Source organism: Physella acuta, unplaced genomic scaffold, assembly GCF_028476545.2.
Source record: "Physella acuta isolate Inbredline_101_S28 unplaced genomic scaffold, ASM2847654v3 ptg000216l, whole genome shotgun sequence".
NCBI classification, from domain to species: Eukaryota; Metazoa; Mollusca; class Gastropoda; family Physidae; genus Physella; species Physella acuta.
In genome coordinates, this window is record NW_026731735.1 from 17,246 (window position 1) to 161,424 (window position 144,179).

Below are 144,179 nucleotides of genomic sequence, written 5' to 3' on the forward strand. Positions count from 1 at the left end.
TTCTTTTTGGATTTGCTTCCATAGCCTTTGTCCAACCAAGAACAAATTACAAGGCAGCAGTTGTTTGATTTTGGAGTTGTCTATCTTAAAAGAGTTGCTGTCCCCAGCTAACGAGCCTCATCTGCCCGAGGGTTCGACCTCGAGACTTTTCGGTTTAGCAACCACGACTCGACCACGCCAACCCCTAACGTTGTTTTTAACTGTGTGGCTTCTGTCGTTTAGTTTGCACATTTTGAGTTGCAGCTTGTTATGCAGGTAGTGAGGTGTTCGACAAGAAGTCTCGTCCCAACTTTTCTTGTTGTTTGAACCCCACCATGTGTTCGAAGACCCCGGGACGTGTAACGTTTCTATTACGCAACTGTGTATACCTTAACACATTTGGTGTGTAGCTTGATGATCACTATGTCACGAGGGTGTTACTGGTTGTATGGGGTTGGTGAGGTGGTAAGGGGTTGGTGTGGTAGTGAGGGGATGGAGTGGTTCTGATGGGTTGGTGTGGTAGTGAGGGGTTGGTGTGGTAGTGAGGGGTTGGTGTGGTAGTGAGGGGTTGGTGTGGTAGTGAGGGGTTGGTGTGGTAGTGAGGGGGTGGAGTGGTTCTGACGGGTTGGTGTGGTTCGTTGTAATGGGTTGTGGCTGTGGTTAGGGGTTTGTGTAGTTGTAAGTGTTTCGTCTGTTTGGTTGTAAGGGTTGATGTTGTTGTAAGGTTTTGGATTGGTTGCTTAAGTTGAAAGGCGATAATCTGGTTTGTTATACAGTCTTAAATTGGACCTTAAATTTCAGCACTATATTTTTTCTATTTTTTTTTTTTGCGGGTTCCATTTTGAAATGTTGACTTTCACCAAACCGGAAATGGTTGTAGAAAAAAATGCCAGATTTATCTGCCCAGTGGGATCTTGGCTGTGAGCGATGAAATTCTATCTGACTGAACACACGTGCTGGCTTCTGCTCAGAGATCTGCTGCAGGCCCGGCAAATCTCTTCAGACCATCACATTAACACCAAGTGGCTTGTTGTTCCTTAACTTGTTTTATAAACGGCTGAGGTTTTTTTTTTTCTTTAAAATCTTATGACCAGTTCTTGAGAGGGAAGTGAAAGTGGGGGGTGGGGTGGTAATGGTTGGGGGAGGGGTTTTAGGAGGAAAGCAATTTAACACGTGAAAAAAATGCAGACCAGAGTTTTTCAAAAATAAATCTCTGCTGCTCACTATATTCTACAGCGCATGCGCATCAGTGCAGATAGAGAACATCCGCTTCCGAAAACTAACGCGGTTAACTATGCCAATCAAGGATAAAATTAAGGGGAGGGAATCGTGCCGTCGGACTGGTGTATATTTCACCTGAGGGCGCTGTATGTCGGCCTTGTCCAAACCATTTCCAGCCTGCATTCTGGGTAAAAAAAAAATCCCAGCCGTTATCGGGTTAATCGCCGAATTAATGATGCTCCTACAGGCGACTTTCAGCCTTTGCGGTCCATCCGAGTGAGATAAGGTAAATGACTTACCAGCGGATGGCCAACATGTACTCTACGGGCAACTGAGGACTTCATTTTTCCACCACATGTTTTCTTCTCATCTTTGTTTGACTTGAAAAAAAAATGTTCCACCCAAGATTAACTTAGCGCTTCAGACTCAATTAACGTACCCGTTAATCGTTTTAAATTGGTGTATGTGTGTTCCATTGTTACACATTCACAGCACCGTACACCCAACGAGATGCTGGTAAAAAAATATGTATTGAATGCCCTTACTAAAATTGTATAAACAACCCACGATTTTCGTTATAGTTATTTAACTAGTGGTACATTGTTTTATATTTAAAGAAAGTCGTTTTATGTTTATTATTATTTTTTTAGTGCATACCTTAAAGATGTTAATGTTCTAAACGTTTCTTTTAATATGTTAAAAAACTTTTACTTTAATTGCGTAATGGGTGGGAAGGGGGGAATTTTCTATGCTAAATTTATTTAAACAGCGCTACCCTGCCTTAAAAAAATAAACAAGGTTAATTCGCAATTTTTTCTAATTCTTTAATCATTTTGTTTTTTTTACTAAACGTTTGTCAACATGAAGGGGCGAAAACTCTAAACTCCTGTTCAAAGCTCAAACATTTAAAGACAAAAAATGTTCCCCAACAGTAGACACGGGCAGACGTGGACATGACCCCCTCCCTCCCCCTCGGCATGACGTCTCGTCTGCTAAAGTCCCCATGTCTGGAATCTCCATACAGCTCCAGAACCTGGAACCAGAAACTGCTGCAGCTAATTGCTGCGAGAACCTGGGGAACATTTGATGCCATTTTTTTTCTAGCTACAGCTACATCTTTTAGAGCGAAACGCTGCTGTCTGCGTTTGGCATTATCTCAGTGGGACAGCAGGATAAGTGAGCAAGATACTCAACTATCTTGGATAGGTTGGCAAGATACTGAACTCACTATCTGGGATAATGGGCAAGATACGCGACTCACCATCTGGGATAATGGGCAAGATACTCAACCCACTATCTGGGATTATGGGCAAGATACTCAACTCATTATCTGTGATTATGGGCAAGATACTCAACTCAATATCTGGGATTATGGGCAAGATACTCAACTCAATATCTGGGATTATGGGCAAGATACTCAACTCATTATCTGTGATTATGGGCAAGATACTCAACTCATTATCTGTGATTATGGGCAAGATACTCAACTCAATATCTGGGATTATGGGCAAGATACTCAACTCATTATCTGTGATTATGGGCAAGATACTCAACTCAATATCTGGGATTATGTGCAAGATACTCAACTAACTATATGTGATGGGTGGGCAAGATACTCAACTAACTATCTGTGATAAGTGAGCAAGATACTCGATCCACTATCTGGAATAATGGGCAAGATACTCGATTCACTATCTGGGATAAGTGGGAATGTTACTTGACTTACAAGCTGGTATAAATGGGCTAGATACTGGACAAATATGCAATGACAAAAGACAGTTCCGTGCTTATTTTCTGTATTTAGAAAACTAAATATTAAGAAATTAATCTGTTGTTTAAATTAGGGATTATTTTTTTTTATCTTTTGTTAATCTTGTTTTATTTTCCGTGTCTTCGTCCTCCCGTGACCTTGCTGAGTCAAGGTCGCTTTGAACCACCCCTCTCCCACCTCCTCCCTTCATTAACCCTCTGACACCAGAGACTATAAAACGATAAGACAAGATAACAGGTCATCACATACTAGCCCCCCCACCCAAAAACCTGACCCGCCCCCCTACACGGGCTGTATGGCTGGTGTATCAGTGACCTCCGAACTAAAGTATCTTTTGATGTCCTACTGCTGTTTGTAGTTACACACCATTGTTAAAATATAACTTTACTTTTTTGTCCGTGTAGGAGCTAGATTTTTACCAGATTAGAACACAGTTCTGATTGTTTAAGCTCAATATGTACATGGTTTAGCTCTCTTTATAGACATGCGTTTAACATCTATGTGTACATGTTTCGACTTTGTGTACATGTTTTCGCAGTGGTTCTGTATTTTGGTCGCTGTGTGTACAAGACTTTGGTCTATATGTGTACGTGCGTACATGGTCCAGCAAGAAAATTTAGCCTTGTGTTTGGATACTACAAAAACAACACTGTATGGAAAGTCAACGGTTGTCTTGAGCTGATTAAATTCACATCAGCAAACTGGGGTTTACATTATTACTGGGCCAGAGATATATTTCTTTCGCTTTCTAACCCTCCTCTTACTTAAACTATTAAAACGTCCTCAATTTACTTTTTAAAACCTACATAGTATATTTATATATATATATATATATATATATATATATATATATATATATATATATATATATATATATATATATATATATATATATATATATATATATATATATATATATACATACATATATATATAACGTATTATTAGATTTATATTATACGTTTGAATTTCCGATGTATTTGCTGTAGACTCAGCCTCTATAAAAAGAGGCCAGCCCCTTCAACTTAGTGTATAGAAAGTGTGCCCCCATACCCCCACTGCCACCGCCACTGTTCTACATCAATGTCTTGTGTTTTAATATTTGACTATATTGTAAAAAAAAAAAACTTTTCTAATTCTTGTTTTTGACCCTGAACGAACTATTTACAACCCAGCGTGGAAACATTATACATTCCACCCTCTCCCCTCCCGCTAAGACCCCCTCCGCTTTCCCCCCTCCCCTCACCATTATATTCGTGCCTCTGGTTGTCTTATCTTTATTTCCTCATTCCCCTAACCCCCACCCCGTAGAGCTGAGCAGTGAGGGCGCCCCCCCCCCCCCCCCCTCGACATTTGCGCACTATCTCCCCGACCCCGTCATCTTTAATTTCCTTGTTTTCTCCAACTTTTTTTTTCTCCCTCCCCCTCCCTCCCCCCCCCCCCCCCCCAGACTAACACATCCACCTTCATTGGTCGGCTACCCGACACCGCCGCGTTATACGAAATTCATAAAACACGTCACTTCCGGTGTTCGCACCGTGCCGCACCGACCCGGTGAGCTAAAAAACACAAACACCTCCCAACTCTTGGTGCGCAGATGAACTTCAACATGTGCTGTATTCGATGTATTGAGTTCTGGCATTGTCTTTCAACATCTGCTGGTTCTTGAACAATAAACCAGACAGGACGGTATCGCATCAAAGCTTATCTTTTCTTTCGGTATCGATACTAAAACCAGAGGTATATTCAGGATTAGGGTCGACGCACAGGTTAGGGTTACGGTAGCGATACTAGGAAAACAATTGCATCCAGAATATTTTGGAATGGAGTAAACGATTGAGAAATGGAGATGGGGTGCAAAATGTCTTCTTGAAATGGCTTCTGTGCCCGCGTTTCAGAAATATTTTCTTTAACCCTTAAACGTAATCGTGTTAAGTCTCCTCGTGGTTAAGAATTAGACCAAAAAATTGAATTAGAAAAAAATGCAGGTATTCCAATAGTGTACCAAATGTCAAGGTAATACACCTTGTTCGTGTGGGCCTACCAGGTATCAGACCACACAAAAATAGGTTAAAATAACAGCAAATTCATCCAATTTTTGTTGTTGTTTTATTAATTCGGAAACATTAACAGTATGTCAACACTAGGCAACAAATACCCTAGCTACGCCACACAGCTATTCTTTGTATGTAGAACAATGGCATAGATGTATTCCCACGTTGCCCAACCGCTTCCGGCTGTTCCATGACTAATGCAGATTTAGAGTTATCCCCCCTGGTCGAATTCAAACAATGGCCAGAATTGTTGGGAGGTGGGGTGAGATAATTGGGCCCATACCACCCGCCCCGCTGGTGTAGGCCCCACACCTACACGCATTTATCACATGGCTACGGGAGTCACGTGACCTGATACCTGCGTGTAGCCTACATCTTCGCAGGTAGCCTGCAAGGGTAGCTTCAGTAGGTGACTTAACCTGTTGGTTAACAAAACATATAGAATGGGCTCATTTGTGCGTTTCAGTGTGGTGCGAAATGCGAGGTGTGCAAGGAGTTTCAAAGCATCTGGTGTCGTCTTCAAGCAGTGAGCGATGTTATACCTAGGCTTCGGATGGGCTTTTGAACTCATGGGTTTTCGAGCAGTTTTAGGAGGGGGTATTCACCTTTTGTGTGATTTTCTATAATGCTTTACAGAAATAAAGGTCCTCAAAAACAATAGTGGTAGTGTCTGTATGCTTTACAATAACAACGGTCGCTAAATAGTGGGTGACCGTGTCATATGGCCCGGTGTCCTCACATCTTGAATGGTAATGCTCCTTTAAACGCTTCTTAATGTATTTGTTTCTAAAACTTGTAACGAAGGTGTAAAGTTAAATTTGAATTATATGGCTGCGAAAATCTTCAAAGCCTTTTTTTATCTATTCACTAGCCCTGAACGTTCTAAAAAACAGATTAAACAATACGAATCTTGTATCTCTGTGAATATCAACACATACGACACAGCTGTGGTTATAAAAAATAAGCCGACATAATAGTGTACATAAAGTTAAGCTGACATAATGGTATACATAAAGTTAAGCCGATATAATGGTTTACATAAAGTTAAGAATTAGCATGACATATTTAGTTTAGTTTACTGTCATTTATCCGCCTTTATTGCCCTGAAATAGCTGAATTAATCCATTTGGATTAATATTTGTCGAATAAAAATGTGAAATAATACTATTAGATTAGCGAAGCTAAATGTTTGCAGAATTCAAGTAAATTAAGCTTTCCGTGACATGGATAGCTGCTTAATTAGCAGCCCAATTAGTTTATCCTCAATGTTAGTTAACGCTTGGTTTTGTTTATTTGAATTTTGCTAAATTTCCGTCGCGTGGCGTGAACTGGTGTTTAATTACTAAATCTTTCGTCAGCAGTCAGTAATTAGTCAGTTATAAAATTAAATTAGATTACAATCTTGGTATCACGTTCCTAGTCAATATAATTATTATCTAACAATATAACCAGACAGTGAAATATGTTAATACAGTGGTTTTGTTTTTTCATTTGTTTTGTAAAGAGCAAGGAACGGTATTAATGTAATTAGTCGTAATTAGTGTAATCCAATGTAAAACTGACGAATTCCTTTTTCTAGCCAAAGACCCAAAACACGTGTAGTATATTCCAAATTGAGGGTTTTATTTTTTTAATAAACATTATGAATAAACAGCGGAAAATATTCCGAATGGAAATAGGCAGCTGTGCATCCCCCACACTATTCACAATAGTTATGTAATTTTTAGAGGTCAATCATCACCCAAAGAGGAGGAGGGTGTTTCCAAAAACATTAAAAAAATAAATAGCGACATAAGTTATTTTAATACCGTCGTGTATTAGTAAGACCCTTTTTTTAAATTAAACAATATGTATTTTTTAATAACTGTATAATCGGCGATAATAACAAACATTTTACCTAAAATACATCGAGTTTGTAACTCAGTATCAACCATAAACCTAATTTATTATTAATGAAAGTGTGTTGGGGGGGGGGGGGGGGGGGGTAATCTCTCCAAAAGTATAATACATGTCTCTCGCGTATTTTTGGTACGCGACTCATAAAGAAAGCTTCTTTAAGTCAAATTTGAAATCATTTACGAACTGACAGACCGATTCAGATTTTTATATTCCTATTATGTTGTGGTTGCTAAAATCCATAATTTCTTTGTCAAAGTCTATGAATGCTGTCATTTAGAATTGCTACAATAGAAAAGACGCCATTTTCTGTGAGGTTGCCAGTGGCAACTAGGTAAATAATTTGTATTTTCTTCAACACGGCTTGGCTGTCTCAGCTATTGGTTACACCAATTACATCTAACGTCTGTCTATTACATCAATTACATCAATACTGTTTGGTTAACGCAACTACTAGCATTATCATTATGTATTCGTGTTATTTTTTATTGATGATTTTGTTACAATGGCCTAGGCTTATGCCAAATGCTGTATCGAGTCAGCTGTAGGTGATGTAAATTATGACAACCGTTGGTGTGCAAAACACACCAGCATCAGTGGGTTTGTTTCCTTATAAATTGTACATAGCGTAGTTCAAGACAAATACATTTGGAGACAATGGCTTCATATGGCCATCAGTTGGTGGGTTAGAGGGGGTGCAGGGGGGTGCAAATTATAAGAGGTTTATGTTACATGATCGAGCCTAGGATTCCATAGTAACATTTTCAGTCTTGTTCGTTTATTATTTAAAGGTACAAAAATTACTTGAGGTCTGTCTAAAATGTGTATTTAACATCGGTGGATAATGTATTTGAATATTATAATTATAAATGGAGTAAATCTACACAGGTAACTTATAGCTCATGTATAGTAACTTGTAGATTACACGAGAATCTGGTCAAGCTAATGTGATATTTTAAAACAGATATTTTTACACGGTAATAAGTTACTCTAGCTATAAAAGCTAGCTAATGGTATATTTTAACATAGTAATAAGTTACTCTAGCTATTGGACAAAGCCAATTGGGGTATTTTAACACAGATATTTTAACACAATCATAAGTTACTCTAGCAGCTACACAGACTTGTGTCTAAGTGGGATTCGATCCTGCCTCTCTACCATCTCGCCTTATCTCTCAACGTGGAGCTAACATGCTTTAATAGCTGTACGTGCTTAACGGTTCTTGAACATTTTAGCTAATACAGGGGTGGACTGGCAGTGTCCATGCCTCCCCGAAAAAGTTGCCCCCATCTTTACTTAAAATTTCATAGGGAATTTTTTTTCATCAAAGTTCCATGCAAGTAAACTCAGCCGTATAAAGTCCCCAGCATAAGTACATACAAGGTTTATTAAATACTCGAACATATCTGTACTAGAGAAAGTGCGTTTTTCAACACCAAGTTACCACTTTTTATCTGATGTGCCTTTCCCACCTCGGTTCTAAAGGTCGCCTCCTAACTTGGCTATGGGTGGCTTCCCCGCCGACACACAATACATCCCCGATGTCTTCTTTCATCTGATGCTCCCCCCTTTATGATGGCTATTCCATCCTAAGCTGCAGTTATGCAATAAAAATATGAATGGCTTCCAGATAATTGCCGTTTTACTGCTGCGGAGAATCTGGCACCCGCTGGAGTCTGCTCAGCCGTCGGTGACTCTTTTGTGCCGCCGGTCAGGGGTGCTGGGTGCCACCCAGACTGTCCCATCCCCGGGGTAGAGGCGCATCAAAAGGGGGACTGTCTTGCCGTGAAAGGTGGAGACTAAATGAGGCGTGACGGGCGAGGCTGGGTGGGCTGACGTGGCGAGAGGGGTTGGTGGTGGTGTGTTTGGGGGCTGGTACAGTGCGGGGTGAGGTGTGTAGACAAAGTGTGTAGTTAGTGTGTGAGCTTGCTTTATAGTACTTTACGAAAACGAATCGTTCCACAAAAGAAGTTTTTTTTTTATCAAACTGTTTTAAATTCTTTTTTTGTGTTAGTCTGTTGTTTTTTTAATCCAACACAATATTACTTTTTTTTTCTAGGGTGCCGAAGTAATACGTTTAAAGTTTGTTTTTGTTTTTTTTTACTTTTTTTTATTATTCTTTTTTTCATTTTTTACCTTATATTTTTTGCTGTTTTTTTTTTTAAATTATTTTTTACTTTCTTTATTATTTTTTTATTTTTCATTTTTTATCTTATTATTTTTTTTTTGCTGTTTTTTTTTCCAAAGAATAAAGTATGTCATTAGTAAAGACATGCCTCATACAGGACAAAACACTAAATTTAAACTTAAATCACTTGGATCTGTTTCATAAATTCATTTTCAAAATAATTTATCTTTTTAAATTATTGTTTCGTTCAAGCAAATTTAAGGTTTATCTTTTTGGTTGTTCCCACGACCTTTGATTAGCCTGTGAGCATATTTGTCAGACTGCTGACAGTTTTACATTGATCGGGTGATAGGGATGGATTTATGGGGAAAGCACAGGTGTGTGTGAGTGGAAGGGGGGGGGTGTAACTGAGGCGACAAGTGTGTAGGCCCATGTATAAGGTGTTTGTGTTGAGATGTGGAGCAATTTTTTTTTATTGCCACAGAAAATACCCGTGATATGGGTTGAATGTTCTAGAATTATACCCTTCCTGTGGCTCTACAGCCCATGGAGAGACTTGGCCTACTTCAACACCCTCTTCCAATTAGATGTATCTTAGGTCTTCTTGTATGTCTCGATTCCAAGCCGTGGTTCTGTCTCCACATAATCATATGGAGATATGGGCTTAGTTCTAAATTTTGGTCGTTTCCCTTTGTGGTTGTGGTTATACACCACTTTCATCCCCTCCTAGATTTGTAATTCTTTCGATATGACCCAACTAGCGCTGTATCCCTTTTTAAAACATATTTCGTCATTCTTGTATTTTATAAGTCTCCTGTTTATTTCGAATGCTCCATTCTCATCCTATAAAAGTCCATATATTTTAGAGGATTTTTCTCTCCCGTATTTTACTTTTCAGGATTATACTTTAAGCATTTAATTACATCATTTTGTGAATAAATATAAGTGATGTTTTTAATCCTCTTTTTGACCAGCACATAGCCACATCTGAACTTTTTTTTTAAGTAACACAAAGCTTGAGGGGCAAAAAATAACCTGTGCTTTTGCCATCGAAAAATATAAGGGTTGACAAAATAATCCAACACCGCCTAGGGGCAGAATAAATGTGTGTGGGTGTTATTTTTTCCTGTGCACCGTCTATTCAAAACTTTGATAGCCTCAGCGCATGAAACATACTGGGGCCCTCTTACGCTTGATTAACCGTCCCGAGGGAAGGTAGGGCGAGAAAGGGGGGCTTTAAGCAGACGTCGGCCCGGGGAGACCCTATTATTACAGGGCTGGGGCGCGCATTGTTAAGGTATCCCCCGCACACCGAGGTTCCTCAAAGGGCGGTCAAAATGGAAATAAAACGAAGGAAGTTTGCCACTTGGGGGAGATTAAGGCACAGAGTTACCGACCCTGGGTTCTTTTTTCGTTCTATAAAAATGTCCCCGTATCTTTCTTATCTGTCTATATCTTGAAAAGCAGACTTTATATTCATACTTCCATGCATTTTTTTTCCAATTTGTAAAGCAATTACAGAATTTGAAAATTCAAAAAATGTATATTTAAGTTTTTTAAAATATGACAAGCAACCTATTCTTGGATTAGCAAGTAGATTTTGGTTACTCACATAGATGATAGGCACACAATAGAAAAACTGATAACGATATATCAAGTGTAAAGGTTATGGTTAAGTCCATCTAGAGGTATTAAACAATATTAAGGTGTCTAGTAGGCGAGAATACTTAAATCATTATGTAGGACAATCACCCTTGTAGCGACCTAAGTCAACAAAAAATGGCGCGAATGTGTTAAGTTTTCAAATAAATACATCTGCTTTCACTAGCCTGCAAACAACACTCCGACGTTATGCAAGCGCTTTTTATTGGCGTCCATCTTGTGCACACGTCACTGTTCACACGTTTGACGTCACCAATGTGCTGCGCATGTCTCAACTCCTTCAATTTTTTTTTAAATTACTGAATAATGAATAATAATTTTGTTTTAACCGCCATCTTTTTTTTTCCTCTCGTATTTTATTCAACCAGCTTGTGAATTTAAAGAAAGCACTAATTTCATATCCCCCACCCCCTTCCCCGTCCCCCAGCCTGTCTCGCCATGAGCCGTACCTGTCGGTATTGTGTGTCAGTGTTGAAAATGTCAACACTCCACCGTGTCTATCAGGCGACACGACCATGCCCTCGTCAATGGATGTCACGCTCCGTTGATCGCTTCAATGTGTACCTTGTTTCTTGTGGCACAGCCTATACTTACCCTTTTAATAATGTTTGTATGTCAATAAAATACCATGTCGATGTGTCTGCCGATTCAATGGCTAGTCATTTCTTTGGTCAGCTTGTCCGTTTGTCTACCTATCGCTTTGGAGAAGGGGTGGAGGGGCTTTTAAAGATATCATTTGGAAGAAAATATGCTATGCACTTTTTATCCTTGAGAAAAATGTAACACAGTGACAAAGGTTCAACGTCTAAAAAGTAGTGCAATTTTTTTTACAAGAAGTGTTTATACATGATGTCACGCTATTTAAGCTGGTTATACGCAAACCTTCTACAGTCACGTTTCGTTACAAAATACAAAGACGTCGCAAACATTCTCAATGATCAATGTATCCATAAAAAAACATAATTCTTCAAAAAAAAATTAAAATGTACTTTTCATTGTATTTTTTGTAACCTTATTTATGGATGAACCCCCCCCCCCCACACACACACACACATCCCAAGCGCTTGTTATCCTAGCACCAAAGTATAGATTTTTGTATTAAAATATTATCCAATGTGTAATTGTTTATTCAATAAAGCCCTAACTACAAAGCTAATTATTTTATCAGCAACATAAAAGGCTAATTTAGTAATGCTGAAAAAGAAATGGACGTCATCTTCAACTAATTTAAATATTTAAAGTAACAAAAATTAATCTCTGGGGCGATTTTTTAAAGTTTGTTCTTATTCAAGTTTAAGTGGGAGGCTGTTCATCTTTTTTCTAAATTTCAAAAGGATTCTCTCCCTTCGTATTTAAATCTTCGTTGACGCTGTACAAACACATGGACTGACACACTTTTCGACCAAGATAAAAATAGAAAGCTTCCATTTCACTTTTCTAATGATGAAGATCCGAAACATTCTGATTTTTTTTTTACATAAAAATAGCATTATAATGGTTGGTCGTTTTGAATATTTTTTTTAACCCGCGAACCAGTGCGCAAGAATTTGCCCAACTCGTGTCAGAAAATATCGATAATTGGATGTCAGGTGCTCACATTTAGAGAAAGGCAGGTGACGTCATGACGCTTTATCTGGCGACACGATTGATACGTCCAGATTTTTGTGCTTTTTTTTTCGAAAAATGATTGTTCAATGTTTAATCCCTTTTCTTGTTACATTTTTACATTTCTACACAACAGTGCGAACTACTCATAGGACTACTATTTTTGAATGTTCTCTTTTTTTTAGAGTCTATCATGTATAAAAATAGTCCACTAACTGCACTTTAAAGACCCAAATATTATGGGCCAACCCTGCTTTTTATATTTCCCATAGCTTTAAGACTTGTGAGGTTTTGTTATTAAGACTTATTTTGCACTCTTTATACGGATCTATTTACGAATATCACTAACTTTCATTAGGCCGCTATCATCATTTACTTTCTTCTTTCATTCTCAGATCATCATTAAAAAATTTCAATGTGAAATGTATAAATAATTAGAATAGATTCTAATGCAAACTTGTATTAATTCTCTCCTTACATATTTTTCATTGTTCTTTTATTCTCTCTTAGGCAGATGCTCATTTAAATTTTATAAGCGTAAAATTTTAAATATAAATTCGACATTTAAAAAAATGTTTTTTCCTCTCTTAGATGCGCATTTAAATTTTATAAGTGTAAAATTTACAATAAATTCGACACACCAAAACATAATGTTTTTTCCTCTCTTAGATGCGCGTTTAAATTTTTTAAGTGTAAAATTTACAATAAATTCGACACACCAAAAAATAGTGTTTTTTTTTCGTCTCTTAGATGCGCGTTTACATTTTTTAAGTGTAAAATTTACAATAAATTCGACGCACCAAAACATAATCTTTTTTTTTTCCTCTCATAGATGCGCGTTTACATTTTTTAAGTGTAAAATTTACAATAAATTTGACACACCAAAACATAATCTTTTTTTTTCCTCTCTTTGACAGATCCGCACCAAAAGGGGCGTCTACGGGTCAACCAGGTGAGCCGACCCCCCAGCAGTCACATCACTCGCGTTGATGAGGAACCCAGTGTCTCTGATGGTCGCAAATCGGGGGCTCGCTCGGTGGAAACGGTTGATCGAGGGGTTGGGCCCACCCCCCTGCCCCCTCCACCCACATCGTCGGGATCCGAACCCAGGCTACCAGCGTACCTAAGCTTTCAGCCTTTCCCCGACCCGACCAGGAATGGACTGTTGGAGGCCTATGGTCAGTTCCTCTACTCGCCTAACCTGGCCAGCACAAGTAATTGCAGAATGAGAATGGGGAGGAGGGAGTGAATGGGGAGGAGGGAGGTCTGAAAGAAACACACATACGAACATATGAGCGTGTGTGTGTTTATAATTAGTGTTTAAATTATCTGTGTACGCTAAATATGAGATAAGTATCAGAAAAAAAACAAGGGTTAAGAGGGGGAGGGGGAGAGTGAAGATATATTGTCCACATAATCCTTTCAATGCCACAGAAACAGTTGAACTCTACTTCATCTGCCCTATTGACCATGAGGTTGAGAAAAATGGGCATTTTTTAATTATCATCCAAAATCTAAGTTTTTAGTTGCAAAAGATTTTAAGTTCATTGTTTACAAAATGTATCTAGATCTTGCTCTATATAAGTGCTATCATGTTGTAGTTGGTATGTTAAGTGACGGCGTGGTCGAGCGGTAAAGCACACGACTGTTAACCAAAAACCTCGAGTTACGATTTTTTGTCTAATAAGCCATGATGGAAAACGTACATGACTCAAATTAGGGAAAGTATAGGCAACTGGGCATAGAACGTACTAGATCTAGAAATATACACTACAATACACTATACGCTACCCATTCGTATGAAACATGGTCATGGTCTGTCTTTTTGGCCGACTATTTCTAAAGGATTGCTAATTTTTTAAAAATATGTCCTTCCTAATTGGTCCGCATCTAGATTTCTATACAAATAATTTTTTAAAAATAAATGCAGTTGTACGTAATTTTAACAGTCACGTAAACGGTTTAAAACTTGCTACGTAATCTGCGTGATTTTTTTGGGCATCAGTTCAGCAGTAAAGAAATAAACTGTGTTTAATTTGTTTTTCTCAATTGCTCAGGGCTGCCTTAGACGCGTGTACACACACTCACACACACACACACACATACACAAAATCGGACTGGAATGTAGCATCGCAAGTGACAAAAAATAAAAATAAAAGAAAGGACACGGGAATGTTGGGGCTGACTAGATATTGTAGCCAGCAGACCGTAACGGTCATTTATCTCCCCCCTCCCCCTCCCGAACAGCGAGTTGGTCCCAGTACAGACAGTACACATAGGGCAGAAGATCATGCCGTCTGCTTATTTTAACCCGCACCCCGATTCCGTACTGAAATTATAAAATGATGATCATCATATCACAGAGTTATAGGCTTAAAGTTGTAGTGATGATGTATGTTAAGTTTGTATTTTCAATAGCCGTAATCGGCTAGGTCTAAGTTGATGAATGTATTATACATTATAAAACTTGTTGCTAAAAATAGATTATTTCTTCCCCAGGTCTACCCTATGGTTATGCTCACTATCCGTACCCAATAAACACCCCACTCCCCCTCAACCCCTCCACACTGGAAGGCCGATACCATTGGCCCCCAACCTCCCCCTTCCATCATCTTCATGGGTAAGCTGTTATTTTCTTTTTAAACTGTATTTGTTCCACCACTATTTTCAGTGAACAATTTTTGAAAATTCTCACAAAGTTTTTGAGATACTAAAATTTAATTATAGTTTCGCCTAATTTTTTGTCATTATTTTACAAAATGGTTGATTTACAAAATGTTTATTTAGCAAATGTATAAGATGTATTTGTTGATGTCAATTTTTTTGCAGGAGATTACTCGTTTCTAAATACAAATTTCAGCTTAAAAAGCGTTACATACAATGTTTTGAAATTAGTTTCAGTTAATTATAACTGTAGGTCTAGAGTCTCAGTCTAGTGGTTTAGATAAATTTTCTGAAAAATGAAATGAACAATTTTAATTGATTTCTTTAGAATGCAAAACTAAGACCTCTTAGCATTGTCTTTGATCATAAAAAAAAATGTCTTTTATTACACATTACAACATAACATATATTTAAGTCACACAGCAACTGAACTGAATTAAAGCTAATTATGTGTTTTTAGGTCATATTTAGGTCAAAGACCTACTGAACTGAATTTAAGCTAATAATGTGCTTTCAGGTCATATTTAGGTCAAAGACCAACTGAACTTAATTAAAGCAAATAATAATGTGTTTTCAGGTCATATTTAGGTCAAAGACCTACTGAACTGAATTTAAGCTAATAATGTGTTTTCAGGTCATATTTAGGTCAAAGACCTACTGACCTTAATTAAAGCTAATAATGTGTTTTCAGGTTGTCCTCCAGCCCTACCCAATCTGAGTTCTCTCTGTTAAGTATGCGCAGTCCCCTGCTTCCAGGCGAGCCTGTGACACAACTGGCATCACGGATCCACTGGGAACAGTTACAGAGGAACTACTACAACCCCTTGTCTAGTCGCAGGTTTAGTCCCGCCAGCCTGCCAGGTAGTCTTTTATTCATGCTAGCTTGGCGTCACTAGTAGCATGTCTTGGGAGTCACTAGTAGCATGTTTTGGGAGTCACTAGTAGCATGACTTGGGAGTCACTAGTAGCATGTCTTGGGAGTCACTAGTAGCATGTCTTGGGAGACACTAGTAGCATGTCTTGGGAGACACTAGTAGGATGTCTTGGGAGTCACTAGTAGCATGTCTTGGGAGTCACTAGTAGCATGTCTTGGGAGTCACTAGTAGTATGTCTTAGGAGTCACTAGTAGCATGTCTTGGGAGTCACTAGTAGCATGTCTTGGGAGTCACTAGTAGCATGTCTTGGGAGTCACTCACTAGTAGCATGTCTTGGGAGTCACTAGTAGGATGTCTTGGGAGTCACTAGTAGCATGTCTTGGGAGTCACTAGTAGCATGTCTTGGGAGTCACTAGTAGCATGTCTTGGGAGACACTAGTAGGATGTCTTGGGAGTCACTAGTAGCATGTCTTGGGAGTCACTAGTAGCATGTCTTGGGAGTCACTAGTAGGATGTCTTGGGAGACACTAGTAGGATGTCTTGGGAGTCACTAGTAGCATGTCTTGGGAGTCACTAGTAGCATGTCTTGGGAGTAACTAGTAGCATGTCTTGGGAGTCAGTAGTAACATGTCTTGGGAGTCACTAGTAGCATGTCTTGGGAGTCACTAGTAGCATGTCTTGGGAGTCACTAGTAGCATGTCTTGGGAGTCACTAGTAGCATGTCTTGGGAGTCACTAGTAGCATGTCTTGGGAGTCAGTAGTAACATGTCTTGGGAGTCACTAGTAGCATGTCTTGGGAGTCACTAGTAGCATGTCTTGGGAGATTACAAAATCAATAGCCATGGACCAGACAAAGTGGAAGGGTATGGTTGAGGTGCTATGTCCTACAAGGAGCAAAGAGGACTAAGTCAAGTAAACATTCTGTCACTAGGCTGGGTGGATCTTTTATAGATAATTCACTCCAAAGACGTTAATCTCCGCCACCAAAAAAGATTATTATTATGAATCTAATACTTTTAGTTTTTATTGAAGAGGGCTACATTGGGACATGATTTGCATGAAAATGTCTGTTTTTCTTTACTTCTAACTGTAACACTCAAGGTTGCTTGCATGTATTAATTTGGAGCAGGCAAAAAGTGACAAGCTTAATCTTTTGCACATGCACTTTTTGCATTAGTGGCTGGGCTTATCTTTGTGACACCTGGAGCAGTAACCCAGGGTGTCACCCTTTTTGTCAATGGCAATAATATTCTAAAACTTTAAGTAATATGATGTCATCCCTATCTCAGATGGTGGCACCAAAGTGTACATTTAGCTGTTAAGCTAAATTAGAAACAGACTTTGTCATTACATTTAGTGTTATTTGAATGGTGTCACCCTGTGCTGTCCGCATCTTTAGACGTTACTGTAATGCAATCAAATTAATTCTTCTTTTTTTTAATGAGAAGCTGAGTGTGACCTAGGCTAAACTGTCATTACAAAGGTTATAAATGGTTATCATAACTTAAATCTTTGTCTTGCCATTGCCACAAATATTTAGCCCTTGTGTCATTCTTCTCTATTTTTTTCACCCAAAAACAATCTTTCATATAATTATATATAAACCCTTGACAATGACAACAAATATAAAGTAAGTCCAAACTCACAGGAGCCCTTTTAAAAGCAAAAAAAGATTTTCCAGAACACTACACACATCTTCAAATCATCACTTATAACCTGATACATACTATTCAAAATAAAAACTTTTTGTTTAAGTTTATCTCGCAATGTTTTACTGTTGTACAACTATGCAAAGCTGACATTAAATGACCAAATAATAATGACTCATTCTTTCTATTCCTTTTCCAGGTCTTCCTTTAGGTGCTAGTCCATTGATAGGGGAGTACCCTCCCCCCTCACTCAGTGGGAGGAGTTTGTATTCTGATGTACCCCCCACCCCTGGGTCTGGCAGTATCACCCTGCCTGGCTCCCTAGACAGTAAGGAACTTTTTCATAGCGTTTTAATTTTTCTTTAGCAGATTATGACTGATTTCTTGAATTATAAAATAGGCTACTTTCTATCTAATTATCATTATCATTCCTGTGGATCGCTTATGTAGCAAAAGGACACAACCATGCCTCTTCATCAATGTTCCCTCTAAGGGAAAAAAGATTGTATGTAATGTATATTTTGGGTGCGCAGTGTTCTAAAAGACTTATATAAGGATACATGCATTTTACAAAATGACTGCGTGGCAGTTAAAAACTACTGCACGACCGCGCAGCTTAGAGGGAACATAGCTCTTCATTGTACTTGGATTCGGTCAATTCTGACAAGCTAGGTCCACAACATTCCAGCTGCTTCTGTTGCACTGACAATGAACAGAAAAAGCAGTTTCATGCAATTTTGTAGCTTCTAATTAATATTTCATTATAAATGGATGAAAATTTTAATTAACAGGTTCTCGTTTGACAAGTCCAAGACCTAGCATTGTTGGAGGAGGGAAGACGAGAAAGAGGGCATTGTCGCACTCTCCTATCTCAGACTACCTGGACATCCAGAGCTTGACCCGCAGCTCCGAGGGCTCCTTACAGCTGGCGCCATTTCTACAGCACAACTCTCGCAGTTCTAGTGCTGCTAGTGGATCCTATGGACATCTTTCTGCAGGTTTGGTATCCGTCTTTTCAAAATATGTCTCTATACTAAGAAATTTAATAATTTATTTTATCACATATTAATAATTTATGTTTCAAAGTATGTATTATTTTATGTGCTTCGGTTTATTTTTATTGGCGTCAATGTGTGTATTTTATGCTGTTTCAATGTGTATCGGTTTATGATGTTTCAATTTGTGTATTCTTTTTATTGCTTCATTTTGTGTATTATTTTCTTTCCGGTTCAGTATGTGCTATTTTTATTTAGTTTCAGTGTATGTGATCTTTTTATTCAGTTTCAATGTGTATTATTTTTACTGTTTTAATTTTTGTGTAACCTTTACTGTTTTAATGTGTGTATTATTTTTACTGTTTTAATCTGTGTGTTACCATTACTGTTTTAATGTGAATGATTTGTTCTATTTCTGCAGCTTCTGTGGGCACTGTGAGCCCGGGCCACCCCATACTTCCATCTAATCCATACCTGCGGCCTGGAGGGATGGCGCCATCAAGTTTCTTTTACCCACCCCTCCATCCCCTCATGGGCCGGCAGAGTCAACCCAGTGGCCCCATGCTGCCCCCTAGTTCTCACCAGTCGCATCCTGTCCCAAAGTTTGAGTCACAGGTAGAACCTTATTATTTTTAAAAAAAAACTAATCTTTCACCTGTTAAGGGTTTTTATTATACACTTTGTCTGAAATGTATTTGCTTAAAACTTAAAACAAAAACACAATGTTAGAATATTTTATTTTATTAGCTAGATCTATATTTGAAACTGTTTTTAATTTTAAAAACAGAAAATAATTTGATGAAAATAATTGAGACCAAGTTAGGTTTACTTTTATAGACTTTGGTGGGGTTATCACATTATCAGTAATAAAGCCCCCAACCATCTGGCCAGGACAATATTTTGCTGTTTTAAAAAATGGTTAAATGAATGAAGATTGAGAAGTTATTTTACTGCTAATTTCTCTCCTTATCAGATTTCCACAACAACAAAAGAACATGGTTCGAGCAGTATTGTCAGCAGTACCATGGACAATGCTGGGGACATGAGGAAAATTAAAGTCAAAAAAGAGACAGAACATGTTCATATAGGTACAAATATTTTCACAATAAATGGTTGATTTAATAACAAAATAAAAAAGGAAAACATTTCTGTTAAATGAGTACATCAAATAATGTTTTGGCTTAGGTCCTTATTAAAATTTAAAAAGTGTTAATAAAATTCAAATCTTGTGTAACCATCTATTCAGAAAAGCTGGTAGTCAGTGCATTAAATTTTAAATCGTTAGGTTTTGTTAATGTTATAGATAAAAGAATATCTGTAATAGCAGTTATATATTTAATTATAACATTATAACCCATGTTGTTATTTTTAAATTAAATGATGAAGAGCATTTATTTTCATAAAGATATTATTTAATTGATATTTCAAATATTTTCTGATTTTGTATTAAGTTGAAACAAAACACTATTGCCACTAAAACTATGAATTTGTGCGATATTTTCACGTTTAGCATCCATGGAGCCTGATGATGATGATGATAATTTTGGAGACAGGGGTCACATTCCACAAGAAGGAGAACCAGACTTCATTGAGACCAACTGTCATTGGATCGACTGTAACAGAGAGTTTGAGACGCAAGATGAGCTCGTCAAGGTGAGGCTTTTTAATTGAGTTCACATTTTTATGTCATTTGTTAAAAATATTAGTGTCACAATAGTTTTATCATCTATTGCTTTTCTTATTTTTTTTCTCATTACTCAAATCTGATATAGATTACTATTTTTAAATTTTTAATCAAACTTGGTTTTAATACTTTTTAAATAAAACAAAATTAAAATTATTTTTTTTTATTTACAACATTTTTTATATTTTTTCAGCATCTGAATCAAGATCACATCCAATCCAATAAAAAGTCCTTTGTGTGTAGGTGGCAGGAGTGTAGCCGAGAAGAGAAACCATTCAAAGCCCAGTATATGTTAGTGGTGCACATGAGGCGCCACACGGGGGAGAAACCACATCGATGCACTGTACGTTGATTGCACACAAACATAAATTTTGCAGTTTATACTATAAAAGTCTTTTCCTAAAACATATCTTGCTGTGTTACAAACAAAAATTAATACCATAAAAAATAAAAACATGGAAAATTTTTATTTAGTTTTATTTTTTTAAATAAGATAAATAACTATTGCATTATCAGTATGATGAAGGTAGCTCATCATGTTATGAGTGTTGTTGTCAACTTGATGTACATTTTTCACAAATCGTTCACAAAGTTAAAAATTTTTACTTACCCGCAGTTTGAAGGATGCACCAAAGCCTACAGCAGGCTAGAGAACCTGAAGACCCATCTACGCTCCCACACAGGGGAGAAGCCATACATGTGTGAGTTCCCTGGATGTACTAAAGCCTTCAGCAATGCCTCAGACAGAGCCAAGCATCAAAACAGGACCCACTCCAATGCTGTGAGTCAAATTTTGTTAATTCATTCCTTCTACTCAGAAAAATCTTCTAGATGTTAGTCAACTATGTCATAAAAACATTCTATAGACAAAAGAAACCTCCAGTCGTTGATATACTTTGCTATAATTAGTGTTTTATGTCTTCCCACATGCATCGTAATATTTTGGCTTAGTCTTTGACTCCTCAATATTTACATCAAGATATTTATAATTATTAATTATTTAGCCACACACCTAAAAAATGAATATGAAATAATGTCTGGTGTGAAATAAAATTGTTCACTAATGCAACACATTTTTTTTCCTTTTTAACAGAAACCTTATGTTTGCAAAGCTATTGGATGCACAAAAAGATACACAGATCCAAGTTCTTTACGCAAACATGTTAAAACTGTACATGGGGCGGATTTTTACGCAAACAAAAAGCACAAAGGAGATGGCAGTTGTCATGTGAAGAAAGAAGATCCAGATGGGGTGAGGGATGGTTTGATGGTAGTAGATGGGGGAGGGATGGTCTGATACTAGTAGATGGGTGAAGGATGGTTTAATGCTAGATGTAACTAGCACACAAGTTAAACAATTAGTGTAGTGATGGTAGTTGTAACCACTACACAAGTTAAACTGTTAGTGTAGTGATGCGAGTACAGAAGTTAAACTGTTAGTGTTGTGATGCGAGTACAGAAGTTAAACTGTTAGTGTTGTGATGCGAGTACAGAAGTTAAACTGTTAGTGTTGTGATGCGAGTACAGAAGTTAAACTGTTAGTGTTGTCAACTAACTTGTCCTGTGTTTCAGTGAAATGTTTTTTTTTCCGTAGGATAATGACACTTGTGATGCCAGTAGAAGGGGTGAGGAAGGTCTTGCTGTCACAGGATCATTAGGTCACACTTCAGGTGAAAACAGACAATCTCAGGTGAGTTGTCTTGTACACTGTCTGCTTTTACTCAGTGTGCTTTAAGACTTACACCCTTTGTGCTTTCACTCAGTGCGCACTTTCATCCTAGGTTCTTACACTCTGGGTGCTTTTACCCAAGGTGCTTTTTTTACCCTAGGTGCTTTTACCCTAGATGCTTTCTTTTTTTGTTCTTTCATCCTGGGTGCTTTCAGACTATTTGTTATTGCTCTCCGTGTTAACATGCATGAAAGCACAAAAAGAAGTTCTCTGTATGTGAACATTTATTACAACAGCAAATGAAATCCTCTAGCTTATCTCTCAATACAATAGTTATACAAGTTTTCAGAAATTAACTGCACAATCAGTGTTTTTGAGATTTGTATTTTCCTCATAATTTTTAATTTCTTAATATAGTTAATTAGCTTATACACTGTGTGTAGGCTCTGACAGTAAATAATTTTCTCAAACCTGATTCCTATTTGCAGGATAATTAATATTGGCTAAGCTCCATTTTTAGAAATAAACTATACATTCAGTGTTTTTGAATTTCTATTTTCCTCATATTTTTTTTATTTCTTAAACAATGAATAAGCCTATTCTCTGTTTCTGGGCCCTGCAGTAAATAACTTGCTAGAACTGATTCTATTTGCAGGACAATATCGGCTCCGCTCCGTCCTCCCACTCACAGCCCTCACCAGACAGCAGTCCAGAGGTCAATGTGACATGTGGGCTAGGACCTGGCCACGACATAGAAGTCCACAACGGAGTGGGAAATTCTATAGGAATTAGCATCGAAGAAGAGGATGTTGACATTCCGGAATCCAATGAAGCTGAGGTAATTATTTGGATTGTTTGTGAAATTGCTCAGAATGTAATCCAATGAAGCTGAAGCAATAATTTCGAATGTTTGTGAAATTGCTCAGAATGTAATCCAATGAAGCTGAGGTAATTACTTGGATTGTTTGTGAAATTGCTCAGTATGTAAACCAATGAAGCTGAGGTAATAATTTGGATTGTTTGTGAAATAGTTCAGAATGTAATCCAATGAAGCTGAGGTAATTATTTGGAATGTTTGTGAAATTGCTCAGAATATAATCCAATGAAGCTAAGGTAAAAAAAAATTGGATTAATTGTGAAATTGTCCAGAATTTCTGTCTATCCTAAATGTCTTCATAAAGTAGATGTTAAATGATCAAAACCTAGTTTCCATTTACTAAAATTTCTTAAATTTAGTTTTTTAACTATCCAGTACCTGGTGTTTATGTTAAATGGTTGTTGACATTTTTTTCCGCTAAGATCCCTGGTTCCAGTGCCCTCTTAACCAGAAGAAACCAGATAAATGCTAACCATGTGATGCAGAACCGCCTGAAAGGTCGTATTAATTCCAAGACAGGATCCATTTCCCCTCTACCTCATATACCTGGTACGTGTATATCAACGGTTTATGTTTTGTATTACCTGAATCACGTGCTTAAAAAATGTTAGAATTTTGCTTATTTTTTCTTATAGTTCCTTTTTACCCAAACATTAGTTCATTTAATTTTATTTCTTTTGTTTAACTCTTATTTCCTTATGCATTTCATGCAACTCGAGAACATTATATGGTATTCTTGAATAATCAATAAGAAAAATGATGAATGCTGCTCTAAAAATGTTTTCACTATTTTTACTTATTCACTTACATCATTATAAAATGTAACATACTTTAATTCGTACTCACGCAAAATAATGCATATAAGATGATATAACATCACAAAATGAAATTTTTTCTAGTTGGACCTCAGCATAATGGTGGCGGTCTAACCCAGATATCAATAACAGAAATACCAAGAGGACCCCAGCCAAAGGGCAGCCCTCAGCATAAAAGGATCGCTGACATCGTAGGGGGAGATCATCAGGGAACATGTGAGTTCAAGCAGTTGGTTATCTCATCTTTGCTCAACACATGCTACACACACAATTTGATCTTACAACAACATGGGCTACACACAATTTGATCTTAGCACAACAACACAGGCTACACACACAATTTGATCTTACAACAACACATGCTACACACACAATTTGATCTTAGCACAACAACACAGGCTATACACACAATTTGATCTTGGCACAACAACACAGGCTACACACACAATTTGATCTTACAACAACACACGCTACACACACAATTTGAGCTTACAACATCAACACAGGCTACACCCACAATTTGATCTTAGCACAACAACACAGTCTACACACACAATTTGATCTTAGCACAACAACACAGGCTACACACAATTTGATCTTAGCACAGCAACACAGGCTACACACAATTTGATCTTACAACAACACACGCTACACACACAATTTGATCTTAGCACAACAACACAGGATACACACACAATTTGATCTTACAACAACATGGGCTACACACACAATTTGATCTTACAACAACAACACCGACTACACACACAATTTGATCTTGGCACAACAACACAGGATACACACACAATTTGATCTTAGCACAACAACACCGACTACACACACAATTTGATCTTGGCACAACAACACAGGATACACACACAATTTGATCTTAGCACAACAACACCGGCTACACACACAATTTGATCTTAGCACAACAACACCGGCTACACACACAATTTGATCTTAGCACAACAACACCGGCTACACACACAATTTGATCTTAGTACAACAACACACGCTACACACACAATTTGATCTTAGCACAACACACGCAACACACACAATTTCATCTTACAACAACACACGCTACACACACAATTTGATCTTACAACAACAACACAGGCAACACACACAATTTGATCTTAGCTCAACAACACAGGCTACACACTCAATTTGATCTTAGCACAGCCTAGGGCTACTGTGCTACCCATACATCAATTTGATCTAAGCTCAACAAAGCCTACATGAAATTATTGCTCATGCTGTTAAGACTGTAAAGTTATAGCTTATATGTCAATGTTGAAAAAAAAATATGATTATAACTCTCAATTTTTCAACTATATTAATCTAAAGTTGAAAAATGAAATGTGATTATAAATGTCAATTTTCCAAACTGTATTGATAAAAAAAAAAGTGGTTATAAATGTCAATTTTCCAACTGTGTTGATCAAGAGTTGAAAAATAAAATGTTATTGTAAATGTCAGTTTGCTAACTGTATTGCTGAAAAAAAAAAATGTGATTGTAATGTCAATTTTCTTATTTTATTCACCAATAGGGCGGGACAATGGGAACACCTTACTTCCAGCCAGCAGACGAGAAAGTAACAGCAGTACTCTGAGCTCATACATGAGCAGCATGAGATCCATGGGAAGCACTTTCTCATCTAGGAGGTACAAAAATCAGCCAAATAAAGAAAATAACCTAAAAAAGTTCTTTATTTATAAAAAAAAAACAATTTTTTAAATATGTTAACTAAAAGAAATAATGGTAAATTTGTCAAACATTTAAGTTAGTATATAATAATGTTACACAACATTTACATATTTCTTCAGGTCAAGTGGTGCGTCTCAGTTTTCTTCAAGAAGATCCAGCGGAGTATCAGCCAGACTCAGTATTGCAAACTCCCCGTACGAATACGACATCACGGGGAATCTGCCGAATTCGGTTTCTCGCAGATCCAGTGGGGAAAGCTCCACAAATATTGGAAGTGTGTCGGCTCTGATGCAAAAAACAAACCTTGGCAGCCAGTCCAACTTAGTTGTCCCCCCTATACCAGGGGCAATGACCAATACAAACAATGGGAATGTTAACGGAATGGGAAATCCAATCGGCTTCGGCAACATTGTAGGAAATAAATATTGTAATGAAAGACTTGCTAGGTATGTTTTTTATCAGTTTATAAATATATATATATATTTATACGTAAATTACTACTTAAACATTTGTTAAGAAAATTTTATGTTTTTTTTTGTTTTCATGAATTTATGCTGAAGAGTTTTTCAATAATTGAATTATTCCCTCCCTTGCCAGTCTTGTTCTACCTACAAAAAAGAATTGTGTAGTACAGTTTCCTGTTGTTAAGACAAACTTTATCAATTTCCTTCTTCAACTCAAAATTTTCCAAGTCAAAATTCAGGGGTGGTTACACTGCACCTAATAGTGGTTATGTGACAGGCTTAACTGAAAATTATTATTGAAAAATATATATAATCAGCCCATTTTTTTAAAAGCAGCTTTAATTTGGTGATCACTCTAGTTTTTAATAACAGCTGATTATCCAGGTGAAGACAGAGTGTGGGCCCTGCCAAAATTTCAGCTATGACATTACATTGATTTTTATAATTGTAATAAAATAATTATTTGTAAATTCTTTAGAATTCTTTCTCTAATGTAATAATTGTAGTTTTAAAAATTTATATTAATCTAACAAATATAAAACTGATGTTTAAAAAACATTTCTTGTATTTCAAACAGATATTTCACAGCAAGACGAGAAATGGACGGTGTGCGCACCAGCACACCGTGCCACACACCATTACCTCATGAAATCCCAGACAGAGAAATCCGTCGTGCCAGTGACCCGGTCAGAACGCAGGACCCAAGCTTCACCTCCCTCAAGAGCCTGCAGAGATTCCACAGCCTGAACGCCATGAAGCCCCTGCCCACACCCACCAGCATGCGCAGCCTGCAGACCAAGTCTGAGAACAACAACATGGGTGGCTCCAACAACACTTTCCATTCATCCCGCAGCAGTATTGCCACTGAACAAGGCGCTAACGATGAAGGGGTGAAGATCAAATTGACCGACGCAGAGCTGGAGGATAAAATGTTGGAAGACAGCGAGGATATGATTATACCCGATGACATGCGGCAGTTTTTGAATGAGCATTGTAGGGGAGATAATAACGGCCGTCTGCCAGGGGAAGGTAACCCAGATCACGCTGGAGCTCTTCAGGAAATTGATGAACTGGATTTGAACTTTGACCCGTGTGACCTTGAAGGGGATGGGAACTCTATGTTTACTGTTCCTTGTCCCCCGAATGCAGTGAATAATTCTGGTTTTCCCGGGGAGAATGGCCGAGGGGGGATGAATATGTTGGCAGGCAACCTGCAGCTGCAGACAGGGTTCGCTGACCTCACAGGTGGTGTGTCCCCTGGCGGGGCGTACGATCAGTTCAACGTAAGTCCATCTCAACCCAACTACCCTGGATCTCACCTGAGTCCTAACGGCCAATGGCCGATGCAGAACTCTGAGGTCTGCGCTGGCAACATGCCCAACAGACCAGGTGTGTCCAGGTGCACGTACCCAGTCCCACCAGCAGGCGGAAATGTGCAGCAGCATCCTAAACATCCACCACCACATCATCCACATTGTCATCCACAAGGCTCGAACTCTAATGATCCGTGTGCTCAAAGGCTGCGCCCGGAGATCAACGGCAATGTTTGTACTGCAGGGAATACGTGTACAGCTGAGATGGTGGGTAAAAACTGTGCAGGGCATGGGACAATGCCTGGCTGTGGAATGGGTGCTAATAATAATAATAATCATCCGTGCTCGGCAGTACCCAATCCAGAAATGGGAGGAGGTAGAACATGGGAGGTGAACGGCGGCGCGTACCTGTCTCAGCAGAACCTCATGCAGCACCAGCTCCAGCAGCAGTTCCAGCACCAGCGCCAACAACAGGCAGCAGCGTTTGACGCAGCGTCTCCCGCCATGATGCCGCACCCCCCGTCGCACATGCAGAACTTCCACCACTATCAGTATCAAAACCAAGGCATGATGCTGCCCCCTCACCCCGTGGGTGGGTTCAGTCCGCTCCCTCCCCCGGGTGAAAAACCAGCCAATCACAGGTCTAAAAGAGCTAGTCCACAAGTTCAGGTTCCTCATATCAGTCAGTCACAGATCCCTGCGAATGCCAAGGCAGCCAGCCGCAATCAACCTTTAGTAAAGCCCCCCATGGTGCCAAACCGCAGCCCCCTTGTCAGCCCCTTCCCCCAGCCCAACCACCCACAGATGCCAGAAGGCTACCCAGGTAAAATGTACGCCAACCAGAACATGGTCCCATACCCACCATCTCTTCCCCACCCCCAGCAATGTCCTTACCCCACATCCCCTTACCCCCCACACCCGCCTAACCACAACATGCCCGCCCCTCCCATCCACCCATCCCACATGCACAACCACTACCCCAATATCAACCCGCCATCCAACCACATTCACAGCCACATGTGTCCACCACAGAACGCCAACCACCTTCATCCAATGCAAAACCTACCTCAGCATCAGCAGCCAGTTATGGCCAACCACGTCCCATGCCCTGGTCAGGTCTTGCCCCCGTACGGACGTAACAACCCCTACAACCCTATGGAAATGTCCCCCGGTTGCAACCAAGTCACCAGCTCCACAGACCGTAAAGAAACAACCCACCCAATCGAGGACTTCATGGACAACCTCACCTCTATATCCACAGAAAATTTAATGGATAATATCCACTCAATATCCCAGGAAAATATAGCATACAGCCCAACTCCGGTATCCATGAGATCAGTATCCCAGAACTCCGGGCGCTACAACGCCCTAATGAACACATCCAACATGGTTGTTAATGACATGAGCTCCGTGCTGACCCAACTTGCTGAAGAAAACAAATATCTAAACATGAGGCCTTAGCGATGCTGTATTTACCCAAGCCCATTAATATAATATTCTTGCAGGGATTTCAATAATTTAAAATCCTTTGGATATTTTTTACTTGTTTCCAAACTACAAGATTTTAACATTGAGTGGACTGACATTTTCAAAGTAACGAGGATTATTTTGCAACTAATGGAATCTACATATGAGGATTATTTTGCAACGAATGGAATCTACATATGAGGATTATTTTGCAACTAATGGAATCTACATATGAGGATTTTTTTGCAACTAATGGAATCTACATATGAGGATTATTTTGCAACTAATGGAATCTACATATAGCTAATGTATATCCAACTATCTTGTATGTTCTAAAGATATGTTTTTTAAAATAATTTGTGTGTTCTAGAATCTCCTATGTTAAAGCACACAATAATGATACAACTTTGTTCTCTTGAATTTCCGATTTGAAGTTGATGTTTCTTAAAATCATTTGGCAAGAAAGATTTTCTTTTAGTTAGTGATACTTTGTTGTTAAACATTTTTGTGTTCACATTTTTGCCATGCTGACTTCAATATGTGTACATACATATACATATATACATAGTTGTTAAAATAATTTTGGCGTAGAATCTTGTTATATCAACATAAAATAATAGAAACTATCACTGGCTTAGTGCCCTTATTGTTGTTTTAATTAGTTATAGTGTGATTTTATATCAGCTTATGCAATCACAGTTTCAGCACTGCTGTGTGTGTCCAATTTTTTTGTTCTAGATTGTATATAGCTAAAAGGCAGCATTTGACAACAGGAATATAGGAGGATCCATGCTATACAAATACATGGTTACATATTTCTTTATATTTTGGTACATAATGAAACAATTTTCATCATCTTTTAGATCTGTCTGTGTGTTACTCTCACAACTTTTCACCCTATGCATTCTAGAAAAATAATTATTTTCATCCCTCCCCGTAAAATACAGCGCATTATGGTAAATTAATTACTTGCCTTATTTTTTATTCCACCTTCTGGCAATCTAGCAGTGTCTTATTACAGTGTATCATTTTCTTTCACTAACACAGTGCATAGTGATTTTAATTGTAAAATTAAATTAAAAATTGATCTTATTTATGATTAATTAATTGCTTTTGGCTTACTCATCTAAAAATATTTCTTTATATTGAATTAATTCTTATGCAAAAGCATAAACATTCTGTCAGTGAATATAAGACACATATTTGAATTAGCATAATTATGTACAAACATAAGATAAAACAAACAATATTGTTCTATTTTTAACTGTCAGATCACATGATATTATTATGTTTTGATAACATGTGCATTTGTTGGTACTCTTGTTAATGAGCCTTTCTTAACTTGTTTTTCTTTTTACAAAACATCTGTTTATTTTTCTATGGAATCTTTGAATGTGTGTTGTCATTTCTAAACTTTATTGTGATTTTAAAAGACTACTTGTAAAAGTACTGAGTGTCCAGCTAACTCCTGTTGCAAATGTTACAGGCTTATGCCCCTTTAGGTGCCATTTTTGTCTTGGTTGAAGTCAGAATCTTGTTACTTGAATTGGTGATATTAGGAGTGTGAAGAATTTCATCTTTCTGCTTCTTGTGATCAAACCTGTGTCACCTTTACTGCATGCTTTTAAAAAAAAATTATTTCTATATTTTAATCTGTAATAGATTTTTTTTTTACACTTAGCTCACATTTAAAAAATCTTATGGTTCATTTTTTTAATCAGCTTTATCAAATCTTTATAATTAAAGTTTTCTTCTTTGTGTATATCTATTCTATAACAAGCAAAAAGGATAATTCTGTTTCTAACTGTAATGTCTGTGTGTGAAATTTAACATTGAATTAGGTATGATTGGTAAACTTTAAAAAAACACATCTATGCACTGTATGTTGCAGCACAATGTTCTATTTTTTTTTAAAATATGTTTGGCTACATCTTCATGGTAGATACCATTTCATTTTTTATCTTTATCTCCCTTAATCATTATTATGCAACAACATATTTGTTTCTATACTTATTTAGAATATTCTTATAAATTGCCTCATCCAACATGTGTTAGTATTTAAAAATTTGTGAAAAAAGCTTTGTTGTACTATAAAGGACATTGTTTAAGGCAGTAAAATTTAACTTTTGTGTAGCATCCTAACTGATGAAATGCTGGTAGGTTTTTTTTGTTTTCTCTAAAGTGTAGCTGTTTAAAAACAGACAGTTTTATACACCACATGTCTTGATAATGTTGCAGATAGTTCACCTTGTAAGAAATATTTTACGAAGTACAGTATTTATTTCCACAGTTACTAACTCTCCTTTGGTATGAGCTGGATATTCCAAATTTAAAACTGCAATCCAATCACGAACTATTTTATGTGTCCTGGTAAAAAAAAACATGCAGTTAAAATCTTTAAAAATTTATGTCGTCCCACTCGAAATCTTCATCTTGCTTAAATATCTCATTTATCTAAAAGAAGATGCAATATTTTTAATTAGTCTTCATGGCATTACAATTTCAAATGCCAATTGTTTTTTTTTTTGGAAGAGAAAAATAGCCTAACAAGTCTATCATTAAATGGGACATGATTAAATCGAGAAAATTTGCATGTTTTCTATCAGATGAAATCTTTTTTAATTTTAATCTATTTGCTGTACAAATAAAAAAGAAAAATACAGTATGCATGGGCATTATGTTATTAATAGGGTATAAATTAGATTATGGAATCAATAGCAAAAGCATTTTTTGTTAGTTTTTTCAGACTACTCTATTGAGCTTTATTCTACAAAAGCATATATTACAAAGTTTACTGGGGGTTTTTTATTTCTCTGTTTTTCTTTTTTTTTTTTTTGCACAAAATAGAAAGGTTGGGGGGAGTAAAACAAGCGGTGGATGTGATGTGATTTACTGTTGATGAATCTACAGCATTAAACAAGTTTTTTGCTTAGTGAATATTTCAGTGTTTTGTTGATCTCATATCTAAGATAAATCCTAAACTCTGATCAGAATATTAAAGTATCCTGTGGGAGAAAAGCAAGATTTTAATCCCTCATTAAAACATCTCATACATACAACAGTTAACATAATATAATTTTAATTGTAATACCTTTTGGGAAGATGAGGAAAAGAAACAATTTTATTAAACTAAACTTTAATTTAAAATTAGATCATTAAAAGCCAATTCTTTATGCGTAGGCTTAGCAATTTTAAAAATTACAATAAATGTGCAACATTATACTCTAAATAAATTTAGTAACTTTTGTTCATCGTCATTTATCTTTCATAATACTTTTAATTGTTCTATTTAATGTTTTACTACTAGTTTTTATTCTTTATTTTAATGTTATTTTATTTATTTTAAAGTTCTTAAAAAAAGCAAAATCAAATTTTACATTTTGTTACAGTTAGTTACACGAGAAAGGCTAATAAGCTTACAAAAGTAAGTAAGTCACACAAAAGTAAGTCACATACTACAACGGGAAATCCAAATAATAAGTTATTTCCTGTCTCTACAGTGTGAGTTTTTATTTGTAAAGAAAACATATCCAAGAAAATAATTTGTTTCTTAATGGAAGTGACTTAAGAAATTCAGCTAAAGTTAACATTTTAAAATGTCAGCATAATCTTGTTCACCAATCAAAAATCTTTTTTGCTCAACTCATGCATAATATAGCTCTCATCTGAAACTAACCTTTGAGAAACAGTTATTCTTTTTCACCTATTATCTTTTTTTTTGTTGTAGAAGTTTTTTCAGCAGCTGTTGATATTTTTTTTCACTTGCATAATAATATGTAGCATAATTGATCTGTTTATTTACAATTAATTCTAATTTTAACTTTTCACTGTACATTATGTGTAATAGATCTGTTTCCCAAGTACGTTATTCAGCCATTTTGTGCATTAAAGAAAATATTGCAATCATTTACTTGGATCTCTTAACATTGCTTACTTTTGAGTAACACCTCTGTTCATGTTTTTATTTACCATATTTTTTTACACGTTGCTTCTAGTGCCTTTAATAAAAATAATTTTGGTTCATTATTTTATTTAATCACCTATCCAATCATAACTGAGTATATAAACATGTGACACGATTGCTGTTTGGCATAAATGAATAGTTATAATCATATCAGTAAGTCACGGGTATAAAATATTAGTTTTGTTTTTTTTAAACATGCATATCCATTTTGGAAAACTAATTTCTGCTTATTCTTTTTTTCAGTTTTTTTAATCTCTTTTTTAAAAAAATTAGAGTTCATGTTGCTAATTTCAACTAGCTTTGTAAATTCTGTTCATAGAATATTTTTGTGTTTATTTTTCAAAATGTGTTTTATTTTATTTCTGTGTACATATGTTTTGGAAAAATGGAATGGATAATTCTTTGTGGATAGTTTGCTACTCCCCCCCCCCCCCCCCAATTCGGCACAACTTTATATTGTTATCACTCATAAATTAATGGTTCACTGTTTTGATATTGAGACAATGGTTGTGTCTTTAGTAGGCCTATGTATTTTTTTCATCAATTTACAACTGTATTTGTCTGATTAAAAACTATGGTTGTTAATAGGCTTAATTGTACAATGCCAATCACTACTTTTTTTAAAAACTTTTTCAGTAAAGAGCCTAATTTATCTGTTGTTTTTACAGATTTGTATATGAAAGTGCCTTAAGCTAACAACACTATATTAGGTTAAATATCAATGTTTACATTGTATTAAACCCATGATAAAAAAAAACAATCCTTTGTACATTGCAGCATAGCTTAGTCAAATGTAGTTGGTATTCCATGAGATAGTGTTAGATAATGCTTGAATTTGACTGTAACTTGTCTGCATGAATGTTTTTATACACATTAAAAACCAGAAACTCATATGACAGGATACAATGACCTGATGATATTTCTGCAATATATTTTTTTAACCTATGTCAGCATGACCAAAAGTCATATTATTATTATTACCATTACTACTCATGAATTTGTTTCCCCTTGTTATGTTTTATTATCATACAGTAATATTTTTAAAAACTTTTTTCATTAATGATTTTACCTCGTTAATGACATATTTTATTGAATTTGGTTTGTATAAACCCCCCTCCCCATACGGCTTACTGTAAGACAATATATTTTACTTGTAAGTACTTAATTCATGCATAGAAAGACTTAATCTAATAAATATCTTTATGAATTCTCATTGGTTTTCTTTCATTGATTATAAGTAACATTTTGTTTGGTTCCTATAATATATTTAAATAAAAGCAATGCATTTCTTCCTGAATGTATATTGTGAAAAAAGTGTTGAAAAAAACCCAAAGAAAATATGCAGAATTTCAAACCAAGTAAGTCATGAGTCAGCACAATGTTTCTTAGTCAATCCACCCTAGATGAGTACTTGACTTAAATCAAGGAAAGACAGCTTCCCATAAAGCTTATTTATTTCATCTGCTAGTGCTAAAAACTGTATTTTTCTTATAATTATTGGATTGGATCTATTAAGAACCATTTACAAAATCAAGTGGGTATTAAAGAATAGTCTTCCTCTCTTCTTTATCTTCTTTAAGTAGAGTTCATCTGATTCATTGACCTCGGCATATGAAGGGAAAGTGTGGGCAGCACTATGCCCAGCCACCTTTGTTTTCCTAACCTAAGTTAGGTACCCATCAGAGCTGGGTGGACTCAGGGACGTTCCACTGATTTGAACCCGGATTCGAACTCGAGACTCTGGGGTTAGCAGTTTAGTCTAAATTAAAGAATAGTGACCAGAGTATATAATAATCCAGAGTAAGGTGACTCAAGCTCAGTTTGATGGTAAAATCAATACAAATAGCTAGAGATAAAATAACAAAATAGTTTAATAAAGCTAGTTCCCTTTAATTAATCAAACTTTCAAGTAGTATCACAAAGCAATAAAAAAAAACACAAGTGCAAGCATATTTAAATGAAACTATAAATCGGGTGTTGGACAAAATGCCGACATCCAAAATGCCGACACGGACATAAAGCCGACAGACATAGTGTTTATAATGTTGTCACTAAATTTACCTGAGGTATTTAGGTATATGTTCGTTGAGGACATCTGTACGTACTAATCATCTTGACTATTCTTGACTCATGCTAATGTTCTTTAAGTTGTGTAAGAATGTATTTATTTTTCTGTACATTTATTTAGCTTCCCTCCTCCTTCCCCCCCCCCCCCTATACTTGCTTAGAGTATTTAACACAATCCATCTAAAACTGTGTGCATCTGTCTGTACAATTACGATGCCTATGGAAAGTGTTCTAAATCAGCTGACAGGCAAGAGACCTGCCGCTTCCCTTCCTGCTAGTATTAACATTTCAAAGATAAGCAAAAAAGTACTCTACAGGCACATTTTAGGTAAACAGTTACCCTACGTTTCTAGACTGATCTTAAAACCCAAAGTTAATGGACCTCCCGTATAAAAGAGGGATGGCTGAATTGAGCCTTGCAGCTGAAGCAAAGACTACAATTGTGAATTATGATCGATCTGTGGGTGGTTGACGGTCTATATCCAGCAGGGATAAAGGTTATCCATAAATGACGTCTCGCTTTTTGACGATTTTTACCTCCCCGCTCCCCTCCGTCACACGTCGTCACAAAAAGCCAGACCCCCCCCCCCCTAAAATGTCACACCTTAGCCTACAACCCCCCCCCCCCTCAAAATTGCAGTTGAATTTTTCTTAAAACATCGATATTTTTTTACAAAATCTTGTCAGAACTCTGTCAACATAGAGTATTTTGATCAATTCCTATTACAATTTATTTAAACTGTTTTCTAAAACGCGAAATAACGGCTAAAACTCGTTTTCTAACATTGCTTTTTTATAATGCAAATAAGTGACGTCACACCATCTGACCCCCCCCTTCATCACATACTGTCACAAAATTACGGACCCCCCCCCCCCCTACGAGTGTGACGTCATTTATGGACGCCCCCTAACACAAACAACAGAAGTACAGGCAGTAAAGTGGACGGACATTGTGACAAAAAAGCGCCTCGCACATGCCTGGCGCTGGCTAGGCGCCGATTAGTAAACCAAGAAGTAGGCTATAGATCTACTGGCGAATACACTGGCGATGAGTTATTAAAAATGTGATATTTAGGGTACATAACATGACAGTTTAATTCATAGTTTCAGTAATGTGTTTGTTATTATTGTTGTTGTTTTATTTTGTGTTGTGGAGCTTGTTTCAAATTTTATTTAATTAACCTCAGAAAAAGGCGCCACTATCCGTATGCTACTGCAGCTGGGGCAACTTAAGATCAGAGTTTCTTACAGGCATCTACTCGAAGAAAGTCTACCCCCCCCCCCCCTTCGAACGAAATGAAAACATACTTTTACCAGTGTCCGCCCCCCCCCCCCCCCCCGGAAATTGTTGTCCGCCCCCCACCCGAAAATATCAAGTGCCCCTTGAGCGAATAACTCTTTTAGTAAAAGTTTTACACCTAGATATGGAAACTACATTCTATATCTGTATAATTACAATTATTATTTATTAATTATATGCATTTCAAAACATTCCAATAAAAATTATTTTAAAGGCGAAAAAGTAATTGTACGTTAAATGTTCACACATTCATTCAAGATGGCAACCCTCGTAAATAAAGCATTAAGGTCACAAGTTGTGCTATGGGTACATTATATTTCTAACATTACAAATATTATCTAATTTGTCGTGAAGTTGGAAATACAAATAATCAATAATTCTAAAGAAACTATACATTTCAATCAACATTTAATTTAAAGAGTCCCGCTTACTACCGCTGAGTCTTGCCTCAGTCACACCACCATTCATTTGGCTCATTTGCAGTTTCACTGTTGTTTGTTCTCACTGATGTTCAGTCCAGCAGTCGATGAACTTCAGTGAAAAGTGTGAATTTCAGTCTTTTCAAACACTGCTCTCAGTGTTAAAACAGGTTCAAACTCTGTTAGATAGATTTCCAACCTGGGGTTGGCGTGGTCGAGTCAGTAAACTGAGTGGTTGCTAAACCGAAAAGTCTCGAGTAACAAGTTCGAACCTCAGGTCTGCCTCAGGCAGATGAGGCTCGTTAGCTGGGGACAGCCACACTTCTAGGAGAGACAACTCCAAAATCAAACAACTGCTGCCTTGTAGTTAGTTCTTGGTTGGACAAAACACAAAGGCTATGGAAGCAAATCCAAAAAGAAAAGCAGGCTGAAATCGGAATCAATAGCGCATAACCAGTTGACACGTATCCTTAATTCAAGTTAATTGTGATGAAGACGTGATTGAGTCGACAAAAGGTTGATAAATTTGAAAAAAGTCTCGAGTTCAAACCCTCTGGCAGATAAGGCTCGATCCCTTCCGACAGTAAAAATGAAGAAGAAGATTTCCAACTAAATTTTACGTACCTAAAATGATAGATAATAGATTAGATATTAGTTTATTTCTTGGTAAAACTCCATTTTAGTGTATTTTATTCGCCGCTTCACGTTCACCTCCGGTTGAGCGTATTTTATTATAAACAACAATAGATCTACCTATCTTTCGCTTTCATTTTTTTCAGCTCTAGATCTAGTTTCTCTAGAAGTAAAATTTTGCCAAATATGTTTTTCCTAAAAGTCATTTACTTTAGAATACTTTAGATTTCTATGTAGTTCTTTCATTCATTGTTTTTATATAAAATATTGCTTTAAAAACATTTTCATATTTGCGCAGCACACAGTTTTTTGGGGTTATGGGAGGAAGCCAACACAAAAATATACTTTCTGTATTATTTGTATTCATTTCAACAACATATAGGCCTACAAGTTATATATATCATTCTAGCTAAACTCTGCAAATATGAACATAATACAACTGCAAGTAAAATAACTGTGCTAATTTATTCAGGTATATCCTTACTTGTCACAAATGGCCAATGCAAAAATAAGGGGATTCTACCACCACTTACAAAAAAATTCACTAAAAAATACTATTTGAGCTAGACAGAAAATCTTTTGTGTTTTGTTTTCATATAGTTGAGCTCTACAAGAATATGTAATTTTTATTTTTCTATGATGATTAGTGTTTTTTTTACCAAAATCCCTACTTAATATAATTACATTTACAACAATTGACAATTATCTTATATAATTTTATTTATTGGCTGATTTTTATACAGTGTCTGATAATAGAATCTAAAAAAAGGGGTTGTTAGGTTATGGTTAGTTAACTAAAATACACACATCCTGCTAATGTTAACCCTAAACTCAACTTTAAGCATAACCCTATTTAGCTGCCTAATTTCTAACCATAAAACTAGTCGACATTACAATACTACTAACAACCCAACACACATTTTTTTTGGAAGAGTCCATTATCCGACAACATCTAAAGATGCACATGCACAATTACCTGGTTTTTCTTCTAATCTAAATGTTTGTTGTTTAGGCCTGTGTTGTCTTGATGGGATTAACATAATAAATACTTAAATAGTAGATTTAAATAGGCTATTAAAATAGATATTTTAAATATTTTATACTTAAGAGCTGACCCGCGACGTACCATATGCCGCTATTTGTTTTATTTTCTACTTTTCAGTACTTCGTTAGTGAATTCAACCCTACCCTCCCTTCCATTCCACACCCCTCCCCCCACCCACCAACATGAAAGCAGCAGTCCGTGACAACAGTTTACGGACGACAATAAAAGATCAAGCAGAACTTCTTACCTCTCATTAGTTTCAAATAGTTTAATAGCTAAATTATCTGCCCCTAATAGCCGTTACTAATTTGACCCGGCTCTACCATTGTAAACATTCGGGTGAACCTTAGCTCACTAGAATGGTGGGGGTGGTAGCTATATGCCTAGAGAGCGGGGGAGTAACAGCGTGCGTTTACGTGGTGTCTCGCATGGTCCTCATGAAGAGAATTATTTATATAGATACTTATAAATTGGAACCCTCAACCCCTGACGACCTGCTCGAAGAGCAATTGCTTGTCAGAAGAATAAGGCTATAAGAGTAATTTGAGACCATTGCGCAGCTATCAATAGTATTATGGGTAATTTGAATCCATTGTGCAGCTATTAAGGTCTTTACGTTCAAAATAATAGATAGATAATAAGATAGGTCTACATATAGACCTAGATTAGATATTAGCATATTACTATTAGCCTAATAAATAATGTGGCTGAGCAATGATTGCAACAGCTATTCTGAGTCCTTAATATGAGGGTTCTAGCTCATTTGGAGCCAAATTAAACAGTTTTAATTTTTGATAACTCAATAGCTGTGCATTAATAAAAAAAATTAAAACCCTTCCACGTCAATTTCTACATATAATATAACTTCTAACCCTCATTTACTGAGCTTGGGACTGTGGAGACATTCCAGAAGCCTTATCTATTTCTAAGCGGAGTTTAAAATATTTAAGATTTCTATCTATTTAATCTGTTAAAAACTTTCATCACAAATTTACCATTCGTCTGAATTCATGCGCCTAGTGAGTTAGCCCTATTTTTAATAGATGCAGCCCCACCAACCTTGGCCATGCTTTTTATTTTAAAGTGACTTCTCAGAAGAAGCTTCTTCCCCCACTGCTAATCTGGCCGGCAGAAGATGTAAAATGTTATGACCTTAATAGATGCGCAATGGGCTCAAATTAAATATTACTAGCTGAGCAAAGGGCTCAAATTATCATTTTGAATCTGCGCAATGGGCTCAAAATAAATATTACTGGCTGAGAAATGGGCTCAAATTATCATTTTGAATCTGCGCAATGGGATCAATCAATTTTCCTTTTTAACCTTATTCTTCTGACAAAACTGTACCAACTGAGGATGAGGCTTATATACTTATATAAGTAAAAATTATATTTTTAAAAATCTATTTTAATAGCTTATCTAAATCTACTATTTAAGTAGTTTTCTCAAGTTAATCACTGTCCCATCAAGACAACACATATATAGGCCTAAACAACGAATATTTAGATGAAAGAAAACCAGGTAATTGTAGCACTATGCACATGCACATCTACTTCCGGCTAGAATCTGCCTATTTATTTAGTACATCTAGAACTTAACATCAAATTCATTTCATTGTCCATGAAAAATTGTTAAAAACAGGATTGTTACTATCAGAAGTGATAAGTTATAAATAACGAGTAAATCAACAAGTGATCACACCCCCATCACCATGCCTACTAGAAGCAAAGACACCAGAACCAAAAATATTTTCTGTCTCTTTTTAAACCAATTCATTGTCTTTTTTTTCTGTAGGGTACTATTCGCCCTGTGCTTGCCACTCAGATACCAGATATTGGTCAGCATGGAAGGCAGCCATCCAGAGGGCTCCCAACATCTAAACATTGGGGAATGAAATGGAAACTGCTCAGAGGGAAGAAAGTTTATAAAGTAAACACCACAGCTTTTTATTGCATTCAGATTTATATTTCAATTTTTAAAGGAGAGATTTAAATGGGGCTACAAAACTATTGATGTTTTTTTCAGACTCTAATTTAAATCTTAAAATAAGACCAATCAGTTTTAAAGCAATTGTCCTCTGTTGACCTTTTATTTTAATCTTTGCAAGATAAAATTAGATAATTTAAATAAATGCTGTTTTAATTTTTTCGTGCTGCAAAAATTTACTTCCATGCTAATTGAGAGATTTTTTTTTTCCCAGTATCAACTCAGTATCAAAAATTTAATCATTTGAAAATAGAAAATATCCCTCCCATTTAATACATTTGCTGCAGATTTCCTTAAAGACTATTGACCCATATTCATTAGAATGATTGTCCTGCTTTTTTTTTTAGTTATATTGTAAGATGATAAATATAAAACATTTCATTATTCTTCATCTTAGGTTGACCTTCCGAAGTTTAATGAACTGAAGAAAGATAGAACTGATCATAAAAACAAAACAGCAGATGAAATACGCATGGACATGAAGAAAAATGGCAGTCTGCCACCAAGAACATTTCAAGAATTGCCTTTAAACATTTCATGTACTCGTAAGTCATTTTTTTTCAATGTTTTACTTTTTTTGTATTTTAGAACTGAGATTTTAAAATGTGCTATATTGATTTTACTTTTTAAAAAATTCTTTGCAGGTGCTTTTATGGATCAATTTAAACCACCTGATGGTGATGGCAAACATTCAAGCATTTCTGGTTCAGTAAGTCTGGCACTTTTTTAAAATATTTTTTTTATTTTTTACAATTTTTAATTTGTTAAAAAAAATTATTTTTTATTTCTAGATTCTATCAGGTAGTATATCACGAATGATGAAGGGGCCAAAAACTATCAAACATGTTCGCAAGTTAAAGAAATATGAAGACTTTAATGAATCTGAGTTTGCAGTGGAGGCTCAAAATATTGTAATTGAAGCTCAAAATTTGCTTCAAAAGTAAGTTTTCTGTTTTCTTAGACACATTGTTTAATTATGACTCATTATCATGTTATTTTTTTCCCTTTTGTTCCCAAGACACATGGGGCTGCCACAGGAAGCTCCTTCCACTTTTGTCTGCCTCCGGCAATTTTCCTGTCAGCTGGCAGTGACAGTCCTACCTCTGCCAGTTGCTACCCGCTGTGCACCTCCACGTCTTCCTTGGTCTTCCCTGCTTTCTTTTTCCTTGAGGCGCCATTCCAGCAATATCATCTGGATTCATTCTTAAGATGTGCCCTGTCCTTCTGCTTTTATTATTATTTTGGAAACTGCTCCCATTTCCATCTTTCCTAGCAATTTATCATTGGAGATTGTGTTAGGTGAGTGGGTGTCTTTTATCCTTTGAAAGAGTTCAGTAATCTGCTGGTGGTGGTGGCTACTCTCCAGCACTCACTGCCATAAAGTATGACGCCAAGGACATAACTTTTGAAAAGTCTGCATTTGGTCTTAGAAATTTTGTTCTATCGACATGTTTTTGGCAAGATTGCAAAGGCTTGATTGACATTACGTACGGATGCGTGTTTAATAGTTTATTATGACTATTTGCATACTATTTCATTGTTTCTTTTATTTTTAATTTACTTGACATTATTCATTTTTAGTATCTACAAGAACCAAGAAAGACTTCATCAGCTTGTCACAGAAAAGGCATTTCCTGTGAGTTAAGCAATGTTTTTAGAACGCGAACACAAACGCAAACAAAAATACAAACACAAAAAAAAAACTCAAACACAAACGCTTTATCAAATGGCTTTAGCAAGCTAACAGCCATATATTTCAACAATAATGCTCTCACACATGTCTGTACAAATCGCATTCACATTTAATTTTTTACTAAAATAGAAATATTTAGCGTGAGTTGAATTTTTTTAAAATTACCTCCCCTAGCAAAATTATTAAAGATTTTAACTAATTTGTTTTTTCCCACTCTACTGTTATTAGAATGTATCCATTTTTTCTAGGCATATAAGCAAAATACTTAATTTAATGCAAGCAAAATCATGGCCTGTGGTGTGTACTTTTAATGACAGACTGACTGACACTACTTGGTCACTTATATTATAGATTAGATTTCTTTATTTAGGTCTCTCCTCTGTTATCTGCATTAATCTTCTTTCATATCTTAAGGTGTGCTTGAGAATTCAGTGTTAATAATGCAAATAAATTACCATTTAATTAGAACAAAAATCAAAGGACTAATTTCAGAATGTGTACAAAATAACCTTGGTGCATTGCTCAAAGCTTAAGGACAGTGTGAAAAAATACAAGAGAACATAAGGATTAAACTGTTAAATTTATACACTTACTACATTTTGCTGGGATACGTACCAGCAAAAACTTCTGTTTGAACAACAGTACACATAATGAGTAAATAGTTTATTCATTCTAACATGAATTTGTTCAATGGCCTGATCTGTTTTTCTCAGGAAATGGTTCATGGCCTTCATTCCAAGACCATGCAGTGGAAGTTTGTTGAGACTGTGGAGCCTCCTCGTGTTGTCCAGATTAGAACTGACGAGATGATTACAGAAGGCAACTTATTTGCACAAGTTACAGTAAGAATGCACACAAAACAGGTATAGTAAAAAAAACAATCATTTTCCTTCACTAACTAAAATCATTTTACTTTAGGCTATAAATTTACATTTTAAATTGCAGTAAAGATAAATCAAATAGTTGTGGGATTTTAATTTTTTGAATAAGTTAGATATTGTGTTTTTTTTTTAATAACTATGAGTTCTCATTATGTATTATTCCTCTACCTTTTTCTCACTCTGTGAATTTGTTTTCTATCAATCTCACTTTCAGATCTTAGCAATTTATGATCGTTTTGGTCGATTAATGTATGGCGACCCTTTAACACCAAAGTCAGTTCTAGAATATGTAGTAATGGAGAAATGGATATCTGACACGTATGGACAATGGCGTATCCATGGAAAGATCATACCAGAGTGGATGACACCTCGAGACAATTTGATTAGAACATACAAAGTGCCCAAATTTGAACCTTTGCCTCCTGTGGTAGAGGAGAAAGTGAGCGAGGCTCAAGATGTTCCAGAGAGTTCAAATAAAGGACCTGAGCTGGCAACAGCATAGTCAGTGTGTGTGATAGGTGAATGTCTTTTGTAACAGTGTGCATGGAATTGTTGAATTTTTGTATTGTTTTGACTTGGATCTTGAATAAAATTCTCTATACATACAATTTAAAACATGCAATGAATATCATCTAATTTTTTTTTCTTTGTTTCTGTAACAGTTTTTTTTTATTGCCAAATTTTTATTCAGTAGATAAAGTTTTGACAGGTTGTTACACCTACCTGTTACCATGTACCTTGTACCTATGTAGACCTAAACCATAGGGACAGATTTGTGTGTTTGCTGTATTGGGTGTATCAGCACACCCTGCTCCTTTTTTTATCCCTATCAGTACGCGATGATACAAAACAATACTTCTTCGATGAAATATTTTTTTAAAGACTGAAACAATAGAAAGTAATCCATAGCTTAAAAAATGCCAAAAACACATTAAAATGTTAGGCACTAATCTTTAAATTTCCAGGTGATGAATTACTGTTAAGTTCTTGATAAATGGCTGACACAATTTTATGGTTTCAGTTTTTTTAATTTGATTTGTCGAAATACTGATTTACTTTTTATCTTAAGCTGTCTATGTCATGCGTTTGTGAGTACAGAGACATGGCATCACAGACTGAGGGTCTGGGCTGGAAATAAAATTATGTCTTGATCCATCACCTGCGCTACCGTTTGTCAGATTATTGTGGGACAATCTATCAATTATAGTTGCCGCAAATATCAAGATTATGTTGATGATAGTTAAGCTTACTATGTCTCTTCCAGCACATTGATAGATGAATAAGATCATTTTTATGATTAAATTGATATGCAACTGTTGTGCATGTGTTGTTACACTGATCTGCCCTAAGGAGTTTCCTACATTCCTAGCATATGCAAATTTTTCCATTGGCAAATCTTTAATGGAAAGATGGCAATCCACACCAACATTGGGAAAATAAATATCCATAGCAATATAATGTCCTCGTTTAATTTTCAACTAATTTAACAAAGATAGGCCTACTTTAAAACAGAAAGAGGCAATTGAGACGCCTTTGGCTGACAAACTGCAAATATATAGATCTAATCTAAACAATAATATAAAGCGGCCAAAAAACCTGAGAATTGCTAACCACACTGCGCAGTAAATCATCAACATACAGGGGACACATTGGCCTAACTAAAAACAGTAAGCTCGAACAATAGGGGTTGGGTTCAAAGTAACAAAATCCAGACCTTTTAATGCAAATTAATAATGACATGTCTCAATTTCACCCTTTTCAATAAAATCTTAAAGTGCAAGTATCATATCATTTTTTGAGGTGGCGACAGAGGCGTAGCGACCCTTCCCGGCGCCCGGGGACAAACTTTTCTTTTCGATTTGCACCCCCCCCCCTCGAGATTTCCATTTTACCCCCCCCCCCCCCCCCCCACCCTCAAACTTTCGATTTGCACCCCCCCCCCCCTCAACCTTTCAATTTATTTTTCCAACCCATTTTGGCGCCCCCTAAGGTCGGCGCACGGGGACATATGTCCCCCCCCCCCCCCGCAACGCTACTGGGTGGCGATGCTTATCTAACATTGTTTACGCAGCTCTGTTTTTTGTTATAAATATTAGGGCCTACATATTATGATTGTGATCTCCCCATGGACCTCTACATCATCCACGAATCTGTAATCGTCGAAGGTGTCAGTTGTTTTCATACTACGTGCTCATTTCATAAATGGGTGGTTTCTTGTATTTGTATTCTCAAGATAAAACTATCTTTGACGCCAAAGAAATTACAAGCTAATCAACGTTTTGCTAACAATTGTGAATTTAAAAAACTCGAAGTTACAGATTTACAATATTGTTTATATTCTTTTAAGATAAACAGATTGAGTTTGTGAGAGAGCGAATACTGGGAGGGCGTGGTCGGGGGTAGAACTTCTAACCCAAAAGTTTTGAACTCGGATTGCCGAGAAAGGCGGCAAGACATTGAACTAGTCATAATTTCTCTGTGTTCTCTTAGCTAGGTAACTCAACTTTATCAGCCCTATGGGGTCATCCATAAATGACATCACGCTTTTTTGACGATGTTTACCTTCCCCACCGTTACACATCGTCACAAAAAGCCAGAACCCCCCCCCCCCTAAAATGACGTCATACCTCAGTCTACACCCCCTCAAAATGGCTGTTGAATTTTTCTAAAAACATCGATATTTTTCCAAAATCTTGTCAGAACTATGTTAACATAGAGTATTTTGATCAATTTCTATTACAATTTATTAAAACCGTTTTTCTAAAACGCGAAATAAAGGCTAAAACATGTTTTCTAACATTGATTTTTTATAATGCAAAAGAGTGACGTCACACCATCTGAACCCTCATCACACACCGTCACAAAATTGCGGACCCCCCTCCCCTACGAGTGTGACGCCATTTATGGGCGACCCCTATGATCATCAGGCCCGAATATTAATATCTCACATAAAGCATTTATGGAGGTTTAATCCAAAATAATATAGATCTAGATACCTAGATCTTTATTTTTGTAACGAGAGGTCAATCGTAAATTCGGCTTGTTTTTTAATTAAACAAAAAAATCAACCCAACTTATTGTCAAAAGGGAACGCTTGTCCGCACTATGTTTTTAACGGAGCATCAGCGTTATGTAAACAATATTTAGAAAGAAGAGGGTGGCAGCTTGTATTAATTATAAAGTGTGTGGACATGTTTAATATTATGAAAGAAAAAAATGAAAAACATAGTTTTTTGTACTATAAAACCAACAATTATGCATTGAAGTGATATTTATTATGTTTTGTAAGAGAAAAAAAATTGGGGGGGGGGGGGGGGAAGGGGAAGAATTCGGGGGCCAGAGGCGTAGCGACCCTTCCCGGCGCCCGGGGACAAACTTTCTATTTGCACCCCCCTCGAACTTTTCATTTGCAGCCCCCCCCCTCTCAAACTTTCGATTTGCACCCCCCTTCGAACTTTTCATTTGCACTCCCCTCAAACTTTCAATTTGGCGCCCCCCCCCCCTAAGGTCGGCGCCCGGTGACATATGTCCCCCCCCGCCCCACCCCCTCGCTACGCCTCTGTCGGGGGCCCTTGGATGCTCCTCTCTCAGCCCCCCCCACCCATAATCCGCCACTGGCTCCAAACATCGTTTGGTACTTATAAGTGCCGTCAGAAATGTTGGACATTTTTTCACACGAAAAAATAAATAAATTTACAAGACATAAATAAGCTTTAAATTGTATCAACCAGAAACAAAAAAAAAAAAAATAACATAGTAATCCTAATAAGGATTATTTATATTTTTACACATAAACACAATACAAACAAATATTCTGAGATAATATATAGAAAATATATACTTTAACCAGTGTCCACCCCCTCCCTTGACATTTTAAGTGCGCCCCCCCCCACACCCGGAAGTTTCAAATTTCTCTAAGGGGTCGTCCTTAAAAGACGTCGCACTCGTAGGGGGGAGGGGGGGGGGTCCGTAATTTTGTGACGGTGTGTGATGAGGGGGAGGGGGGGGGTCAGATCTTGCGACGTCACACTTTTGCATTATAAAAAAAGCAATGTGAGAAAACGAATTTTTTAGACGTTATGTCGCGTTTTAGAACACTTCTTAAATGGCAATTGATTAAAATACTATATTTTGACAGAGTCCCCGGACGCCGACCTTAGGGGGCGCAAAAATGTACGATGGTATCATATATGATAGTAAAAAGTCGCTGGGACCAATTTTTTTATTGAACACAACAGTAGGCTCTATATAGCCTATATACTCTATTTAGGCTATAAATGTATGTATATAGATCTCTATCTATCTATATGTATGTGTGTATATAATATTAAACATTCACATAATAATGCCGGGCCTACAAGCCTACAGTAGTTATTAAAAATTTTAAAAAACTTGGCCCATTAAATTTTGGATATAAATAAAGATAGCCTAATTTTACACGAAGGACCAATGTACTTTTAGGATCTGTGCATAGGCCTACTTCCTTTGATATCGCTACCGCGAGACTTTGCGTGAGTGTACGAGAAATAGATTTCAACCTTCCATACTTCTTCGACTGTTAAGAGCGTGTTAGCCGGAAAATAGCCCAGTAAAATAACAACAGGTATCATTTAATGTCTAATTTGAAGCTAAACACCTAGGCTCTGTCTGTAATTATCAGTTTGGATGAGTGAGATCGTGGTCAAGTTTATATTAAATGTTGTAGAAACATTTTCATTTCACCCCACCCCATCTCTTTGTTTTATCATTTTACGAGGAAAATATGGACGCATTGGTGACCTAATTTCGATATTAATTTTAAAAAATCGTTTATTTTTTTTTATTCTCGTGGTATTCTTTCAGTTTATATTTCTTACTTAGATCTAGAATCAAGATTTACTAGAATTAACATTTTAAAAGTAATCCTAAAGTTCCAAATTACGATGGTAGGAATTATTAGGGTTGTCGGTATCGGCCGAGATCGCGGTAAAAACATGACCCGAAATCGCCCATTACTTTCTGATACCGGTCGCACGAGATTTGGTTTTGCATACTAATAAGTTTTTAATTTATGGTAATTAATTAAGTTTAAAAGGTCATTTCCTAATGTTAAATGAAAAGTAGAATGGTTTTCCCATTGTTTTGATGGCTTAGCGATCTGATCGCACGCTGTCTCTGCTTTGGTCTTCCCCCTGTATGAAGGCTAGTTTCAAATACGTTGGAATCACGATTTTTTAAAAGATTATTCTAGGTGAGAGTAGATTACTGATCAGACATATCTTAAGTATGTGGAAATGAAATTTGTTTTTGGATATTTTGACTCCGACATTAGTTATACTGCTCCGAACGTAGTCACTGTATGTAGGTCACGCTGCCACCATTGTTATATTTTTTCATCCCGATCTTCCGGCCTTTAAGTTTGATCAACTAATAACAGCATTCTTATGGCATGTGCAAACAAATCTCCTAATTTTTTTATTTCAAAATATATTTACATACTCATCTTTAATTTTTTCAGCTCTAGTTCTAGTTTTGCAGAATATGTTTTTCCTAAAATCCAATTTTGTCAGACTAGCCTGACAAGAGTCAGACCTAGATCTAGGTTACCTGTCTGTTGCTATACACTAGCATTGTGCTAACTGTAATTTTAAGTATTCAAGTTCTACTTACCCTTAGATATAGTTATATGCTGAAAATCAGAATCCATACACAATTCACACATAAAAACATTGATCTGATAACTTCAAATTTTATTACAAAATGGCTTTTATATATGGACTCTACTTCACCTGCCCAAAATAATGAGGCAATTATATGCACATAACAGTGTTCAAGTCATTTACTTTAGATTTCTAACTTTGTAGTTCTTTCATTTGCTGTATTTATATAAAATATGGCTTTAGAAACATTTTCATATTTGCGCAGCACACAGTTTTTTGGGGTTATGGGAGGAAGCCAACACAAAAATATCAGTTCTGTATTATTTTTATTCATTTCAATAGCATTTACAAGTTCTATATATCATTCTAGTTAAACTCTGCAAATATGAACAAAATACAACTGCAAGTAAAATAATTATGCTCAATTTATTCAGGTATACCATCATTTGTCACAATTGGCCAATGCAAAAGCAAGGGGATTCCACCCCTCACAAAAAAATTCGCTAAAAAAAAACTATTTGAGCTAGACGGAAAATCTTTTTTGTTTTGTTTTCATATAGTTGAGCTCTACAAGAATATGTAATTTTTATTTTTATATGATGATTAGTGTTTTTTTACCAAAATCCCTAGAATTATCAATGTTGAAATCACTTGCAGGTTTCTTGGACTGTTCGCAGATCCAGCTATTTTATTAATTTGGATGCTTTTTTTTATGAGAGAACACATCACTTCCTATGTTAATTTTACGTTAATGAACATTTCCGTGTCATCCTTTTATGCCACTTTCAGGAAATTGAGGCATAGGGCAATTTTTAAGTTGTGCTGTATGCAGTATTGAGTATTCTCCTTTTACACTACCCCACATGAATGAAGTGACCAAGTTTAGGATCAGCAGCAAAACTTGAACCAATCAACAGTTAGCTTAAAGATTTTGCTAAAAACTATAGGGTAGACTGCTCTAACTTCGACCGATTCGTTTTCGCCCGAGCCGTAAATTCGCTTCTCTTCGGTATATTCCGTAAACTAATCAACATAGAGGTTTCATTTTTACACCATTAAAAACGTTATCCTCTGCCGATTGGTTTGGTATAAATAGTTAACCAATCATCATTAAGATAATAATTCTTATATGCAAGTCTAGACATAGACCTCACTTCGTTATGTTTGGTTTTAACTTCGACCGGGTTGCTCTAACTTCGACCAGCGCCTTGCTCTAACTTCGACCGCTATAAGCCTATATGTAAATTATTGTTTTTTTCCAATAAATCTATGGTTTAACGTTGTCAAAATATCAGGGAATTAAAATAAAATAAATGTGTAGGGCTATATTGGGGTAGAAATGCTGTTTAATTATAAAATAGCTATACTAAATAATGAATAGATGGCGCAGGCTTGACTAGGGTGGGGTGGGGGTATTAATCGTTAGGTCTTTTACATATGGCACTATTATTTTCAGTTACATTTAGATCTTATGAAAAAGGAATGCTCTGCTGATTAAACTATTCAATAAAACTATAATTAAACTAAGATAATTCATGCAAAATTATGTTTTTAGGGGCAAGTTTTTCAGTTGGTCGAAGTTAGAACTATGCCAATTTTAAGTGGTTTTAACTTCGACCGATTTGTTTTTCAATATTTGTTTTTACATTTTTATTAAATTAAAAAAAATAAAAACACACACATATACTACAACCTATTTTATAAGCGTTAATATAATTTTAAAAATTTTATTTTATAAATTAAATGTGTTTTGAGCATTGTGAAGCACGACACCCCTAAGACAGCAAAAACTGAATTCATCATTTTCACGCGAGAAAATTCACGGGCGAGTTGTACTTAATATTTGCCGTTCAAGAGCGCGAAAACGATTAAAAATAGATATGAACTTAAATAAGGAAAATCCCCCACAATTCAAGTGTGTAACTAAATATATAATTTATTTTGGCCAATGGTGTTTGTACAAATGTTTATATATTTTTTTTCCGCCCATAGTAAGAAATCGGTCGAAGTTAGAACTCGGTCGAAGTTAGAGCAGTCTACCCTAGATCTAGTATACCAGAATAGAGCTAGAAACACAAATATGGCATAGATCTAGATCTATATTTTATTTCCAGATGTGCACTTATTCATGTTTTCCATGTGCCATGAATTCTTTTGAAACTGAATTTTTTGTTTAGGTCTTAAATTTGTAATGGGTAGGCTTATCTTTATCTATGCTTTGCAGTGTCATAGTAGTATCAAAAAGGGTGTTTTGACACAAATAAAACACAAGCAGGAGTCTGAAGTGTAAACTAACTTCAGTTGTAAAAAAAAAGTTACTTGAGGGCTCACAGCCATGCCTTAAAATTTTTGGTGACCTTTGCACCTCACATGTCACTTATTTGACTAATACTCTAATAGCTTAGCTTGTTTATACTAAGCTGCATAAATTGTAACATTGAGCAAAACGTTAAGTATTTTTATTGTATGCAGTGATGATCATTTTTGTCTCGTTCGTATTAATACCATGTTTGGTTAATGATTTAATTTTAAACTTTCTGAGCATACAACTTATCCCTTTATTATAAATTTAAAGCTGAAAAAGACAGCAGATTCCACTAATGTAAAACTTTAACCTCATTTTGTCAGGTATATGAGTCAAAAGGCAGAAAAACCAACACTATCAGGCACCCGTCTGAAGACCCGAAAAAGGGGTAGGCATAACAATTTTATTCTCAAATACATTTTTGATTTATTACTTTACCACCTTTATTTTGCCAGAGTTGTTCCTTACACAAAAGTATCATTGGTTATATTTTTCAGATGAAAAAGAAAAGTACGATCCAACAGCTTTTCGAGATTCCATCATTGCAGGGCTAGGTGAATGTGGGGGAGATCTAGACCAGGTTTCTCGTTATCTGGACAGAGAAGGATCAAAACTCAATTACAGGAGATATGCAGAAGTCCTCTTCGATATTTTGTTTGCTGGGGGGATTCTTGGTAACTATTATTGATTGGTAGATTTCAGTATAGTTTCAAGCGTTTAAAAATTCGTTTAGAGAAAATCTGATTATGATATTTATTTTTTAGCCCCAGGAGGTTTTATAGTTGAGAGTGTTGACTCTGGCAAGCCCGTCAGGTCAGATATTTGTGTGTTCAGGTGGGATGGAGATCTTGTCCAGCTTACCAAATTTTACAATGTAGGTTGCATTATTTTATTTTATTAAGGATTTAAAAAATTATTTTCTTAAAAATGAATCATTAGTCCCATGTTTTTAAAACATTAAACACCTATTGCAATTATTTTATCACGGATAACATTTTGGGTGCTAATAATTCTAGTTCAATGAAATATTCTTACTTAAAGGTATTTTACAAGCTCATCCGAAGGTACAAGTATCTGGAAAAAGCATTTGAGGATGACCTGAAAAAGGTAGGAAAAATGTCTCCTTAAATTTTTTGAAAATTTAAAAATATTTTCTTACAATAACATCTATAATGTGAAAACTTTCTTTCTTAGATCCTAATGTTCCAGAAAGGCTTTTCAGTTGAAGAGAGAGAGAAACTGGCTAGGATTACTGGTATTATTTTAGCCAATGCATTATGTACACCTCGCATCCTGCTCAGTTTATTTGAGGACCATCTTGTTAAGGAAGGTAATGACATTGCATATTTTTAAATACAATGTAGACACTTTTAAATGTACAGTAATTGAAATGCTCAAATGCCGTGATGATTCAATTGTCTCGTTCGTATTATGCCATTGTTGGTAATTGATTACACATTTTTTATTACTGAGCATTGTGGTGAGCATATTTAAAAAAATTAAAAATGGACTTATTGTTTCTCCAAAATTGTTTTGGCTTTGTTCAGTTAATTTTATAATTTTGTGTACCTTTTTGAAAATATAACGTTTATAATTATCCATTTTAGGAATCTCGCAAGAGTTTGCTGTCACAATGTTTGCAACTTGGTTAGCAGAAAAGGACATCAATTCCATTTGTGCAGCCCTGAAAAAACAGCAGGTAGACACTAGGCTTATGGTAAGTAAAATCATTTCACCTTTTAAATCTAGATTTTAGAGGGGTAATACTGTCAAGCTTAGAGTAATCTTTATTTTGCTTCTTTAGGAAATATTCCCCCTAAACAAGAGGAATCAGGAAAACTTCGCTTCCTTCTTTCGGGAACGTGGCCTTGGAGCCATCGCAGACATGCAAACGGCTCAGATGGCTTCGAAGGCAAAGAAAGAAGCCCAGAAAAACCTGGCAGATATGATAAAGGATGAAAGCTCAGTGCCAGATGTAAGTTATGTCATTCAAGTGGCTGTAAGTTAGGTGTAATGCCAATACAAAATTTTTCTATATTACCTAATAACTTTTACAAATGTTCTTTTTCTTCCTTCCAGATGATTGAATATGTTACGGATTTGCTTGAGAAACAGGGAATGTCAGAAACAGAAGTAACCATTTCTGTAGGTTCTTTTATAAATCTGTCATAATTCTGTAAATCATGTCATGTAAAATAGTGTGCTGTTCACTTTATATCTGAGACAAATAAAGTATCAAGATAAGCAATTAAAGGTTTATTTATTTTTCAGATTTGGAACTCTGTAATGGCTGCTGTTGAGTGGAACAAAAAAGAAGACCTAGTGGCAGAACAGGCCCTCAAACATCTTCGTCAATATTGTCCTTTACTTAAGGTCACTGCCAGATCTGGCAAGTCTGAACTTGCCCTGATGCTCAAAGTTCAGGAATTCTGTTATGAAAACATGAACTTCTTAAAATCTTTTCAAAAAATCATCATGCTACTGTACAAAAGTAAGTTTTTCCCCCTTTTGTATGGTTTTTCATTCTTGCTTTACATTGAGTTATTGAAATGTACTGATTCTGTTACATTGTTTTTTTTAGATGAAGTTATTAGCGAAGATGTGATCCTCAAGTGGTACAAAGATAGCCACAGTGCCAAGGGTAAGAGTGTCTTCCTGGAACAGATGAAAAAGTTTGTCGAGTGGCTACAAAATGCAGAGGAGGGTGAGAGATTTTTTAGATTTACACATTTTTTAAACTGTTGATTAAAAGTTAACCCAATTTGTTAGTAATGCTCTGTTGCAGTGATGATTAATTTGTCTCGTTCGTATTACTCCAGTATTGGTAAATGATTATCATTTTAAACTCGACTGAGCAATATTTTGAGCATTTTCAAAGCTTGTTATCCATTAACATCTGACATGATTATTTTGTGAAGAAATTTAATTGGTATTTAAATTTTACAGAGTCTGACGAAGAAGAAGGAGAGGAAGATTGAAACCTAAATAGAACTTGATCTGTTGGGTGTATACAGATCTTGTAGTTAATTGTTTTTCTTCATGTGCTAGTTTGGACTTTCCTGTTTACCCGGCCAAGGAAATTTTTACATCATTGCAAGCATCTATTTATTATATTTTTTATGTTCTCATCTTTGGAAACTAAATTGCTTAAATAAATATAATTATAAATACACTACAGTATATGTTGAATGCAATTATTTGTATTAAGGTTGGTTTCCTTCACTTGATTTTGGATCATGTGATTTTAAGGGTTATCATTCCAAATGATTACTTTTCATAGTATACTTGAGTAAAATGTTTAAATTAAGAAATTATGCATGTCATCAAAATTTTTGGCTTCCCTTCTGCATTCTATTAAGTTTCTAATGTGCAGGCAATTGTTTCATGTTTATTTTGAAATTGCAATTTTTAGAGAAGTGTCTTTGTAATTAATATGTTGTATATATCAGCTAAAAACTAGTTCACTGTTGTAGTAATTATTAAACCATTAGGTCTCTTTTTAAAACTTGCTTTGGGTGGTGTACTGAATGAGTTGAGTGTCCCTCTTCTTCATCTTGTGGGTGTTTGCCACAATGTGTACATTAATGAAAGTTGTGCTTGATTGCTTATTGTGTGCAATTACTCAGGTATTTGATGCCCAACCATGTATGGGCACTGTTAATGCTACTGCAGCTGGAAATTCACATTTCACAATTTGCCTTATTCCATGCAGTCATTGAGCGAGTAAATGCATGATTTAGGTTCTGTATGGTTGTCTTGTCATTTAATTTTCAGCAACAATGAACCATCACTTGAAGATTAACTATTCACTCTAAGAATACATTTCATCTGCACAGTCAACTTCAAATGCCCATTTGCAAATTTCTTCTGTAAATAAAATATGGAACTATTCTGGATTTGTTCTGATTATCTTTGTATAGTGTTTTAATCAGTAAAATTAGTGGGGTTTTTTAAATGGTATACAGGATTCCCACAAGGTGGCAAAAGATAAGCTGTATAGATTTGTCTACACCAGCATTACAGCTGATTAATTTGCTTGCCCTGAGGCAGATTTTGTTACTTAGCAGTCAGGTAGCTAAGTCATTACACCTGACAATCTTAAAATCCAGCTTATGATTAAAACAAAATAAAGCCTGTATTATAGAACCAAAGATCAAAACAATTTATTCATTACAATTTAGGATAGGAAAACCATACAATGCTTTTTTAAGATAAAAATGGACATTGATTCTAAAGATAGATAATTTGTATAGTGTCAAGATAAATTGTATACAGGTACCTGCTTATTCTAAACCTAATTAACTTAATTAGGCATTGTAAGTTAGCTTGATATTGTTATTGAAATTCATAAAACAATCAGGGTGTAAAACTGGATGGAAATGACAAAAAAAAATTCACTAAGATCGTAATTGTAAAAAATAATTAAGCATATTCTTATTTGTTCACTCTTACAGTACATAAAAAATGTACTAGATTTAGTTGGAATGCACCAATGCAGTGAATAATCTTCAAAAAATTACATGCTAGCTAGCAGTTCCATTCAGAGGTCCAATTTTCATGTACTGAAAATACATTACTTTCAACTAAATGAATCCTGAGTTAAAACAAATTTCTTGTTGCACTAGACAAATACATGCAAGGATGTTGATTATCTGCTGAGAAAGGTTAATAAGGAGCACACTAAAGAATCATACCAATAGGTCAATGATACATTCAATAGGAAAATTTAGGTTACATTTCAATACAAACATAATTCATAACCTTTTTATTCCTTTACTACAGCTTAGGTTTCTGAACTTGACTATTTACATGTAAATTGTTTTACAAGATACAGCAGTAAATCACACATCAAATAAAATTATAGTTAACCCTTTCTCACAACTTTAAAATATAGAGGGTAGATGAGTGGAGTAACTACCCAACCAGCTTTTCAGGTACTTGAGTTGAGTGGATTTGCTCATGAATAGAGCTAGTAAAAGTCTTAAAAAGCTCAACTGAATAAAAGTTTTTTGAAAAAGTGAGATTTTCCCCCATCAGAAACAGAAAACAATTAGAAAATACTTCTACATCTCCAATATTAAAGGTTAAGAAATATAATACTTGTCACCCAGCAACAGTATAAACTTCAAATGCAAACTAAATATATAAAAAAGTAAATGATGGCAAAAACTTCAGGATACCTACAGAAAAAATCATTGTAGTACTTATCAGTGTTTCTTCTAAAATCACTTCTTTAGCCAATTGATCGGATCATACTGGATTGTTATGATTTCTGGTTAAAGTTAATTTAAGACTTGCATCTTAAAATACCAATTATTTAGTAAAACAAGTAAAAAAAAAACAACAGAATTATTAAAAAAATTAAATGTGTATAATCTGAGCTGATAAAAAACAAGGGTAGAAAATTTGTCACAATATTAATTTGAGCTAAGCGTTAACAGAACTAGTTTTTTTTTCCAAAGATTAGAAAATGAAATTATTATGGTGAAAAGTTTACTAAATAGACATTAAGTTATACTAAGAAATTTTGTTTGCTGTATAAACAAAAGAATGTGGTGTTTCTCCTTCCAGAAATTGTAATTTTAAACTACTTGTTATATAATCTCTGCATAGGTATCAGGACATTATAACAGAAGGCCACATTACTAACTGAGTGTAATTTAAAATAAAATAATGAATATAAATAAAGCTACCCTGAAGAGTATCACCTTAATTTAAAATGTAATGTTATAAAGACAAAAAAACTTTGAAAAAAGATAAGGAATCACAGCTTTAAAAAATTATATTAATTTGTAAAAATATCAACTTTACTATATGAAAAGTGCTTTTGTAAAAAGCATTTATGTTTTTAATCAATTGCAAACACATTTTTAATATACATATAGATCCTTATATGATTATCAAAGTTTAATAATGTTGCTTTTGCAAGGATTTAAAGAAACATTTCTACCGAGCTACAACTAAAAAAATGTAATAAATTATATTAATAACATAAGTATCTGAATAAACTACTAAATAATACTCAACTGTTATAAGGCAACACTAGTTTTAGTAAGAAACTTTAAATCCTGTAAAATAACATTATTACATAATACTTCTCTATCATCTAACTACACTTTATATTGACAATTACTTTGAATAATAGCTAAGCTCCATTACAGGGGAGCTAATATAAACATACCTACATGGCATGTATTGAAATGATATGAATGTGTGTTAAGTCCAAAGACTTGTCACAAGCCACAGAGAGCATTGGAAATCACAATAATATCATGAAAGCAGGTTCATACATGACAAAATATGGACGTAAAGCCTACATATGTTCAGGGTGGTCTCGTAGACAGTCAATAAAGTTCCTAGGGTCAACCTCCCGTGTGCAGATCCTGTGTACTGCTACAAACAATGGAAACCTGGCAAGGTTCAAACAATGGTCAGTTAAACCACATACGTTGTATGTTATTTTACTAACTGTTACCAAGGTACCAGATGGTAAAATAAAATATGCATACATTTTGTAAATGTGTTACACTCAAACATAAAAGGTCCTAATAAATCTTGTAAAGCAGTTAACAATTTTCTGCAAGATAAACATAGAAAGCTTTAAAACTTTTATTAGGATATTTCTTTATATACAAGATAAACATTACTATCTCACAAACAACAAGCCCAAAACCAAACTGAATAGACTATAAGAAAAATCCAAAGTAGGACTCAAAATCAATAGAAATAAAACAAATGTCATCAGAATGAATAACAACTAGGACCTATCCATTTAGCTAAAAGGAGAGAACATACAAAAGACAAACAAAATCACATGTTTGGGAAGGGAGATAAACAAGGATTGGGGAGCAGACAAGGACATAAAAAGCCATTTCAAGAAGGTCAGATATGGAGTTGCACATCCTTGTCATTTCAGAGCAAAATAAGAATCTTCTAAACAAATGTTAAGGTTCAGAGATCTGGGAGGTTATCAGGTCAAATACCAACAGAAAATAATTGTTAACAGATGTCTACAACAAATTCTAAGATAAGATTCTAGACAAAATAACCAACGAAATCCAATGGCATACCACAAAGCAACAGCCTATTTGACAGAAATATTAAAGCCTGTAAATGGAGTTAAGAGGTTAACATTGCAGGTGTTGGACTAGAACACACAAGGGAAAAACAGTAGGCTGACCAAATGAATACTGAAGAAGAACAGTGGAAGGAGAAGCAAGCACTGCTGGGCTTACATGGATTCAGCTAAAGTGAGCTGTCTAAAAGTATGGTAGAGAGTTGCAGCTGCAGCTCTTTGCTCCTCAGGGGGTTTTAAAGTATCAAGTCAAGTACAAGATAAACATAATATTTATTATGAAAATAATTGTTAATAAATACTTCAGTTTGATCAATCAAAATTTGCAGAATATGATGGTTAACATTACTTTCAACAGAATAGGACAGTTTCATTTTTGTGTGTAAAGAATTGGAAAGTTCAGTATTGATCAACAACACTGAAAGAGCCAAGAAAGATACCAAACCCTCTGATACTGATAATAACAAAGTCTCACTTACTGATCTAACATATTGATTTCTTTCAAGTAACCATAAATTTCTTTGGCGATCAGTGGACCTTGAAAACTTTGTCCTCTCAAAATTTCTTTCTCCAAAAGTCGAATATCCTAATAAATTTAAAAATAAAATAGTTTTTAATAATGCTTTCTAAAATTAAATTCCATTTACGTAAATGTCACATAAAACATAAACAACACAGAGCAGTATATTGATTCAATGAAGTGAAACATTTCAGAGCAACTGTACTGTAAGATAATGTTATGTTCTGTAAATAAACTATTTAAACAGAACAAATTAAGATGTAATGTTTACATTATTATAGCACCAAAAGAAACACATTTTAGCTCTTGATGGGGCAAAAGAATCAGCCCATAAAATTAAAAGTAAACATGAATATCAAATGAATTAACATGAATGTAAAACCATGAATGAACAAATTCTCAGATTATTACCACGCCAGCCATTCCACGTTTCTGGAATCAAGAGTTATAGAAGTGAATATAATTTTTTAAATAGAGAGGCTAAAATATGCACCAAATTTCAGAATACAAAAAATGTAATGTTAGCATTTTCACGAACAAACTGTTATTGTAAGCCACCAATCTTGGATTCTTATAAGAGATCTTTAAATATTTAGTAAGTGTGTTATTTTTAATCATTAATTTCAATTAAAAAAGTAATTCCCCACCTTCATTGATTTGACAACTGCTTCTCCCAGCAGACGATTTCTGCCACCATGGCAGGTAGCAACTAAGTCAGCGATACCACAACTCTCAAAGAAAACTGATTTGTCATCGGCTGATGTCAAAATAAAAGTATACAGTAATACCAGCTGTACACAGAAAAAAAAGTAGACATACAGTCTCCCACTCTTGTAGGCCTACATTTGACATGAAAAACAATTTTTAAACCAATGCCAGTAGCCCTTACCGCACTGGGTAAAAGGTAAATTTCCCTTTCAAACCTGACGGTCTATAGGGCAAGTGAAGTAGAGTTCACTTGTTTCTGTTACCTCAGCATATGAAGAGATAGTGTGGTCAGCACTATGCCCAGCCGCCTTTACTTTCCCTAACATGAGTTAGGTACCCATCAGAGTTGGGTGGACTCAGGGACGATCTACTGACTTGATTCGAACTCGAGACTTACGGGCTAGCAGTCCAGCTCTCTACCGCTAGACCACGCCATACCTTTACAGCACTGAGTGCATACTTTATTATTTTTCCATTTCCCTTCCCTCATGCCCATGTTACTTTCTAAAACTGTTCCCTCATGCCGTCATGTACAATGTTACTTTCTAAAACAATTCCCTCATGCCCAGCAGAAAGAGTTTCCATCAAACAGGAGTACTGTTTGCGAATACAAAAGTATTTGACTTTTACTGCACATAATGTTTATTTGAAAGAGGAATAGCCAAACTTTCTTTCTCTTTTGTACATTATAAAAAAAAGGACAAATGTTTTAGTTAATCTCTACGGCCTAGTCATGTCATTATGGTTGAGATAGGTTGATGCAAATGAAGTTTATTAGGTTAGGCAGAGTAAATAAAATCACAAGTTTAATAAGATGTAAATTGGTTTGATAATAAGTTTGATAATAATAAACTGAACAGGACTGCTTTAACTCTAGATGTTAATATTTTTTTCTCATCGCATAAGATTTGTGCACATGGCAAAATAATATCTAGTCAGGAAGCCACTGATTGTAATAGTGATATGTAGGGCTGAGGAATAGAGAACAAAAAGTAAGTCAGGCAGGAAGGGACAAAATGAGTAGAGGCTTACTTCCAAGAAAAACTTTAGTAAATTTCATCATCTCCATCAAGCCCAGTCTGATAACAGCAGCTTTAGTGTTGTCTCCGTAGCCTAACCCATCAACAATACCAGCACCAATACCTACTACATTCTGCCCAAAAAAAAGAGGAATTTAAAGCATAAAATGTATTGATTAATATATTTAATATGCTATAGGCCTTTAATTTTAATAAAGAATAGTCTCTTGAAAACGTAAACAAAGTGTAGCATTTTCTGGTTGATAAATTTTGATCTGTTTACCTTCAAAGCTCCACAAGACTCAACTCCTGCTACATTTCTGATAATTTTACAGCGAAAATATGGCGTCTCAAACAATGAATTCAACACAGATTTGTAGCTTTCATTCCCACAAGCTAATAAAAAATTTGAAAATAAATTCTGTCATTTTATGTGCTGTCAACAATACATAACAGTAAAAATCTAAAATAATTATAGTAAGAGTAAAAGCAGATTCTTTTATTTACAACACTTTCTAGTTTAATTTCTGCAAAACAGTAAAAATCTCTCACCAATCGTTGTTTCACAAAACATTTCACTGGCAACTTCAGTTGCCAAATTGGCACCCATTAGGACAGCAGTTTCAATTCCCAAAGTTTCGCTTATGACCTTTGAGACTAGCTGAATCCCTTCTGTTTCTGACAGAATGAATCCCTGTGTTAAAGGCAAGAATTATTATTTTTTATCTGGAAACCAAAATCTTAAAAAAAAAAATTAAATAAGACCACAAATTTATTTATTTACATATTACAATTTTTAAAAGGAGTAATTACTTTGATGAGTGAAACTCCTAGAGCATTAGGTTTGATAAAATCTCTCATCTTCAGGCAAGTATCTCTCACAAATTGATGAGGTAGCACAAAGATAAGAATGTCTGCATTGGTACAAGCTCTGACCACATCAGGGATAGCAATCTGTTTGATTGTAACATCAAAATGATCTTCAAACGATTCAATAATCTTGACCTTTCATCTCTTAAGCTATTTATAACTTACTTACATGCAGTGGCAAAATAAAAAAAAACCAGCAGAGTAAAAAATAAACTGAGTGAGACAAATAAATCATGGAAAACTATTATTTTTGTTTGGTATTCAAAATGCCAGAACAAACAGTCAACAGATGTTGGGAATTTGTAAATTTAGTAGTTAAATCTTGTATTTGAGTTTATAAAATATCAAAGATCAGGAACATGAACAGTATAGTAGGAAAGACACTATGTTTTGATCTTGCACTTAACAGCTATGTGTAGACCACTGCTTCTTATGAGTACTAATAATGATTTCCTTCAACACAATCAGGTATTGCATGTTAACATGTTATGTGCCATTTGCTGCAAAGACTCACACTTAAGCCTGCTTTTCATTCTGTCTATCCAAGAATAATCTGCAATGAGCATTGGTTAGATGTTTTGATATGGAATTTTTTTTTCTCCCTAAATGTGTGGCTGCCCCAAGCCAACAATACTTGGTATCTGACAAACACTACGGAACTACCAGCCAGAGATCTCTCTAGAACAGAAAAAAAAATTGAATACGAAGGACTGATGCTTACCACATTGGTTGGAAGTTTGATATCAGGCAAGTATTTGACATTCTCATGCTCTGTGTTGATTATGTCAGTGAGTTTCTGTCCATTGACAATCTCTTCATACACATACATCAAGATTTCAGGCTCAAACAAATTCTCATTGGCTGCAACATTTGATCCAACAATTTTGGCAATGGCAGAGCCCCTTAAGATAAGAAAAAATATTATCAGCATTTAAAAAAACAAAATTTAAAAAGTTGAAACACAGGGTCTTCAAATTTACATAGAATTATATATACGAGTACTTTAATCATACTTAAATGATAGCATAGTGCTAGTCAAAAAAAAAAAAGGAATAATACATAATTGTGCTATTATTTATAGACACTACAATACATTTGATACATTTCAATGAATGCATATTTTTTGTCATTTCATATTAACTGCAAAATCGGAAATTATTTACTTTATTCTAAGCCTCAAAATCTTTCATAATGAATTCATAATGGGTACTTTTTAGCACCTGTGTATTTTAAAAGATTTCTACTAATCCAAGCATTTTTTAGAATTGAAAATATTGCATTATACAAACACATCTTACACATAAAAAAATAATAACAAAGGGCATTACAAATTTAGTTTAAATTGGTTCAATTTAGTATTCATAGCCATACCCAAATCTCAGCATTTGGGGCATGTGGAGCCAAGGCATGAGGCATATCCTAGTTTAGACTAACTACACAATAAAACTCATTACTTCCTAACCCAAACACTAGTTTATGCTTTCACTAGACCCCATTGCACCCAGTCCAATTGTATGTCTACGTAGGGCCTACAGTCTTGTAGTTTAAAGTAGGCCTATTAGAAGGCATAGCATGTAGCTGTTCTGAGTTTAGATTTTTTGATGTAAAAAAAGGGGTGGTTGAGATCTAAGAACAGCCATCTATGTTATCTACAAAGGGATCAGAAGTTTCATGGTGATAACGTAATGGTTTAAAGGAGGTGAGGAATGTTTAAGGGAGGGCTACTGATTCCTCTGTGATTTCCTCCCTGCTGGACCATGATGGTCATTTATATGACATAATGATAACATGCTATTTTGTTGCGCTGAGATCTAAGAAGTCATCTATGTTACCTACAAAAAAGTTTTATGGAGGGTTAAAAACAGGTGGGGGGCAGGAATAGTATTATTGCCTTACCAGCAATTTTTGCTAGGTTTAATGTTAAAAATACCCTAAAGATGAAGATGAGTGGTCAGGCGGACTTGGGGAGTGGCTGTCGTGCCGGAAGGTGCTGGTTCAAACCCATCAGATGCCTTATTGCTATGCCTCTTATTATCAAAATATATTAATTACCAGTTACTCATGGAAGGGTTACTTTTGTTAATTGTTTTTTCATTTGTGACGTAATTGTTGGTATAAAGGCATTAAAAAAAAAAAATCTGTCCCCTAGATTTTTGCTTAGAGAAAAGAAAAAACACAAAAGTGTGATGGAAACTGATGAAAAAGACATTCTATTTCACCTGATATTTATTCTGTTAATTTTTAATGGTAATTGATAGTTGAATAACAAGCAATGTGAACAGCCAACTAAACTGATGCTTAATTAGTATCATTTATTTTAAAATTACTTGATCTAATTTTAGTCTAATAGTCTAGTATAGATTTAGAGTGTATAATTGATCATCTATGACCCACGTAGCCGGTCGTAGCCTGTAGCAGATCAGATAGATCTAGATCTATGTCTGATATGAGCCTAAAAGAAAAGCTAAACTAAACTTTACTTTAACAATCATATTTTTTAAATAAAAGATTAAAAATATAACACAATAAAAAAAATGGCCGATTCTAGTCGGAATAAGATACGCATGCAATACGCATGCGCAATGGAGAGAAACTACAACTTAGCGGCGATGTTTTCGATGGTACTGCGCATGCGTGTGTTTACAACCGCAGAACCCTAATACCAACCCTAATCCTATCCTTAACCCTATCCCTAATCCTATCCCTAACCCTAGCCCTAATCCTATCCCTAATCCTACCCCTAACCCTCATTCTAGCCCTAACCCTAGGTCACTGCGCATGCGCAGAACTATCTTTTGCCGAAAAATCTTATTCCGAGTAGACACTTCGAAAAAAAATAGCACTGCTCTCTTAATCTATACCTCACTCCCCAGTCACAATAAATACTTTTATTATTGTAAGATATTATTCCCAGTCATTATGAGTCATATTTTAATATTTACTAGAGTAAAGTGGCGTATGCGGACAGTTGCCTCTGTGCGGACACCTTGCTGTTTTTCGCTTAAACAATAATTGTATGAATGTTTTATAGGAAACTAATGCAAACAACACAAAGCATGTCCATTTTTAAACACATCTGAGTCCATTTCTTCTATTTCACTCAATAGGGAGATTAATTGGAATTTTTCAAAGTTGCGATGTATGACGTTTTATGAAAGGGAACCTCACCCGGATGAAGAGCACTAGTCTCCGGATTAGAGGAATAAATCGAACCAATCATAGCTTAGTTAACTGGGTTAACTATAAATAGCTTATATATATATATAGAAAGCTATAAATATCATAGTTAAGGTTGTTTAAGCCATCTTAGAGGAAAAATTGGGGTGTCCGCATCTTTTTTGAGGGTTAACCTTTTGCGGACACTAATGAAAAATCAGAGTAGAATATATTTCTTACACTTTAAGTAAAAAGGAGCTTTGAACTAATCTTGATACTCCAGATTTATAAATAAATTTAAGTCTAAATCTAGATCTATAAGTTTTTAGTAATGTTTTTAGGTTTTAAAAATATTTTTGATCATCAAACGTGTCTATTTCAATCATTTAAATAGAAATAAAATGAACAAAATATGCCTTGTCCGCATAAGGAGCAAGTGTGCGCACAGAAAATAAAATGTAAAAAAAAAGTGCACTTACTGTCCGCACAGAGTCTCACCACTGAAAATGTTAATACATTCAATGCTATGCGTATGAATACAAAATGAATCAGACGTCATTAAACTAGAAAGAATGCGGAGTGAGGCGGTACTTTCGGTTTGTTTCTATGTGAAGCGGTTACTGAATGGCGCTCAATGGAAATCGGCACTTCCGTTTTTTTTGCTATGTCTGTCCGCAGACGCCACTTTACTCTATTATTTATTTAGCATCTGTCATCTGGTGCTAGGGCCCTGTTGTGTGGTCGGCTATCAGTGGGGTGGGAATAGCCTTTGCCATTTAAATTTGATTACTGCAACAAGGGCAAGCAAAATTCATGTTTTTTTTAACCTTTACTGTTGGTCTTTGAGCTAATCTATGAAATCTAGAATAATAATAGTCTACTAGAATCTAGATCTAACTACTATTTACTATACTAACTAAATAATCCAAATCTAGACTCTAGATCTAGATCTACCAGCCTAGCTTAACCAGTGAACTACTGCTGTCGACTGTTTCACTGTAGGTAGATCTAAATCTATAGGTAGGCATACTCTACTTTAATTAATTATTTATAATTAATAGATCTAGTAATAATAGGTTTCCAAGGACCTTCGCTTATTAACTTCAAAAAGTCTTAATGAACTTACCAGTTACCAGAACCAATTATACAGACACGCTTTTTAACTTCTGACATTTTGCAGTAAAAAATTAACAACTGAACTGATAGATCTAAATATTTAAAATACTTTTAAAGCCTTCAACATAGGTCTGTGTTGTCTGCCCTATTTCTGGATCCCCAACATTGACCTTGACCTTCAACAACTGCCTTCACACTCGTTTCCGTACTTTTATATTCATTAATCAATTAAATCTTAATTTAACATTGACATTGTAATCCAAGACTAGCGTATATTATTTACTACACATACATTTTAAATAAACTAAAATCATGCAATTTTCGTAAAACAAAGATTTACAAAAAGGGGTTGTAACTTATGACAATCTTTATAATAAAAGATACCGTGATTATGTCCCCTAGCTTATCTTAAAAAAATGAGTGTAAAAAGTTTATTTGAACGTTTTCCAAGTAAGAAAGTGTGAGAAGATAAACAGTTTAGTTTAGGGTAGAAGCGACCGTTAAAACTGCCAATAATATTGATTATATTTCCAGCTGCTATTTTGATGTTACAGGTAACACAGTTGACTCTAATCAAAAGTTTTAATTATTTAAAATATGTCCGAATTTTTAAACCTAAATTTATTGACTACTCCATAGGCTTACCAACAAACACGTAGAACTACAGCTAGGTCCAGAGGCGTAGCGACCCTTCCCGGCGCCCGGGGACAAACTTTCAATTTGCCCCCCCCCCCCCCCCGAGCAAATTTTCAATTTGCACCCCCCCCCCCCAAACTGCAGCTAAATTGACATTTTAATTTGCTTTTACAACCCATTTTGGCGCCACCTAAGGTCGGCGCCCGGGGACATATGTCCCCCCTGCCCCCCCCCCCCCCCCACATCGCTACGCCTCTGGCTAGGTCTATTTACCTTCTAGAATAAAAAAAAATCTATTGTTGATTGGCTATTTATCTTAACATTACTTTAGGCGCATAATATCTCACTTTTGGATATTAATTCGAAAGAAAAACATGAGAGCGGGGTTGTGGGGAGAGGGGGGGGGAATAATCCGCTATGCTGATAATTTTATTCCATAGATTTTAAAGATTCGGGATTCCTTAATTGTTTGACCCTTCCTAGCCTACCAGCAGATTTTTTAGGCACTGTACGTATCATGTGTGGGATGGCGTGGCCTAAAACTAGCGGTAGAACTAGACTGCTAACCCGAGAGTCTTGAGTTCGAATCCGGATAAGGGAAACAAAGGCGGTTGGGCATAAAGCCATAATGCTGACCACACTATCCCTCGGCGGACAGTAGTAAAAGTATTTTTACTATATAAATTCCATCTTGTTGGGGGGGGGGGGGGGGCTGGAAGAAACTCTGCTGAATCCCGGGGAGGGGTGGTTTTCTATGAGTATGACCCTTGGTCTAGAATAGTATTCGTAGAGTAAATTCTAGATCTAGAATCTAGCTAGTTTCTAAAATGTAGATTCTAGATCTAGATCAAGATCTAGATCTATTATTGAACTAATTAAAAAAAGTGACCACTAATAACCCACCAACAACCAGAGCCTATGAGTCCGATACGTTTTCGGTCAGACATGATTGATTTTGTAAACCAATAGTCACTTTATCGAGTTTTAGAAAAGAATTCTTGTTTTATCATCCAGGAGTCGCTTCATCCAAACAAACAATGGATCTTTCAGTGACGTTTTGGTGCACACCAGTAATGAACGTGATTTGCTGGTGCGTCAAATGTTTTCTGTGTGCTGTGCAAACTTAGAACAAAAACGTAAAGTATAACATTCAATCTCACAAATTAATAATAAATACATACATTCTTTAATAATAATAAGCATTTATATATGCGAGAAAAGTATAGTAAAAAAAAAAGCGTTGGTCGCTATATTGTATAATGTCAGGGGCGTAGCGAGGGGGGGGGGGGGCGGAGGGTGCGGACCGTACCGGGTGACACCATTTAGGGGGGTGACACCAAGGCAAAAAATAGCAAAACATATAGAAAAAAACTTGAGGGGGGGGTGCAAATCGAAAACTTAAAAGTTTGTCCCCGGGAAGGGTCGCTACTACGCCTCTGGGTGACACCATTTAGTGCCGCACCGGGTGACACCCGACCTCGCTATAATGTTAATTTTGAAATGTGGAGGCCCGTCACTAAATGAAAGTAAATCTAAAATAATTGCACTTGTATACTCATTGAATAATATAATATACACAGGCCGTTATAGGCTAGTTACAGGCATATAATGGCTTATATAGACACACACACTCACACACACACACACACACACACACAAACACACACGCAGATGACCACGTCAGCTAAACGTGACAATACCTCAGACGACCACGTTCAGACGACCACGTCGGCTAAACGTGACAATACCTCAGATGACCACGTCAGCTAAACGTGACAATATCTCAGACGACCACGTTTAGACGACCACGTCGGCTAAACGTGACAATACCTCAGACGACCACGTCAGCTAAACGTGACAATACCTCAGACGACCACGTTCAGACGACCACGTCGGCTAAACGTGACAATACCTCAGATGACCACGTCAGCTAAACGTGACAATACCTCAGACGACCACGTTCAGACGACCACGTCGGCTAAACGGGACAATACCTCAGATGACCATGTCGGCTAAACGTGACAAGACGATCACGCCAGCTGAACGTGGACACTCTCCTCTGGCCATCTGAACGAAACACGGCCATTCCCCTCTAACCTTCTCTGGCCATCTGAACAAAACACGGCCATTCCCCTCTAACCTACCCTGGCCATCTGAACGAAACACGGCCATTCCCCTCTAACCTACCCTGGCCATCTGAACAAAACACGGCCATTCCCCTCTAACCTCCCCTGGCCATCTGAACGAAACACGGCCATTCCCCTCTAACCTTCCCTGGTCATCTGAACAAAACACGGCCATTCCCCTCTAACCTTCCCTGGCCATCTGAACAAAACACGGCCATTCCCCTCTAACCTTCTCTGGCCATCTGAACAAAACACGGCCATTCCCCTCTAACCATCTCTGGCCATCTGAACAAAACACGGCCATTCCCCTCTAACCTCCCCTGGCCATCTGAACAAAACACGGCCATTCCCCTTACCTTCTCTGGCCATCTGAACAAAACACGGCCATTCCCCTCTAACCATCTCTGGCCATCTGAACAAAACACGGCCATTCCCCTCTAAGCTTCTCCCCTTCATTGACCTGAGTGTGAGTACAATCCCATGTGGCTTCTCATTCTCCGTGTGTCCAGCCCCTGCGCTGGACAAAGCCGACTGACCGCACGCCCTGCCGCTCATTGAAATGCTTGCCTGGCCAGATATAATGTCCCCGTAGATGAAGGCGCTAGTCGGACAGAAGTAATGTCCCTGTAGATGGAGGCGCTAGTCGGACAGAAGTAATGTCCCTGTAGACGAAGCCGCTAGTCGTAGCGTACATCAAATTTTGCCGACGTTGATAGCATTTCGACCAGCAAGTTCATGCAGAGCTGGGGTTTATGTCTAAGAAAAAAATAAACCTACATGATGAACTTTCATTGACTAACTGGCGTTTGGTTGCTACCCATGCCCCAATTGCTATTCTACAATAAAATGTTGTAATTGCTGTTAGTCAATAGCGTATATTTCAAATTAGAAAGGTATATTGTTTGTTATACGGATAAGCAGACTACAGTTGAGAGCAGTTTAGTTAGTTTTTCTTAATAAGCTTAGCATGATGAACAATCAAGTATTCCTCGCTTCTGCTTAGCTTACCACAATAACGCGTTGTATTAGCCAGATTTTAAAAAGTGATTTCCGACATTTGATATTCTGATTTAGCTCAACTATATCAAGATTCCCCACTGTCTCAATGATAAATATCGTACCTCAATATATAAACTTTTTTGTTCTTCAGAAAATCTGAAAAATAATACTTCAATATTCAAATATTTTTTTCTATCATTCGTTCTCAATAGATTTTTAAAAATTAAAAACACTTTTGAAGACAGAGCGACCCGTTACGTCAAGACTCCCCCACGTCCTAGTACGTCAAAACTTGAAAAAAAAATTCCACGCCCACTTTACCCCATTACCTCCCCCAAACAAAACGTAATAAATAATCGCCATTCATTTTTGCACAACATTTGATCCAACTTTATGTGAGTATCGAATCAAGACTGCCATGTTTAATTCATTAGGCTGAGTCTATAGCCGCTGAACCCCCCCCCCCCAAAAAAAAATCCATGTAAAGCATTGCATTAAATGAAGTAAAACTGAATAATAATAAAAGTTACGTAAATGTGTAAGGTTATTTGCAAACGTTTTGAATGGCTGGGGGATGTTAGAGAGAATGGGGGAGTGTTTTTAGGGTGACGGACAAACGTTTTATAGGCCATACACACAGATATACATATACATATATATATATATATATATATATATATATATATATATATATATATATATATATATATATATATATATATGTATATATATATATATATATATATATATATATATATATATGTATATATATATATATATATGTGTGTGTGTGTGTGTATGTGTGTATGTATGTGTGTGTGTGTGTGTCTGTGTGCAGGTCTGCATATATATTAATGAGAAATGCCCTACTGAATCGCGAATGTTGTAAATTGAGGGGCCGTAAAATGATATTTTCGCTTTTATTTCGTTGAATGGTCATGAGTTTGATCGATGTGGAAGAAGAAAAGACATTGGCAGATTCTGTAGGGCTATAATTCCAGAGTTTTAATTGATGAGTAGTCATACGTAATATACTCCCGTGATAGGCTCAGCATAAAAAACCAGCATGTGAATTAACTGATAACTCAAGATGTAATTAATGATGTTCTTTGTGTTGTAAAACAACAACCATCTCAAAACATTATTTTGGAAAATGTAAATTATAACTAATTAATTGTAATTAATTTAGGGATCTCTATTGGCGTCCATTGAAATTTGACCTGGGCCCTCTGGTGCTTTGCGAAATATGTTAACCAATGTAGAACGCAGTGTTTCTTTCAGACTTTTTTCTCCCATTGGATGGGGTAGGGGGGACCTGAAACTTTCGAGATGGGGGGGGGGGGGGGGGGAGGCGGCGGACTACGTGTACTCTTTATTGAATAGTCAAATTAAAATAAATTCACAAAATAAACGATACGAAAAATATCGCTTTTTCCCCTTTATATTACTAAAAACTGTTGTGTATAAATAATAGTGATATAGGCAGACGCGTGACACAATTGAGACTAATAGAAAAATACACGTCCACATATGTGTAAAACAGTGTGGGCATTTTCCGCTACAGTTACATACCTATCTATGTGAGGATGATTATCATCAACGGTGAGGATGTTTTTTTTTATAGTAAAACAGTAATGATGTTTTTTTTGTAAAATGGTAAGGATAATTTTTTTAGTAAAACGGTAAGGATGGTTTTTTTTTTTATTAAATGGTAAGGATAATTTTTTTAGTAAATGGTAAGGATGTTTTTTTTTTTAGTAAACCGATTAGAAACCCACGTAAAGTAGTAAATGTCGGCTTTAGATCCCGATCGCCCCCCAACGATCGGCTAATTCGATGAGTTATCGCCGAATCTCAAGTCTATTAACTATGTATGAATATGTTTCAAGGGTAATAAATCTAAAAAAATAAATAAATAAACTGCCCTTGTCCATTTGCGCGCGCAGTATTTATTTTTAGGAAAGGGAGATAGCTCTTCTTTCCACAACTTCGATACTTAGCTGGGTGTTTAGTTTAAACTTTATACATTCCTCCGATCAAGGGAGATAATTTAATTTTAGCGGATTCAATAATTCAATGATTTTCGAACTACTAACTTTAGATTTTTCTTGTGGTAAACAGGATAGTGGGCCCCTTAAACTCGTGCAACAAGTACTACTGTATTTATTTACAAAGCTGGTTGGTATAAGCTTAATATAATCTCAGAACCTTAATAGGAAATTCATCATTTTTGGGAGTACTCTACCTTGCAGTTTATTTTTTAAATCTTTCCTTTTTATTTTCATCTGTTTTATCGCGCAAAGCTTGACTTTTCGATTATTTAATTTTTTTTTTAAATAAGTGTCATAATTCGGTGCAAAAAGTCTATGTTGGGTAGAGAATAAAGATTATTAATTATTCCCCGCTCCCGGGGGGTGAATGGGGGTGAATGTTGTTTGCTTGTACCCTGTCCCTGTTCAATCCTCGTGCTGTAAGTTGTATCAGTCACGGAATCAAATTCCAGTTTTTACCTATTTGTGTATGTAAGGTGTGTGAGAACGTGTGAGATCGCCTCAGTTCAGTCCAGTCCTTCTACAACGTTAGTGTAGGTTAGTGTACTTTTATATAGCATTTGTATCTCAGTTTCGTGCACTAGTTTGTGTTATATTTAAAAATAATCTGTGTTTTTGTAGATAGGATGAAACTCTTATTAGAGTTAACGAGCCGTTGTTTTATTCAGTCTTGTGTTTTGTAACCCGTATGTGGTCGATCATCTTATGTGTTGTACGACGCTCTAGTAAGGGCGTGTCCATGTGCCCCCCCCCCCGCCTCCTTACACCATCAAACCCCTGGCTCTCTACAACCCCCACATACACCCCAAACACATCTCCTCACTCACATCTCACCATGCCCTGTATCAGAATACCCCCTATCCTTAAATGACTAATTACATACTGCATGTTTACCCCTGGATCTCTAAAAAAAAACAACATAAAATGTTAGCCCATGTTTATTTTCATCACACAAATTATGTGCTGGTCACATTTTTTAAGCCGGTAACATTCCTTACGTCACTAACAATAGAACCCATCCCCGACTCCCGAAGTATGTGTGAAATCATTTCTGAGCGAGTTTATTTATTTATTTTAAATAACTCAGTTTTAACTGAATTCCTTAAAAAAGGCACCAGTTTAATCCATAATTTTCTTCCTCTGTTCTTCACCCCCCCCCCCCCCCACTGCTGATTATGACAAGTTAAAAAAGTGTCTATTTTAAAGCGAGAAGCCCCCAGGAGAAAAATAATCAGTTTCAAATGAGACTCGTTAGGCGCCATTGTTTCACTGTAAACTAACTGAGCCGAGGAAATTTGAATTTGAATGAAATCAACTCGGTCGACGTCCAATATTTGTCGAGAGCGCAGCCGGATATGTGACGTCACGGCTTGCCAGATACCAGATCGCACACGCCTAAAATACAGATTTAAAAAAAATTCTAAGAGAAAGATACGCCATTTTATTTATGAATTATTTGGTTTAACGCTTCTAACAAAATAGATTTAAAGATATATTTAAAATTCAAAATATTTGGTTGGCATTTAGATCTAATACATTTTAAGACAAAACTTAACGTTTATTTTAAAAAACCAAAACGGCTGTAAAAAAAAACACAACAACAACACAGAAATAAACAACACCTTATCTTGGTTATTATTTTCTATCAGTAAATATTTAATTAAACTCTTCAGTTGTCGGCTCAACAAAATTTGTTTAGTCTAGCCTAGGTTTATAATTTTATTTTTAGATGCGAGTGTCTGTTAAATTTGTCTCTGCCGCTGAATTTTTTAAGGTGTTTGTTGACATTTTTAAACATATATATTTCAGACAAGTTTATATATATATATATATATATATATATATATATATATATATATATATATATATATATATATATATATATATATATATAAGTTTATATATATATATAAGTTTATGTATATATATATATAAGTTTATATATATAAATTATATATATATATATATATATATATATATATATATATATATATATATATATATATATATATATATATCCATTTTTTATATGACATTTAAAATACTGATCATAATGTAAAGTCACCGATTAAAATTTGTTGTCACCGTTAGTTTTCATAAGTAGACCCCATTCCCAAAAAAAAAAATCAATGTTTCAAATTTTTATTTTAATGCAGCTAGCCAACCATTGGCTGATTTTGTAAAGATGAAAACTGACATATTTTAAAATTTTAATCCATTCGAGAGTTGTCAGCGGTCATTCACCCCGAGGCGTAAAACGCTTAAGCCGAGATTTGTCGTTAGATTTTAACTGTGGTGTTTCCTCTCTAGGTACCCAACGGTTCCAGGTAGATACAAATATGTGCACAATGTCAAGACAGGTGTCTTATTGGGTAATTACACATAGGGCAAGGGGGGGGGGGGAGATTTTATGAGGGTGTGTTTTACGTTTAATATTTTGTAAGAATAAAATAATTGAGGTAAGACAGTACATAGGGCAGAAATTGTGGTCATATTCAGACAGACATTCAAATCACATCTAGACAGACATTCAAATCACATTTAAACAGACATTCAAATCACATCTAGACAGACATTCAAATCACATTTAGACAGACATTCAAATCACATTTAAACAGACATTCAAATCACATCTAGACAGACATTCAAATCACATTTAGACAGACATTCAAATCACATTTAAACAGACATTCAAATCACATCTAGACAGACATTCAAATCACATTTAGACAGACATTCAAATCACATTTAAACAGACATTCAAATCACATCTAGACAGACATTCAAATCACATTTAGACAGACATTCAAATCACATTTAAACAGACATTCAAATCACATCTAGACAGACATTCAAATAACATTTAGACAGACATTAAAATCACATTTAGACAGACATTCAAATCACATTTAGACAGACATTCAAATCACATTTAGACAGACATTCAAATCACATTTAGACAGATATTCAAATCCCATTTAGACAGATATTCAAATCACATTTAGACAGACATTACATTCACATTTAGACAGACATTACATTCACATTTAGACAGACATTACATTCACATTTAGACAGGCATTACATTCACATTTAGACAGACATTACATTCACATTTAGACAGGCATTACATTCACATTTAGACAGACATTACATTCACATTTAGACAGACATTACATTCACACGAAGACAAAACAGACTGTACTACCACGTTAAGACAGACATCGTTATATTGCTAAGGCAGACATTGTTATATTGCTATGGCAGACATTGTTATATTGCTAATGCAGACATTACAAGAGAAGCAGAAGTGGTCCTAAAATTAGTTTATAGTATGGGGATCAACGACCTATGGAAAAGTTTAAGACTAGATGAGGTATGGATCGCCCCACTTTCTGTTGTATGTACAAAGTGCACAACCCCTTGTTACGCCACTGGTTCAGCCTACAGCGAGAAGGACGAATATGCCAGTAAAGCCGTTTAGGCCTAGATTAAAGGAAGCAGCTCACAAAAGTGCCCTGGTCTAATCCCACTAATTGGCACTTAGCTCGGTGTATACGCAATGTTTTAATACGGTAAGCCTGCGTTTATTAATGCTAAAGCCGTCAGTTTAACACAAGCGTTTTGTTATGTGCTACAGTACCTGCACGTACTTGCGATCGGCGGTTAGATCTAGAATCTGTTGTTTCATATAAAGTACGAGCCGACCCGCAGCGTATCATACGCCGCTATTTAGTTGTTTTATTTTCTACTTTTCAGTAATTCATAATTTGTGAATTCGACAGTACCAATGCTGCCACGGAAAATATTTGCTTTAAAACACTAACCCCCCCCCTTTCCCCTAACCCCGACCCTACCCCCCCCCCCCCCCCCCCGTGAAAGCAGCATTCTCTTAGTTATTTCTTAGTTACCTCCTGTAAGTTTAATATTGAACTAAATTATCTGCCCCTAATAGAAACCCGGCTCTATGGCTCTACGATTTGTAAACATTTAGCTTTGTAAACATTTAGCGTGACCACAACTCACCAGACAATGTGGGAGTGGGGTGGGGGTGGTAGTGATAGTGATAGAGAGAAAGAGGAAGAGAGGGGACTGCAAGGAGGCGCTTGCAGCTTGTTTTCTAACGGCTCCCAGAAGAGAATTATATATACGAGCCGACCCGCTGCGTATCATACGCCGCTATTTAGTTGTTTTTTTTCTACTTTTCAGTAATTTATAATTTGTGAATTCGACAGTACCAATGCTGCCATTGAAAATATTTGCTTAAAAACACTACCCTCCCCCCCCCCCACGTGAAAGCAGCCTCCTCTTAGTTACCTCCTCTAAGTTTAAAATAGTTTCAAACTAAATTATCTGCCCCTAATAGCCGTCACCAAACCCGTCTCTGTTATTGTAAAATGTAAACAGAGTGAACACCGCTCACCAGATCATGTGGGGGTGGGGTGGGGGTGGTAGTGATAGTGATAGAGAGGAAGAGAGGGGACTGCAAAGGCGCGCTTGCAGCTTGTTTTCTAACTGATCCCAGAAGAGAATTATATATATAGATAGATAAGGGGGGGGGGGGTGCTAATCGAAAGTTTGAGGGGGGGGGGTGCAAATCGAAAGTTTGAGGGGTGGTGTAAATCGAAAGTTTGAGGGGGGGGGGTGCAAATCAAAAGTCTGGGGGGGGGGGCGGGGGGTGCAAATCGAAAGCTTGTCCCCGGGTGAAAATTGGAACCCCCCCCCCCCCCCCCCCATTGAGACGATCCTGGCTACGCCACTGGTTTCTAGTTCTTGCGATCAGTGGTTAGATCTATGTTGTTTCATGGCTTCAAGTTAGTTCTTCAGTGAAGGTGTTTCTCCACCACACCAGCTTTACTTGGTGGGCGGGGGTTTGAGTTGTCTCTCCTATAATGTTGTCACAAGGTTGTGTCCCCTGTTAGGTTGTCACACTTCTGGATTTTAACAAAAATAATTAATCTTAGAGATTGCATTTTTTCAGCTGTTATTTCCGTTAAAAAGACTGTTTTTGTTTAGTGTAATAGACATTGGTCACGAAACTCATTGCTGACCGATCTAAATTAGTAGATTAGAAAGAATTCGTTCTTTTGAAAAAAAATTTGAAATTTTAAGAGGGTTGTAGACCGAGGTGTAACATCAACTTAGATATCGTTAAAGTATATTTTTTAATGAAGTTTAAACTCTTAAATTGTTTCTACAGAAGTTTGCTGTAGTGACAAAAATATGTCATCATCATTATCATCATTATTTTTTCGTGCCTCCGTAGAAGATTTCCACTCTCCACTGTCTCCTGCCACTAATTTTAATTTTACATTTCAATCTTGTTTGTGATTAATTTTAAAATATTTTTGGTGGTTTATTTTAAGCCCCACTTGTTTTCCAGTCTCGCTCCAACCTGGAACTTTCTCCAGCGTGTCTTGGAGTGTGTGTGTGATAGTAAGGTTCTAGCATCAGCCAATTCTAACTTTCTCCAGCTTGTCTTGGAGTCTCTGTGTGTGTGTGTGTGTGTGTTGGATAGTAAGGTTCTATCATCAGCCAATTCTAACTTTCTCCAGTGTGTCTTGGAGTGTGTGTGTGTGTGTGTGTGTGTGTGTGTGTGATAGTAAGGTTCTAGCATCAGCCAATTCTAACTTTCTCCAGCGTGTCTTGGAGTGTGTGTGTGATAGTAAGGTTCTAGCATCAGCCAATTCTAAGTCTTCCGGTCTTTGTGGCGGGTTTCATTGATAAAGTTCGTGGATCAAATTATTTCAGCTCTATAGAAGAGTCAGTTGGCGAGTCAGTCGTGCGCGAGAGTCAGTGACGCGAGAGAGTATCTTAGGCACGAGTGTGGCATCTGTCTCGCGGCTAATTAGGTTTTAATTTAATTAACCAGTGTCGATTATTTGTTGAGTAAATCATGTTTTGTCGGATGATTTTTTTTGACGTCTGATATCCCCACACACTCACTGACGATTGGTGTGGGGGTGTGTGGGTGGTGTGGGGGTGGTGTATGGGAGCGGGGGTGGGTAATGTACATCTACGAATGTCACTTTTGACCTATAGGTCACTGACCCTGATTAATAGTTAAATTGTTAACTATCCGCCAAAAGAGAAATCTGTTAGAAAAATTATGGACAAATATCTAGGATTTTTAGTCGAGATAACTTTACATGTAATTAATTAGCAGATGAACAGGCCTGTAACTTAGTCAGTGAGTATAAGTTCAGTGACATTGTTCCCTGTTCGTTAGGTCAGTGAAATTGTTCCTTGTTCGTTAGATCAGTGACATTGTTCCCTGTTCGTTAGGTCAGTGACATTATTCCCTGTTCGTTAGGTCATATGACATTGTTCCCTGTTCGTTAGGTCATATGACATTGTTCTCTGTTCGTTAGGTCATATGACATTGTTCTCTGTTCGTTAGGTCAATGAAATTGTTCCCTGTTCGTTAGGTCAGTGACGTTGTTAGGTCCCTGACATGACCCTATGAAAACAATCTAGTAAAGAACATTCACTAGACTGTGATACTTGTTCTTGGATACAATGTCAGCCAAGCTTGTCCCACAGGGGTATTAAATCCACGTCAGTATCACGTGATCTGTTTATATTTGCATACATTTGTACTAAACCAACCAGTCTGATAGCTACGGATGTTTAGCTTGGTTACATAAAACTCCCAGTCGAATAAACGTTTTTTTTTCTCTTTATTTATCTTTCATCTATGCAGTGGCGTTGCTAGGTCGGGTGTCACCCGGTGTAAGTATGTTTATTTGTAGTCGGTTATTTATACAGCTGAATGTAACAATGTTTTCTCTAAAGTTAACAAGTTCACTCTATGGTTCCCTCCCCCCTTCTCCCCTCTTTGTCGGGATTTATTTTGCTTTTAAAATACAAATCAAGTCTAATTAATCATTACTTTAAATGAAATGACCCTTTATATATACACACACATTATATATATATATATATATATATATATATATATATGTATATATATATATATGTGACTAGGGTAGGCCTAGCCACTAGTTACAAATCTGATAACGAACGATAAGCCGAGACGCAGTATTACAGTCTGACGCAACATAGCAGGTGGCTTATTGGAGCGGACTGATAACAATCTCAAAGCCAACGCGTGCTATTTTGGGAAACGGTACGAAGAGAGTCAGAAGGCCTGTCAACTTTGATTGATAGGATGCAGATGTTATTTCACGGACTGTACGCTAGAACTGCGTAACTGGTGGTCGGAGACATCGAGTACAAGTATCGATTACGGAGGAATACAAGTATGCAGACGAGTACGGATACAAGGCATAAATAGGAGGGGACGACTGAACTCGTTCTCTCTCTTACGGCTCTTACCGCTCTTCCAGCTTCATCGCTCGCTTTAGATCAGTCAGTCTGTGTGACATACTCAAGTTGGTTATATTGTGTTAAGAAGGACAATAGACATGTGGCTTCAGTTATATGAAGCCTAGTGAGGACTGTTAGGGGGTCAGTTGATTCAGACTATTATTGTGAAACATTTCTGTTGATTCATTGTGTTATATTGAAGCATTTCTTGATTCATGTAATAAAAGGATCAATAGCGAACCTGCATCTTCGAGTCTTTCTACTGTAGTCGATGTTGTGTAGCATGAGTGGTTCAACTCGTTACAATTGGCGTTGTCGGGCAGGATAGACTCGGGGAAGGTCACATTGGGCGTTGCGAACAGGAAAGATGCAACTAGCCTAGGTCACATTTGGCGTCGTCGAGCAGGATGAATTCAACTAGACTTGCCGTTTTAGGCACCCATAGTCAACCTTGTGCATAACTGTGTTTTGTGTGTATGTGAATTCGGACATTCTGGAACTGTGAAAATCGAGGAAAATTTTTTCATATACACACGGTAAGAAAGAACTCTTTTGTTTTACTTACGGAATAAAATGTCTACCCTGGACGAGAAGCAGACCCATATAGTGGTCCTACCCAGAGAGTCCCACATTAACAAATTTTACGGGGACGGTGATCCCACTTTAACCAACAGGTTCAGTGAAGAGGTCAAAGCGGCCTGGGCCTCGAGAGGCATGTCACCAGAGGAAAGATTAAGACTGCTGATGGGCAGCATAGGAGAGACGGTTAGGGCAGAGGTCAAATGCCACGATAAAACCATCCAATCAGATCCGGATAAGGTGCTGGATCTGATTATGGAGACCTTTGGGGAGAGACGGTCGGGATCGCAACTGCTAGCAGGGTTCGTAGGCTTGAGGCAGAGTTTGGCGGAGAGTGTGATGGAGTACTCACACCGGATGAACAGTGCCTTTGATTCGGTAAAGGTCAAAACACCGGACATTGATGTACGCCTACTGAGGGACCATTTCATTGAGGGGCTGGCAACCCCGATCCTAAGAAGAGAGTTGAAAGAGGAGGTCCACAAAGAACCGCAGTTGACCTTCCTTCAGGTCAGGAACTCAGCGATCCGCAGGTCCGAGGATGAGGACCAATCGAACTGTTCGGTGGACAAAGTCTCGGTGCCTGAACAGAGACAATCCCCACCCACAGGGGCCGACACGATGGAGACCATGATGGCTCAACTGTTGGCCCACCTAGATAAGGTTGACCAACGTTTGGAGAGGTTAGAAAGCAGGTCAACGGCTGAGAATCGGGAAAAGAACGGGACAAAACAGGGACGGGTTGGACGGCCGCGTCCGGCCAAGCCATCACTCCAATGGACGGCCGACGGTCGACCAATTTGTTTGTCTTGTTCACAACCCGGACATATGGCACGGTACTGCCAGGGAAACGGTCGTCCTCTGTAAGGCAGGGCCAGGCTACAGAGGGGCGAGGGTATGGCCCAAGAAGCAAAATGATGGGAGTCTGTCCCGAAATGGTGATTACGATTGGGGACATCGCGGTGAAGGCAATTGTGGATACAGGCTCCCAGGTGACGACAATCACGGAAAATTTTTACACCAAATGGATGAAAGGAAAAGACCATAGGTTGAGGTCTGACACATGCATGCGCCTGACGGCAGCTAATGGACTAACCATTCCATACTGTGGTTATTTTCTGGCGGATGTCGTGGTGGCAGGAAATAGGTTGAAGCAGGTTGGGGTGTTCGTGACGAAACACAACCTAGAGACAAATGTGTCAAATATACCTTGCCTGTTGGGCATGAATATTCTTGGCCAGTTGCCAGAATTTCTTACAAATATTGTCGGATCGACCACACCAGGTCGGGGATCCAAGTTGGCCAGGTTTGCCAAGACCAGAGGAAGGACAGCAGTCCCGGCAAACACGGTCAAGGCAATCACATTACAAATTGGTGATAGAAGCGTGAATGGTGATGTGATGATAGAACCATGTGGCGCCGCACTGAGGGCAGGCGTCGTGTTACTGCGGACATACACATCAGCGGAAAATGGACTAGTTCAAGGACTAGTGGCAAATGTTTTGGATGAGGAAATTTTTATACCGCCTAATACTCTGGTAGGAGTACCACAGAACGTCGAGGTACAAAGGTCGGCACAGTGCATCGAACTGAGCAATACCAGCAGTAATGAAGTAACAATTAGGTCGGTCAATGTGACGGCCGAGGTGAAGAAAGAGGATGGCCGATCATATACATTCCCGGAAACTGAGGACCCAAAACTAAATGAATTGCTGAATAAATACAGTGATATATTTGCCTCGTATGAGGGTGATTTGGGGTACACGGAAGTAATCAAACACCAGATACCCTTACTACAAGACAAGCCGGTGGCGCAACCCTACCGAAGATTACCACCGAGTCACTACTCTGCGGTGAAAGCACACCTGAATGATCTACTAAAAAAGGGAATTATTACAACCAGTACGAGCCCGTATGCGGCACCGATAGTAGTGGTAAAAAAGAAGTCAGGGGAGATAAGACTGTGTTGTGATTACCGGAAATTGAACAATATCACAAGAAGGGATGCATTCCCCTTGCCTCGTATTGATGAATGTCTTGATGCGTTGGGGGGAGCAAGATTTTTTTCTACCTTGGATTTGGCTAGTGGCTACCACCAAGTGGCCATGCACCCCAACGATCAACATAAAACTGCATTTATTTCTCCACTGGGACTGTACGAGTGGACCCGTATGCCGTTTGGTCTAACTAATGCACCTGCTACATTCCAGCGAGTAATGCAGAGTGCTATGAGTGACTTTCTATTTCAAATAATGTTGGTGTATTTGGATGATATTCTAGTTTACTCAAAAACTTGGGAGGACCATCTAAAAAGATTAGAACAAGTGTTTCTCCGTCTTAGGGAGATAGGAGTAAAGCTGAACCCAGACAAATGCTGCTTTGGTTTGAAATCGGTACATTTTTTGGGTTACGTGATTTCGTCGGATGGCATCGCCACTGACCCAGATAAAATTGCAGCTGTTAAAGAATGGAAACAACCAACAACTACGGTAGAGGTCAGGTCATTCTTGGGTTTTGCTTCCTATTATAGAAAATTTGTGCCGGGTTTTGCAAAAATTGCCGCACCATTGCATGACTTGGTAAACAAAATGACAAAGAAACACAGTAAGGAGAAAAAGAAAGGTAAAACACAACTGATAGGTGAATTATGGACTGATGAATGCCTGAACTCGTTTAAGCTATTGAAAAAGGCTTTGACAGAGGCGCCGATATTGGGATACGCAGACTTTGACAAACCATTTCGGCTAGAAATCGACGCCAGCTCTAAAGGTCTGGGAGCTGTGCTATCACAACAACAAAAGCAAGGTTTCAGGGTTATTGCGTATGCAAGTCGAGCTCTGAAGGGATCAGAGAGGAACATGACAAATTACAGCGCCATGAAACTAGAACTTTTGACATTAAAATGGGCTGTGACTGAGAAATTCAGGGACTATCTATTAGGTGCTAAATGTGTGGTATACACTGACAATAACCCCTTGAGCCACCTAAAGACAGCAAAGTTGGGATCCATCGAACAGCGATGGGCAGCAGAATTGGCACTCTTTGACCTAGAGATAAAGTATCGCCCGGGGCGGTCCAATGGCAATGCGGACGCCTTATCAAGGAATCCTTACGAGAGACCGGGTGATGAGGAAGAAACACTGACAGGAATATGTGAGGTCAGAGCGTCAACAGATATCCCTCAGGGGGTACAAGTGATGCAGAACGGGCAGACCGGGGTGGAGCACATATCCACGGAACCCGGACATATGGACAATAGTGATTTTAATTGCCTTAATCACCAAAAGATAAGAGATGCCCAGAGAACGGATAGTGGCTTACAACCGCTATTGAAATACGTCCAGGAACAAAAATTCCCAGGAAGAAGGGAAAGAGAACAATTTGGTCGAGAAACAAAGAAAATACTGAGTCAGTGGGACCGTCTCAGTATAGAGGATGGTGTTCTCATGCGGAGAATTCATGACCAAATTGATGGGACAATACACCAGGTGGTGGTGCCTGGACAGTTAAGAGAAGAAGTGCTAAGGTTGGCACATGACAGGGCAGGACACCAGGGTCAGGACAGGACGCACAAAATATTACGACGGAGGTGTTACTGGCCCAATATGGAAATGGAGGTCAAACGCCATTGTGAGGCTTGTGTGAGGTGTCAGCATGCGAAAATGCCAGTTGTCAAAATGAGACACCCATCAGGACACCTACTAGCGACAAAACCACTAGAGATTGTGGCTATCGACTTTACGTCGTTGGAGCAATCATCGGATGGGACGGAACATGTGTTGGTAATGACTGATGTATTCACCAAATGGACTGTGGCGGTGCCCACGCGAGATCAGACTGCCAAAACAGTGGCAAAGGTCTTAATAGAACATTGGTTCATCAAATATGGCATACCAAGACAATTACATTCTGACCAAGGAAGGGCTTTCGAGTCAGAAGTAATTAACCAACTGTGCAGCCACTACGGGATTAACAAATCTAGAACAACCACATTTAATCCGAAAGGAAACGGACAGTGTGAACGGTTCAACCGCAGCATGCATGATTTGCTGCGTACGCTAGAACCTGAACAGAAAAAACGTTGGCCTGATTTTCTCCCAGAGTTGGTATATCTATACAACTGCACACCCCATGCCACAACCGGCTTTACGCCATACATGTTGCTGTTCGGACGGGAGGCTCGACTCCCTCTTGATTTGTTCTTAGGAAAAAGGGAGAGTATGACTGGCTCATACACCGCACTGGAATATGTGAATGAACATATGAGAAGAATTAGAGAAATGTACAGGGTAGTACAGGAAAGACTAGAACATGAAGCACGGCGAAGGGAACCGCCGGTACAGACAAAGGACCCGCCACTCAAACTGAATGACAGGGTATTACTGCGTAGCCACCCGTTAGGCAGAAACAAAATCCACGATCTCTGGGGACAGGAGATATGGCAAGTCGTGGAGATGCCTAGAGTAGCAGGTGGCCCCTTTAAGATAAGACCCATCGATCACGCCAAACCGGATCGGTGGGCGAATATTGCTCAATTAAAGAAATATTGGAATAGGCAAGAAGAGCAGTTACACACAAGGAAATCCAAGACAATTAGGGAACCGGAAACTATAACGGAAATTCACATACCCATCCCGGAACCATATCACCATCATCAGAACAACCGCGATACACAAGTGGAGGATAACGGCAACAAAGAGGATCCCGTTCCTTCCAGAAGCAGAGAGACAGTAGACCATCAGATAAGTGGTCCGCGGAGAAGTTTGAGGAACAGAAGGAAGACGAAATTTTTTGTCAGCAACCATCAAGTCTTTCATGGTCGCGCTGGTATGAGAACAGACTGTTCAAAAAGCTATAAAAGTGAACTGGTGAAGGCACCAAACGAAAAGGGTGGATGTGAATTCTAGAACTGTTTTGTGTCTCAGGAAGACGATGTAGACACAGTTGAGATGTGAAATAGGTATAACTGTCAATCGTATACGAATGGGACGTCGTGGACAGTGAGTGGAACAATAAAATTTTTTTACGATTATGCGATTGACTCTGGAGGAGTGCACCTGCCAGGCGTTGTTTGTGGTTGAAAACACACAAAAAAAGGCAGGGGTGGATGTGACTAGGGTAGGCCTAGCCACTAGTTACAAATCTGATAACGAACGATAAGCCGAGACGCAGTATTACAGTCTGACGCAACATAGCAGGTGGCTTATTGGAGCGGACTGATAACAATCTCAAAGCCAACGCGTGCTATTTTGGGAAACGGTACGAAGAGAGTCAGAAGGCCTGTCAACTTTGATTGATAGGATGCAGATGTTATTTCACGGACTGTACGCTAGAACTGCGTAACTGGTGGTCGGAGACATCGAGTACAAGTATCGATTACGGAGGAATACAAGTATGCAGACGAGTACGGATACAAGGCATAAATAGGAGGGGACGACTGAACTCGTTCTCTCTCTTACGGCTCTTACCGCTCTTCCAGCTTCATCGCTCGCTTTAGATCAGTCAGTCTGTGTGACATACTCAAGTTGGTTATATTGTGTTAAGAAGGACAATAGACATGTGGCTTCAGTTATATGAAGCCTAGTGAGGACTGTTAGGGGGTCAGTTGATTCAGACTATTATTGTGAAACATTTCTGTTGATTCATTGTGTTATATTGAAGCATTTCTTGATTCATGTAATAAAAGGATCAATAGCGAACCTGCATCTTCGAGTCTTTCTACTGTAGTCGATGTTGTGTAGCATGAGTGGTTCAACTCGTTACAATTGGCGTTGTCGGGCAGGATAGACTCGGGGAAGGTCACATTGGGCGTTGCGAACAGGAAAGATGCAACTAGCCTAGGTCACATATATATGTATATATATATGTATATATATATATATGTATATATTTACGTTGGTGTCATCCACCTAAATGGTGTCACGCGGTTCCATCCGCACCCCCCTCCCCCCACACTCGCTACGCTTCTGCATCTATGTTTCCGTATGGGTAGAATTCAGCTTACGCAAACTTTTGATACAGAGTGATATTATTTCAGACATTTTCCGGATTGGGTATGGACTGTATTTTCCGTGGGAAGGGTGGACACTAGTAAAAGTATATATTCATTTCTTCCCGTTTCGTGCCCAAGACACACGGGGCAGATGAAGAAAAGTTTATTAAGAGATAGTGTGGTCTGCACTATGCCCATCCGCCTTTGCGTTCCCTAAAGTGAAGTAGGTACCCATCAGGTGCTTGAAAAGATGCCTTAAAGGATGGAACACTAAATATATGACACACCACAACACAACAAAGAAGACAATAAGAAATCAACAACAAACTGTGAGGAATTTTTATATTAAAGTTTTATTTTTATTAATTTCATCGAAATATATCATTTTACCCATAAAATATTACTTGTATCAGATTAATTAAATTTGGTAGAAAATATCAATAAACATGAAACGCTTGGAGTTTGTTCCATCAAATTTTGAATAAACTTTAGAAGTAATCGTACCAACAATTAGGTCAGCTATAAATAGTCCTACAACTACCAGAATTTGACAGACTGAGACAGCCAGTCAGAACAGACAAAAATTGTTTTAGCAATGGTTAATCCTGAGAAAATAGTTGTGTGGATAGCTTTCATCCACGGGAGCCGTGGAATCCTAAGGGTGGTTGGCGCTTCTCTGCCCCTGAAACAGAGAAAAACAGTTGATAAACATAACGTTTAGGTGGGGCTGTATCATATATGATATATTATATATATATATATATATATATATATATATATATATCATACACACACACATATATATATATATATATATATATATATATATATATATATATATATATATATATATATACCATATATATATATATATCATACACACATATATATATATATATATATATATATATATATATATATATATATACCATATATATATACCATATATATATATACCATATATATATATATATATATATATATATATATATATATATATATATATATATATATATATATATCATACACATATATATATATATATATATATATATATATATATATATATATATATATATATATATATATATATATATATATATACCTAGGGGAGATGAAGTAGAGTTAATATTTTTTATTTATTTCGGCATATGAAGGGTTAGTGTGGTCAGCACTATGCCCGACCCCCTTTACTTTTCCCAAAGTAAGTCAGGTACACATCAGAGCTGGGAGGACTCAGGGGCGTCCTACAATTACAAGTCCGAACCGAGATCCGAACTCGAGACCTTCTGGCTAGCAGCCAAACAACAACAATTATATATATATATATATATATATATATATATATATATATATATATATATATATATATATATACATCATCATTTAGATTTGAACATATTAACAGTACCTAGATCATTCTAACAAAATTCACTTTTTAAAATTTCGTAACTCTATAACCACATAATTAGGCCAAAAACCTTTTAAACTTTATAAAATACAAAGCACGGACTTCTAAATATAACAGACTACCAAAATAACCTGACTTTGTATTAGTGTAGCTTTTCTACCCCCATACACACAATTATAAGCTTACAGTTGAATGTAAAATAGAAAGAAATCTTTTATATTCTATGGTTGAAATTATTCTAACCTAAAGACAATAAGAAATTATTCATGTACATAGTAACTTCGTGAATAGGGCCGAACACAAAAGAAGAAAACGTAAAGTATAAAAAAAATAAGCTGATACTTTTTACTCCCACGAGATTATCAGAGATTGTGACGTTTTACACAAAGACAGCAGATAAGTTGGCCTTTTGCTTATTTTTATAAGTCGTAGGAAAATATTCATTTCATGTGTTTAAATATTCAAATGCCCGGACCCGTAATTCACCCCCCCCCCACAGTATTTTATCGGAAAGCGCCAACAAATGATAATAATAATAAAAAAGGAAGAAAAAAAGCAACAACTTACAATACAATGAGTAAGATATATTTTAAAATAATATTAAAAATATATTCCCTGCATGTTTTAATCTTAATGGATAAAAATACATGTCATGATATTACACTAAATATAGTTTATCGAGACTATACGTAGTCGTATATAATAGTTTTGATTATAATGGTCTTGCATATAATAGTTTTGTATATACTAGTTTTGTATATACTAATTTTGCATATAATAGATTTGTATACAAAAGCTTTGTATATAATAGTTTTGTATATAATAGTTTTGTATATAATAGTTTTGTATATACTAGTTTTGTATATACTATTTTTGTATATAATAGCTTTGTATATACTAGTTTTGTATATACTATTTTTGTATATTATAGATTTGTACATAATAGTTTTGTATATTATAGATTTGTACATAATAGTTTTGTATATAATAGTTTTGTATATAATAGTTTTGTATATAATAGTTTTGTATATAATAGTTTTGTATAAATAGTTTTGTACATAATAGTTTTGTATAAAATAGTTTTGTATATTATAGATTTGTACATAATAGTTTTGTATATTATAGATTTGTACATAATAGTTTTGTATAAAATAGTTTTGTATATTATACATTTGTACATAATAGTTTTGTATATTATAGATTTGTACATAATAGTTTTGTACATAATAGTTTTGTATATAATAGTTTTGTATATAATAGTTTTGTATATAATAGTTTTGTATATAATAGTTTTGTATAAATAGTTTTGTACATAATAGTTTTGTATAAAATAGTTTTGTATATTATAGATTTGTACATAATAGTTTTGTATATTATAGATTTGTACATAATAGTTTTGTATAAAATAGTTTTGTATATTATAGATTTGTACATAATAGTTTTGTATATTATAGATTTGTACATAATAGTTTTGTATATAATAGTTTTGTATATAATAGTTTTGTATATAATAGTTTTGTATATAATAGTTTTGTATATAATAGTTTTGTATATAATAGTTTTGTATAAATAGTTTTGTATAAATAGTTTTGTATAAATAGTTTTGTACATAATAGTTTTGTATAAAATAGACTCCCTGTGTTGCCTCGCAAATGTTTAAACATGTTTGACTGTAGTTGACCCTAACTCGAACCCTCCCCCCCCCCCCCCCCCCCCCCCACCACCCCCACCTTCTCAAGGTCAGTCGGATGTAGTTTGTTTAAAACCAAATGTTAACTAAATGGATACTTTCATTTTAGTTCATAAGAACACACACTTTGCGAACGATATAAAAAGATTCATGGTTGACTGACTGGCTGACCTCAGGCTCGCTTCGTTTATAGATCACGTGATTGTGGAGTTAAAAATAGCTCAAAATATTATCTATGGTTGGGTCAATGTCTTAATGGATTAAAAATTGATACTCTGAATGAGCACACATACTCACACAGACGCACGCACACACACACACACACAAGACACACACTCATACTCACACACACGACACAGAGACTGGCAGACGGTGTAATCTGATGCCGTTTCTAAAGACACCGAACAATGTCAGGTAACTGTCTAGCAAACGTCAGTCAAATGAGGGATACAACATCGTCTAGGATGTAGGTTAATTGTTTGATTGAATGATGGAATTCAAATTAGCCGATAAAACGGTACACGGCCTAGGCTTAAACATCAAAAGTGCTCACGAGTTTTAAAACAGAAATTTTACTGCATAAACGTCAACAAAAACGTAACACTTAGTAAAAAAAAAAAGTTTATCTCAGAATGATTGTCTCGTTTAGCGTCGATTTCAAATTTTGATTTATTCGAATTGAAATTTCCGCATGTTCACGTGTGATGTAATTCATCCATCCGCCTCCTCCATTGATTGGTCCAGTAAATCGAAACTTTTATTCTCTCCCCTTAAGCCGCAGTTTTACAACTAAAGGGACACAACCCCCTTGTATATAGTAGAAGATTTGTCCCAAACTATTGTATTTAAGGGGGGGGGGGGAGAATTGAGATTATTTGTTGAATATTAATAGCCACTGAAAATATTATTTTGGTGAATATTTTAAAAGCATTCGTTTTTTTTTAGAAAGTGGTGGAGGAATGCGATAGAATTTCATCACAATATTTTATTAACCATAGCAAGTTGTAACACGATTATAAGTTATCTATGCATTTATTTCATATAACGTTTACTATTTCCATCGGCTTGAGTAGAAACTAGGCATATCATCTTCCATATGTTTTTTTTTTTTTAAATTTCACATGTAAGTAAAAGATCAAATCCTCTACTTTCTGTCAAAATTTTGAGTAATTTCCGTTGAACGGAAGTAGTAATTTACGCTATTTCCGATTTCTCAATAACGCATGTAAATTTATAAAGTACTAATATTAATAATACTCCGCATTTATTATGCACATTTTGTTCTGGCGTTCGCTTGGTGCGCAATTCTTTTTTTCTACGAGATTCTATTCTATTTTTAAAAGTATAAGTAATCATAAATCATGTCTATATTCCGAGTTGCCATCCCACGTAGTGTTGTATAAGAATATTCGAGAAAGTTTAAGGGGAGATCACTCCGCGGTTTATTTAGATTTCATTTTCTGAGCTTGAACCGGAAGAGGGTTGGGTGTGTGTGTGTGGGGGGGGGGGGGGGGCTATATATTAAATATATATATAATTAGGGGAGGGGGGCTAAGCTTGCTGTCGAGATCCATCCATCACCCATCCACCCATCCAACCATCCACCCATTGTTGTTATATTGTACATTAAGAAAACGTTAAAATATGACATTTTTATTTACAACTAACAACTTTTGGTAGACCTACATTTATTTTACACAAGATGTAGCACACTGTACTACACTTTGGAGCGGTAAGCCACTGGCTAGCGTGTAGCACAAGATGAACCTCACGTTGGGTAGTAGCTAGCGAGTAAGCACCATAAACCTCACCTGAGCTAGCGAGTAGCACCATGAACCTCACCGTTAGCTAGCGAGTAGCACAATGAAACTCATCTTGGTAGTAGCTAGCGAGTAGCACCATGCACTCCACATTAGAACTAGCTAGCGAGTAGCACAAAAATCTCACCTTGGTAGTAGCTAGCGAGTAGCAGCTTCTCTAGCCCGGGGATGACCTCTTCCCCCGGCTCCCCTGGAACCCGCTGGGCTTGAGCCTCTTCTCTATCCCCTCCCCCAGCGGCAAACCCTGACCTCTCCCCCGTAGCCGGGCCAACGCCCCTCCTCAGCTGGGCCAGCAGCGCCGCGTACGACGGCCTGTGGTGGTGACCTTTGACCAGCCTCAACTCGCTGCGGTCAAGGTCGTCTTGGTCACGGTACCAGAGGGAGGGGACGTGCCCCCAGGCGTAAGACGGAAGTGATAATCCTTCAACTGAGGCGTCGCTGTGAGAGTCACGCCCGGACATGTAATCATTGCGAGGGTTGAGTCGAGAGGCGTCTAATTCGTCCTTTCTCCAATTATCTGCGGGGCGGCAAAAGAGAAAAAAACAACAATGTTAGTAAATGTGAAATATGCTGTTTCACATAATTTAGAGGACAGCTGGCATAGTGGTTGACCACATTATCTGTTCTTGCCGAGGTCAAGAAACAGATGAACTCTACTTCATCTGCCTAAATGGATCACTAGGTTTAAAGAGGAATCTTTACATAATTTAAAGAAGACGCTGTATGTGTAGATTGCGGGTTGTTGTTTGCGTAAAGAGACCAATCTATCAATCATCTTTAACTAAATTGGAGTCGCTGATCACCACAGTTGATTTTCTCATAATTTTCCGCCGTCAAGAGACACAAATTACAACACACAGATCTCATACCCAATAAAATACCAATCAAATATAAATAACAATAAAACTAAAAAAATCAGATATACACATATCCCTGCCCCCTCCACCCCCCACCTATGATGAAATGGTTCTCAAAATTTTCATCCTAACACTGACACCCACAGGGATAGTACTGACACCACTATCCCAGTCATATGCCGAGGGCGCTGAAACAGGTAAACTCTACTTCACCTGCACCATGGACCGTCAGGCTGGTCAAGGGGAACTTTACTTTTACTGACACCCGCACATGCCGGGGCTAATAGCCTACCTTAATTATGTCTTTCTCATCCTCATTACTCGTCGACCTGATTGGCAGGAAAGAGCTAACATCAATGTCAAGGTTACAGTTGACCACAGAAGTGACGTCATGTTTGATTTGTATTCTGTTGAAATAGTTTGATAAATTATTTAGGTAAATCTATCTATGTATAAATACAAATAGATCTATACATCTATATAAGGCGGTCCTAAAAAAGATGGGATAATATTCTGCCAGCAAAAATCGCAAATGAAAAAGGATATAAGTGATTTATTTCAACAGATTATACGTTAACCTTTAATTCAACTAAGAAGTTAAACGAATACGATTTACATGAGCACTGTTTCTCAAAACGTTGGGACCGCCTCCATTAGACTGATGTGCAACGTTGTATTTTTAGCGAAAAATGTATTTGAACTGACCAGAGCTCAAACACCCCCCCCGCCCCCCAACTTCACGGTGCACTCAGGTGTGCATATACACCTCACCAGTCCACAACACACACAGACACTCACACAGCTTACCCGTAAACCCCACCCACACACCCTACCCACACTCTATCAACACACCCTCCACTCACCAACACACGCCTCTATCCCCCACCCACACACCTCGTTTGTCCTACATTAGCCTACATATTTTATGAACCATATAATAAAGGGAAACAACCAAGAAATGTAAAAAAAAAAATTCCAAACTTTGATCTCAATGATTAGACATGGATTTAAGGAATGATCTCAGGTTTTATGAACTTAAAATGTGTCAAGCATGCATATCATTTCGTATCCCCCATATATCCCCCCATCATATACCAATCATATCCCCCCATCATGTTCTCCATCATATCCCCATCATATCCCAAATAATATCCCCATCATATCCCCCATCATAATCCACATCAATATCCCCCATCATATCCCCATCATATTACCAATCTTATCCCCATCATATCCCCATTATATCCCCATCATATCCCCCATCATATCCCCCATCATATCCCCCATCATATCCCCATCATATTACCAATCTTATCCCCATCATATACCAATCTTATCCCCATCATATCCCCATTATATCCCCCATCACCCCCCACATATCCTCCATTATATCCCCCATCACCCTCCACATATCCCCCCACCACATCCCCCATCATGTCCCCCCACCATATCTCATATCCTATTAGAACTATATGTTTAACTGGTGAGTAAAGAACATCGTGTTTTTAATATCTGGACTCAATAAATGACTAAGACAAGACTATCATGATAATTGACTACTGCACCACTATCATACGTTTACCACAACACTACCACCAGCCTAACACTACACTACCCCAGGATGACGTCAGTGTGGCTCACATCAACACACCCCTCTCATTACCCCTCCGCCCATCTTTAACGAGTTTTTTGATAAGTTCCGCCATCGCCTAACCCAAACCAATGTATCGCCCATTGACGGGGTTTGACGATCTTCAGCCTAATGAATCCTTGTTAATAAAAGGGGAGATCACTCACAACCTGTAGATAAGAGTTGCTGGACTTGGGGGAGAACGGAAAAAAAACGATGACACTGGGGACACAACTACAATCGCCTAGATGAACTAGCTCACACCGCACGCTGAAGACGCATTCACGACAGAATGGGAGGTAATCGAAACTAGAAAACGATAAGAGTTACCTTAAGAAAAAAATGTATGCACAAATAATTCATACCTAGTGTCTAAACATTGATTTTGTTAAAAACCAGAAGTATCAATATCATGTGTAGAATTTACTGAATGTTCAGCAGACTCTAGGCATTTCTGTTTTACATGTAAAATTAATATCTGTTTAATATGGCATTTTTTCCAGAACGTTTTTCAACAAAAAAGCGTTGATTTGAAATTCTAAAAATTATCTCTTGAATTCTGGTTGATATTTACGCTCACAAATATTGGAAATCTAGTACAGCTATTCGTTCAACCAAAAATTACATTAGTTATATTATATTTGTTATATATATATATATATATATATATATATATATATATATATATATATATATATATATAAAATGCATGTATTATATACTATATATACATACAAACATATATATATATATATATATATACTCTCTGATAACCCCATTTTTGTACAGCTCCAGAATATCAGATATTTGGTATCACTCCGTAAAGTGAGGCTCCTTCCCTCTAATGCTCTTTTGGTTCTCTCTTTCTTCCAAGATTTGAAAGAACTTGTAATATATTATCTTTCAGGTCTTTGATTAGACTTAGGTTTGCCTTCGTCCTTCTGATTTTCAGAATGTGGGCGGGTGTGGGTGGTGTGGATGTATATCTCACAGAAATGTATAACTACGGAGATTAAAACGTGTGTGTGTTTTTTTTTCTAATGAGGTGGATCGAATACACAATCAAGGATTTTTGTTTTTATTCTTCAGTTTTCTTTCAACGTGAGATCGTTGGTTTACCAGCCCTAGGCGACACCGTCATAATCGCCGTCTCGATGCTATGCTCATCAAATAAACAGATACAAGGGGAGACGACTGTCATGCAAGTCGCTCAAGGACGAAAACTCCTTTTCTAATTTATCACATGCAACTAATAATTTTAAATTTTCTTTTTTATATATTTAAAAAAAAATATTTTTGATATATTTATTTTAAGATCTTTAAGCTTAAAAAAATTAAGATATTTTTTTCCAGATATTTTTGGGGCGCACGTAAACTAGAAAAAGGTCATCGGTAGAGTCCCTTATTCAGTTGTCTGGGGTCTCTAGGGGACAGGAAGCTCCACCCACCTTCTAAAAATAGCCACGTATCAGGGAGGGGGTAGATTACCACCAATTATTTAAAGTGCATGCGCTATTTTGTGCTATATTGGTACTTGTACCAATACGACAAATATTTACCAACCTTTCTTGAACTAATGGAATTTACTAAATCGTTCTGTATAAAAGTTGATACACCATATGTTATTTATAAACTACAAATACTATAAAACGTAATATTCAAATAAAAAAGTTTATGTAAACATTCTGATGAGTGTTTATATGCCAAGATTTTGTAAAAAAAAAAAAAAAAAGTAGGATACAAAAGATTTAGCTGTTTGAAAGGGAAGAATGTATGATATGTTTCGTCTCATTTTACTCTGAATATCATCAACGCTGCTAATAATATTTGTAACATTCTTTTGCTTTGATCCCACATTTATTTCAGCTCTAGTTATAATCCAATACTCAGTGTTTCTTTCAGACTTTTTTTTCTCCGGGGGGGGGGGGGGGTGGGGGCACTTCAAATTTTTTATACGGGGGTTGGAAGGGGTGGACTAAAATTAGACGCTTTGTATTATGTAAAAGTAAACCTTGTGAACCTGTACCCGCCCTTACAGGCCGATGATGAAAACTGTGATACTAAAGCGAACATGGCAAGGTAAACTCACGCTGTAGAGGCACACTGGTCTTTGAGTGTGTGCTAAGTAAATGGTTATAGGGGAGACATGTTGATAGGGGAGTCATGTTGATAGGGGAGTCATGTTGATAGGGGAGTCATGTTGATAGGGGAGTCATAAGGGAGTCATGTTGATAGGGGAGTCATGTTGATAGGGGAGTCATGTTGATAGGGCAGTCATGTTGATAGGGGAGTCATAAGGGAGTCATGTTGATAGAGGAGTTATGTTAATATGGGCACTAGAATAATCTTTTACTCAAAGAAGACGATTAAATCTCACCAGAAAATATATAGTAAAATACCTTTGTAAACTATACGACTCGCATATTTATAAACATGTATTAAAATCATTCACTCAAATTATTAAATTCTCTTTAACAATGTACTGACTGTTAATTATTTTAAATTAAGCTTATTGGACTAAAATGTATTCTAGTAAATTGGGGGGGGGGGGAGAGGGTAGGGACGTCATCATACCCTTTGACCTATGCCACCGGCTCAATTGTTCCCTAGCTGTTCGAATAAATCAAAATAACGAATTCGATTTATTTGATACATAATACAACGATTCTTTTGTTCGTTTTCCATACCTGAAATTTGACGTTGGATGGCGTGTGGTTAATGTCACGACAGCCGCACCCCCACCCCTGTGACGTTGCTGTCGTTGTTTGATCCCCGCCGCCAACCCACTAAGTAGATCGATGATCGACGACAATGACTAATAATATCGAAGTTATGATTGGCGACGCCCAGCGATGCGCGACCCGTAGGAACAGCAGTCCCGCATTATGTGGGGTTCGATTGGAAGTAATGGGGGCTCTTTTGTCCGGGGCTTGTGTAGTGCGGCGCTAGCCCCGAGGGGTAGATAGGAGCCGTTGTGAGATGGGGGGAGGGGGCAGGGGGGGTCTGTAAACATCTTGGGGGCGACTAGTGAGAGCTTCCGGTTTGAGGGACACGGGCTTTGATTTGATTGGTTGGTGATGTTTTGTTGGTGGTGTATGTTTGTGAAGTGAAAGAAAGGAAAAAGAGTTGGGTGTGTGTGTGTGGGGGGGGGGGAGTGATACGTAGGTAGGGGGAGTTGTATTCTATTTTTAAATTATACAACAGGATGGGGGTGGGGTCTGGCAGTGTAATCGAAATATGTTATCGATCAACGGCAGATGAAACCTAAAAGACAATAAGTAAATGCCACTATGCAATAATCCTGTTCTACTATGTGTGCGCGCGCGTGTGTGTGTGTGTGTATGTGTGTGTGTGTGGTGTGCGTTTTTTTTTCCAAACTTGAAACCAGTTTTTTTAGTGAAGCAAAAAAAAAAAAAACAACAAACACAACAAAAATAAATACAAAAGATCCAAGCCTCTCCTCTTTACGTGGTTCTATAAGAGAAACAAAAAAGAGAAATAGCCTACTCTGAATATGGGGGTCACGTGATCACGTCTGCTCGGTCAAGTGACGATGTGTAAAGCAAGTCTATTTAAAGTGTGGAAGAGGTGGTTGAGGTCCCTCCCGACATTAGGCAGACTCTTTCTGTAAAGTGAGGCAGAAATATGTGGTCTGTAATGTGAGACTAGACAGAAATATATGGCCTGTAATGTGAGGCTAGACAGAAATATATGACCTGTAATGTGAGGCTAGGCAGAAATATATGGCCTGTAATGTGAGGCTAGGCAGAAATATATGGCCTGTAATGTGAGGCTAGACAGAAATATATGACTTGTAATGTGAGGCTAGACAGAAATATATGGCCTGTAATGTGAGGCTAGAAAGAAATCTATGGCCTGTAATGTGAAGCTAGACAGAAATTATGGTATGTTATGTGTGGCTAGGCAGAACTGTATGTTATGACGTAGGTAATAGAGATGTGGACAGTCACATGTTGTCTCATACTGACCACTGACCACTGACCAGTGAATCAGATATATAGTTAGATCTTGTTTCTACAAGGATTTCATACGGTTGTAAAAATCAACAAATCTAAAACTTCTATAAACTGAACGAACTTTTTTTTTCTAACAAGAGTGAAATGATTGCTTATGTAATATACAACTGAGAAAAGTTCAGCAAATTAAAGTATCAGATATACAATGTGAATTGCATCGCGGATCACGAAAACGGTTCAATTTCTAAAGTAAAATATTTCTAGACTCAAGTTAGGCTGCCGTCTCTAGTTAACGGAGACTTCACAAATGTCGTTAATTGCTTTCTCAAGGTTTTAATTTATTTTTTATTTTGTTAAAATTTTTGGACATTTGATCTAGTACATTCAGTTTTTGCCGAAAATTTGCAATTAGCATTTGTAATTATAATTAATCATCAATACGATTTTTGTAGTTAAAAACTGAAGTTTATCTGCACGTGAGGTGTGTGTGAGTGCTCGCGTGGAGCTACAGCTCACGATGAGGCTAACGCTAACGAGGCCCCGGCTGCCCAATGACCTACACCCACATCTCCTGAGGGGAGCCGGACGATTTCCCGAATGGACACTTGCCCGAATGGACACTTGCCCGAATGCGACAAACGCCCGAATGGACACTTGCCCGAATGCGACAAACGCCCGAATGGACACTTGCCCGAATGCGACAAACGCCCGAATGGACACTTGCCCGAATGCGACAAATGCCCGAATGGACACTTGCCCGAATGCGACAAACGCCCGAATGGACACTTGCCCGAATGCGACAAATGCCCGAATGGACACCTGCCCGGATGCGACAAATGCCCGAATTGACACATTTGTCGCATTCGAGCAAGTGTCCATTCGGGAAATCGGCCTTCGGGCAACCGCATTCGGGCAAGTGTCTTTCGGGAATTTGTCGTAGACCCCTCCTGAGTACCGTGATCAACCTAACCCAGTGGCGTTACTAGGTCGAGTGACACCCGTTGCGGTAACCCCAATTGTCACCCCCCCCCCCTCCTGGTATTTATATGGACTAAAATTTGAGACTATTTGGTGTCACCCCTCTCTCAGTGTCAGTCTGTATCTAATGATGTATTTAGCGTTTAAGTTATTAAACTAAACGGTAAAAATACAAAAAATAAAAACCCCGAATTTATACTTATGCGCATTAAAATAGTAACTCCTAATACAATTCATTTAAATTACAAAAGTGAACAAAAATTAACAAACAAAAAAACAATTACCAAAAGCATAGGCTATAGCAGAAATTTTTTCTTCTTCTGCAATTCAATAGCAAATCAAAGTTTGTATTAAAATGTGGTCAGACATTGATGTCAAAAAAAAAAAAACATCTTCTAAAAATAATTTTCAACTTTTTCAAATATTTTTTCAACATAAATACTTTAAAAAGTTAATATAAAAAATTATAAAGAAAAAAAAATGTATCGTTATTTCAACATAGCTTTGTTCAGATATTTAGAACTTTGTGTCTCGAGATTGATTAAATCTTTTTAAAATGTATCTTCTGATCACTGTAAGGCGGGATGAAGATATTTAAGATATCTACAGATACAACGAATGGATCCATATTATCCCGCAGTCGGCTCAGGCGAGAGTACAAATAATTAAAAGTAACCTGAATAATTATTTTAATACAGGTAGATCATAATTTAATTAATTATTAGCTTAATTAGACGCGCCAGGCTAGATCGTTGTACCATGGGTCAAGTCTCGTGTTACAACGAGATTTCGTAATGTTGGCGGGAATAAAAACCTAAAATTATAGCTTAGACTAACGCTTATATTTTTAAACGAGTTTTTTTTTTCGTATCAATGATACTCGATACTTAATTAAAATAATTAGACGTTTTCGTTTTAGATTTCTAACCAATTAAAACTTCCTGCGTGTGCCAGAATTAGGTGCTGGTAAACTCGGCACCCTATAGGGCGCCGGTGGGGGGGGGGGATACTTCGGGCGGGCACTACACCCAGCAAAAAAAAAATAAGAAAAAACTATTTTAAAATGAAAATCAAGAAAAGAAAATGTAGTTTTTATTTTATATTTGGTTACAAAACTAAAACAGTGGCGTAGCTAAAGGCTGTGCGGTGGGGCGGGCTACCCCCAGGATGGAATATTTCTTCCTTTTGAGTAAATATCGAGAGATGGTAAATTAAGATCCTGCCCCGGGGGTGATGGTGTAGTGATGAGGTTTACGCGGAAAAGTTTTTCGTTATTGATCAGACAAAAATATGAACTGGGCATAATTAATTCATTAATCAGCGATACGCTATTGTGGGGACGCTGAAAATAATAAAACAAAAGACTACACGGGCTTGGGGGTGGGGGGGGGGGGGGGGTGAGGGAGGATGGATTTATAGACGAGTAAATAAAATGTGATACTCCGTATGTGATGGATCACATATAAACAAGACTGTGCTGCCATCACAACACCATTACATGGTCGATGTGATACCATCACATATTTCGTAATATAAATACACCATCAATGGTGATACAATCCACCGTTTCGACCATACCATCACATTTCACATGATACCATCACATATTTCACATGATACCATCACATATTTGACGTGAAACCATCACATATTTGACGTGAAACCATCACATATTTGACGTGATACCATCACATTTCACATGATACCATCACATATTTCACTTGATACCATCACCATATTAAACATGTTCTTAGTTACTCAAATTAAAGTTGGAAAAGTATGGACTGGTTTACCTTCGACAGTACGAGTTTCTTTGAATTTATATCCGACCACCCGAAAGGTCTATCATTATAATCTATATATATAATTCTTTTCTTGGAGACGATAGAAACACCAAGCTGTAAGCGCGCTCCCTACCACCACTACCCCTACATGGTCTGGTGAACTGTGGTTCACGCTAAATATTTACAATCGTAGAGCCGGGTTTAGTGACGGCTATTAGGGGCAGATAATGTAGTTTGAAACGATTTTAAACTTAGGGGAGGTAACTAAGAGGAGTTTGCTTTCAGGAGGGGGGTGGGTGGGGTAGCGGTTGGGGGAAAGGAGGGGGGGTATCGTCCTTAACGACCATCTGATAGTGTTTTAAAGCAAATATTTTTAGTGGCAGCATTGGTACTGTCGAATTCACAAATTATGAATTACTGAAAAGAAGAGAAATAAAACAACTAAATAGCGGCGTATGATACGCCGCGGGTCGGCTCGTTAACTATAAACATCAAATATGTTTAAAATAAGTGATCTGTGTAGGGAGGGGTTGGGGAGGCGCCAATATTTTTTTATGGGGGAGGAGGGGGCGAGGACAAAATATTTGGAAACTTCTGCTGAAGTTGGTGGGTGGAATTGGTAAACCCCAGGAGGGGAGTGTAGGGTGGGTGGTTTAAAAACTCAAGGTCGTCACCAGCCCACCAGGTACTGAGTGTGGGTTTAATTAAATTATAATTACCCACCGCTCTAAATAAGGCGTCCCTGTCGAGCGGGGGGGGGGGGGATATTGTAGCAATTGTATTAGTTTTATTAACACTATATTAGAAAGTATTAACAACGTTGAATACTTTAGGAGGGAATAGTAGGCGTGCTAACGTTGACCGTTCTATTAATAGATAACACGCTTTCGTATTGTATTTAATTTTACCTTGACCTGGGAGGGAGGAGGTGACCCAGCACGGGGCCAAAAAAGTCTCCGCGCCCCTGTAGCTGGTCCTCAAAAAACAAAGTTTCTTCTAACTTCTAGGCTCTGCCCCCCCCCCCTCGAAGAAAATCTCCCCCCCCCCCCCCCCAACCGAGATGGAATTTATATAGTAAACATACTTTTACTAGTATCCGCCCCCCCCCCCCCGAATATTTACCCCCCCCCCCCCCCCCCCCCCAAATATCAAGTGCCCACCCCCGGAGAAAATAGTCTGGTAGAAATACTGCTCAAACATAAGCTGAGACAACTCCTGATCAAATCTCTTGCACGGTTGTTTTGTTCCCGGGCTTTCCAATGTTTAAAGACTTTTGATCGACATGTGACGTAGTTTGTATCGACGTGACGTCATCTTAACGGGTGGGTGGTAGGAGCTGGTGAAAGTACGTCATTTCCGGAATCAGCAGAAGTCAGGAGAAGCTGAAGGAAAAAAATCTACCGATCTGACGGGATCGATGGTGTATTCACCACCCTCCCCCGCCGCCCCACACCCCAATCTTTCCTCGTGACAACCAACCAATCAGATTGACGCACCGTCGTTCCGCTTGGTGATTCGGCATCTATCACTTCCGGTTTCAGTTTTTTTTTTTGTGACGTGATATAAAAAAAAAACGTCTAGAAGATGCATGTTTTAAATCTTTGCAAAAAAAACTATAATTGGGATTGACTAGTTGTATGCTTAGTTCAGTTTTTCCTGCTGTGTCGTTGTCAAATTTTTAGCTGTTTTACAAAACGTCTTAAGCTGCTGAAAGAAAAACGTTTGTTTCTATTTTTAGATTGGTTCTTTAAACCTAATAAATACTTAACAAAGTGTAGGTTTGGTACACATTTTCATGTATCTCCCCAGGGTGGGGGGGGGGGGTGGGGGTAACGACACTACCCTCCCCCACCTCCGGATAACATAGAAAAAAATACAATTTCTAGAGGAAATATACATTTTAACACTTTTACCACCCTTCCCCTTCCTACCGGAAGTTTTAAGTCCCCTCCCCCCATGAAGTCTCAAGTTACCCCCCACCCCCTACAGGTTAAAAGTGTCTGAAAAACTTGTGGGAATGGTAATGCAAGCCAAAGTAAATCTAAGCACTAAAGTTTACCACAATGATTCAACTCACGGGAGGCAAATGCAATAAAACAAATAACTCGTAACTAAACCACTCATTGTCAAAACCCTACAAAACATTCCAATAGTCACATCTGAAGATAGGAATGGGGAGGGTGGGGGTTTGTGGTTGGGGAGGGTGGGGGTTTGTGTTTGGGGAGGTTGGGGGTGGGGGTTTGTGGTTGGGGAGGGTGGGGGTTTGTGTTTGGGGAGGGTGGGGTGGGGGTGGGGGGTTTGTGGTTGGGGAAGGTGGGGGTATGTGGTTGGGGAAGGTGGGGGTATGTGGTTGCGGAGGGTGTTATATTTCGAAGAAAGAACCAGCACAAACATGAAATCAAAGCACAACATTTGCGATAACTTATAGTTTAGAGTTTAAAAAGGGGAAGTAACCACATGCTACTGCGGGACAATTCGGGCAACTACCATTTTGTTTTCCCCTCAAGCGTTGAACCTAGACGATTCTGCTGTAATCGAATGGCTATTGTCGCAATAGTCGCTGTCGTTCTAAACAAGGGATTTGTAAGCATAAGAATCGAATATGTATCATTGTAGTGATAGTGGTATCGATTGTTTTGGAATCGGAGTGTATCGATAAGTTTATAAAAAGATTTTATATCTAAGCACAAAACTATGATAGGGTCACCCCGTCCATGCCTACTAAATAAGCGGCGATGTTTTCGACATATTTGTCTATTGTTACATAGTTATTGGATTAATTTCGTACTTGTGATCACATGAAATGTTTTGGGTATGTGGGGGAACGATGTGGGCATGTGAGGGAATGTTGTGAGTCTGTGGGGGAATGTGGGTATGTGGGGGAATGTTGTGAGTCTGTGGGGGAATGTGGGTATGTGGGGGAATGTTGTGAGTCTGTGGGGGAATGTGGGTATGTGGGGGAATGATGTATGTTGTGGGTATGTTGTGGGTATGTTGTGGGTATGTTGTGGGTATGTTGTGGGTATGTTGTGGGTATGTTGTGGGTATGTTGTGGGTATGTTGTGGGTATGTTGTGGGTATGTTGTGGGTATGGTGTGGGTATGTTGTGGGTATGTTGTGGGTATGTTGTGGGTATGTTGTGGGTATGGTGTGGGTATGTTGTGGGTATGTTGTGGGTATGTTGTGGGTATGTTGTGGGTATGTTGTGGGTATGTTGTGGGTATGTTGTGGGTATGTTGTGGGTATGTTGTGGGTATGTTGTGGGTATGTTGTGGGTATGTTGTGGGTATGTTGTGGGTATGTTGTGGGTATGTTGTGGGTATGTTGTGGGTATGTTGTGGGTATGTTGTGGGTATGTTGTGGGTATGTTGTGGGTATGTTGTGGGTATGTTGTGGGTATGTTGTGGGTATGTTGTGGGTATGTTGTGGGTATGTTGTGGGTATGTTGTGGGTATGTTGTGGGTATGTTGTGGGTATGTTGTGGGTATGTTGTGGGTATGTTGTGGGTATGTTGTGGGTATGTTGTGGGTATGTTGTGGGTATGTTGTGGGTATGTGGGTAACTGATATAGGTCTGTACTGACTCCATCTAGACAAAATTTTGCTGACCCTACTAAAAAACCTACCGTACTGACTCCACTAAAAACCTTCCTTACTGACTCTACTAAATTGTGCTGACTCCACCTAGACAATATCTCAACGATACACTGAGTCAGCACTGCACTATTTTGATCTTGTACTTTCAACAACAAACGTTCCAATTCAATCTTAGTTCCGGCTAGCCTCCCCCCCCCCATGACCCCAGCCCAGCCCAGGCCGGTAGTTGGACTACTCAAGGAAGAACAACAGCTCTTTCAGACTCAGCAAACAGAAACAAAGTACCAAAACAGGATGGGGTGGAGGGATGTGGTGGAGGGATTGGTATTTCCTGTTATAAGTGCTCCTTGTAGCAGAGCTGAACTTCTGCTGGAATCAGAGGCGTAGCGATGGGGGGGGGGACAGGGGGGGGGACAGGGGGTGACATATGTCCCCGGGCGCCGACCTTGGGGGCGCCAAAATGGGTTGGAAAAAGTAATCGAAAGTTTGAGGAGGGTGCAAATCAAAAGTTTGAGGGGGGGGGGAACAAATCGAAAGCTTGTCCCCGGGCGCCGGGAAGGGTCGCTACGCCTTTGGCTGGAATGCAATTTTTAGACGCCGAAAAGGGCTACGCATCCGTGGCGTCATGTTGCTGTCCGAGAACTTAGCTGTGACGTAAGATCTCTACATAAGACCTGAGCCATGACGTCAAATTAAACGGAACACGTGAGCAGTGACGTCAGAAGTTTAGTACTGTGGGTGTCAAGACCGAAAATTAAATAATTTCTGATGCTGTTTTTATTGTACGGACGCCAGGTACCCGTTTGCGCTGAGTAAACTCGAAGATATCTGATTAGCTTGATCCAGGATCCGAACATGGATTGGTTTAGACTAATTATCGACCGAGCACTTTACCGCTTAATTGTGATGTGGCTCTACTGTGATCTCCTGGCGTGGTTGTGTAAAAATCAAACTCTCGCAAACTTCGTTACATTTTTTGTTAAAACCAGCTCAAAAACCTACTCACTCACAAACAAAAACCTGTACAAAAACTACGCAAAAACCTACAAAAAACCTACTCAAAAACATGTACACAAACCTGTACAAAACATACACACAAAAACCTACACAAAAACCTACAAAAAAACCTACTCAAAAACATGTACAAATACCACTATAAAAACCTACACAAAAACATGTACACAAACCTGTACAAAACATGTACAAAAACCTACACAAAAACATGTACACAAATCTACACAAAACCCCACATAAATCGCCTAAAATTGCCCAATTGCTAATCATCCGCTGACACTGAATATCAATTGAGACGCACCTCAGAAAACGCTTGTTACATTTGATTTTTAGCGCTCTCCTCACAAAAAAAAATGAAAAGATACAGACACTACATGAAATACCCTACTATTTTTGTCAAAGAAAAAACCCATGAAGCACGTGCCATTGATCGTGTCAAAATCTGGAATGTCAGATTAAAAATACCTCGAGTTTTTTTTATTTAATTATTTTGCTTTTTTAGTATTTAGGACAATTTTGTACCCACTAGCGTCTAGCAAGTCACATTGAGGACCGCTGTTAACGCGAAATCAATGGCGACGGATTCACCTCACGAGTTAACGCCCTCAATTAGCAGCCATTACACCCAGACGCCATTAGTAAACAGCGTCGCCCAAGTGGAATAGTGGCTATAATTAGCCAATCGCGAGTTCCCTAATATACCCGTCAAGATGGATGGAGTGATGTAAGATTTACTACACATCATGATAAAATGTTTTCATGATGTTTTAACCTGGTAACTTCAGTTTTAATCTCAAGTTATGAATTTTTAAATTCCCGTTAATGGTTTTGATGATGTGTTTCATTATAAAATCATTTTTAGCTCAAGGGTGGATAAAGTTTATGTGAAATAATTGAGACAGTAAAAGACAGAAGTACAACATATGGGGTCTATGACTATGTGTGACAGGAAATGCGAACCCTTAAGCTAGAGTCAGATGGTGTAGGTATAGATGTCCACATATGTGTTCGTTCGTGCATGGGTTTGGTGAATTGTAGTGGATGGTGTCGATGGTGGTGGTGGTGGTGGTGGTGGTAGAGAGGTTTGTTGTTGGTGGTCGATGATATTGGATTATGAAAAATGTTGGTGGACGTTGGGTGGGCTGTTGCTGATTGTGGAAAATGGTGGTGGGTGTTGGTGGGGTGTTGATGATGTTGGAAAATGTTGGTGGGTGTTGGGTGGGATGTTGCTGATGTTGGAAAATGTTGGTGGGTGTTGTGTAGGGGGGCTGTTGATGATGTTGGAAAATGTTGGTGGGTGTTGGGTGGGATGTTGCTGATGTTGGAAAATGTTGGTGGGTGTTGTGTAGGGGGGCTGTTGATGATGTTGGAAAATGTTGGTGGGTGTTGGGTGGGATGTTGCTGATGTTGGAAAATGTTGGTGGGTGTTGGGTGGGATGTTGCTGATGTTGGAAAATGTTGGTGGGTGTTGAATGAGTTGTTGCTGTTGTGTCGTGCTATCTTTCTCCGTGTGTCGTGTTGATGACTGTCAACACCCACCACCAATGTGAGAATATCCGAATAAAAGATCGTGATCCACCAGCTGGTTGATTGACCAATGTTAAACAAAACTCACAAGTTGGTGAGTGTTTGACCTTAGGGAAAGTAGCTGTCTGTAACTGCCTCACTCCTGGACTAAATAATGATATACACCATCATCACTTTATACGGCTGAGACTAAAACGTGTTAATAGCAGACGTGTTAATTAGCTAACAAACATTTGGTGTTGGGGACTTAGACATTTCTTGACCACGGTGTTGACCACTATTAAAAAGACAATAGTTGACCACTAAATAGAAACGGCGTTGGTCACTAAACCGACGGTGATGACGTTTATTAGATAGACATCGTTAACTGGTTGTGACGTTAATAACTGAAAGCGTTTTTGTAGGTGTCTCGCCAAGATCTCTTGCATACCAAATACATTTACTTGTCATGTGCTATCTAAAGAATCTTATCATATGGACCCATAACCACTTCATGAAAACATTGGTTGCGTTAATGAGAAGTGATTGGCTTTTGTTAATTAAACGTCCTGTCTTGTGTCAAGTCTTTTGCATATAAAACAACTCCTGTCACTTTAGTGTCAGTTGAAGTGGTAACGAAATGCTCTTAGATAAAAACGTTTCGATTAGTTTGTACTGCCAGTACTGTTAGACACGTGACGTATACGTCACATGCGGTTAGACACGTGACTTACACGCCACGTGGAGTAACGTGTGACGTAGCTGCGGGGTGGGGGAGGTGAGATGTCCGGTATCTTATCATGTCTCCCACTGATTATATTCCACCCGTGCCAGTATTCGATGTCTTCAACCGACAGCGTGGTTCCTCTGACAATTGGATTTTAATTTACTCGGCTAATTATTTATTTTAATATTTAATACTTTAATTATAAGGCAGCGAATTTCAAAAATATAATATCTAGCTCCCCGTTTCCTGGCAAAATGTTTTGTTGTAGGTTGCTGATTACAACCACGAAAAAAAGAAAATTGGAAATCTGACTATGTGTACAATTAAATTAAATTAAAGATCTTTTCGTAGATCTTTCTATATAAAGACCAGCGAGAGTCTATATAGTAACACTTTTAGCCTAACGCAATTTTTAGTCAAGTACTATGTTAAGAGCCTTTCCGTGTTTGTCATTAAAGAATGATGAGTACCTATTTAAGCTGAGTTGGCTCAAGAACGAGATAAAGCTTGAGGTATTTGAACCTAGAACATGGGAATTGTTGACACAAAATTAAAAGTTGGATATGACATATTGAATTTTTTAACAAAGGAGGGGTGAGGGGGGGGGGGTCGGATTCTATAGACACTCTAAATTGTAAAGGCTGATTTTGCTTTTGAGTTTGGCTTAAACTATTTTAATTTTCGTGTTTCGTTTCTCTAAAATAAAAAATAAAAACAATCTAGGGTTTTTCATCAGAATGTTGACTCATCAAAAATCTGAGGACTACTATAAGCACCTTTTCTTAATCCCTGAGTAATTAATTATTAAGAAAAATCTTAGAAGTTTTGCTCAACTATTTCCCGTTTTATGTAAATGTCCTTTCACACTTTATTGAATTTACTGCAAGCGACAAGAATATATATAAAATTCAAACTAATCGAACTTATTTTAAACTAGAACGATTTTTTCTTTGTGCGCGCGTGTGAGTGTTCGTGTGTATAAAGGTCACTCCGTGAAATCGTCAAAGCGTGACGATTGTTTGACATCAACTTGTTAAACACCCCACCCGTAGCCTCCACCGCAGACGACATTTAAAACAAAGTGTTCATAACGATCATCCACCACCCTACATCCCTTTACACAAACCCCTGGCCCATACCCTCACCCCCACTCACCCCACCCCCATACCGCAATTCTGAAAACGATCGAAGCGTATCCAGACAGTGATAACAGGTTACAACAGAATCGAATCCGTTTTGCCTCCGATTTCTATTTCGACAAATGCCAAAAGTCATAAGTGCTCTTCCGGCGTTGAAAAACAGTTTTTGTTTCGTCGCGAATTTAACGAATTTCTCGCCGATCAACTTGAAATAATATCTTTCCAAAATAACATTTTCTTGTGCTGCGCCTTAAAGCACTTTACAAATTGAATTTAATGTAGGAATGTTTTTCTTGGCTAAAGGATAAATAGATAAGATAGTTCTTCACTCAAAAGGGGTATCGAATTTACTTCCGATATCTTCTAATTTCTGGAGGTTTACAATTACAAACCGGCACGTCAGATTCAGAATTGGGCAGCGCGTTGAAAAAAAAAGAAGCCAAAACAGTTTTATATTCAGATCGATTGAAGTTTTATTAGGCTAAACTGCGTGTAGTAAATTTGCTGGGGGATTTTTGTTTCATAATACTAACATTGAAGGTTAAAAGGTTATGCTTGTGGCTGTTTCCTTATATTCAATCATAACAAGAAAAATGTATTATTTGCACATGGTCAATACTTTTAAATAAGCGGGATTTTATTATCCGTGTTATGTTATGTCCAGAGTTTCTTTCAGACATTTCATTTGGGGCAGGGGAAGGGGAATACTGCTCCCCATTCCCGGACAATATTAAAACATATATTATTTATACAGTTATACAGAAACTATATACGTTAGACAGTGTTAGCCCCCCCCCCCCCCACCCCACGCTCATTTCACGAAATTTATGAGCCCCCCCCCCTAAAGACTGAAGTGCCCCATCCCCGAAGAAACATGTCTGAAAGAAACACTGTTTATGATACGATACCAGGTCGCCATTAAAAGAGTTGTCATTTAAATAGTGGCTTGCTGTCGTGACCGTGCATAGAAATTATTCCCGACAGTGTCTGAACTCCCGTTCTATAGTTCTGTTGACAGTACAATGAGCTTAAGGAGCTACTGACAGGACAGTAAACTAATGCAGCTCACGGCTGAGCTCTGAGCTAATGCACTTCAAAAATCGTGACTCTCCCTGCTGAGCGCTTTTTCACACGTCATTCGTGGGACGTCACAACCACGTCACCGGAGCAATTTCAGCGCTATTCATCCGCCGGTGACGTCATAGGTGTAAACAGCTTTCGACGGGAAAAGGTCCGCGTCATCAAGCGGGCGGTGACGTCAGCGGCGTTTAAAACGAGGCTCGTGGTGTTTTTATTCCCTCCCACGTACATCCGGGTCACAGGGGTCAGTGTGACCCCGGAACCTGGGTGTGTGACCTTTTGTTGACTTAAATTTTCAAATCAAATTACGTTCAGGGTTTCGGGTTTGATTTAGTTTTTAGGAGTCGACTTTGTGGCTATGTTTAGCGAGTTATTGGTTATCGATTGGGTTTAGGTCAAGGGTTAAATTAATTTTCGCTAATAACTTGTCACTGGATAGTAAGTCACACAGAGTTGCTTCCAGGCATCCCAGTAGGGGGGGGGGGAATAAAAATGTATTTTTATCAGTATCCGCCCCCTTGAAAATTTTAGCCCCCCCCCCCCCCCCCCCGCCCAGACACCGCGTTAAACAAATACACCATAAACCTAATCTGTCTAGAATTTTACTAAAAACGTTATTTGGGGTGCGAACTTTGAAGAAAAATACTTAAACCATAGAACATTACTACCATATTTAGCATGCTATACATTTGGTCGACTTTTTGCTAAATACTTCGCTTTTTTCCTTGACATTTATATACTTAAGTACGGTACAAAAAATTGTAGTCATGTCTCTTACCATTATTACACAACAATTTGTATTTCACCAAAGGCTTAATATAATATTGGTATTAAAAAAAAGAATTTTTAATTTAAAAAACGGAATATGTGGCAAGTTTGCGTTGATGCTAAGATCAGTGTTTTAGTTAGAGTTAACTGTTATCTTAATGTAAGGTTAAGGTTAATGTATGTAAGGGTTATACCAACATCTAGCTCGTGCAATCAAGGTCAACGTGAGCACACTGACAAACCACGTGACAAACCAAGTGTTTCTGGCAGTTTACAAAAAACTGTGATTAAAAAATATAAGAAACAAAATTTACAATCCGCATTTACGAGACAATGCTATCACGTGACCAGGTTTCACTGCACGTGACCCGGGCAAGCACGTGGCTTGTCCGCCATGTTATCAATTACACGATCTTAGAATCAACCTAATTGGAATTTCCCGTTTTTAAAGACATAAAACAACCTTTGATATATACATGCATTATGCTGGTAGTGATCAACTCTTGCAAATTTGTCTTTTACTCGTGTATCTTATTATCTACATCTGAGGACTTGAAGTTCAAGGTTAAAGAATGACATCGACATTTTTTTTTTGTATGTCTTCGTGGAAAAATAAGCAGGTTTCGCCTCAGGGGGTAACATATTTTCTCTGGTAGATTTAAAAAAAAAAACTGGGTTTGTCTAATGTCAAGGACGAATTGCATGGGTGCATGCGTATTATGTGGTTTAGGTCCAAAAGTTTTGTACGACTTTGGTACACATTTTTCTTGGGTGTGTCATTGTACAGTTGTAAAGTGTCTTCATGTCAGTAGCGTCATCAGGTCAGGACAGTGTAGTCGAACCTGATGGTCCTAGGGGCTGGTGAAGTAGAGTTCACCTGTTTCTTTTATCTAGGCAATTGAAAGAATTGTGTTGTTAGCACTGTGCCGAGCCGTCTTTACTTTCCCTGACGTAAGACAGGTACTCGTTAAAGCTGGATGGACTCAGGGATGACGAATGGATTCGAGCCCTCGGTACAGTGCCATCATGTCAGTACAGTGCCATCATGTCAGTACAGTGCCATCATGGCAGTAGTGTCACCATGTCAGTAGTGTCATCATGTCAGATTCGACACACCACATTACTGTCATGTCTTAATGGATTCCATCATAGATTTACCCACTCATGCAAAGTCAAACAACTGAGAATTCCAAAAAACCGAGTACCACGCCATTACAAGAGTGCCCAGATTTTTTATCCAAAAGAAAAACGCGACCAAACTTGTATCACCCAAACCAAATCAGTTTATGGACAATTGACTGATTGTATCAGGGGTCCAGGAAATATTATCACCCCTGTGTGCCGACAAATTAGGTATGCAGATAGAGTCACCACCCAGGTGCTGTGGCCCTCCCCCGGGCGATCACGTTACAGGAAGTTGTGCCAGAATCTCCAGGAACCGTACAGTAAGGAGCGACATAGGAGGACATCGTATAGCTGGGAGGGGAGGTAACTATGTAGCTGGGAATAGGAGGGGAAGTTACCTTATAGCTGGGAGTGGCAGGGGGGTTACAATATAGTTGGGAGAGGAGATCACCTTATACCTGGGAGAGGGAGGGGAGGTTACCATGTAGCTATGAGTGGAGGGGGGGGGGGTTTCCAATATAGCTGGGAGTTGGAGGGGGAGGGGGGTTAAGGTTTCCATATGGCTGGGAGTAGGGGAGGTCACCATATAATTGGGGTGGGAGGGGAGTTCAAGGTAGGTCACCATATAATTGGGATGGGAGGGGAGGTTACCTACTCCCATAGTGACGTGTATGTTAGCGAAAATGAACAACGTGTATTTTCGGTCAAGGGCGACTTACACTTATCTTCTATTTGTAAGAAACATATTTTTAGAATTTTGAAAGGAAGTTTGACATACTGTATATAATGCTAACGTTTGGGGATGCGTTACGAGATTTCAGGGAGGCTGGATAGGGCGTGTGGCTCTATGTCTAGAAAGACTCGGTTCGATACCGAGTATAACTAAGATCGTTTTTTTTTGTTTATATTTTAGTGCAAATAGCATTAACATATAACTTTTAACACATTATATTTAAATTACGGTTAGTGTTAATGATAAAGAAAATAATGATAATGATTTTAATGAGAACGAAGATTAAAGATTTTAACTGAATGAAATAAGCTTTTTTTTGTAGCATATAGCGTTAGAGGATATAAGCACGGGGGTTTACGTCCTCGACTATCGGTTGGCGGAAATAAGCAGGTTGCTTGTTTTCTCTGCCTTTGACTGCAATAATCAATTGGTTAGACTGGTGACTACGTTAAGGTTTTCTATTTTTAGACTGGTGACTACATTCGGCTATTCTATTTTTAGACGAGTGACTACGTTAAGCTATTCTATTTTTAGACAAGTGACTACGTTCGATTATTTTAAAGTCAGTCACATCGTTCTACAACCAAGTCCAACAAAAAAGACATACCATTAGTCTATATCAGAGTCAGTGAGTACAACTGTGATCAAATTTTCCGATTTGCTAATTTGGTTTATTTTAGTAAGTGTATATTTAGGTTTAATTTAGTAAGTGGATATTTTGGTTCTACTTGTGTGTTTTTTAACCTCAAATTTAATTGGGTTATTTGATATTTTTGACTGATTTGACTGAATGAATATTTTCGGCCTACCGTTTTTATTGTGCGTTTTTGTCTAATTTGTAATTTGGTAGACGAAATGTTTTTTTTAGGTTGTCATTTATTTCAGACATGATAAAACAAGAAGGGTTAGGTCGGGGAATTAATTTAATGCAATAGTGACGGCGTGTGTGTTTGTGTCTGTTTTATATGTGTGTATGTGTGTGTGTGAGTATGAGTATTAAAGAGAGTTTGACCCCCCCCTCACACACACACACACAGAACTACATTCTGCCTACGCCACTGAATACAATTACGAAAACGAAAATTTAAAAAAAAAACTATATTAGAAAGCCTTTTCAATGCGTTGGAATTAATGTTATTTTTATTTATTTACAAAGACATTTTTCTGTTAAAATTTGCCCAACCTAAAATTCATAATTTGTCGTGCATGTATCAAAATTTTTTAGATGATTTTTTGTTGTTGCTAAATTGCCATTGTCGGAATGACGTTTGAACTCAACCCCCACAAACGAACTTAAAACATTCACGTTAGGAATAATATGCTATAACTCTAGACCACCTCAACCCAACCTAGTTTCTAGAAAATGGGAAAAAAAATTAAATAATTAAATCCATGACTAATTATTTCACATTAACATATGTGACAATTGAGCTAAGTGGAGTAACTCTAAGTTATAGATGTGAACACTTATACCCCTTTATTATTCGATCGATACGTGCAAATTTAGCAAATAAAACTAGCGACTTTTTTATTCTCCAAATTAGCACAAGCCGTATCAAATACGCCCCCAATAGAACAACAAATAAAACGACCACACAGTAATGTTAAAGCAATAAGCAAACTCTAACCCTTAACCCTTTGAGGTTCGAGTTTAGACGAGGCAGCGAAAAGGGACACGGAAGTCGCTTAATGGATCACGTGTCATGCGCGCGCATGCTCCAATTGTGTTTTGGTTCTGTAAGTGAATAAACTGTTTATTTCTAGTGGAACTGAGCATCATTTCATTTCCCCTCCACTCCTTTACTGTCGTGTTCCCCGGGGGAGGGCGGGAGCTCACACTTTTTCACAGCCGGTTCCCTAGAGGTAGGGGGGGGGGGTGTGAGAAGGGGAGGGGAAGACCCATGTGTTGAGTTTCAAGTTCTTTTAAAGAAAATTGTTTAGATGTTTGTGGTTCAGAAAAGTAAAAAAAAATTATCGTGGATTGGGAGGGGGGGGGGGGGGAAGGATACTGTGGAGTGAGCTAAAGTTCAAAGGTTAAAATAGGGTAGAGATTTTAAATGGAGAACAAAACATATACTAAGGTCCTTAAGTGGACAGTTCGGTAAGAAAGTTGTGTAATGATGTACATTATTGTAGGTGAAAAAAGTTGAGAAACTTTTGATTAACAGAGAAAACTATTTTAGGAAAAGTTAAGTAAGTTTTTAGTCTTAATTAACGAGGAGTAATTATGAAACTAGAAATAGACAGCTGTATAAGAAGGAAATTAATTTTGGGAAAAGTAGATAAAGAGTATTCTTTTTTTTTCCTGAGATTACTTGTTTCGGAAAATATGTAAAGTCGGAAGGAAAATATGTGAAGTCTAGAGAAAGATAAGCGAGAGAATTATTTGAAAGAAGTTATGTAAAACGGAAGTTAAGTAGTTTAGGCAAGAATGTTTTACCTGTTTGACAAGGTTTCTATGAATATTCAGCAGGTAAAAAAAACTATTTTTGGTCGAAATCTCCGAGAATTAAACATTGCTCAGAAATGTTTGTAAATGTGAGAGTAATTAGAAAGTATGGATTGAATGTTCGGGGATCGATGTCGAATAGCTGGGGTGACCTTTGACTGACGGAGACGAGCGAGGTTTTCCATGTTTAGGTAAAGGTTAGCGCCTGGCCATGAGCCTCGCTCACGTGTCGGTGACGTCATTTAAACATTATCGTTTCTGTGTACTTCCATCCGTGGATTTCTCGAGACTTTTGTTTTGATCACGCGGATTCTCGCGGCGGTTCTCGAGTTGTTTCCCCTGGACCCGGTTATTTGAATGTATTCGTCGTCAGCCTCTCCCGTTTGAAGCATATTACTAAAGGAGGAGTTTAAATGTAGCATGTGTAGAGGCATGCATTATGGCTTAATTTTTAAAATAATAATGGTCGAGTCTACAGGACTTTAACCAATCCCCCTTTCACACGTTTGTTGAGTTTCTTTCAGGCATCTCTATCTCTCCGGGACACTGTGTTCACCCCCCCCCCCCCCCTCACCAGCATCCCACCAGAAGTTTCCAGAGCTACCCAAAGAAAAATATCCAAAGAAAACCTGATAGTTATTGAGCTCAAGTCAATCAAAACTTCCTGGCGTCCAGCTAGCACTAAATAACCTCGAGGGTGGGCCCCACCCCCCACCCCACTAAATAACCTCGAGGGTGGGCCCCACCCCACCGGGCTCTACCCCACTAAATAACCTCGAGGGTGGGCCCCACCCCACCCGGGCCCTACCCCACTAAATAACCTTGATGGTGGGCCCCATCCCACCGGGCCCTACCCGACTAAATAACCTCGAGGGTGGGCCCCACCCCCACCCCACTAAATAACCTCGAGGGTGGGCCCCACCCCCACCCCACTAAATAACCTCGAGGGTGGGCCCTACCCCACCAGACTCCACCCCACCGGGCCACGCCCAACCCTAACATTAAAATGGACGTCATTTTCATTTCAAGTCTTGTTTATCTTTAATTCGAATGATGGGAGAGGTAAATCATGCATTACAGGTACAACCAACTGATTAAACCTTAGTCTATATCCTCCCCCTCCACATAACATATTTTCTCTTCACATCCACCCGTTCCCCCCCCCCCCCCCCCCCCCACCCTACATCTCCGACATGTACCAGGGTGACCAAAGAGCCGACTGCTATCATGACATACAAGGGGCGTAATTCGTGTGATGTTGTTACCCGCCGGAGTTGATCGCCCATATAAAAAAAAATCAATGTACAGTTCTCGCTTCAATTCTGCACCCAAAAAATAACAACCGCGTTAATTCCTGGCTGTAGATCTATGTCACGTGCAGCTGCCCCCTTGCACCCCCACCCCCAAACTTGCACCCAATGACCAGGTCTAAACTCTAGAACACTAGAGAGGCTTGCAATAATCAGGAAGTCTACTCATACATCATGCAGAATAAACTTTTAAACATTTAATTTACCTAACGTAACAAAGTTATTTTTTTAATATTAAAATCTACGTCATTCCCCCCCCCCCCCTAATCTTACTGGAATCAGAACTCTCCAAAATGCAGGACACGAACATTGATTTAAAAAATTCAGCAATTAAAACGGTCGGTTATAACATTAATTTTATAAGTCTAATCTAAAAAAAAAATAACAGCTATGTCTTGAAGTCTTGTCCATATATCCTTGTCTATGTAGGCTATGTGTTCTAATATAGGCGACAATTAAAAGAGACATTTACATTATATATATATATATATATATATATATATATATATATATATATATATATATATATATATATATATAACGTTTATAATAATACTTACAACAGTCCAGCCCGCAGCTCGATGCACAAATACAAGACGCTTCCTACATTTATATGTTTTAAGGGAAAGATTTTGAGGTGTTCCTTTCTCCTAAACGTATTATTCCTTTAAAGATAACCCTAATTTTAAGATTTTTAATTAACTGTAAGTTGGACGAGTTGTATAAATAGTCCCATGTCGAAATAGAAAATATAAAACGGTAACGATTTAATTTAATTTTTCCCAGCTACCGATCTCTTTATGATTCACGTTCTCCGTGAAATTTTTTAGCAGACTCGGTAGGACGTGAAATAATGCAATTATCCGCGTCTTAATTAAGGGAAAAATTATTTTAGGCTCCGTTTGCCTCGTGTTAAAAAATGGTCGGAAAATTCTCGAGTAGGCGGAAGTGTGAAACCGTTGAGGTGTATGTAACTTGTTCGGTAGAGTTCAGTGCTATTCGGAGTTCCGAGTTAGCCGGCGTGTAGTCGCGTAAAAGGCGGCTGCACAGAGTTTTTTTTTTAATCTGCAGTTCATTTCGGGACATTGCATTACAAAAATTTACGATACATTTTTTTAACAGGCGCAGTGAATTTGATTGAATGAAAATATGAGATGGCCAATGAAAGTTGAATGAAAAATTCATGGCTGATTGAGAGAAATGACAATCCATTAGAGGCATGCTTTGATCTGAAATCTGAGGACGTCTAGTGCTTCATTACGGTCACGTGGGTAATCAGCTGTTTAATAAGTGTCGCGTGCAGCTTTAGGGGGTTGTAAGGAGGGGTTGTAAAGATGGGTTATGTGGTTGTTGAAAGGGGGTGTGTGGTTGTTGAAAGGGATTGTGTGGTTGTTGAAAGGGGGTGTGTGGTTGTTGAAAGGGATTGTGTGGTTGTTGAAAGGGGGTGTGTGGTTGTTGAAAGGGATTGTGTGGTTGTTGAAAGGGGGTGTGTGGTTGTATTAATAGGTTGTGTGGTTGTCGAAATGGGATGTGTGGTTGTTGAAAAGGGGGTGTGGTTGTTGAAAGGGGAGGTGTGATGTATCAAGGAGTAGATAGTATACACCATGGCTACATACCTTTTAGAATAATTACAACTCTAATTCTTAAAACTCCTCTCAAAAGAAAACTGCTTTTTTCTATTAATATTTTCTAATTTTATTACTTCTGCCTCCCTATTTCGTACCGCCATTTTAATTTCAATTAGGAATATATTTTTAAATAACAGAAATAAATATACGTTTCTTATTTAAGGTCAAAATTAAATTTTAAAAAAAATACGGCTACAAAAACGGAACGAATTATTTAAATCTGTTCTTATCAGGTTTGAATTCTAATTTAAGAAGCTGAAATTGAATTAACCGAAACAAAAGATGTTTTTGGTTTGAATAAAATCGTAAAAAAAAAAATAACGTAATTCCTTTTTCCCGTGGTGCTTACCATGTTATCTAGATTAATTTATTACTTTCAATGTAATTTGAAAAAAAGTTTTTTTTTTAAATTGTAAAAATTAAATTCCTTTTTCAAAATGATTTTGCTCATAGAATCTATTCCGTTGTTATTTATACACACTCTTCTATCAAGTGATCCAATTGATATTTATTTATAGATTTTCCAAAAAACTATTTGACCCAAACAATCACTATTGGAAATTATTGCAGCGTTTGGAAAAAAAATCTTTGGGTTACCAAATAATTAAGAATTACCAACTGTTTAATGTGTGATTCTTCTATTTAAATTATTTTTAAAAGTGTATGTATGGATGTTTAAAAAAAACTAATGTCAACAAAACTGTGACTAATTAGAAGAAAGGAATAATTTATAATTTCCATTTGTTTGATTAATTCGTGATTTTTTAAAATTTAAAAGCAATAAAAGTATCATTTCGTTAAAATATTAAAGATTTTTGTTTAAACTAATGTAAACAAAATTGTGATTAATTGGAAGAATGGACTGTAATTTAAAATCGTGACATAAATACCCAGGGTATATAGTTCATTAAGTGTAAGTTATTAATGACTTCTGTAATTTAAAATCGTGACATAAACACCCAGGGTATATCGTTCATTATGTGTGAGTTAATGATGACCCATGTAATTTAAAATCGTGACATAGATACCCAGGATATATCGTTCATTTGGTGTGAGTTAATGATGACCCATATAATTTAAAATCGTGACATAAACACCCAGGGTATATCGTTCATTAGGTGAGTTACTGGAACTCTGTAATTTAAAATCGTGACATAAAGATCCAGGGTATATCGTTCATTAGGTGAGTTACTGGAACTCTGTAATTTAAAATCGTGACATAAAGATCCAGGGTATATCGTTCATTAGGTGAGTTACTGGAACTCTGTAATTTAAAATCCTGACATAAATACCCAGGGTATATCGTTCATTAGGTGTGAGTTGCTAACGACCCATGTAATTTAAAATCGTGACATAAATACCCAGGGTATATCGTTCATTAGGTGTGAGTTATTAATGACCCCACTAATTTAAAATCCTGATATAGATACCCAGGGTATATCGTTCATTAGGTGAGTTACTGGAACTCTGTAATTTAAAATCGTGACATAAAGATCCAGGGTATATCGTTCATTAGGTGAGTTACTGGAACTCTGTAATTTAAAATCGTGACATAAAGATCCAGGGTATATCGTTCATTAGGTGAGTTACTGGAACTCTGTAATTTAAAATCCTGACATAAATACCCAGGGTATATCGTTCATTAGGTGTGAGTTAATGATGACCCATATAATTTAAAATCGTGACATAAATACTCAGGGTATATCGTTCATTAGGTGTGAGTTAATGATGACCCATGTAATTTAAAATCGTGACACAAACACCCAGGGTATATCGTTCATTAGGTGTGAGTTAATGATGACCCATATAATTTAAAATCGTGACATAAATACCCAGGATATATCGTTCATTTGGTGTGAGTTAATGATGACCCATATAATTTAAAATCGTGACATAGATACCCAGGGTATATCGTTCATTAGGTGTGAGTTAATGATGACTCCTCTAATTTAAAATCGTGACATAAACACCCAGGGTATATCGTTCATTAGGTGTGAGCTAATGATGACCCATGTAATTTAAAATCGTGACACAAATATCCAGGGTATATCGTTCATTAGGTGTGAGTTACTGAACTCCTCTAATTTAAAATCGTGACATAAACACCCAGGGTATATCGTTCATTAGGTGTGAGCTAATAATGACCCATGTAATTTAAAATCGTGACACAAATACCCAGGGTATATCGTTCATTAGGTGTGAGTTAATGATGACCCATATAATTTAAAATCGTGACATAAACACCCAGGGTATATCGTTCATTAGGTGAGTTACTGGAACTCTGTAATTTAAAATCGTGACATAAAGACCCAGGGTATATCGTTCATTAGGTGTGAGTTACTGATGACCCCGTGATTACACCCACACGAGCCACGCTAATGATGACCACAGGAGCTCAGGTTCCAACCCACCTGCTCTAGTTTCCTGGTATTAATTACATGGAAAATATCAAGTCTTTAATTACCTTGTAAGTACACCTAACATATGAGGTCACCTTTAGTGGCGTAGGCAGCATTTTGTAATCGTGGAAGTAGATCCAACGTTTTCTCTTCTACGTGTGAATTTTTTCGCAATCTACCTTCTTTTTAAAAGGTGCATTTTAATATAGCTTATATGTAATCAACATTTTTATAGAACTGGCGGTTTTTTTTCGTTTTTTTTTTCTTAGAAAACAATTACCACCTTCTGATTTTCATCGTTAGAATAATTTCCCACAAAAAGAAATCGACACGAGTTTATATTTAAAGCAAGCGGACACCAAACCCGGTACAACCCGGCTAAAATTTAAACTCTGCTCGAAGATTCATTTGATACCCGTGTCTTAAATTACGCTAATTGTCACGTGGTTCTCCTTGGTTTTTTTTTTTTTTTTTATTCCAGTACTGAGAAGAAGGTTTGATTTTTCATTTCCGTTTAGCGGAAACAAAAATTGCCCTGTGACCCGTTGTACATGGGGGCGAGTGTGGGGGTGGAGGGGGTAGGGGGGTGGAAGAAGATTTAAATGAGATGGGAAACACAATCTGCAAGCATGAGCCACGCAGAGAAATCGCCACTCAAGAACGACAACTTGCAATGATAACAATTCTTTGAATACTCTCCCCTGGCGAGATAATCCGTTTACGCCTCAGAGCCAGAGTGATACAAGCTTGGGCTGTATAGTTGGAAAATTAGATTAGTTGTGTTGAAATGCTTCAGTGCGCTGCGTGTTTTCTCGGGTATTTGGTCCGACAAATTGTCAGTTGGAAGTTGGAGGGCTGATTAAAAAACACTTTGATCCCTCATCTGCGGTTTATCTTATATTACAATACATGCTTTTACAATTTATCTTATATTACAATACATTATTTTACAATTTATCTTATATTACAATGCATGATTTTACAATTTATCTTATATTACAAAACATGATTTTACAATTTATCTTATGTTACAATACATGATTTTACAATTTATCTTATATTACAATACATGATTTTACAATTTATCTTATATTACAATACATGCTTTTACAATTTATCTTATATTACAATACAGGATTTTACAATTTATCTTATATTACAATACAGGATTTTACAATTTATCTTATATTACAATACAGGATTTTACAATTTATCTTATATTACAATACATGATTTTACAATTTATCTTATATTACAATACATTATTTTACAATTTATCTTATGTTACAATACATGATTTTACAATTTATCTTATATTACAATACATGATTTTACAATTTATCTTATATTACAATACATGCTTTTACAATTTATCTTATATTACAATACATTATTTTACAATTTATCTTATATTACAATACAGGATTTTACAATTTATCTTATATTACAATACAGGATTTTACAATTTATCTTATATTACAATACAGGATTTTACAATTTATCTTATATTACAATACATGATTTTACAATTTATCTTATATTACAATACATTATTTTACAATTTATCTTATATTACAATACAGGATTTTACAATTTATCTTATATTACAATACATGATTTTACAATTTATTTTATATTACAATACGTGATTTTACAATTTATCTTATATTACAATACAGGATTTTACAATTTATCTTATATTACAATACAGGATTTTACAATTTATCTTATATTACAATACAGGATTTTACAATTTATCTTATATTACAATACATGATTTTACAATTTATCTTATATTACAATACAGGATTTTACAATTTATCTTATATTACAATACAGGATTTTACAATTTATCTTATATTACAATACAGGATTTTACAATTTATCTTATATTACAATACAGGATTTTACAATTTATCTTATATTACAATACAGGATTTTACAATTTATCTTATATTACAATACATTATTTTACAATTTATCTTATATTACAATACATTATTTTACAATTTATCTTGTATTACAATACATGATTTTACAAATTTTTTTACCAAGAGAGAAAAATGTATCTTATATTAGAATACATGATTTTACACATTTTTTACCAAGAGAGAAAAATGTATCTTATATTAGAATATAGATTTTTAAATTGATTAAAGTGCTAGTTACTGAGTTTTATTGAGATGTATTGTATAGTGTTGTGTAGTGTTGTTACCGTTATTCTTCAGCTGATGAAACTTTTAGCCACACCCTTTGGTGGGACACAGGGGATGTGAGGCAAAAGGGAAAAATTATTTTCTCACACTAGCGTACATTTTCAACCCATTTTTTTATTACTCTCAAGGGCGGAACTAAAATTGTCATCAGCTCTAGAGTTAATTAATTAACATAATGAAGATTGTTATACCGGATCGGCCATAAATTTAAATATTAATCAATAGCAGAAAACTCAAGTATGCTGAAATTTGACCAAGACATAAATTTACTGATATTTATTTTTAGTAATTATTAATACTTTTTTTTGTTTTTTTTAAACGGTATTACCAATATCTAAATCCTTTTTAATTTTATAAGTCAAGAAGACGGATACAGTTTCATATGTATTTCCTAATTTAAAAAAAATGTGTTGTTTTTTTAAGTTATTACTATCCTAAATTTTCATAAAATTTTCTGTTTTTGATTTTGTCATTTGACGTAATTTTTAACGTCATTTAACATCATTTAACGTCATTTGTCGTCATTGATCGTCGATGACATCAGCTTGGATTAGCACTCTCGTCGTCACCTAATTGCACTCGTCACGATACCTAAACCCATGCACACGATACCTAATCACCTCATCACGTTACCTAATCCCACGCCATAATACCTCACTCCCATGTCATGATACCTAACCCCCATATCACAATACCTAACCTCCTCATCACTACACATAACCCACTCATCACGATACCTAACCCCCACGTCTCGATACCTAAAACCCCCCTCATCAGGATACCTACACCCACATCACGATACCTAACTCCACGTCACGATACCTAACTCCACGTTACGATACCAAACTCCACGTCACGATACCTTACCCCCCACGTCACGATACCTAACTCCACGTTACGATACCAAACTTCACGTCACGATACCTAACTCTACGTCACGATACTTAACCCCCACGTCATGATACTTCACCCCAAATCACGATACCTAACCTCCACATCACGATACCTAACCCCACATCACGATACCTAAAGCCCTAATCACGATACCAAACATCTCATCACGATATCTCACCCCCTCATCACGATACCTAACCTTCTCATCACGATACCTAACCCCACATCACGATACCTAAAGCCCTAATCACGATACCAAACATCTCATCACGATATCTCACCCCCTCATCACGATACCTAACGTCAAGATACCTCACTCCCCCACGTCACGATACTAACCTTCTCATCACGATACCTAACCTTCTCATGACGATACCTAACCTTCTCATGACGATACCTAACCCCCATGTCACGATACCTAACCTTCTCATGACGATACCTAACCTTCTCATGACGATACCTAACCTTCTCATGACGATACCTAACCTTCTCATGACGATACCTAACCCCCACGTCATGATACCTCCCCCCACGTCACGATACCTCACCCCTACGTCACGATACCTAACCCCCATGTCACGATACCCTCCCCCACGTCACGTATCTCGTGATGCGAACCCCCACCAATATAAACTTGACCTAATTGTTCTCTCTATTTCAATGCCTAGGTCACCACTTCAGTGCACCAAAATAAACTTTAATAAAATTATTTCTTTAATTTTACTTTTATTTAAACGTTGAATAAAAACCAATTATATTTTAAATGTAAGACATATGTAACGATTTATTGAAAATAGATACCTCGAAAAACGAAACAAAAAACGTATTTGTTTCCTCAATAACTGTTATGTTCTATTTTTGTTTTAACACGATGAGAAATCTCAAGTGGAGATGAGATATGGCTAGAGTTTCAAGTGGGCACGCTCGCATTGTTTCAACAAATTGTGGCTAAACCACAAGAAGACGGGTCTATCGGGTTTTTCGGTTGTTTAAACTAAAATGGTTTGATGCGGTAATTGAACGAACCACTTGAAACACTCCCCCTCCCAACCCCCAGCCAGGCGCAATATAACTGTATGATGTTGTTTGTCGTGAACAGTTGGCTTTAGGAGATTACAGACAAGCCTCTAAATTTATGCTACTTTCTTTTTGAACCTTATATTCAATAGGGCAGGCGAAGCAAAGTTTCTGTGGCCTTAGGGCAGGGGTCTCCAAACTACGGCCCGCGGGCCGGATGCGGCCCGCGAAGTCCTCTCATCCGGCCCGCGGAGATCATTTTGTCCAAAAAAAAATCGTCTGTTGGTGATGGCTGAGGAACTTTGCCCAGAAAAATCAAAGACATGCCTGGAAGAAACTGGCCCCCGAACTGAAATTTGATGGGTAAGGCGGCCCTCGGACTGAAAAGTTTGGAGACCCCTGCCTTAGGGTGTAAACGGATTGTGTGGTTTGTAGTATGGCAAGCTGACTTTACTTTCAGCTAATTTGAGTCAGGTATTAATTAGAACTGAGTGAACTCAGAGACGTCTTAAAACCTTTTTTCCAAATAAGACTATTCGTGTTTCGTCAGTTTGTGATTTTTTTTAATGAAGACCACCCCCCCCCCATCTCTCCTCCTTCACCCCCCCCCCCCCCCACCACCACTTCCACCCTCCTAAGTGCTGACCTAACACTAAAATAATAACTCATACCCACAAGGGGTCGGTGTGGTCGAGTCTGTAAAGCTCATGGCTGATAAAACAAAAAGACAGGAGTTTGAAACCCCCGGACAGATGAGGCTCAACAGTCGAGGACAGTAACTCATCTAGGAGAGATAACTCGAGTTAGTTCTTGGACGGACGAACCAAGCAAATTCAAAATTCAGAAAGAAAAACTGAAATTGGAGTCGACGACCTGTATGTCGCTGAACAGGTTGACACGTAATACGTAATCCCAAAATTTCAATCAAGAACGAAAAAGAAGAAGACGCATCTGTAAAATAATAGAGACAAATGCAACTATAATTAAAATGTTCGCCGAATAATCACTAACGGGTTATTTGATTGGCTACGAATGAACCGAGCGAGCGTGAAAACCAATGAAAAGAGAGGATACAAAAGACTGACAACTGTGTTAGCAAATGGACTATTGATTGGTTGAATTTTTTTGTTCGGCACGCTATCCAACGCTAGTAAACCAATACTTCCACGCTAACCAACGCTAGTAAACCAATACTGTCACGCTAAACAACGCTAGTAAACCAATACTGTCACGCTAAATAACGCTACTGAATCAAAATACCAAATACAGTCACGCTAAATAACACTACTACACCAAACACTGTAACGCTAACCAACACTACTAAACCAAATACTGCCACGCTAACCCACGCTAGTAAACCAAAACTGTCACGCTAAACATCGCTACTAAACCAATACTGTCGCGCTAAACAACGCTAGTAAGCCAAATACTGCCACGCTAACCCACACTAGTAAACCAATACTGCCACGCTAAACAACGCTACTAAATCAATACTGTCACGCTAAACAACACTACTAAACCAAATACTATCACGCTAAGCCACGATAGTAAACCAATACTGTCACGCTAAACAACGCTACTAAATCAAAATACCAAATACAGTCACGCTAAACAACACTACTAAATCAAATACTATCACGCTAAATAACGCTACTAAACCAAATACTGTCACGCTAAATAACGCTACTAACGCAAATACTGTCACGCTAAATAACGCTAGTAAACCAAATACTGTCACGCTAAATAACGCTAGTAAACCAAATACTGTCATGCTAAATAACGCTACTAAACCAAATACTGTCACGCTAAATAACGCTAGTAAACCAAATACTGCCACGCTAACCAACGCTGAGAACCTTAATCAAGCCATACTGACCAACGTTAGTAAACCAAATTATGCAACACTATTCAACGCTATTAATTCTCGATTTCTATATTCGCCTATGTATGTTCAGTTGTCTTCCCCTGGCGTCAGCTTTAATGGGTTTGCCGCTGATTAAAATTCAACAATGATAAATGTATTTTGAAAAGTTTTTACAATTATTTTTAAAAAAATTGACATTTTGCTTCAGTCTTTCGTCCTTGGTTGTCCGGATTAAATGTTCGTATTGTAGTAAGAAGTAAGTATAGATATCATTTCAGGCGCAGCAGAGGAAGTAGAGTTCATCAGTGTATGTGGATTAAAAGAGGCTCGCGTGGTCAGCACTATACCCAGCCGCCTTTACTTTCCCTAACGTGAGCTGGGTAGACCCAGGGACCATCCGCTGACTTAACCCGGATTCGAACTCGAGACTTTCAGGTTAGCAGTCTAGTGCTCTATTAGACCGTCTAAAACGTAGTAGTGTATGTCTAGTTAATCATCACATACAATAATCAATGAATCAAATAATCGAAAAAAGGACGTTTATCAACTTAAACACACTGCAAGCCGCATCAATATCTTTTCACTTGGTGCAAAAACTTTTCCTTTTACGTAAAAACCCAAAATCGATTTTCATCTCAATACTTTTAAATTCTAAATCCTAATAAACTATGTTTAGATTAATGATGGTCGGCTTAACTGACAAATCTTAATTAACTGCCCTCTAAAAGAAAAACCACCCACTAATTTATTTTTAAACTGCTAATCTCGAATACATTATTAAACGAATACGTTGAAATACTTAATCGGGAGACGTCTTAGATTTTCTCATTACAACGACTTAATTTTTTCTCTTAAGCCGGTGAAAGCAAAGTGTATTTGTCGTGAAGATCGTTAATTAGTTTTTAGAAATCCCTTAATTGTCATTTCCTGATTTACGCACACAATTTGATACACGTTAACCGGAATATCAACACGAGCCGTAAAAGAAAATCTATCGCATTTAACCTAATTCCCGTGTTCGTCTGATTCAATAGTAGATTTAATTAGATCCAGCAATTGAAATACAACTAGAGAAATTCCATTTCGGTTTCTTTTATTTCAAAGGTCGAAGGTAAAGTAAGTGAATTTACTCGTGCAGGCATAAAGGTAAAATAGTTCATCTGATTCTTTGGACTCTACATTTGAGGAGATAGTGTGAACGCTATCTTGCCTAACCGCACTTACTTTCCCCGTCTCATGTCGGGTACCCATAAGGGCTGAGTGGACTCAGAGCCAGTAGCGTAGCGAGGGGGGGGGGGGCGGGACATATGTCCCCGGGCGCCGACCTTAGGGGGCGCCAAAATGGGTTGGAAAAATAAATTGAAAGGTTGAGGGAGGTGCAAATTGAAAGTTTGAGGGGGGGGGGGTGTGCAAATGAAAATCTTGAGGGGGGGGGGGTGCAAATCAAAAGTTTGAGGGGGGGGGGGTGCAAATCGAAATCTTGAGGGGGCGGTGCAAATCGAAAGTTTGAGGGGGGGGGGTGCAAATCAAAATTTTGAGAGGGGGGTGCAAATCAAAAAGTTTGTCCCCGGACGCCGGGAAGGGTCGCTACGCCTCTGCTCAGAGCCCGGGAATGGAACTGGAAACTTTCGCGATAGTAAACACGCGCTCTTCTGCATGAGATATAAGAGATATAACTAATTAAGGTGATATATGCTCTGCATGAGGGACACAAAGTTTTCATATCAATTTTGATCTAAAATAGTTACAATAAAAATAGTCATATTAATTGGATATATTCAAAACATGGATATAAAAATTGCTGTTTAATCCTATGCTCATCATAACTATTTATTATGATCAATTCAGAAGAACGTGATTAGAGTTCTGCAGCACAGCGCCTTGCCCTGAAACACCCCTACCCACACCCACCCACCCACCTAAATACTAACATGTCACCTTGCCTCGATTGACAATGACATGCGGTCAGGAAACTTGACTACAAAATTTCAGTCATCCCACGCCCACTCTACTTCCACTGCGCCTAAACCCACGACGAGCCGATCCATCTCGTTAGCTAAGATCAAGGTGTATTGCATACAGCGAGAGTCAAACACAGACGCCAGCAATTAAAGAACTACTTAACAGGTCAAGCACATCACGTGACTGATTATAAAGACAATTAGGCATGTCGAGAAGTCTTCAGAGCGCCTGGCCAATGTGAAGGTCGTCGATACCCTGACATTTACCTCCCCTTTGTTTCTGCTAGTAACAGGAAGTTAATGACAGGAAAGGATAACATTCGCGGAACGTCATCTTTAACGGGGCTTTAAGGACGGGGGGGGGGGGGGGGCGTGATGACTTAGTTAAAGGCGCCGAAGGGATGGTTTGGTAGACCCTAGACGAGGCTTTTTTTAAAATTCTAAACAAATTGTATCTGGTGGGGTACATCCGTGGCGTTGTTATGTCTCCCTACGTCACAGTTACTCACATATTCAACACACAACACACAACACACCACACACCCATTTACACAAAAACTGTTCATTTGATTTTGACTCGACCCTACAAAAGTTTCCTTTTTGATCATAACGGTCCACGGAAGCAAGTGAAGTAGAGTTTACCTGTTACTGCGACCTCTGCATATGAAGGAATAGTGTGGTCAGCACTATGCCCAGCCGCCTTTACTTTCCCTAACATGAGTTTGGTACCAATAACAGCTGGGTGTACTCAGGAATGTACTAATGACTTGATAACGGATTCGAACTCGAGACTTTCGAATGAGCAGTCTAGCGCTCTACTGATAAGCCACGCCCCCTTCCTCTTAAGAAAACGACCATAACAATGGTAAAAGTAATTGGGACAAGAAGAATTGAAGAAAAAAAATGGGAGAAAAAAAAAGAGGATGAAAATAGTGATTACACAAAATGGGAAATAAAAATTGAGACTATGAACTAAGGAACTATAAAAATAGCTACTTTTAAAATAGATACCATTTTAAAATAGATACCAAACTAAGAGAGATCATTAGAGTATTTACCGTAAAGATACAGACTAAATAAAAACATGTATTTCCCAGTGGTAAAGATACAATAAGATGCTATATTTTGTTTATTCATTTGGAACTTTTCGTAAACCAAACGTTCAGTTCCGACTCTTAGTATTACCGCGAGGCTGTTTAATTTTCGTCTTGATCTTTGATATCCCGTTCACGTTTTTATGTAACCTGCGTCTATTTTTAACCACAAGTGAACCCATTAAATAACATGGCAGGGGAGGAAATAGAATAAATGTATGACCTAGTCAAAGGTCATAGACTCTTTTAGAACCTGTTCGATCTGGTTCCAGATTAAGACATCCGGAATTTATAACGTATTACATAGCATTTAAAAAAGCTATTTCTCTTTTATACAATAAATATAATAGCAGAATCGTTTTTTTTTTTAATAAAATTATCTTAATTGAAGATAAAATAAAGACTATGTTAATCATAGTCACGTGTCACGTTTAGCGACGTGGGCGGGCGTTGCTCCACATTGGTCGTGAACTCGAAACTTCCATATTAAAAGATGCTCCATCTTCCCGCGCTTCCATCAGAATTACAACATTATCTCCCCTATATGTTTTCTTTATGATCAAAGTAATCTCCCTTTATTTTATTTTTATTTTTGCAATCTGTTATATGAATGCTATCAAACGCAAAGGTTAATTCTTTCTGTTGCAGTTGTTTTTTCCCGAGAAAAGAAATTAAAACTAAAATAAAGGTAAATAACCACTAGCATATTGTGATAAAAAATATATTACATAGCAAATAAATATATCATTTTTTTACTTATTTCAACCCCAGAATAAGGCATAATATAGTGTTCCTAAAGACAATCATTCATTAAATAACATTTTCATCTTTTAGAGGTTAAATGTTAAAGATACCGAATTATAAAAAAAATACTACGCCTTATATACACATACATTTATACATATAAGCATATTATATATATATATATATATATATATATATATATATATATATATATATATATATATATATATATATATATATATATACTAGCTGCATGCCAGTACTCGGCCACGGTGAATCTTTTTTAAATGTACCAACTTGGAAACAGAACAAAACTAAACACAAACACAAAAGAAAACACAAACACAACGCAAACAAAAAACAAATGAAAACACAAACACAAACAAAATGGAAATGCAAATGCAAACACAAACGCAAAAAAAACGCAAACACAATATATATAATCCAACATCCCTACCTTTTGGTTTGACACCCCCCCCCCCTCTCACATATCACCCCTGCATGATTGTATTCATGACTCCGTCATCGACCAGCAAAAATTTACATACAACGGTCGAAACGTCGAGAGAAAAACTGCACTTTTCCGACTATTCACCTGCAAGCGAGATCGATTTTTTCCAGTAATTTTCTCCATACTGTGCCGGTGTTTTTCATCAAGATTCGGGAAAAAACGTGTCTCATTTTTACCGAAAAACGCCGTAAATTAAGATGAAAATCATACCCGCGTTTAAATTTTTTGTGTGATTTGCCGCACTTTACGTAAAAAATGTCTGGAAATACATTTACTCTGGCGGTACACATAGAAGAATTAGTTGAGATTAACAGTAATAGATAGAGAAATTACTTCGTGGCGCGGTGTTTAGAGGAATCTGTAAATGCCTTTAGCTTTAAACGTGTGTTATTTATCTCGAGATATGCGACGTCGTTCTAAAATTGACGTGACACCATGACGTAATCCATTGACCACTTTTGTCACTTTGTGTTCAACTTTCTCACCTCGCCAGTTCGACTATTTTTAAACAGCGATGAGTTATTTATAGACCTCGTTGACCGGCCGCGCGATTCGTTAGCCAATCCAAGTGCATGACGGTATAATCGGGAATTCCCTCTAGCGCTGAGTCGAGTCATTAATCAGCTATAATTAGTCGTCCCTCACTGATTTTTAAATTTAGACCGCTATTAGTAGCTGACCTCCGATGTGTTGTCTGTAGTAAATGTATCTACATAAAGGTTTCTGCTTGAGTGAACTCCACGTCAAGAAAATCGGACACTCAACATTTGTATAATAGTTCGTGTCCATATGACCATGGCCTCCTCATTATAACTCAGGTGCCTAGCGATGACTTCCCCTTCAATGAGTGCACTGCTAATTAAGTGGTAGCGAGAAAAATTAATTAACTAAATTAACACAATTCAAAGTCCAATTTAAAATTAACAAACGCAACGCACTATCGCACAATGCAATTAAGAGAGCCTTTTAATTTCTGATACAATTTTTACCATTTAGTGTTCCAGTTGTTAAGAACAGATGAACCCCCAATACTAGGATCGTATAGACTTAGTATAGACGGATGTATATTATATCAATTGATTTTTCACACGTACATGCTCACTTGCATGTGTTGTAAAATTTGGTAAAGGCACACAAATATGAGGATGCGCCTTTAAAAATTAAGGTTAAAATAATAGGTTAAACATGAAACCTATACCCAATATCTGGCAACCGATATAGTTCCTTGATCTTGCTACCGATGTAGTTCCCATATCTTGCTACCGATGTAGTTCCTTGATCTGGCTACCGATGTAGTTCCCATATCTTGCTACCGATGTAGTTCCCATATCTTGCTACCGATGTAGTTCCCTGATCTTGCTACCGATATAGGCTCAATCATAAAAAGTTTAAAGAAATCAAAGCGCGATTTTAAGCCCGAGTAGGACTCGAACCCAGAGCTCCTGGGATCATGTGCCACTATGCTGAGGGTCCTGCACTCTTACAACATCAACCATGTATTTGACCTCAGCAGTATCTGATTTCATTATCCAAGATGAGAATTGGTACACAATAGCGTTAACGGGGTGGACAATAAATCGTGCGCAGTGTTGTTGAAATCTACGTAATCGTAAACAATTTAATTTTGTGTTTTTACTTTTGTTTGAATTTAATGTATTTGCTAACTCTAATATTTCACATAAGAAAATACAATTTGAATTTTAAAAAAGCGAAATTATTCTGTGTTGTTTTATATGTCGCCACTTGATGAATATTTGACAAACATGGATTAACCTAACTAGGTCATGCAGGAAAAAAATTATAGGAATTGCTGAAATTTCGCGCCAATTATTGGGTTTTTAAAAAAGAATTTATCGTAAAGTTACAAAGAAAAGTGCTGTTCGTTAACGAACTTTTTCAAATGCAACGAAACAAAATATTTAACGTAACTGGGGCCTATAGAGTAAAAGTTAAAAGGCTCTAAATAAGCAATCAAAGCTTGTCTTAAATAAATTAAAACTTCAAATTAAAATGTCAAGAAAGGTAGCTGAATTGTTGAAAAAAAACTGTTCCACTTCCCTCATTTGCTAAATTTTATAACATTGCTTCTTAAAGTATTAAATTTCATTTTTTTCCCTCTTTTTCTTTATTTAAAAAAAATTGTATTACGACCACTCGAAATTAAGACTAACACATTTGAACATTTTGTCCGCGTCAACAATAATGACCGGGTCACACTGGGCTGACCTGCTTGATGAGATTAACAACGCACAGCTCAGCATTAACACTCTTTCAAAATATATGATAATTTCTATCATTATTTCTATGATAATTTCTACTGATGAGTTAGCGAAAGGACGAATCAGAATTAACGCTGATATAATAGAAATTATCATATATTTCGTCCTTTCGCTAACTCATCCGTAGAAATTATCACTGAAAACATGATAATTTTCTGGGGATGAGAAACCGAAATCTTTCCTTTAAAAATACTTGTATAGGCCACTTACAGGTATTTATTTATTTATTTTATTTTAGATTTGATCAACTAACGTTTGGCAACAGATCATTTTTTAACGTTTACCTCAATGGCTAAGTTGCACATATCATGCATGAGCTCAACATTTTTCAACTCAGCAGCCAAGGAACCAGATGTTAAGGGGTTAAAACTTATAGATTTTTAACCGTGACTTTGCGAAAGATCATGAATATATTTTTCACACTTCTCAAGCCAATTAACCAGATGTTAAAGAGTTAAAACGTGTAGATTTTTAACCCTTAGTTTGCGAAAGATCATAAAATAAATCTTTCACACTTCAGAATCCAAGGAACCAGATATTAAAGAGTTAAAACGTATAGATTTTTAACCCTGAGTTTGTGAAAGATCATAAAATATATTTTTCACACTTCATAAGCCAAGGAACCAGATATTAAGGAGTTAAAACGTATAGATTTTTAACCCTTAGTTTGCGAAAGATCATAAAATATATTTTTCACATTTCATAAGCCGAGGAACCAGATATTAAAGAGTTAAAACGTATAGATTTTTAACCCTTAGTTTGCGAAAGATCATAAAATATATCTTTCACACTTCATAAGCCGAGGAACCAGATATTAAAGAGTTAAACCGTATAGATTTTTAACCGTGAGTTTGCGAAAGATCATAAAATATATTTTTCACATTTCATAAGCCAAGGAACCAGATATTAAAGAGTTAAAACGTATATATTTTTAACCCCGAGTTTGCGAAAGATCATAAAATATATTTTTCACATTTCATAAGCCAAGGAACCAGATATTAAAGAGTTAAAACGTATATATTTTTAACCCCGAGTTTGCGAAAGATCATAAAATATATTTTTCACATTTCATAAGCCAAGGAACCAGATATTAAAGAGTTAAAACGTATATATTTTTAACCCTGAGTTTGTGAAAGATCATAAAATATATCTTTCACACTTCATAAGCCAAGGAACCAGATATTAAAGAGTTAAAACGTATAGATTTTTAACCCTGAGTTTGTGAAAGATCATAAAATATATTTTTCACACTTTATAAGCCAAGGAACCAGATACGCACACCTGACGCTTCTAATTAAATCCAAACGGCGCAAAATGTTCATCTCATACAACAAGCACAGATGGTCCAGGTAATCAAAGAAAATTAAAATTTAATGTTTTCTTAGCAGTACCGAGTTATCTTTTCCTAAAATACTTGCTTATCTTCTCTTACAAAAGATATATATTCGTTCCAGAAATACCTTCTTAAATCTTACTAAAGCTAGATAGTCGTTCCTGAAATACCTACTTAAATCTTACAACAGCTAGACATTCGTTCGTAATTAATGGTTCATTTTGGAGATTTTTACCTCTCCCCCACCCCTCCGTCACACATCGTCACAAAAAGCTAGCCCCCCCCCCCCCCCCCTAAATGACGTCTACAACTCCCATCAAAATTGCAGTTGATTTTTTTTTAACATCGATATTTTTGCAAAATCTCGTCTGATCTCAGTCAACATAGAGCATTTTAATCAATTTCTATTACAATTTATTAAAATAGTTTTCTAAAACGCGAAATAACGGCTGAAAATCGTTTTCTAACATTGCTTTTTTATAATGCAAAAGTGTGACGTCACACCATCTGAATGCCTCCCCTAAATCTTACAAAAGCTAAATATTACTTGCGAACTTAAATCTTACAAAATCTACATTTTCTTTCCAGCAATACCTACTTATCTCTCCTAGCCGAGGATTGCTAAACATCTCCGATCGGTTAGCGAAGCCAGGGAATTCTGACGTCTGACACAGGTGCCGTGCGGGCAGAAGATCAAGCTATACCCAATTGGTTTTCGACGTGCGTACATATGGGTGTTGTACGTACTAGACATTTTTTTTTGTCTTAAACTGAAACGGTCAATAGCGTTTTGACAATGTTCTTGAAATTGGTTTTTCTTAAAAACCAAAAGTGCACGGACCCAATTTCTTGACGCGTACGCACATACATACTCACACACACACACACACACACACAAACACACACACAAACACACACACAGACACACATACACTTACAAACACACACACAGACACACACTTACAAACACACACACGCACACACACGCACACACACACACAGACACACACAGACACACACACAGACATACACACGCACACACACACACACGTACGCACACACACACACACACACAAGTACACATACAACACGCACAACTAGAACACTTGGGAAATAAATTGTGGAGCGACTTATTGTTTATCACATATAGGTATATCTATTCGGCATCGTATCGAGTTTACTTCTAGACTGGCCTCGAGTCTCAGTATAAGCGCCGGCATGATATGACAAGGCTAAGATTAAGATTAAGGTACGGGTGTGAGTTAAAGTCTAGGGTTTTATAGTCAGTATTAGGGGTTGGCGTGGTCGAGTCGGTAAAGCTCATGGTTGCTAAACCGAAAAAGTCTCGAGTTCGAACCCTCGGGCAGATGAGGCTCGTTAGCTGGGGACAACCACTCTTCTAGGAGAGACATCTCCAAAATTAAACAACTGCTGCCTTGTAGTTTGTTCTTGGTTGGACAAAGGCTATGGAAGCAAATCCAAAAAGAAAAGCAGGCTGAAATCGGAGTCAGTGGCCTCAATGGCGCATAATCAGTTGACACGTAACGCTTAATTGTGTTGGAGGCGTGGTCGAGTCGGCAAAAAGCTCATGGTTGATAAATTCGAACAAAGGCTCGAGTTCAAACCCTCTGGCAGATAAGACTCGATCCCCTTCAACACTAATAATTAAGAACGAAGAAGAAGAAGATAGTCAGTATTAGAGTAACTAAAAAGCAAAAAAAAATTGAGATAAGATTAAGATTACGAAGTTCCGGTATAGGTTTACAGCGATAGCACCAAACTAAAAGTAGCCAAGACATAACGAATCATCCATACTTAAGATAGTGTATACACATTCCCAGTACACTATTTAGCGCCACTGTAGACTCTATTTTACGGTAATTATGTCCAAGCTTACGGTCAAGGTCCAGCCACAAACGATCATTGCCCCTCAGATTAAGTCGTATCTGTTCAGAATGGACTGGAACTCCGGCAGAACTGGAACTAAGCCAACCTTAAGCAGACGACTCCCCATACGTCAACAGAAAGCTGCCCCGCCATTGGTTAGTTTAATAAGATGTCCAGCGGAGTTTGTTACTGGTCATCTTGTCATCAATTGCTGGGGAGGGTGTGTATGTTGGGGAGGGTGTGTATGTTGGGGAGGGTGTGTATGTTGGGGAGGGTGTGTATGTTGGGGAGGGTGTGTATGTTGGGGAGGCTGTGTATGTTGGTATTCTCTTTATGTCTATATTATTGATATTGTTTTTAATTTTGTTGGATTCATAGAGTAGGTTGGCTGTTTACTCCGACTGAATGCGTTCATATGGTCATGGTACTATACATTGCCAGATGTTTTGTTTTTTTACCTTTTATGCAAACGATAAAAAATAGTCAGGTATGCGTGCATATTTGAAAGTAACTGTATTTGTTGCAAATAACGGAATAGGCAAGTGTCTAGTAAAGTAGGTAATTACGTATGTTTGATACTTAAATTTACGGGATGTACAATCCAAATAACTAGCGCGTTTCACCCCCCCCCCCCCCCCACTTTTCGATTTCCCCCCCCCCCCCCCCCTCAACACCACTTGGTGGTGGCAGCACCAGTAGATGTATGAAAACCCTGGTGAAAACGAGCGTACCATAGCGTGTGTCAACAAGCAAAGACGAAGTGTTTGATTCAGTAGCCAGTTGCGATCTGCCTGGTTTGATAACACTTCACAGGTCGGTCCGTAGAGAAAACAAGACATGGACTCAGTCGTGAATAATCTCCATTTTTTGAATGGTGCATACAATATTTTAAAAATCGTGAGCGGTGTCATAAAAAATAAATGTTGCTATAAAAACTTAACTGTGAGGTTTTGTCGGACTGGTTGTATTTGGTGGTTTTAGTATTTGCGGTAACTAAACAAAATAGAAAAAAAGCCGAAAATTGGTTGTTTACATTTTGTTGCATAGATCTAAACAAAAATTGCAGAACTGGGTCATGTGGTTTAAAAATAAAATAATTTTATTTTAAAATTTGTATCGACAACGTATTAAGAACAAATTACTATGAGCTGGGGTTTTCAGAAGATTGAGCAGAGTTCCCGTACAGCCAATGTTTGTCTTAAGAAAGTGAAACTTCAGGTTATAACTTACGCTTGATGAAAATAAATATAAATGTAGCCTTAAACTCAAAAAAGTTATTTAAAGTTCTCTGGGTTTGCAAATTTTATAACATTGATCCTTTAAAAAAAAATAATTTCTGAATTATATTCAGGGCTTAAATTTTTTTTCTTTTGATGGCAACATCTAGAGAATTTTTTTTGTATCCATATCTGCCTCGATCGGCGAAGAGAAACAAAATATTAAGCGTAGTCTGGCTCTGGTATTAATTAAAAATATCAACACGATTCGACTTTAAATATAAACATAAGCTAATCATAGTGTGTGTGTGTGTGTGTGTGTTTGTGTGTGTGTGTGTGTGTGTGTGTGTGTGTGTGTGTGTGTGTGTGTGCGTGGTTTTGTGTGAATTGTATCATTTGTATGTGTTCTGCACCAACCCAAAAATCAACTACCTTTGTTTTTAATTTCTGGTCATGTTTTAATAATAAGCCCAGGAATACATAAACAAAAGTTTTTAAAACAAATGTTTGCAAATTTGTCATTAGTTTAAATCCATTATGATTTTAATCCTACCGAGTTAAAAAAAAAAATCAACCAGCTACGCGAATATCCATTAGTTAATGAACGAAAAAACTCTAGGTCGCATCCAATAAGGGGGAGAATAAATTTTAAACCCCTCAGCAAAATGGCCGACTGTTGCATCGGGGGGGGGGGGGGGAAGGGGATTTCGGGAGCATCCGTTACGTTCAAATAAAGCCTGCAATGTTTTAAATCACCCGCTGTTTCCCAACGGCTTTCCCGTCTACTCAAAGTAGCAGGAGTTTAATAGAAAAAAAAAATCCGACCAGCTAAGTTTAATTTACGAACAAGTTGGGAATTAGCGTGGAAACACGGAGGTGTAAATTATTGATGAGTTTTTTTTTTAAACGAAGATTTTTGTTTTTGCGTAATAAATCTACCTACTATTATAATACAAAACGTTGCTCAACCTAGTTTCATATATATATATATATAAAATATATAAATTTTTCTTTTTTTGAAATGTATTTCACAACATAGCAAAAAAAAATGGAACAGGGAGTTTTAAAGACTAGACGACCAAATTTTATTCGTGATTTTTACAGAATGATATAAAGATAAATATCAGTTTCAATAAAGTTTTTTTTTGTTTTGTTTATTTTAATGAAACTTCTAAAGATAAGTATGACGCCATTTTTGACTGAGCGACCGTTTGACGTGTCACTGACTCTAGACATGCGTGTCATTGTCAACATAAGCAATCGATTACCTCCCCTTTTACCTGGCAGCAGTATCGTGTCACCCCCTGTCATATTTGTCACTTCCCCTTGTAGCTTTATCCTTTTGTTTCTAGAAATACGAACCATCAATGTCCTCTCTAATTGGCACAAAACGGCACGTGATCTATCGCAATAACTAGATATTTATTGTAATAACCAGGACATTATCGAAATAAACCGTCAATTGTGGCAAAAAAAAAATTCAACGTTATTTTTTTTTAAGAAGTGTGGTCGGGGGCAGGGGTGGTGATGCTTTTAAAATACTTAAGTAAATAGACATTACATAATATCAATCAAAAATTAGGACAGATACAGAAGAAGCCAGAAGTATTCAACTTTATTTTTAGGAAGGGTGGTCGGGGGTGGTGAGGGGGGGGGGTGATACTTTTTAAATACTTAAGTAAATAAACATTACATAATATCAATAAAAAATTAGGACAGACACAGAAGAAACCAGAAGTTTTCAACTTTATATTTAGGAAGGGTGGTCGGGGGTGGTGAGGGGGGGGGGGGAGTGATACTTTTAAAATGCTTAAGTAAATAGACATTACATAATATCATTCAGAACTTGGGATAGATACTGTAGAAGCCAGCAGTTATCAACTTTATTTTTAGGAAGGGTAGTGGGAAGATGATGCTACTAAACAAATGAATCAAGTAAACATTCCATAGTGTCATTAATAACTTAGGACAGGTACAGTAAAGATGTGCAATTATTGCGCTCAATTTTCAAAACCGCTTTTAGTTTTCATTCCTTAACTGGAAAATATTTTTCTTTGCCCTCGTTATAAATGATTATTTCTTAATTATACCTTACTTTTTTTAACCCTAATTAGAAATATTTTTTCTTAACTCTAATTTTTTGGTCAGTTTTGGCAATTGGTCGTCCTTGTGCAACTGGCAACCTGGAAATCTAAAATGACGGAGCTGATTTTGGTCCTGGTATGTTATGATATGATACTGTCTACTTAGTAAGCGATGTGTGCGCATACTTACATAAGTAGGATAGGACATTACCGCCTGTTTATTACCTCTGGTCATCAGAAGGTCATATTTAAAAAAAAAAATTAATAAATGGTAGTGCTTAATATAAAACAGGCCTTATATTTAAAAACAGGCCTTATATTTAAAAATATGACAATAATAGTTCAACAAAATTGTGTTATATTTAGAGCATACAAAAACCCAAGATTTGGGGAAAAAATTCCGAGACCTTGACAATTTTTGCTAGATAGGAGTTTTTATGTCATACTTTAAAAAAAAATATTGAGGAACGTTTTTTTTTAAAGGAGACAGTTATTTATAGGGATGTATTTTTTTAAAGTTTAACTCAGTAGCATCTGGGTGAATACCGAAAGAAGACAATGTTAATAGACCAGTGGGTTTCACAGTAGCGTAGCGAGGGGGAGGGGGGGCGGAGGGGGGGGACATATCCCCGGGCGCCGACCTTAGGGAATGGGTTGTAAAAATAAATTGAAAGGTTGAGGGGGTTGCAAATCGAAATCTAGAGGTGGGGGGGGGGGGAGGTGCAAATCGAAAGTTTGAGGGGGGGTGGTGGTGCAGATCGCAATCTTGAGGGGGGGGGGGGTGCGAATCGACGAAAAGTTTGTCCCCGGGCGCCGGGAAGGGTCGCAACGCCTCTGGGGTTTCATGTTGAAACCACGCAGGACTATTTCCAGAGGGGAGGGTAGGGGGGAAGGTCGCTAGAATTCTATTCACAGTGTGTTTGTATGTGTGTATACATTTATACATATATGAAATTTATGTGTAATACATATGTAATTATATGTAAAAAATTAGAAATCAGAATGCAATTTAGTAATTGTAAATAGTTTTCTAATAAGAGACAAAAGTGAAAAATCTTTATAAATTATCTTCGTCCCTTCGTCTACCACAATCCCATTGAAGCTGTAAGTCGAAATCTCTCCCGTATTTAACCCGCTCGTTAAGGCTGACATTTCCACGTCCGCGCATCGTTTCGGGAAGGCTAAATGTTATTTTATAGACGGCACGAGATTTGCCAATCTGGCACGTCTCACAGCCCACGGCGCTCCTGGCTCCTGATGGACCGTTTGACCTGACCTTTAACCCCGGTCTCGGGAGATCAATCAAGCCCTTTGCCGCGGCGATTAAAATTATGTCATTAGACTAGCAATGGTTAATGCACAGTGGCCGAGTAAAAGAACTATGAACAACTGTTGTTCAACTCTCCACTTCCCCATCCTGTTTTTCATTACTCCGCCCCTTGCCCAGACTCCTTTCTCCCCAATTACTAGAGGCGAAGCGACGAGGGGGGGGTACATATGTCCCCCGGGCGCCGACACTAGGGGCGCCAAAATAAGATCATTTTAGCTGCTATTTTGAATTATAAATATACAAAAATATGTGGGGGGGGGGGGGGGGGCGCCAAATTGAAAGTTTGTCCCCGGGCGCCGGGAGGGGTCGCTACGCCTCTGCCAATTACTCCTCCCCACCCCAGGTCAATAATAATAGACAGACACCACAAAGAGAAAGATGTAGTTAACAAGGAAATCTGGAAGAGACATGTTTGTAAAATATTATGGACAAGAACGAATCTCATAAAGGGAGAGCACTGTTGTTGTTTGAGTTGAGGTCCTTTGTTTAAAATTGCCGATAAATTAACCTTCTCATTGATACATTTTTTTGGAGTGTTAAGAATAGTTAAAGAGTTTTAATAAATAGGTGCACATTTAATATGTGTTACATTAAATGTAAAAACGTTAGATACCACAATAATGACTTATTATTACAATCGGAAATCCTGAAGAAGAACAGTGGACGCTTATAAAGAGAGTTGCCCAAACCCGGGTCCGATGGAAAGGTGTGTCCGCAGACCCTTACTCCCCAGGGACCCTAAAAGAATTGGTAGCTTACAATAGGTTACCTGTCTACTTCACCAACCCACATTGGTCATGGGTAACCATACATTCTAAAATATAATAATTTCATTTACAAACCACTTACCATAAGACGTCACAACTGACGTCACATAAATCGAATACATACATTCAAAACACCCCAACTGACCCCAACTGACCCCAACCCAGACCCCATTGGGTTCTAGATATCCGACAAGCCAAGATGTATTGGCGCAATAATTCTCCGGACTTACGTTGGCAGACGACAACTGCCCAAAGCTGCGTCATCATCTTGGGACTCGTTCCACTCTCCTGTGCTGAACTGTGGTGGGCTTTATAGGGCTACACCAAAAAAAAAGGGGCTTTTTAGAGCTATATTGGCTTGCCATGTGATATAGAGCAATAGCAGTTGGGCTTTCTAGAAATATATTATAGAGCTGCAGCGATGTAGAGCTAAACCTACATGGGTTTATAAAAACAATTGGCTCTCATAAACGATATAAACCTCTGTCGAATAAAATGAGCTTTCTTGAATCTGTTTTAAGTTAAATTTTCTATAGCATAGATCTCACACAGAATTTATTGAAATAATATATTTCTCATTTAGAGCAAAATATAGTTGTATATAAATAATATAATTGTCCTTTAAAGCAAAATATAGTTGTATATAAATAATATATTTGTCCTTTAAAGTAAAATATAGTTGTATATTAATTATGTTAAATTGTCTTAAATTATATATATGATTTATGTATCACTTCCGTAATGCATAATATGCTTCACTTTGATTTTTTTTAAAGAGCTCTACTTAAATTACAGAAACCTAAAAAATATCGAATTTAATGAAACGTTTTATCAGAGATATATAGATACACGTTGAACACCCCAAAAAAAAATTAATATCGTAAACTTTTATTTTTATCTAGACGCTTTTTCCACAAAGGAAAAAAAAAAGATAATTTCTTAAAAAAATAGATGAAAGCAAAGCTTAGAAAATAACATAGATAATTTTTAATGGATAATTTTGTAACAAAATAGCTGGGTTTTTTTTAATTGTGAAATAAATGTGGGCGACTCTTGTGTTTCATACCTGTAAGGGGAGTGTCTGTCAATGGAAGACAACGAGCATGTAATACAATATGTGGGGGTTTACATTTTTACATGCAGTGTAATTGCATGATCTGATTAGATATTGTGAATGAGATTAACTCTCTGTACGTATGCAGGCGTATCTCTGTGTTTGTGTGTGTGTTTGTGGCTGTGTATGCATGTCTGTGTGTTTTTATCTATTCCTGTGTAAGTGTGTATGTTTGTGGCTGTGTATGCACGCATGTCTGGGATGCGAGTGTCCGTGTGTCAGTGTGTCCGAGTGTCAATGAGTTTTAATTACCTACTGGTGAGGTTTTGTCATGTGGTTCTGTGTGTATGTCTGTGCATGTGTGTATGTGCGTGCGTGTGTGTGTATGTGTGTGCGTGTGTATCTATCACTGGGGGATGTGTCATTGTTTAGCAGACAGAGATGTTGAAGAGAGTTTCATTTAGGCATCTTTTCGGAGGGGGCGGCACTGACCCCCTCTCCAGTGCACGCCTAACCCCTCCCCTCGATGAAAAAAACTTTTACATAGAATATATTTACTTTAACCAGCGTGCGCCCTTTCTAAAATCATGAACTTGTGTGCCCTTCCCCGGAAAAAAAAACTTTAAGTGCTTTCTCCTCCCCCTCACCATAGAAAAACATCTGAAAGAAACCCTGGCGCTGAGTGCTTCATAACTTCATCTTTTATTGATACCTAACGTTTACAGTGCAGATGGGCGACAATGCAGCTAGACGTGTCAAGTAAAAAATTAACACTCTTTAACTGCACGGACTGAGACCTCCCCCCCCCCTTTTTTTTTCAAGGTCCCGCATTTTAAAGTTAAATGATAATTTCCTGTCGGGTTGGTAAAGCTGACGGTTAGGGGGTCATCCATAAATGACGTCACGCTTTTTGGACGATTTTTACCTCCCCCTCCCCTCCGTCACACATCGACACAAAAAACCAGACCCCCCCCCCCTAAAATGACGTCACACCTCAGCCTATAACCCCCCCCCCCTCATAATTGCAGTTGAATTTTTCTTAAAACATCGACATTTTTCCAAAATCTTGTCTGAACTCTGTCATTATAGGAGTATTTTAATCAATTCCTTTTACAATTTATTGAAACAGTTTTCTAAAACTTGAAATAACGGCTAAAATTAGTTTTCTAATATTGCTTTTTTAGAGAAAACTCCAAAATCAAACAACTGCTGTCTTGTAGCTTTGTAAAGGAAGGACGAAAGGCTATCGAAGCAAATCTAGAAAGAAAAGCAGGCTGAATTTTGTGTTAACGGCCTATATGGCGTATAACCAGTTGAGACGTAGGCCTACTACTTAATTGTTTTGGGGGATATGCCGTCCACCATGCAATTAAGAACGAAGAAGAAGAAGTAGATAATTTCCTCTATAGTTTCAAATCGTTTTTTTTTTTTTTTTGCTTTGATGTTGTCTAGCGGGTCGTACTTTAGAAATCAATGGATAATTGTGGTTTCTAGTCTGCCGATCGTGCTTTCAATAGCGACCACTACAGAGTAAATCATGACTTCGCGTTTTTTGTTAAGATGTGGTTTCAAGAATTGTTTTTTTAAAAATGGGAAGGCTATTGAATTTCAAGCAATATAATACAAACAATAGCTATCGCTAATCATGAAATCGAGACGAATTTGTTGACTAAAAATGTATTAAAATATTAAACAAAAGATAGGATTTACACTGACCCGTAAAGTAAAAATATCCCAGATGAGATAATGGTTTTTGTATTAACGTTTACCTTTTTTTTTTAACAGGAGAAACAAATTTTAAAAACAAAATCACCGTAAAGAAGTCTTAAGACGCATAAAAGCTCAATAACATATTAGCTGATTTTCTTTCTACTTTCAAGTACAGTAAATAAATTTTGTTTTTAATAACGCAAAGATGTCCATAAAATAAAAATATTTTTAGAGGATAAAAATATTACAGAGAAGGACAGATACTACGGTACTTAAACACAGTTTGAAATAAATTGTTTTGGTCGAAAATTGGCCTACCTTTGTTGGCTTGATCTGGACAGTTTCAATATCAAATTTTCTTGTAGCTCTTCTGCGCTCCGAAATTATGAAATGGGTTATAAAAAATTCTTTTTATTTGTTTGTTTTTTGAAAATTATTCACACTAATACTTCGCTTACAATCTTTTAATTAAAAATTGATTTAAATAAACTTGCTATTAGGCAAACAGTTCTCTAATATTTTAGACTAACAATTTTTAAAAAAGAAAAAAACTTTTTTTTTCCCGCTTTCAAAATGTAATGTTCCTTTCCGCCAAGTGGTGCCGTTTAAGGTTTTAAATACCGCCCCAACAACCCACGCCAGCAAGTGCGACGTCGCGATCTCGTGCGCCAACGAGAGGTGGACGAGAAAACGCGCGTCGTTGCTAAGGTACTGGCTGCTCGACGCTTTCCCCCCGCGATCACGTGATACGATAATCGACGGCACTGAGCTGAGATTAAAAAAACCAGCCAATGAGCGCGTCTTTCAGCGTCACCGTAGTCCAATTAACATATGGAAATGGAAAAAAAAATTATTCAATTCCGCGCACCTCAAAGAGACGCCTAAAAATCTTTTATCCTAGAAAATGTAAACTTGCATCACAATTTGTACATAACTCTAAAAGCAAATATTTAACTTTTTTTTTACGTTTTATTTTTTTTTTCCTTCGATTATTCAAATCGAATCAGATCCAATGCTCCCCACCTTTCCTTCAAAAAAAAAAAAAAAAAAAAAAAAAAAAAAAAAAAAAAAAACCAACCAACCCGAATCGATATCAAAAGTCATTTACAATAACAACCAAACTCCGCCATCTTGGGTTAAGTTGGTAAATGGAATTTGTTTGTTTGCGTTGCATCAACGATTCTTCTCAAGCGTCCGGAGAAACTATCGGAAGCCACTCGTTGCGGGCTCGCTGGGAGATCCACTAGCAAATCCAATTCGTCGTTTTAGTCGCCATATTAACCGCGCGTTAGCGGAAGTGTGCTGACGTCAATGTTTGTCGGAGTAGCAGGGGTGAAAAGGGAAAACACGCGGGAAAAATAGACCCGCGACATAGAACAACTACAAATTGATTTGATAATGTTTATAGATCTAGCTAGATCTATATATATTTTTTTTAGTATAAATTTTAAAACAATGTTTCTCAATCTGGGATACGAATACCCCGAGAGATGAGAGACTCACAGACTTTACCAATACTTTACCCATACTTTACCAATACTTTACCCATACTTTACTAGTCTTATACAAATACTTTACCAGTACTTTTCCAATATTTTATCAATACTTTATCAATACTTTACCAATACTTTATCAATACTTTACCAATACTTTACCAATACTATACAAAACTTTATCAATACTTTACTATTACTTTACTAATACTTTACCAATACTTTTCCAATACTTTACCAATACTTTTCCAATACTTTACCAATACTTTTCCAATACTTTACCAATACTTTTCCAATACTTTACCAATACTTTTCCAATACTTTACCAAGGGGTCATCCATAAATGACGTCACGCTTTTTTGGACGATTTTTACCTCTCCCCCTCCCCTCCGTCACACATCGTCACAAAAAGCCAGACCCCCCCCCCTAAAATGTCGTCACACCTCAGCCTACAACCCCCCCTCAAAATTGCAGTTGAATTTTTTTTAAACATCG

The 144,179-nt window shown here is 37.2% G+C and overlaps 5 protein-coding genes across 7 annotated transcripts; 3 read left to right on the forward strand and 2 right to left on the reverse strand.

Annotated features, from left to right (window-relative positions):
• The first annotated feature begins 5,502 nt into the window (after window positions 1–5,502).
• On the forward strand, window positions 5,503–32,892 carry LOC131937645 (zinc finger protein GLI4). Its single transcript, XM_059295236.1, has 19 exons — window positions 5,503–5,551; window positions 13,235–13,495; window positions 14,817–14,937; window positions 15,673–15,842; window positions 17,705–17,833; window positions 18,297–18,503; window positions 18,922–19,115; window positions 19,474–19,588; window positions 20,011–20,153; window positions 20,378–20,527; window positions 20,801–20,965; window positions 21,278–21,436; window positions 21,779–21,874; window positions 22,509–22,691; window positions 23,153–23,279; window positions 23,630–23,761; window positions 25,099–25,213; window positions 25,376–25,702; window positions 26,298–32,892. The coding sequence occupies exons 1-19, from the start codon at window positions 5,503–5,505 to the stop codon at window positions 28,492–28,494; spliced, it is 5,040 nt and encodes a 1,679-aa protein (XP_059151219.1). The 3' UTR covers window positions 28,495–32,892.
• A 3,177-nt stretch (window positions 32,893–36,069) lies between these two features.
• On the forward strand, window positions 36,070–43,087 carry LOC131937638 (large ribosomal subunit protein mL45-like). The gene is made up of 8 exons (XM_059295226.1): window positions 36,070–36,137; window positions 39,723–39,857; window positions 40,312–40,459; window positions 40,559–40,623; window positions 40,706–40,854; window positions 41,496–41,550; window positions 42,321–42,470; window positions 42,703–43,087. The coding sequence occupies exons 1-8, from the start codon at window positions 36,090–36,092 to the stop codon at window positions 42,988–42,990; spliced, it is 1,038 nt and encodes a 345-aa protein (XP_059151209.1). The 5' UTR covers window positions 36,070–36,089; the 3' UTR covers window positions 42,991–43,087.
• Window positions 43,088–46,962: 3,875 nt separating this feature from the next.
• LOC131937643 (eIF5-mimic protein 2) lies at window positions 46,963–54,323 on the forward strand. The gene is made up of 12 exons (XM_059295232.1): window positions 46,963–47,091; window positions 50,756–50,820; window positions 50,930–51,106; window positions 51,197–51,306; window positions 51,474–51,539; window positions 51,627–51,762; window positions 52,040–52,149; window positions 52,237–52,407; window positions 52,512–52,577; window positions 52,704–52,923; window positions 53,014–53,136; window positions 53,379–54,323. Exons 2-12 carry the CDS (start codon window positions 50,760–50,762, stop codon window positions 53,408–53,410), a joined length of 1,272 nt encoding a protein of 423 aa, XP_059151215.1. The 5' UTR covers window positions 46,963–47,091; window positions 50,756–50,759; the 3' UTR covers window positions 53,411–54,323.
• On the reverse strand, window positions 54,318–66,576 carry LOC131937644 (glycerol-3-phosphate dehydrogenase [NAD(+)], cytoplasmic). 3 transcript variants are annotated; one of them, XM_059295234.1, is made up of 10 exons: window positions 66,436–66,576; window positions 61,346–61,526; window positions 60,568–60,708; window positions 60,307–60,448; window positions 60,038–60,150; window positions 59,768–59,888; window positions 58,675–58,784; window positions 58,439–58,459; window positions 57,987–58,093; window positions 54,318–56,842 (listed from the first exon to the last, which is right to left on the reverse strand). In XM_059295234.1, the coding sequence occupies exons 1-10, from the start codon at window positions 66,477–66,479 to the stop codon at window positions 56,746–56,748; spliced, it is 1,077 nt and encodes a 358-aa protein (XP_059151217.1). In that variant the 5' UTR covers window positions 66,480–66,576; the 3' UTR covers window positions 54,318–56,745. The 3 variants fall into 3 exon arrangements, with proteins under 3 accessions (XP_059151217.1, XP_059151216.1, XP_059151218.1); XM_059295233.1 differs by lacking the exon at window positions 66,436–66,576 and adding an exon at window positions 64,907–65,081; XM_059295235.1 differs by lacking the exons at window positions 58,439–58,459; window positions 66,436–66,576 and adding an exon at window positions 64,907–65,081.
• An 18,366-nt stretch (window positions 66,577–84,942) lies between these two features.
• On the reverse strand, window positions 84,943–142,871 carry LOC131937642 (uncharacterized). The gene is made up of 4 exons (XM_059295231.1): window positions 142,510–142,871; window positions 90,679–90,793; window positions 89,657–90,046; window positions 84,943–85,290 (listed from the first exon to the last, which is right to left on the reverse strand). The coding sequence occupies exons 3-4, from the start codon at window positions 89,988–89,990 to the stop codon at window positions 85,241–85,243; spliced, it is 384 nt and encodes a 127-aa protein (XP_059151214.1). The 5' UTR covers window positions 89,991–90,046; window positions 90,679–90,793; window positions 142,510–142,871; the 3' UTR covers window positions 84,943–85,240.
• Window positions 142,872–144,179: the final 1,308 nt, after the last annotated feature.

What these genes read in the sequence shown, in the direction of transcription:
- LOC131937644 (XM_059295233.1), bottom strand. Translation starts at nt 64,953, where the DNA reads ATGTCAGAAGTTAAAAAGCGTGTCTGTATAATTGGTTCTGGTAACTG. An exon ending in TAGGAGTTTCACTCATCAAA is followed by an intron (nt 60,449 to 60,567) that starts GTAATTACTCCT and finishes CCTTTAACACAG; the next exon opens with GGATTCATTCTGTCAGAAAC. An exon ending in CAGTTGTCAAATCAATGAAG is followed by an intron (nt 58,460 to 58,674) that starts GTGGGGAATTAC and finishes TCTTGATTCCAG; the next exon opens with AAACGTGGAATGGCTGGCGT.
- LOC131937643 (XM_059295232.1), top strand. Translation starts at nt 50,760, where the DNA reads ATGAGTCAAAAGGCAGAAAAACCAACACTATCAGGCACCCGTCTGAAG. An exon ending in GTTTGCTGGGGGGATTCTTG is followed by an intron (nt 51,107 to 51,196) that starts GTAACTATTATT and finishes TTTATTTTTTAG; the next exon opens with CCCCAGGAGGTTTTATAGTT. An exon ending in GCTACAAAATGCAGAGGAGG is followed by an intron (nt 53,137 to 53,378) that starts GTGAGAGATTTT and finishes TAAATTTTACAG; the next exon opens with AGTCTGACGAAGAAGAAGGA.
- LOC131937638 (XM_059295226.1), top strand. Translation starts at nt 36,090, where the DNA reads ATGGCAACCCTCGTAAATAAAGCATTAAGGTCACAAGTTGTGCTATGG. An exon ending in TTTAAACATTTCATGTACTC is followed by an intron (nt 40,460 to 40,558) that starts GTAAGTCATTTT and finishes AATTCTTTGCAG; the next exon opens with GTGCTTTTATGGATCAATTT. An exon ending in TAAGAATGCACACAAAACAG is followed by an intron (nt 42,471 to 42,702) that starts GTATAGTAAAAA and finishes TCTCACTTTCAG; the next exon opens with ATCTTAGCAATTTATGATCG.
- LOC131937645 (XM_059295236.1), top strand. Translation starts at nt 5,503, where the DNA reads ATGCGAGGTGTGCAAGGAGTTTCAAAGCATCTGGTGTCGTCTTCAAGC. An exon ending in TGGACTGTTGGAGGCCTATG is followed by an intron (nt 13,496 to 14,816) that starts GTCAGTTCCTCT and finishes TTTCTTCCCCAG; the next exon opens with GTCTACCCTATGGTTATGCT. An exon ending in TAGTCCCGCCAGCCTGCCAG is followed by an intron (nt 15,843 to 17,704) that starts GTAGTCTTTTAT and finishes TTCCTTTTCCAG; the next exon opens with GTCTTCCTTTAGGTGCTAGT.
- LOC131937642 (XM_059295231.1), bottom strand. Translation starts at nt 89,990, where the DNA reads ATGTCCGGGCGTGACTCTCACAGCGACGCCTCAGTTGAAGGATTATCA. An exon ending in ACTCGCTAGCTACTACCAAG is followed by an intron (nt 85,291 to 89,656) that starts GTGAGATTTTTG and finishes TCTCTGTTTCAG; the next exon opens with GGGCAGAGAAGCGCCAACCA.